Here is a 144,179-nt window from a genome sequence, read left to right as displayed (position 1 = left end):
AAAGACAAATGGAAATCTCCCTGCTACCCTTGTAGGGTTGTAATCAGCTTCTGCTGAGGCATATGGCTGCGTGGAGAGGGGTAAATACCTAAAAAATAAAAATAAATTTAAAAAATTTTTCTAGGATGGAGGAAGAAGAGGAAGCTACTGTGTGAGCAACCAGAATGAGAGCGTCAATGAAAAACTAGCAACCTAGGTTAGCTCTGGAACATGTGAAGATTGTAGTAATCCTAAGAAAAATATCTTAAATGAGCATAGTGCTTGACAGTTTATAAACCCTTCCAAATTTCTGAAGCAGATAAATACTATTATCCCATTTTTACTGATAAATAAATCAAGATTCAACTGACTGACCTACAAAGTATAACAGTTAATAAGTATCCACTGTATGTGAGAAGTCAAACATTTAGTTAGTAAAGATTCATCTGACTCCCCAAAATAAAAATTCCAAGTTAGAGAGTTGTAGAAGGAAAATTCCAAGAAAATGGCGAACACCATGTGAAGCTGTAAGTTAAATAAATTTCACTTCTAACCACGTTATTTTTGGTACATCATTTATTCTTTTGTTTATTTATTCATTTATTCAATAGGTTGTTACATGCAAGGCAAATTGTCCAGAGCCTGGGACTAAAGAGGTGAAAAATTATTTCACTTATGCCTGCACCCCTGAGTTCACAATACACCAAGCAAGATTCAAAGGTAAGCACTGACCACATTTCCTAATTTGAACATGCTATCTATTAGAAAACATGTACATAACATTGAGGGAGGGGAAGCAGAGCAAAGAAATGTAACATTCAATGTACACGTTGACTGTAAAATATTATATATTTTCCATGTATGTGTAATACATATACATTGCAGAATTGTTCTAACCTAGAGGCAAAAAACTATCAGAAGAGGAGAGGTCTGGCAACCACAGCACAGCTGAAGTGTTATAACAGTGTACACACAAAACGCTTCATGGAAACACAACACGAGTGAACAATCCACTCCCAAAGGAGGACGTGGGGGATGATGTGATAGAGGTGGCACTTGAAATACAGGCAGTAAAAAATGAGTTGGTGCTTTCTAGATAGAGACAGTACATTCTAGGAAGAAAAAACAACACAACTAAGACATAGGGACAGGAAGCAACCGTGAATTATCAATTAATTGTGGCTTTAGACCAGAACCTTTCTTATGGATGGGAAGAGAGAAATGGGGGTGGGAGGCCGATGGAGGGAAGGAAGGGGGGAGGGAGAGAGAGAGAGAGAGAGAGAGATAAGCTGGGTAAACATACAATCTAGTTCTCCCCCTCATGAGATATTCAGCTTCCCAATTACTTATTGAGTCACTTGGGCCAAACCCCTCAGGATGGGAGTCCCGGGCCCACCACTCTTTGGCCTGGTTGTGTCACTAAACTTTTCCAAGCTTCATTCTCTGTACAAGCAGCAGAGTACCCATGCCTACCTCCTAGGAAGAGCTCTCAGGATACATGATGCTGCTTATGAAGAACAGACCTCAGTGCTTGGCACATGGTAAGCATCCAATAAATGGTAACAAGCTAACAAAAACAAGAGAAGGACTCTATCCTTCAGTCTTCACACTCAAAGAAGCATCCCTCTCAGGTGCCAAACACACCCCTTCAGGTGAATGAGGTGGCAGACTGTGACCCTGACAGTAGAGACATTCCAGTGGGCCTCACTTCTGCAGCCACTCCTGAAAAGAAGGCAGAGATGAACCTGGGGAAGAGTTGAGTGGAGCTGACAGAGGGAGAGGAAGAGAAATACATGCAGCACTGCCCGGTGATTCCTGGGTGCTGGTGAGAGACTGTACCCTGAGGTGTGATCAATTTCAAAATGAGGACACTAGCATCCACTTTTTATTTGAAGATGTCTGCAATTGAGAGGCTCACAAACTAGCCCCCCTCAGTGGGCTGTGAGGGACCCAGATTGAAGTCTGTCTCACTGACAGAGGGGCATCCGTCCCATTCCCTGTGCTCTGGAGGCACTGAAGGCCACTTGGTATATCTCTGGACCCCTGAAGGGGGAAGCATAGAGAGTAGGGGCACATAGTCCTGGCAAGCCACTCTGAACATCAGCCCAGAAGGTAGGCATTGAGGGCTGGCAGAGCCCAAAGGGAGAAGTGACAGCTCCCTCACCAGAAAGCAGAAGTAATGCTGAATGCTACTGGGGTATCGCTGGGAATGGGGGGCCTACGTGCACCACATCATCCAGGACCGCTCTTCCAGCTGAGAGCCCTGACATTAAGCCAGCCAGCCAGAGGTGTGGATGCCTCCCAGGGCCCTGCCAGCTCCCAGCTGTCATTGCACCCAGCCTTGAACAATGGTAACAGTGGGAACCAACGCAGTGATGATGTGAAATTAGGAGCCGGTAGAAACTCAGATGCAGTGGACTGAATTCTTGTGTCCCCCCAAAATGCAAACATTAAAATCCTAACCTCCAAGGCGATGGTAGTAGGAAGTGGGGCCTTTGGGAGGCCATTAGGTCATGAGGGCAGAGCCATCATCAGTGGGGTTAGTGCCCTTAGAAAAGTGACCCCAGAGAGTTCCCTTACTCCTTCTGCCATATGAGTCTACAAAACAAAAAGACAAGAACAGGAAGCAGGCGCTCCCCAGACACTGAATCTGCTAACATCTTGATCTTGGACATCCAGCCTCCAGAGCTATAATAATAAGCACTCAGTTTATGGTATTTTGTCATAGCACCACGGATGGACTGAAACACTAGGAAAGGAATTACATATGCAAACCTTCTCCCCATTAACCCAGATGCCATCCTGAAGGGGAAGAAGAGAAGGAAGAGTAGAGCCTTGAATCTCACTGAATATCAAACCAAAAGACTAAGCTTTAAATCATTTGAACTTCATAGCTCAAGATTCTTTTTCCTGACACAGGGGAAAATGGAAGGGCTCATAAGCTAAGATGAGTTCAATCACAGAATACACAAGTGTTGTACACTCTAGTTGTTCCCAGTGGATGAGGATATTAGAGCAGTAACACTTAACATTTATTGAACCCTTGTTTTTTTTTATAATCGCAATATTCAGATTTTATTTGGAAATTGGAAGTACTAAGCTACTGTGCTTTTTTATGGAAATTTTTATTAATCCAACACAGCCATGTCCAAGACTGCAAAGCTTTTAACCAAACTGCAGACATTCTGATAGTCTTTATTTGCTTATTCGAACTCTCTTGTTTAGTTTGAACCCTTGGTTTTGCTAGGCATTAAGTACTTACATGACTTACCAAATTTATTCCTATTTCACAGATAAAGAAACTGTTATTCCTATAGGAATCTCATGTTATTCCTATTTCACAGATAAAGAAACTGAAGTAGAGTGGTGAAGAGCTGCATGATTCAAATCTCACGTTCTTACTCTCTGCAGTAAAAGCAGAGGTGATAGTTAAAGGAGGAGGAGAGTAACAAGCTCATTCCTTCTGTGTCTTGAACAGAGCAGCAAAGGTCACCGTGATGAGAGGTGGGTACAAGTATGGCCTAATACCCATGAAACACGATCCAGTAAAACCATGCCTTTCCCTAGTCCATGGGGTCTGCCCTTCTAAGTCAGATGAGAAGAAAAGTGATGTTCCCACGCGAATTCATGACAGGTTTGAACAATGCCTGTCTGTCCCCATTTTTGGTGATAGATTCTCCTCTCTCTATGATTTGGATCCCAGCTTCCAGGCTTCCCAGCTACGTAATCTTGCAATTCCATAAACCTGAGTAACTTCACTTCCCCACACCTCAATTTCCCTATGTGTACAAGAGGACTCACAATGCCAACGTTTCAGGATGGTAATAAGGACTAGACAGAGCACTTCACATCTGGCACAAGGTAAGTTGTTATTTTCAGCATCCTAAGAGCCTCACCCTCTCAAATACCAGTTCAGTGAGAAAGCAAAATTTCTCTCACTGATACATAAAAGGAATAGGCAAGAACTTAAATGTGTTTGCCTCCCAGGGCATTTTACTAGCAGCATCTTGAAAATCAAACCACCTTTGAAACTACAAAGGCATCAGTTTCTAATAGAAAAATATAAAATTCCCTGTACAATGAGTTATAATTCCAATTTAGATATTCTGTGGGCCAAATGATTTTTATAAAACAATGAAAACAGTTTTTAAGTTTTCATTTGTTTCCACTCTATCTCTTTTTAGAAAGAATTTGAGATTGCAAAGAAACAAAGACAACATAAATTTTGAGATCAATAAAAAAAAAGAAACAGAAAATTGGAAATCAAGAGAGAAAATGGAGTCAACTTGCTCTTAAAAGCAATCACCCAGAGTGACAGATCCTAAATGTCAACTCTGGATCTGAGCACCTTATGAGCTAAGGAAATAGTATTTGTATTGTTTCTAGAAATATATACTTTTAAAGCATTTTCATATACGGTTTTATTTGTTCCTCACAGCAATCAATGAGGAATTCCCATTTTCGAGATAAGAAAACTGAAACCCTGAATATGAAACCATCTTTTTTGATCCCACTGCTATTGGCCAAGACCCAGGGGTCCTAAATCTTTGTTCAATGCCTTCTGTTACCTCATGACCCCCTATTTAATAAGGGGTAGAATTTGGAAGCAGGAAGTCACTTCAGAGGTTACCTAGTCCATTTTTTTAGAGAGCTGGTTTCAATAACACATGCGTGTTGATATTTATGTAAACAGGATTAAATTTCATAAAATAACATTAAAATGTATTATGACCAGAAGCACATGCTTGACTACACATCTGGCTACTTTCCTTCAGGTTTGAGGTAGGCCTGTTTATGACACAGAAATAACAGGAAGGACAAATTACGGAAGTGACCCCGGTCACTTTTGTTTTCTCATTTAGGGCATCAAGGGTCTAACCAGATTCACGTTATCCTCACTGATAAGTCATGAGTTTGGCATTTTTTTGAAGACTCTCCATGGTTAAATAATGCTTAGCAACATCGTCTTCCTGAAGCAGTTCTCTTCTAGTCATGATTAGCCTTTTCTAATGATTCTGCTCAGCTAGGGTTTTCAGTGTTTTTTAATTGCATATTTTATGATATTTTAATTTTATGTTTATTCATTATTAATCATCTTTATTATATTTTAATTGTCAATGCAGCATTCTAAGCAGGGAGAGGGAGCACTTCACAAATAAGAATATTAATTTATGTGCCTTAAAATAATAATTCGGATTTTAATAAAATTATTCCCCTTAATAGGTCTCTGTGGAATGTAAAACCCCTGCCCTTTAATAAACTAATGAAATATGAGGTGAATATATTAGGCATTGTGCTTACTTATAACTAAAAAATTTTAAGCAACAATAGAAAATCTTCAAAATATTTACCTAAAGGCAAGCTGCCTATTCCCTCTCAAAACCATTCTAGGAGTTGCACACAGGGATAAAAATCTAAGCACATTGTCTCTCATGCCTGCATCTGTCAGGAGGATGAGCAAATCGGCACTTCCCATCCCACTGTGGTCTCCAAAATCACTCTGTACCCGACACACCCCAGTAACAGGAAGGGGTTATCTGTCAGCACACAACTCCACAAAACATCCTGAGTTTCAGGGCCATTCAAGGTGCACACCCGTAAGTCATCATAGTGCCCACTGGTGACACTGGCTACCACCCAAGGATACCATAGCACTCTAGAAAAATCAGGTAAGCCTCATAGCTTCTCTGCCCATGGAAGGGACTGCTGGTTCAGTACTATGAATGGGGGAGTTGAAGGGAAGGGGGAGTTGAAGGGAAGGGAGAGGAAGCAACTTTTGCAATGTGTCACAGCTACCATGGAGATCCACATGGAGAAACACGGCAGGTTGAGTCTGTCTGGTCCCTCATTAAACACAGACTGTGCTAGTTTCTCTAACAAATGAGTGAGCCGTGGAGAGGGGCTGGGGAAGAGACACCTTGGGACTTAGAAAAACAGAATCAGAAAGCCTAGTGTTGGCAGGTATATCTAAATAGTTTATACCTGAAAGTGCCCAAGAACCATTTTCTGTTTTTCAACCTTGTACGCTATGTCCCTGATTTCACACCGTCTGTCCACCTTCCTGACTCCTGGGTTCCCACTTCTGATCCCCACAGCTTCAGGCTGACTCCCTGGCTTTCAATCTCCTCATCCCTCCAGTAGACAATTATGGAGATGATATCCCTGACACCTGCACCCCATCGAGGGCAGTTCCTCACCCTACTTTAGTCCAATCAGATCAGAGAGGAATCAGTCTTTAGGCAAAAGAGTGTGAAGAAACTCTTGGATTCCCCATTGAGTTCTTCTACTTCTCTATTATGAACACAGGAAAGAAGTTGTGTGTGTACTTTTAAGTGAATTTACTTTTTTGTATTGCTGCCAAGGCTTAATTCTTGGCAGCAATACAAAATGTTAATGTTAATTCCATTCATTGATGTATAGCTTTCTTGTCACAAAAAATTTAATAATCTGCTCTCATTTTGTAATCAGCGGCAGTAATTTGGGGTGCTGGCATGACTTCTTCAGGGAAGAGGATACTACAGCCATTTGAAATTAACCTAATATTAACATAATACCCCAATATCATTTTAAAATAGTGTTATTATAATGGGCATAACTGTTACTGGTAGGGTTTTAACATGTTCCTGTAAGTCTCGTTAATTTTCTAAATGCAAAATCTATTTTAAAAGACCCTTAATAGAAAAGAAATACAAAAGTCACTAATCTTCCAATGTAGGTGGAGGTTTTTTGGTGTTTTGTTTAGCTTAGTTTTTTTTTTTTTAATTAACTGTTAAAACAATTTCTTTCACATTACTTGAATGTTATCCTTTGGGGTCTCAGAACAAACCAATTTACTTCAATAGAATCACTGCCATCATTCTGTTTACAAGGCCAAAGTTCATCGGAGCATGATTACTAAAAACAGCTATCCAGAAAAAAAGAAAAGTGACTTCCATGAACTCTCAATTAATGTTATATCTTACACCCCCCACTTCTTACACACACACTCACTCATTCACACTCACACACACTCACTCCTTGCAATGTAATTGCAGCTCTTGACATTTTTAGAAAAGCATTTAGTAACTGATTATGAGAATGGGTCTGTCTCACTCTCTAAATAACCCATTAAAATTTCACTGTGAAACCTTCTATTACAACATTCAACCTCTGGGGTGTCATGAAACTCAGCCCAAGGAGAACAACAGAACTGTAACATGTTGAGACTAGAAGAAACTTTTCAGGTCCCTTAGCTCCAAGTTCTTACTTTACCAATCAAGAAGCAAAGTCTAATGAAAGATGCCAGAATCACAAAGACCATTGCAGCCCCGTTAGCAATAGCAGAACCCACTTCAAAGAGCAGCGGGTAAATATAAGAAGTAATTTTTTTTTTTTCTTTTTAAGATGGAGTCTCGCTCTGTCGCCCAAGCTGGAGTGCAGTGGCACGATCTCAGCTCACTGCAACCTCCACCTCCAGGGTTCAAGCAATTCTCATGCCTCAGCCTCCCAAGTAGCTGGGACCACAGGCATGCACCACCACGCTCGGCTACTTCTTGTATTTTTATTAGAGATGGAGTTTCATCATGCTGGCCAGGCTTGTCTCGAACTGCTGACCTCAAGTGATCCACCCACCTCAACCTCCCAAAATGCTGGGATTACAGGCTTGAGCTACCGCGCCCGGCCATAAAATTCTCTTTAGTCAGGCAGCAGGAAGGACAATTCCTGAACACATAAAGCTAATTTCTTTTTCTTTCCATCATTAACTCTCAGAGGAAACTGGTAAATCAAAATGTCTTTACAAGTGAGAGAAACAGACAGGGATGACAGCAACATAAAGCTTGAATTCTGAGAATTACACTATAAAACCAACACAATTTAAATGATGTTAAATATGCAGAAGAGGCTGGGCGCAGTGGCTCATGCCTAAAATCTGAGCACATTGGGAGGCCGAGGGGGGCGGATCACCTGAGGTCAGGAGTTTGAGACCAATCTGGCCAACATGGTGAAACCACATCTCAGCTAAAAATACAAAAACTAGCTGGGCGTGGTGGCGGGCACCTGTAATCCCAGCTACTCGGGAGGCTGAGGCAGGAGAATCACTTGAACCTGGGAGGTGGATTTTGCAGTGAGCCGAGAGCATGCCATTGCACTCCAGCCCGGGCAACAAGAGTGAAACTCCATTACAAATATATATATATACATGCAGAAGATGCCTTAGAGACAAAATGATTTGGAGTAAACAACCAAGATTTTTAAAATGGATCCTCTATAATAAAAGGTACTAGCTTATCTAAAAAATGAGTGTGCCAAGGATAAGGGATGGGAAAGAGACACCCTGGGACTTTGGAAAACAGAATCAGAGAGCCTAGCACTGGCAGATTAGTGGGGCCCTAGCTCATGATCTTGAGCCCTCCAATCCCCGTGTGTCCCTCTTGTGAAGACACCCTGGGCTATCAGCCGTTGTTATTAAACATTTATGTCCTAAGACTATCTCCCTTTGTTCTACCTCTGTGCTCACCAGACAAGCCTCTCATTTTAAAATCACTTCCAGAATAGATTTTCCAGCATTGTAGTCCAGTTATATAGGTAGTTAAACTTATCTTGGTAAATTACTTAAATTGGCATTCAAGTTGATACTTTCTTGCTTGTAGGTTTGCCTCTTTTAAGTTAATTTGAATCTAGCTTATAGAAACAACTGAAAAAAATAAAGGTATAACTGAACAATTAAGACCTGAAACTGCCTAAGAACCATTTTCTATTTTTCAGCCTTGTATGCTGTGCCTCTCCCTCGGGATCATGGATTTCCAGATTTCCCACTGTCCACCCACTTTCCCCACTCCTGGGTTCCCACTTCTGATCCCCACAGCTTCAGGCTGACTCCCTGACTTTCAGTCTCCTCACCCCTCCAGTAGGCAATTATATATCCTTAACATCTGCCCCCCATACAGGGCAGTTTCTCACCTTACTTTAATCTACTCGGATGATGGAGGACTCAGCCTTCAAGCAAAAGAGTGTGAAGGTAACAAATTAGAATGAGACCCTAATGCCTTCATTTTTCTTCATCACCACTCTCTTCCCCAGACTCAGCCAGAAAATATTTTTTTCTCAATCCCAGAGAGATACCTTCTGACTTTAATCCCTAAAACCCACCAGCAGCCTTCCTGTTATTCTTAATGAGAAGGGTTCCTGGATTCTGTATCCATCTATGGGTTTGGGAACCAGAAAGTCTGGGTGACAGGTTAAAATCCTTTCATTAAACACTCAGGATCCCCTACGACAGTCATCTTGGACAGCTCCATAGAGCTTGAGAGCCAGAAAGGACCTCAGAGATCAACTAATGTAACCCCATCTATTCCATTATGACTCCATTTATATAGCAAGACTTCTCCGAAGACGCATATATTAGAAATGAAACTTAATAAATGATTCTGACCCTCAAATTTAGGTCTTTTTCTTATCCTACCAGGCCTCTCCTTTAAGTCTTAATTTTATTAGCAGCCAAAAAAGAAAAGGGTCAAACATAAAGGAACTCTTACAAATGAATGTTTAAAATACAACAACCTCAACAAGACTTGCAATATAACTTTCTTTTCCATATTTCACCTGAAGTTTTGGAGGGAAGGAACTATTAAGACAACTGATATGGTTTGGTTTATCCAAATCTTATCTTGAATTGTAGCTCCCATAATTCCCAGGTATTGTGGGAGGGACCCAGTGGGAGATAATTGAATCATGGGGCCAGTTTCCCCCATACTGTTCTCATGGTAGTGAATAAGTCTCATGAGATCTTATGAGAAGTTTTCCCTTTGGCTTGGCTCTCATTCTCTCTCTTTGCCTGCTGCCATGTAAGATGTGCCTTTTGCCTTCTGCCATGATTGTGAGGCCTCTCCAGCTATGTGGAACTCCGAGTCCATTAAGCCTCTTTTTCTTTATAAATTACCCAGTCTCGGGTATGTCTTTATGGGCAGCATAAAACAGACTAACACAGCGACTTTAATTTTCAGCAAGTTCTGCTAGCATTGCTCAGCTGATAAAAGGTAAGACTGTGTCTGCCACCACAGGAAAAACATCCTACATGAGAATGAAGCCAACACAGAAGGTGGATCAGAAAGCGGGAGATGTTAATAGCATTCTGACAATGTCTTTGGGACATTTGGAAACAGGTAAGTCTGAAGATAGGTCTGGAAGTACACCTGAACATTTCAGTAATATGAGGTAAAGAACAAAAATCTCATTTTTACCTAAAGTAGTTTAAGTGATAGCTCTCTCACCAGAAAAAGACCTGATGCAATGATGAAGTCTTCATGCTGTCTGAGGGCAAGCAAGAGTCAATGTGAAGTTCAGCAGTGAGGTCTGCACGGTATAGCATAAAAAAAAGTGGGCTGCCATTCCAGGAAGTGCCAAGCTGGGCCTTGGATTTGGAAAGGAAGCGAGTGTCTTTTCTGTGTTTTTGTGTTCTAATGTGTAAAACAGAGACAGTACCTCCTTTGGAGAGCTATAGTGAGGACCAAATAAGCTTATAAGTACAAAATGCTTTGATCAGTGCCTGGTACTATAATATGTATTTAATCATATGTGCTTTGATATTAGACACTAATTAGAAAATGAACATTAAAATGTAATTTATGGCCTTAAAATGCACATGTCACTTGGACCACGCTCTTGATTGCTCAGAGACCTCATTACTTTTGGACAATCACAGCAGGGAATCTGGGAGAGCCCTAGATAGTGGGGATGGATCAAAGGAGTCACTTTCTCTGCTCTGAGAATTATATAATGGGATCCAAGTTACCTTGCTATGTGACAGCCTCATTAATATGTGTGTCTTTGTATACGTTTTAGCTTACCTTTTTAGATTCTAGAAAAAGCCAAGATGTTATTTTATGCCTTGGCAGCTACAGCTGTAATACTGACTACTGAATTCTTCAATCCATGGTGCAAAATGATGGTGACCTGTCACCCTTATCATTTGTAGCACAATTATTTTGCCAAGCCTTCAGCTTCTGAGGAAGTTCCTTGGCCATCTCTTCCTCAGGCATAGCACAAGTCAGAACAATCTAGTAACGAACTTCTCCCCTTCAAAAACCACTCACTTGTGGCAAAGCACTTGCAGGACTTTTTTTGAACTCTTCCTCCCCCTTCCTTGTTTGTGATGTGAATAGACCTTGCAGCTAATTATCAATGTGAATAATAGATGACGGTGAGCCCAAGAAATAAGTCAAAGGTTCCAAAAAGTTTTATCCCCAGTTTCACACACAGGTGTTCTTGCAGACAAGCATTCCATTTTAAACATGTCAGCACATTTGGGGATAGAAACTTTTTGGTCCTAGCCGTCTCACAGTTGGCTCATTAATGAACATTGTGTGCAATCAATAAGTTACTGACTGAGAGACTAAGAGTTTCTTATCTCTGCCTTTGCATGTTTGAGGGTCTCAGAAATATTGATGAAACTGCATTATGTTCTCTCTCTCTCTCTCTCTCTCTCTCTCTCCCTCTCCCTCCCTCCCTCCCTGCCCTATGTGTCACAATAATAGTTAGAACAGAGAAGAGCTTTGCCAATGTGTAATTCTTTCTAAGCCCAAAATGCATCTTTTGGTCACCTTGCCTTTCCCTGTCACTTTACCATCAAGTAAAGGTTCCCACTTAAATGACAGGCCTTTTGAATAATAGGTTGGGGCTTTGCTGCAATTTCAAGATTTGGGGTAAGTTGTCTGACATTATAAGACATGATAAATGTCTAGTTAAGGAAGCAGTTTGAAGTTCCACAGAGGCAATGGATTGGGTTGAAACAATGGACATTCTTTATGACAACATTTGTGCTAAGTGAAAATGGCGATGCTCACTTTTTTGGCAAGCTTTTGGGGTATCCAATTTTTTACAGTTTTTCTCCTTAATGATTGCAGAAGCCACTGTGACAGATAGCATGCTCAGGCAAATGTAGTTGACCAACTGAATCAAATGGGCTGTTAGTGAATTATTATGAGGCCTGCAGGTATGCCTGAATAATTTTGGCTGTTATCTATAACATTCCTATCTACACTCTTGCTAGTCTTTGTAGCACACAGGCAGAGTGGACATAATTGCCTTCTCTTTGGGCACGCCAGCTAACTGGCACTGCTGATGCAGTCTGCCCAGCATATCAAACATCCCCCTCCTCTGAGCATCACAGAGGAAGGAGAAAACCACTGCATTCTGCTGCTTTCTTTAGCAAAAGGAAAAGTCAACAAAGGCACAACTCTTCCTCCCTCTTCAGTATCCCTAGGGAAGCACCTAACAGGCAGAGCTCAATCTCTGGAAGCAAAGAGACCCGAATTTCAGCCCCAACCTGACCAGATACTTGCTCTGAGGACTTCAACACATGATTGCAATTGCATGATGAACATTGTCTCATCTGCAAAAATTAATTTAATCAAGACTACCTTTCAAGATTCTTGGGAGAATTTTATGTCAAGTGACTGATAGAAAGTAGGAGCTTTGAAAAATAGTAGGTATTGGTAAAAATTTCAGAGAAAGTAAAAGAAAAATTTAAGAAACAGAAGTATTTAAGAAGAAATATAAAATGTTATTATCATAGCAACAAAGTAACAATACTAATATTGTCACTTATCATACTATGCTGATATGTGTCATCTGTAGGTAGTTTTATGTGGTTATGAGAAGTAGGATTGTCTAAAAATGACTCTGAGGTTTCTTTCAGAATCGGCTGAACAATGAGCTTGTTTGTACTGGGGGCTTACTTCTCCTTTCTCCTAGAAAGAACTCCCCATAACTCAGCTGCGAGGAGGTCTAGGGGCCTCCTCAGCTAGTAGGAGTTGCTGCAATGAGCCACAGGCCCCGAAATCTCTAGGTGCTAGGCAGCTAGTTTTCCCAGACAACCCCTATAAACAGCAGCACCCAAACCCAGAGTACTTGGTGCTCAAGTAGTATATTTGTCTTCTCCCCTAAAGCCGCATGCAATTGACAAGGCCACTTTCTCACCTTAGTACCATAAAGACCATAGTAATGGGAAACATGTTTCCTGCCCTAAAATGGTTTGTCCAGCAGCATATCCTTGCCCCAGACCACCTCTCCTTGGTGATAGTGAGAGATTTCAAGACTGTATATCTTTTTTACTTGCTGATTCTTGTTTTGTAAATTTCCTGAATACAGTTTCTTCCTTAACCTATGCCCTGTGATATTGTGGAAGTTCTGTGGAATCTTTTGCAAAACTGTCTGAAATTCCAGAATTGTTTTTCAGTCCATCCTAAAGATCTGTTATTGAATTCCAGTCATATCCTTTATCATTAAATAGGTGCAAATTCTTTGTGCAGAGAACTCTACTAACCCCAGGGAGGCAAATAAATTAAACACCATCCCTGCCCTTAAACGGTTTGGCTTTGTCATCATCACATTGTGATTCTATATCTTTAGTAGAAAGGAAAGTGAATACAATAGATTTTGTAGAACAGAACAGAAATTTATTCTTAATAGTCTCTGTGTCATCCATTGGTTGAGAATAAATTATGAACCAGGCACCCTACTGGCCACTTTATAGATGGTGTTTCTCAAAATTCTCAGACTAATCCCCTGGTAAGAGAACTACAGTTCAGAGAGGTTAAATAACTTGCCTGAGGTCACACAGCTAGTGAGTGATGAAGACGAGTTTTGAACTCAGTTCTGCTCTTGTAATAATAACTTATTCTGCTTCTCATACCACTTGAATAGCCAAAGGGAAATACAGAGCAGATGAATTGGGTTGGACTCAACACCAGCACAGTCTATTTTTCTCCAGTCACTAAAACAGTGCCCCAAGGGCCAGAAAGTCTGCATGTGTCTCTGTAAATGGCTCATTTATTTTCAGGAGTGACTTAGTCATTAAGGAGGAAAACAAGCGGACTAGTACCAGACACACAAATCACTTTCCAAAGTATTCGTGTCCACTGATCAGCACTCCTAAGGTTAATATTTAAAGCCCTGTTATATTAGAAATGCTTGAAGTATCAGCTGAGTTTTTAAATTGTGAATATAAAGACAAATAAAGACAGAGTTTTTGAAGTTATAGCAAAGTCTTAAAAACATGCAAATGAAATAAGCTGATTTTTTTTTGTAGTTTTGCATAGTCTTTCAAATACTTACTGTTTTGGGGGGCCTGAGGCACAGTTTCCCTAAAGCAACAAAAAAGGGTGGGGGAATAAGAAGTGAAGAAGTCCTACAAATGGCTTTAATGTGCTTTATAAATTTCATTAATACTACTGCTATGGCCTGAATGTTTGTGTCCCTCTAAAATTCATATGTTGAAAATCTCCAACATGATGGTATTAAAAGATGAGGACTCAGGGAGGTCATTAGGTCACGAGGGTGGAGCCCTCAGGAATGGGATTAGTGCCCTTATGAAAGAAGCCCCAGGGCCTTGCCCTTTCCACCACGTGAGGATATAGTGACAAGTTGCCATCTATGAACCAGAAAGCAGCCCTCATCAGACACCAAATCTGCTGGCACCCCTGATCTTGGACTTCCCAGCATCAAGAACTACAAGAAATAAATTTCTGTTGTTTATAAGCCATCTAGTCTATGTTATTCTGCTATAGCAGCAGAACGGACTATGACAACTACCATCAGAAGTAAAGATATAGACCCAAAGGAAGGTAAAATGAAATTCACATTTGTTCATAACCAACTGTGTTGGGTACTATTTGGGAATATAATCCATCTTAATTTTCAGATAGGGAACATTTGCATTTATTTTCAGTTTCCATCATCTGAATTACTTCCTATTACTAATTCAACCCCTAATGAGTCTTGCTGAGAGGTTGTGCCTGCCTTTGTGTTTTAATATTAACACTGCTATATTGGTATATTTCTTCAAAGTCACCAACTTAGGACTTTGAAGTTTAAACCCAAGAGATTCTGGAAAGCATCACCGGAACTTCATCTTTCGTCACCCCACAACAAGCAAGGGTGAAGAAGAATGAAAGAAGTTTCTTCCTTCATCACTGAGCAATAGGAAAGCTCGGGAAATTATTTTCTGAATTGGAGGCCGGGTATCACAAGGCTGGGATTTGTCACCACCATGACACAGTGAAAGAGCAATGAGAAAAGGTCTTTGCAGAATGGGAGGTTGTCACTTCTGCACGTAGCAAACATCCCTCACCTGTACAGGGAGCTTAGTGGGCCATGCTCAACGGCAGCTGGAGGCATCCAGGGTTTTGAAGTTCAAGTCATCCTATCCTCCCTTGCTCACACACCTAATAAACAGACTTGGTGGGGAGAGAGTGGCCTAAGTGACATTCCGAGTAATGATGAGGAGTACTTCCCTACTGGCTAGGAGAAAAGACTGTCTCTTGATAAAAACAGGCGCTGAGACTTGTGTTTAAATACAGGAAGCATTGCAAAGTTTCAGGAAGGCTGTGACAGTTTTCCGCCAGAAGATAGCAGGACCCACTAGTGGTTTGAGCCTAGCCTTTGATCTTCAAGTGAGGGAAAGTTATATTGCATCACTTCCCTTAGACACCTTGAACACAATGGCATGGATATCTTTGTCATTTTCAGAATGTGGGCTTAGAAGTGAGTTCACCAGGCTTTGGTCTCTATTCCCCCCCACTCTTTGTAAGTTATACCTTTTGCCCAATTACCCAGCAATGTATGTGCCTTCGTTTCCTCATCTATAAAATGGGAATAACAATAGCAGCTACCACATAGGTTGCTATAAAGAATAAATGAAATCATTTATTTAATATACCTCAAAAGGAGTGCCCAATATGTTACCTGTCTATAAATCTGCAGGTATCCTTTGTCTTCTAGGTAAAGATGAGTTGGCATCATTACAGTGAATTTTGTGCTTGGCCCTCCCACTTCCACGCTCCCAAACATCATGGTATGACCAAGTCATTTCACTTTCAGAAGTGCTCAGAAAAAGCCAACGCGAGATTACAATAACCTTCACAGGCTTTAGGTAAGGATCAAGTACCAAAAATATCAAAATCACCAAAAATGGCTAATTTTGGGGGGGATTTAAAACTTTTCAAAGACAAAAATTGGTCTTCTTGCTGTTTCTTGCATACGCTGATCCTAGTGTCACCTCAAGACTTTACCCACACTGTGTCCTGTGTCTGGAACTCTCTTCTGCAAGCTCGCCACATAATTGGATCCTCCTTGTCACTCAGGTCTCACCCGGGTTAGAGGCCTCCTCCTTAGAAAGGCCTTCCCTGACTATCTTATTTGACCACCACATTTACAAATATACACTAGTCTGTCATTTTGCATTATTTTATGTAGCTCACTGATTATATATTTCATTCATTTATTTTTGGTTAACTTGTTCCCACTCCCATCCCACTGGAATGTGAACTCCCTGAAAGCATGGATTTGTTCATCTATTTCCACAGGAGCTAGAGGAGTAACTGGCACACAGTAGGTGACCCATGGTTATTTACTTAATGAATTAAACAATGAATCCAATCCCATTAACTCCGGTATGGTGCCAGTTAGCAATGGGGCTGATATCTTCTACTTTTTTCAGTTTCAGGGCTTTAGACTTGTCAGGTTTTGTCAAGGTCGCCCAAGGGCAGTGATTTTCATATTAAGCTCCCTGGCACAGCTTTCCAGGGCAGACTGTTCCCAATTACTGATCCACTCAGCCCTCAGGGTGGCTGGGTCTTTGCCTCCAGCCTACAGCAGTGTTCTCCGAGTACTCTGAATTCTACACAAATATTATTATCACTTGAGGAGCTATGCTCCATGGAGCCAAATGTTTCTAGAAAAAACAGGAACAAATGGTGTGGTGCAGGGGAGGAACCCAGGGGCCTGACTCCCGGATCCCCAAGCCTTGTTTTAACAGAGCATCTCCAGTTCTTTACAGCTTTACATATTGAACTTCCATAAATTACAACATGCACAAAAACACTCCACAGCAGCTTAAATCAAGATCTGAGGGATTTATGCAGAGGCAGGTAATATTCTTAAGAGTACCGTTACAGACCCTCCAGAAACACAACTTTCTATGCTCCAGTGCTTTCATGTCCACCTCAAATTCATGCTTTGGATTATTTGTTGATGACACACTTTTAAATCACAAATTATCCTGCAGAAGGTAATACCTGAATCCTTGACACCTTAGAGAGAATTAGTCCATCAGTTCACTTTCCCGGAGGGTGTCAGGAGAGCTGGGGTCCTTGGGAAGTGACAGGGACCAGAGTGCTAGCACTACAAAATGAACAGAAAAAGCTCCATAGGGGAATAGAGGTGAACCCGAGATCACTGACCTGTCCTAATGCCACCCTGGGTTCATGCAGTCATTGAATAACATTGCCCTATGTGCCCCATTCTGTCTGTACACAGACCACTCAGCCTGAAGCCACTCATGAGCTGGCAGCCAACAGTGCTCCCCACTCGAGACTTCTCTATGTCTCCTGCCAGTGAAACAGATTTTCAGTGGCCTCTGACTGTGGGATATTGTTATCCATTTGGTGGTAAATTTCCAATGCGGGGCAGCATAATGATTCCCATTAATGCTGATATTATTCATGCGGCTAAAATCCACATGCCCCCGGCTAAAACATTCCCCTGTAGAAGTTGCAGCCCTTATCTATTCAGAAATCCTTCATTACAGGTAGGTAATGTGTTTCCTCTGTGCAGAAGTCTGAGGCACTGTAATAGCATCCCTCATCGTGCCTTCGAATCCTTTCAAACACAAGGGGATTTTCATGTGTGTGTGTGTTTAATCACGAGGCCCAGACTTCCACTTTTGAGCATCCTGCTACCACGGCAGATAACAGGAATCAGTGCTCTCAGGCTTGGTATTAGGAGATTCTTGTCTCTTGTAAATATATTTCCACATACAACAGTGTTTCTCATCCTGAATACTACTGCCTTTTGCACCAGTTAAGCATTTATTGTGTACAAGTTGCGGGGGAGCTGTCCTGTACATTATAGGATGTTTAGCAGCATCCCTGGCCTCTGCCCACCAGATGCCAGTAGCACCTCCCCCTAGTTGTGACAATCAAAGATGTCTACAGACATTGTGAAATGTCCCCAAGGGGGCAAAACTGCCCCTGGTTGAAAATCAGGAACATGAAACAACATGACAGGAAAGGAAAGAGACCCTTTCATGTCCTAAAGCCCAAAATGTGAAATCCAGTCTACACACATGGATACCAAGCCCTGTACATTATATATGTTCTCTTAGCCCCACAACAAGTTTACAAAATAGCAATCTTTATTATGTCCATTTTATAGGTAAGGAAACCAAGGAATAGAGAGATTAGGAAAAGGAAAGGATTCATTGTGCCTTTGAATCCTTTCAAACACCAGGGAATTTTTATGTGTGTGTGTGTTTAATCACTAGGCCCAGACTTCCATTTTTGATCATCCTGCTACCAGGGCAGATAACAGGAATCAGTGCTCTCAGTCTTGGTATTCGGACACCACACATGGAAACCCACATGGATACCAAGAAAGTGAGTATTTATAGGATCAGATAGGGCATCAGATAGGGTCACTAAGCTGTGACAAACATCAGGGAATGAATTCAGATTTTACTGGTTCTGAATTCAATAATGTAAGAATTCCATAGTTAGAGGGGGCCATAGAGATCATCTGGGACAACTGCCCCATGAAACAAGGGAGGAAACAGGCCCAGAAATGTTAAGTGATTTCTGAATGATCTCGCATAACACTAGCAGAACCTAGACTAGAATTCAAGTCCCCAAAGTACAAGCTGTGAATTGATTACTTCTTTCATCCATTAGGCTATCATCAATGTGTGCTTGGTTTATTCATAATGTACATATTTTCTATTTAATTTAACATAAAAATGCTAAGCTCAAGTCTGGAGACCCAAAAGAAAAAAAAAAGCCATATTTCTCAATAAAGGTAACAGAGGCCATTTATCAAGTACCTTCTATATATACCTGGATGAGGCATTTTAAATCTAGCATATAATTTTTGTCATTTTTAAATGTTGTCATTGAATTTTTACAAAAATTCTAGGTAGGTGGTACTATTACCTCACCGGTGATATTGACAGGTATAATTAGGCCTTGTCATCACATAACTAACGTAGCAGGAATATGGAAACAGTGCCCAGAATTGTAACTAGACAGACATCAAGAGCCCTCCAGGGCTGGTATCTCTGCTAGGGCAGAAAAGAGCCCCCCAGTCCCTGCTGCTGGTAGAGAAGCATCCCCCATCAGCATCCCCACGTGATATGTGGAAAAAGAAGGAACCTTTGCAGCAGCATAGGGCTGGGGTCAAACTTCAGCTCTGTCTCTTTCTTTACATTTATTGAGCTAATTATAGACTATCCTGAGCCTCAGTTTCCCTATTTGTAAAGTGGGAACTTTAAGAGACTCAGAGTGCAGTTAGTATGATTATAAAACAAGACCACGCCTTAAAGTCACAAAACACAGTTCCTTGTACATAGTGAATGTTTACTGTCGGTCCCCTTTCCTTTTCCTAATCTCTCTATTCCTTGGTTTCCTTACCTATAAAACTGACCTAATAAAGATTGCTACTCTGTAAAGTTGTTGTGGGGCTAAGAGAACATATAAAATGTATAAGGCTTGGAGATTCATAAATGTCAGGACTTATTATTTCTTACAAATGTAAATGGATCAGGGAATATCTTTAACAGATCAACCCAGGTGAGGATTAACAGAAGTACCAGAGAGAGGAAATAGGATGCTTTCCTTCAAGTGTCCACCTCTCCCAACCCCTTCTACCAATTAACAGGTGAGAACTCTGAGATTGCTAAAGCCTAATAATTTGACCAGGATTTCTCAGTAAGCTCACTGTGCTTTTTTGGCTCCATGATCCAGCCCTTTCCACCACCTTTCTTTTACATCCCATAGGTTGCCTTGAGCCTAGTTGTATGTAAGCCTCCCAGGATGACAAGGGCAATGCTCATGTCGCAGGCTGACTGTGTCAAAGTCCCACCAAAAATTTTATCCTGTGTTATCATTGAATTTGAAGAATTAAGATGTGACTAATAACAGAGCAATATCCACATAAAATGAACTGCTACAGTGCAGCTCCTGCTGGATCTGCTCCAATCAGCAGGCCCGTACCAGAGGCTCTGGACTCCAGAGATTCATTCAGTTCCCAGCTACTGTCACCACCTCAGAACACCCTTCCCTGATCCTCCACACCACTTTGTCTTCCACACATCACCTGTTTGTCTCCACAGCACTTACAGGTATCTGGAAATAGCATGTTTATTTGCTTCCTGTCTCCGACACCAGAATGGAAACCTCATGACGGCTTGACTTGCCACTCTAATTCAAATTCCCAGAACAGTGTCAGATTGATACCAGATTCTCAATAAATATTTGTGGAATCAATGAAGGCATGAGTAAATTTGAGCTGGAATGCCTATGCCCTACTTGCAAGCCTTTCTTGCACCCTTACCCCATCACTCCTAACCCCTTCCAGTGCCATGTGTCCACCAAACAGAAACCCTGGAACTCAATAACAACCCAGAGTCCTAGCGGGACTACACATTATTAAAGCAATTCACTCTTTTGAAGCAGGTTTTGGAGCCTGGTCTGGCTTGTTCCAAACCAAAATCTTGGTAGCTCTACAATTTTCCAAAGCTCTGGTGATCTGTAGCCCACATGCCTGAAAGTGTGCCATGATGTCCTGATTCTGTGCAAACCAAATGCTGAGGAGTCTCTGAGACTAGAGATTGCACTGTAATTCAACTCAATAAACATTCCCCAAGTACCTTCCATGTGCTAGTCAGTATATAAGCAAAACAGAAACTGTATTAGTCAGGAATCTTTAGAGAAACAGAATCAATATATAGATATAATAAATATATATTATACATAGAAGACTTATAGGAATTAGCTCAGGCAGTTACAGAAGTCCCTAAGCTGGATTAGCTGTCTGCAAGCTGGAGAATTAGGTAAGCATCATTCAGTACAAGTCCACAAGCTTGAGCAAAGTGGGAGGATGGTATGAGACCCGGTCTAAACATGAAAACCTGAAAACCAGGAAGAGCAAAAACCTCCAAGGGCAGGAGAAGATGGATGTCTCCATTCAAGCACAGAGAGAGAACTCACCTTTCTTTCACCTTTTTGTTCTATTAAGACCCTCAATGAATTGGATGATGCCCACTGCACTGGGGAGAGCTACAAGCTTTACTCAATTCTCCAGTTCAAATGCTAATCTCTTCTGGAAAGACCCTCACAGAGACACACAGATATACTGTTTTACAGCTACCTGTGCATTCCTCAGCCCAGTCAAGCGGACTTGTAAAATTAACCATCACAGACATCCTTACCAATATGATATGGGTTGTTCTGGCAATGCTTTTCACCAGAAACTGATATGGATAGTAGACGGGAAAATATTGAGTAGAAAAGGATGGTTCCCCAGCAAAGGCCCTACCCCTAAGCCTGGAAACCCATGGCTTCAAATGGGAACAGGCATTGCTGGTTTTGAGCCCAAACGTTGTCTTTGGCCCACCACACTCCCCTATTCTGTACCCATATAAACCCCAGACCCCAGGCTCCAGAAGTAGATGAGGAGATGAACAGAAGAGCAGAAGAATGACAGAACAGCACGGCAGAGGAGAGAAGAGAAGGAGCATCTGAACACCAACAGGAGTTCAGCTAGGGACCATTGGAGAGGATACTGGTTGCTGGACAGCCAAACTCCAGGGGAAGATCATCTTCCCACTCCATCCCCCTTCCAGCTTCCCATCCATCCCACTGAAAGCCACCTCCACCACTCAATAAAACCCCCACATTTATCCTTCAAGTTCCTGTGTGACCTAATTCTTCCTGGATGCCAGAAAACGACCTGGGTACCAAGAGGGCACTGAGTTGATTAACACTTAAGCAGTCTGTGGACAGCAAAGCTAAAAGAGCACACTGTAACACATGCCCACTTAGGCTTTGGGAGTCACAGATACCCACCCCTAGAAGTTATGGTGGGGCCGGAGCCCCAAGGCACTTGCTCCAGCTCTTCAACCTGCCTGTCTGTGTGCTCCCCCTCCTGTAACAGGGTGGGGGTGGGGGGAGTTTAAGCACTTGGTGGCCGAACACACAAGCCACACCCTTGTTGCACATCCTGTGTGGGGGATAAAGGGACTCTCCCATTTCAAAACTATTTCCCCTGCTTTGAGACACAGGGACTAAAAATTATGTCATTAGCTTTTAGTCCTCAAGACCACTCAACTCTAGCTGAGTATCCACATGAGGGGCACCATCTTAGCCACTCTAATGGAGATTATTTTACCAAATACTTGCATGATAACAATCCCAGGAACCCTATAATGCAGCACAGGCCCTGGGAAATTTGATCACAACAAGGAGTACCAGAAGTAAGGAAAGAGGTTACCTAAAGGGTAACCTTTAGAAAGAGAATCCAAAAATAAACTCTACTTACTTCGGGCAGTGGAGTAAATGCCTGGGAACACTTTCCTTGGAGACAGATAGATCTGCCATCTCAGCCTGACTCAGCCTCCCACTAGCTGCATCAGCTTGGGCAAACTGCTTAATGTCTCTGAGACTGTGGTCCTTCAGGTGATGCAGGAAAAATAATACACACCTCATAGGTTTCCTATGGTGAATGAATGAATGAATGATTATGTACAAAGTGCTTAGCATTGTGTTGGGCTCAATAAGTGATATTTATTATTTATTATTATTATTCTGAGCTTGCTTAAGTATAGACCTCAAGAGGATCAGCCAAGACTACTGTACCCTTTGGAAATATCCTTTCTAAGGACAAGAAAAATGTCTTGGAATAAGACTCCATAAATCCCTCTTTCACTGTGCCTGATAGAGTTAAAGCAGCTTCCCCGAAGTGCCTTGGCTCCCAAGGGCCCTTTACTTACTGGGAAAATCTGCTTCCTCCCTCATGTGCTCTGCTTATCCTCCTACTCCCATCTGCACCAATTAGCAGGGAGCAGATTGTCAGAGACCCAGGAGAGCACCTTGAGAATGGGAACGCTGTGCTAGGAACAGGTGAGCCTTCGGAGCCTGTGCAGTAATGGGGTCGAAAATGAAGACGTATTAGGGAAAGAGGAATTACAACTCTGCTGACTAAATGATGAAGTGAATGGAAATGAAAAACGTGGCATAATTTGTTAAGGAAACACTAGCTGCTGCAGGCAAAGGCAACAATGAGGGAGGCTGGATATTGTCGAAGGTTATAGAATGAACCAGCAGTCATAACCTGAGGCCTTGCTGTGACACAATGGAGGGAAATTTTACTCCCAGTGTTTTCTTTATATTTTAAGGGTTTCTATATTTTCAAAGAGGTCTTCAATTCCCTAGTTATCTAGCTCTGCCCACTGAATAAATATAGGAAATGACTTTAGATTAACATAAAAATACAAGTTTATGCCTGTAATCAGAGTAACTGAACTGAATATAAGCCATTTAGATTCTAGATGGTGTATTTCAAATAACAATTCAGAGAGCCAACCCCAGAATGTTTTTCTAATCACCCATGTAGAATGGCATTCTCGAATTACCACTGTAATGTAAAACAATTTGACCAAGGAAAGGTGATGAAGTAGATTCCGGTAAATAGAAACTGCTGTGAAACTTTGCCCCATATATAAGTATGTCATCCAGGAAGGTTTGTGCATGTTTACCAATCAATATATTTTTCATTACTTTAACCTGTTGTGATAGTGCCTGTCAATCCTTTCTCCCCCAACCACAGATGCATGATTGGATTGGTCTCCTCTCTCTCTCTCTCTCCCTCTCTCTCAATCTCTCTCTGTCTCTCTCTCTCTTCCTCCCTCCCTCCTTCCCCCTCTTGAGGAATACCACTGTTTCTGATAGTTACTGGAGGAGAGATTTTGTGGCTTAGAGGTAGGGCTAGCTAGGGCTCTAAGATGCAGCCACAGAGAAAAGCGGAAAACAAACCTCTAAAAGTCAGAGTGGCTTCCTCAACTGTGACTGACTTTCCCAGTACCTAGGAAGCCTGGCTGTACTTCCTCTTTTGTTCAGGGATTAAAAGAGAGTTATCCTACCAATAAACCCCCTTCTCTTTAAACTAAATTGAAGGAAGGCCACAGAGCCCACAAAGGTAACCAGCTGGTTTATATGAAGCTTGAAGATTCTTCATCGTTTTCCTGACAAGTGTCCCTTCAGACTTTGCTTGAATACCCCCTTGAATGCACACTCATTATCCCACAATATGGCCCATGCCATTTCTCAACAACTCTTCCTGGCAAGGTACATGGGGACAAATAATAGAAATAAATGTTTCCATCAATTAATTGATCAATTAAGGATGCAGATGAAGCCAGAGCAAGAAAGCATAATCCCAATCCTGTTATACAACTTCTCCCAAACCCTCTCTCCTGCAGGTCTGGCAGCTATTCACACATCAGTGGATCAGGAAAAATGGAGCCCTTTTCATCACCTTGCTCTCCATCAAGGTCTGGACCACCAGAAGGATAGTATCAAAAGGAGGACAAGAAATTACTCATAAAACATTATAAAGCACTGTGTCTGCCTCCATTAGACTATGGCTGGGCAGCCATAAATATGGCCCTGGTGGCTTTTTCTGTCCATGGTTCTTTGTATAAAATTGTGTTTTCCATTCTAGTGATGGAAGTAATGTATTTTTGTCATAGAAAATCCACAAAAATGGTAAATCACAAAGAAGTAAATAAGAATAAACCATAACCCCACCATCCAAAGATAACTGCTGTCCTTTTGGTATATATCCTTCCAAGGGATTTTGTTTGTTTATTTACTTTGTTCCTTAATTGCAATATTTTTCATAGTGTTTTATAATTTGCCCCTATTTAATGTAACACTCTACCATAAACATTTTTATTTTATGTTTTAATAACTTAAACAATTTAAGTTATTAAATTTCTTCTTCAACAAAATCTTTAATGGCTATGGTGTCCATGTGCATGGATGTACCATTATCTGTCTATATTATTCTGCTTTTGAGGGGCACTTAAGCTGTTAGCAGCTCTATATAACATGACATATGATGGAGGAAAGATCAAGCACTCTGGGACCAGAGAAGAAGAGCTCAGAGAATAGACTTAAGAGGTCGAGGAGAGTTTCCCAGAGGAAGTGACTCTTGAATAGTAGTTTTCAGATTGCAAGGCAACACAACATTTATTTAGTCCTCACAGTTGGTCAAGACAGTATTGGCCTTAACATTTCTCTCAGCTTGACTAAACTTTAGACAGGCTTCTTCATGTCTCTAAGTCACTGACCTCTCTTTACTTAGAGCATTTGCTTTAGAAAACTTGTAATTATAAATTCTTCCTCTGTCCCTTTGAGAAGTAAATCTTCTTAAAAGCCTCTTGCCAGGTTTATACTCCAAGAATGTCTTTCTCAAGGATCTGGGAGCCATCCTTGGAAATGTCATCATCAAGGAAAATAGAGTTACTATCCCCAGTTCGTATGGAAAGGTAGGAGCCTAGCTTTAGCAGGCACCTTGTTCCAAGTTGGAAAACTTTCTTCTATCATGAAGATATGAGGAAGTTTAGTTTTCCTTTGGGTGAAACCAATTAGCAAAGAGAAATAACCTACAATGCCCCCATCTCAGCTTTTAAAACCTCTTCAGCCCTTTGTTTCAGCAGAGTTAAGCTTAGACTGAGTTCTGCGCTCTCCTCCCTATTGCAATGTTCTTTAATAAAGTGTAGGAGACCCAGAGACCGCCTCCAACCCCCCTTTTAGCTCTTTGTGGGCACTTCAATTGAGTCAAGAAACCAAATTGACAATAGGCAGATTAATAAGAGAAAAGCATACAAATTTTATTAGTTTAACATGTACATGGGAATCTTACAAAAAAAGTGAAGCTTGAAGTGGTCAAAGCAAGATGCTTTCATACTATTTAGGCAAGGAATGATATATTTGGGAAGAACTGACAGGACAAGGAAGATATGGTTAGAGACAGTAAATTTCTATGAAAGTCACTGGGAGATATAGGTGGTGTGGAGGGGTGTAAAGCTAATGGAAAATAAAGATTACTTCAGCAAGTATATTTATTCAGGTCCACTGCAGCCCCAACTTCCCAGTCTCTGGTGATAAGGGCTATTTTCTCTCTGGTATAGGGAGGGTACCCCTCCCAGATGAAGGATTTTTTAAGGTTTGCTGCGTCTAGGAAGAGACAGGTCATCTAGCCCTTTCTGATATTTCTTCAGTGCTTTTCAACTGAAAATAATCAATATACCAATTTGGTATATTTGGGAATGGCACATTCTTCACTCCTTCAAAGTCTTCCTTGACTGTTCAATTTTATCCAGTACAAGTTTTGCTTTGACACAATAAAAGTCTTAGAAAGTATCACTTCCTATTGTGCAAGTGAAGAAAACGGGACTGAAAGAGAAGTGACAAGGCACAAAATCCATGAGTACCTAGAGCTAATGTTGGTGAGATTCCTGAGTTCTCTTTGAATTCCTCCATGCTGCATTGACAAGAGAGGTTGAAATTAACTAGCACAGTTTATTATGCTGACAGCCTTACTGACTTGCTGGCTTCTCTATGGCTTCTTCACCTACAAAATGAAACCATAATACTACACACCTACAGGGTATCTGTGAGGGTTAAATGAGTTAGTAAATGAAAAGTGGCAGTTTCCAGCACATAGAGCCTACTATTCTTATTAACATCATTATTATTGTTACTAAGAAAGAGCACCGATTTTAGAGTCAGAAAATCTGGGACCAAATTTATCACCAACTGGGTGAGGGTATTAGGCAATCAACTTGTTTCCTAATAGATTGTGGAAAGATTTAAATTACATAGCATATGCAAAGCAAATGGTTCACACTGGTCCTTTGGTAGGCAGAATTCTGGAATGACCTTTCAAGTTTTCTGGTGCCCAGTTATTCAATTAAATACAAATATAAGTGCTGCTGTGAAGATATTTTGCAGATGTAATTAAAGGTCTAAATAAGCTACCTTTAAAATACAGTGATTATCTGGATGGGCCTGACTGAAACATGCAAGCTCTATCAAAACAGAAAGTTTTATCTAGCTGGTTGCAAAAAAACGAAGTCAGAGAAATTCAAAATGTGACAAGGATTCAACATGCAGTTGATGTTTTTAAAGATGGACAGAGCCATTTGAAAACAATCTGAGATCAGCCTCCAGGAGCTAAGAATGACCCTCGGCCAACAGCCGGCAAGAAATTTATTTCTACACCCCAAGGAAGCAAATTCTGCCAACAACCTAAATGATCTTAGAAGTGGATTCTTCCCCATATCCTACAGATAAGAGCATAACTTGGCCAATACCTTGATTTCAGCCTTATAAGACTCTAAGAAAAAAACCCAGCCAAGTCTGCCCCAACTTCTGGCCTACAGAACTGTGAGATCATAAATGAATGTGGTTTTCAGTCACAACATTTGTGATAATCTGTTATGCCTCAGTAGAAATCTAATACAGGTCCTGTGTGAAGTTTTCATTTGTTTGTTTTTGTTTTCATTTTCCTCAAACATAAACTAAAAGTAGATGCAGGGGTAGCAACTCAGCCCTTTCCTACGTGCTCACATATCCTGGTCCAAGGTCAAAGTATTGTATTATTCCCTGGGACATCCTGGCTACACAGGCAAGCATCCTGCTTAAAAGTCTAAGGCAGCCTCAAGAGTCCCTTTGAAAATACACTTGCTTTTCAAGCCTCAGCACCAATGCACTAAAGAGTTCAGACTGTTTTCAAAATTGAGAAATGCAGGCAAGTCCATTTGTACCTTTTTATTGACATACCTGACCTTGCTGGAAAAGTATGTTATGTTTTGCTATAAAAATTATCAGAGAGTACAGCTTGCTGCATGATATTTCATATTACAGGACAGAGCACTCAAAGCCACTCTCCTTGAATGAGCGCTGCCATCGCCGAAAATCTGTAGTATCTTGATGAGATTTTTTTCCCCCCTAGCATCAGGTCTGCAATGTTAACTGGGCCTCACTGTTAGCAAGTGATTCAGTAGATGGAACCTTTGTGTGACATTTCCTTGATTGAATCACTCCACCAAGTATAGGTGCAGTTGTGAGTAAAATAATCAGTCTTGGGCTTTATTTCTCAAAATTATTGTTTCCTAAAAGCTCTTGGTGGACATTGAGAATGCCTGTGATCATTGGGTTTGTTTGGATGTTGACTCTTTGGACAAATCTCAAAACTACAACCAAAATTCAAGTCAGGGCCAATGAAAAAAATAAAATAAGCCCTCTTATCATTTTGTCCAGATTTCTTGTCCTCAGGCAGAAAACGTATCCCCTTAGGATAACTGTGTTACGTATTCTAATCTCTACATACTGTAAAATGACAGAATGTCCATGTTGGCTCTTATTTGTTCATAATTCAATGAAGCATTAACTTATATATGCTAGGGACAATAACAGATGCTGGGGATACAAGTTTGAAATTAACACAGCCGTGTATTTAAATAGGAAAGGCAGATATTAACCTTTCTAAGGAACTCATGCTGCCCCTTCATCTCTTTCTATGGATAGATCAAGATAAAAGGCAGATTGTGGAATATTAAGAAGACAGTTGAACAACCAGGGATCACTCCTACCTACTAGATACATAACTTTGCACAAGTTGTGTAAGTTCTCTAAACCCCACTTTCATCATGTGTAAAAAGGGAGTAATAATCAGATTGACATAATGAGGATATTGTTAAGATTAAAGTAGAGGTCTTAGCCCATTCAGGCTGCTATAACAAAATGCCATAAACTGGGTGGCTTATAAACAATAGAAATTTATTTCTCAAAGTTCTGGAAACTAAGAAATATAAGATCAAGACACAGATTTTTAATATCGGGTGAGGACGTGCCTTTTAGTTCAGAGACAGCCATGTTTGTGCCATAACTTCACATGATGGAAGAGGCAAGGGAGCTCTGTGGGGTCTTTTTAAAAAGGGCGCTAATCGTATTACATAAGAGCTTCATCCTCATGACCTGATCACCTCCCAAAGACCTCACTTCCAAATACCGTCACACTGGGATTAGACTTCAACATTTGAATTTTGGGGAGGACAAAAAAATTCAGTATATAAAAGCAATCAAGCGCATCTAGAGAAATTTCTGGTTTGAAACTTGTCTTGCTGATTAATTTGCATCTTTAATAGGTATAACCAATGTTATATGTCATTTAGTTTTAAGTAAATGAGTTTACTCCCTTCAAAATTGCATATATCTAAGGAAAGAATCTACAATTGGCAGAAGTCATAATGATTTACTCTCAGGACAGTTTTTTTTTTTCTAATTTCTAGTTTCTAGTTCTGATAGTGTAGGGTTTCTTTTTTATTATGTTTTTGTGTTGCAAAACAGAACATGTGTTCAAAATGGTTATGAATATCATAAGGTATGCTCCTGTTTTTGATTCAGACATAGGCTGAAATTAATGAAAATATATTTTTTGTTTTCATTTTTAAGTCTGTACAAGAGACTAATAATAATACAACAAACCTGATGATAATATGTACTTCTCAATCATAACCATTTTACCAGGTTTCAAAGGATTGCCCATTACTTTCATCACTAGTCGTGTTTTAACCACTATGCCTGGGGAGAAATATTGAAACAAAAAAGTTCTAGCCTCTCCTCTAACATGGATCTTTGGGTAAAGCGCCAATTGGGTTTATATCTCAGTATCTTCATCTGTATAAAAAAATGCATTTGATGCGCTTAAAAGTACCTTTAACTAACACAATTATATTATTTAGTTATATAGCAAAATAAACTTCCATAAAATATGTGACTGGCCCTTTAACATTCATATGAAAACAAAAGCCAAATTAAGATAGCTATTCAAATAAATGCATTGAATTCTGCAAGGGCTCAGCTAAAATGTGTATCCTTCAAGGCAGTACCTGCATGGTATTTGTTTTGTTTATCTGATTCCCTTTTGACCTGTTGCTATAAACACCATGGACACTTGATATATTTTCATTGAATAATTGATTGACTGAACTGATGCAACAGGCTCCCATTTATGTCTCAGACTGAGCTAGATGTATTGAACCTACAAGAGTGAGTGAATCAGGACAGATCCCCAGACACAACCATAGCAAACAAATATCACCCCCAATAACCCAAGCTCTAGGTTTAATTTGGTCATATAATGAGATACGCAACTATCAACAATTCTTAATTGGTTTTCATTGTACATGAGAGGGTTTTTTCCTTTTTCTCAGTGTGCTAGACCTCAAGACGATCCTTTTCTGTGTAAATGCTATTTTTTCAAAACAAAGAATGTGATGGTTTATATATCTTTTAGGTCAAATATTGGAAAATGCAAAAACTTGGAGAGAGAGGCCTTGGGTTTCCTTGCCACTAAAGTGCTTAAGATGATTTTAGGCAGCTGGCTACCAAGACTGTGTGCTCTTTCTGCCCTTTGCTTTGTTTTCCTTCAAGGAACCAATCTATTCGCTGATCCTGCAAACATTCCTAAGGCATCTGGCCATACACTGGGCTAGATGTGAAAGTGAATAATAAAAAAGCATTCCTGACCTCAAGTAACTCATAGGTAAAGAAAAATATTTAACTGCTTTAACTTTAAGTATTACATTAATCTTCGTGATTGCAATTGCCTATTAGGAGTGTCTACTTCCCAGGGAGGTTGTGAGATGAAGCTCAAATGAGATAATGCATGTAAAAGAACAAGTCCAAAGCCTGGGATTTTGTAAGTGCTCCACCAATACCAGCTGAAGACAATGGGAATCAGGCCCCCATTGTTACTGATACTTTCAGCGCTTAGAAGAGAAACTTTTCCCCATCAATGGGTAGAAATGTTCCTATGATGGGTGACTGAGAGTGTAACCTTGAGTCTAGAGAGGAAAGGCAATGGAAGTATGCTTTTCCACAGGGAGGTTTGGGGAAGAGGAAGCAAAAGTCAAAATAATTTCCTTTCCTTGAAACCAGACTCTTGATGAATTTCTGCTTCAAATATTAGTTCCTCTTTTAGGTATGCTCCTTTTCATTTTCTTAGCCCTCATCTGCCTTTCTAAGGTAGCTTGTTTGCTCCTTTGTTATGGAGTGTCACTGTGTTCTGTGGTGCCAGGAGGCAGTACAGAAAAGTGCTCCATGCTGAGACTGAGAGGCTGGGAAGGAAAAGCTACTCTCCCCAGAAGACAAGACAGACCCTCACGAAGACCTGACAGACAGCCGACCACAGGGGCTCTAGCCACATGGTGTGGCTAGAAATGCACAAATCATCTTGGAGTCATCTACTTTCTCCCTAGACACATTCGTCTCCTCGATAGCCAAGAACTGAAGATTTTGCCTTCTGAGGACTTCTAAAAACTGCCTCTCTTCTCCACCCTAACCAGGGTTTGACCTCTGCAGTGTCTTCCTCACTCTTCCCCTTGTCTTCAGTCTTCCATTAAGTCCCTCACCTGCATTAAAAAAAAAAAAAAAAAAAAAAAAAAAAAAAAAACCCTGCCTACGCTCCTTTAATTGGTTTCAGAGCTTCACAGTCTGTCTCTTGCCTCCCTCTCCAGCCTCACTTCGGCAGCGCTGTCTTCCACTTTGTCCCCCAGCAAGACTGCATTGCTTACAGTTCCCCAGAGCACCATGTGTTCTTTCTCTCTTTGCTTCTGCTCATGATGTCCCTTGGTCTAGAATGTTCTCCCCAAACCCCTGCTTATGCTTTGAGGGTAGAAAAGGACCTTGCCTCCACCTAGGCCTCCACTAGATAAGATGCAAGTTCCAACAATGACACCATTTAAACCCACTCAGATTTGTCTGGAAGTCTTTAGGGTTTATCATGGAAAATCCCACATCTCAGGAACTTCCTCCCTACCCTAGTCCCTAATCTTCTCTAAGCTTTCTTCACTCCTCCCTGATTAGGTCAGGTACCCTCCTCCGTGCTCCTTTAGTACAGATCCTCTGTCACTACTACATTGCAGCATGATTAGATACTGATATATCTTAACCCACCCTTTGACTCTGAGCTCCTTAAGGGCAGGAACTGTATTTATTTAATTTTCTTCCTTTTTTATATCCTCATATAACATAATACCTGGAACACAACTGGCAATTAATAAGAAGGAAAGGGAGAGAGGGAGAAAGAGAAGAAGGATAAAACAAAGGAAGGAACAAAGGACCGAAGGTTTGTTATAGTAAAGCACATTGTTTAGCTCCAAAAACGAAGACATCATGGGATTCTCAGTCACCATATGTATTTTTAAGAACCAGAAATACCATTTGACCCAGCAATCCCATTACTAGGTATATACCCAAAGGATTATAAGTCATTCTACTATAAAGACACATGCACACGTATGTTTACTGCAGCACTATTTACAACACCAAAGACTTGAAACCAACCCAAATGTCCATCAATGATAGACTAGATAAAGAAAATGTGGCACATATACACCATGGAATACTGTGCAGCCATAAAAAATGATGAGTTAATGTCCTTTGCAGGGACATGGATGAAGCTAGAAACTGTCATCCTGGGCAAACTAACACAGGAAGAGAAAACCAAACACTGCATGTTCTCACTTATTAATGGGAGCTGAACAATGAGAACATATGGACACTATGAGGGGAATATCACACACTGGGGCCTGTCGGAGGGTGGGGGGAAAGGGGAAGGGGAGCATTAGGACAAATATCTAACGTGTCCAAAGCTTAAAACATAGATGATGGGTTGATAGATGCAGCAAACCATCATGGCACATGTATACCTCTGTAACAAAGCTGCACGTTCAGCACATGTATCCCAGAACTTAAAGTTTAAAAAAAAAAGATGTAATATCTATTTATTTATTTTTTTCTTGTAAGTAAACCTCTTTCTATAGCAATACATGGAAGTAGATATCACTGTACTATCCAGTACAATTAGATATACTGGATATTGGTTGGGGACTAAATTAGTACAAATGTTAAAAAGCTACTGTAGCAAATAAGCACCAACCTTTTAATGTGTTAACATAATAGTTTATTTCTAGCTTATACAGAGTTGAATTTAGAATGCAAGTGTTCCTCATTGATAAGCATCTCTGCTCCATATGGTCATTAGGGGTCCCAGGCCTCTTCCAACCTGTTTCTCTCTCATTCATTGAGGTCAAAATCTTCTAAATCTAGGCAGCAAACAGGAAAAGAGCTTGAGGACAGACTGTGGGCAACTGTATAGACCAGTCCTGAATGGGCTGCTGGACATTACTTCCCTCTCATCCCATTAGCTAGAACTCAGTCACACGACCACGCCTAACTGCATGGGGAAGCTGAGATGCTCAGATGAGCTAATTAATGCAAGGTGATGAGCTCAAAGCCTAGAATCTTGTAATATGCATTAGTTACTAATATTATTATCACTGGTATTACCTACCCACCTTTATGCCAAGGGCATTCTAAGCTAGGGGTTACCTTTTTTTTTTTTTTTCTGATCCCTTGCGTCTCTGAAAAGCCACCACAAAGTTCCCACCGTCTGCTGCCCCCTTCATCAATCCCACCCTCAGGTCCTTTTCCTGCCTTAGAGATCCTAAGCCACTAGGAGAAGAAAAACAGAGTTTAATGTTTTGACCACTATTTTGAGAGCCCCCAGCTAAACTGGGATTCCAGTATCAGCGTGCCTAGCAATGATGCCCTGATGGAAAATGAATGGGAGCTGGATATGGTGTTTACAGTGTGCCGTTCATGAAATGCTTCTTTCACCTGGTGGAAGGGCTAATGCTTAGTTGTCCAACCCATGACCAGAGGTTCCTCACACAAGGAGCTTGTTTATATTGGCAGATGCCCTTGTGGCTCTTGTCTGACTCATGTACAGTTTATACCTGCCTGGCTATTGCTGTGGTGTTGGGAGCCAGGCCTGTGTCCCCCACCCTGGTGTCCCAGGGAAACTTGGCCCGGGATAGTCCCTGGTTCCTCAAATGGAAGGTGCAAATTAAATAGAGAGAGAGAGCGCACACATGTAGAAACTAGCAGTATAGATAAGGGACTAGGGTGTGCATCACTTTAAGTTTTCAGGCAAGTGCCTGATTCATCCATTTAAAGGAAGTTGTGGGCAAGCCGGGAGCCCAATTGCCTAAGCAGGAGAGATGCCTCTAAATGCTCATCTCTGCCACTGGCTTGAGCCCCTCAAGTGTGGTGTAGAACTGGAAAGTGTCAAGAGAGACTGAGCCCTGCTTCTGATATGAGAAAGTTAAACTCATACTCAAAATGGATGTCAAGGCAACATAAAAGTATAAGAATTCACTACAACTACATATATACTAGATGTCAAATGTTACAAAATGCAGCACTATCCATCATCAGACAATGATAAACTGTAATGGAATACAATTGCACTTTGTACTCAACCATGCATTTTATGAGGCTACTATAAAGTTTTACCATCAAACTCAAAAAGCAATAGTAAACCCCTATGATTCCTATGTTCTACTTTCCTGGGTGCCTTCAACAGGAAAAAAAACTATTGATTTTGAGTTGTCTGAAGTACACTCTATAAAAAATTACCCACAGTCCGTGGCTTTCTTTTTACCAGGCTCATATAATAGGAGAAAATAGGAGGTTCCTACAGAATTACACATCCAAGGCAGTGATATAGACTGTGGTTAATGACAGCCAACATTTCAACTGTGCTCAAACCTGATCTTAGAAGCCCAAATCCTAGCAGGACAGGCCTGTCTTTATGAAAAACCCACATTCTTTCTAAGACCAACCGAATCAAAATAGAGATAGTAGAGACATATTATTTCAACTACACAGACAACTTCTATCTTCATGCGCTTTTAAATAATTCCTTACTATATTTGATCCTCACAACCCTCTTGTGATAGACATTAGCCCAATTTTACAGAAAAATAAACACTTTAAGAGTTCAAATAGGTTGTCTAAAGTGATAAGGATATGTTATAACAGTGACTAGAACCCAGTTGTTCTGTTGTGATTCCTGGGACTTGCTCAGTCCTGATTGCCTGCTTCTCATTGTACAGTATCAAGAACCAGAATGAAACCCAGTTGAATGTCATATTTTGAAGAAGCCAAGATAGGAGAGGAGAGAGAAAAATCCAAAGGCTATAAAAAAAAATCACAACTACAACTTAGTCCAGAGTCAGTGATCCCCAAATAAAGCTGGGAAAGATGAAATCCTTAAAAAGCAAGGAGAATGTAATCTGGAATGGGTCCAAAGATGATGCCTTCATCCATTCGAGCTGTTGTAACAGAACCCTATTAACTGGGTGGCTTATAAACAACAAAAATTTATTTCTCACAGTTCTGGAGGCTGGATAGGCCAAGATCAAGACCCCAGAAGATCTGGTGTCTGCTGAGGGTCTGCTTCCTAGTTTATAGATAGCCTTGTTCTTGCTGTAACCTCAAAATAGTAATAGAAGGGGCTAAGGAGCTCCCTAGGGTCTCTATTATAAGTGTACAAATCCCATTCATGAGGGCTCCATCCTTATGACCTTGTCATCTCCTAAAGGCCCCTCCTCTCATAAAATCATTATTTTGGGCACTAGATTTCAACATATAAATTTGGGGGTGGGTAACATAAATGTTGAATGTATAGCAGATAAGATGCAAGTTCCAACAATGGCACCATTCAAACCAAGGCCACATGACACCAGGGCTAGATCACAGCTTCGTCCTGTGGCCAAAAGAAATGCAAGCCGTCATAGGGTCTTATTCTAGATTCCTAAAGAAGAAAGATGCCCTTAGTCTCCTAAAGCTCCTGACCTTTAACCTTTACACAATAAAATGGCTACAGCAAACTGCAGGTAAATGTGCCCAAATGTTTAATTCCCCTCCCACCAGCAAGCCTCTTGTGTTGATAAAGACCTGCAGACAAGGTGACAAAGCATGAAAGGAACTGTTTCCAACAGTTGGGTTTATTCCATTTCTTTGCTTATTTTCCCTGAAATCCCTGCAGAAAAGAAAGACAATCAGCATGTGAACAGCTATGGACAATTCACAAGGAGATGCCTAGCTCTTCTTAACCGATGGGAATTTATTTTCAGGTTTTAATTTAAAGCATGGGGCTGACCCAAAACCCATCATCACAGCCACTTGCTTGAGAATTTTCCTTACTAACTTGTGAATCTTCTCCATCACTGTGCAGGGTGTTTTATGTTTTGTTTTATTAAGCTGAGTTTTTTCCCTCCCTTCTCTGATTGCTCTGCTGGAGCTTGATGCCAGGTATGCTAGTGGGCGAGGGTGGGTGGTGTGGCTGTTCATTGAGACATTGCACTGCACCTGTCTCACCTATAGCACCACTGCCTCCAAGCAAAGATCCAGCTACAGAGACAGTAAAACAACCTCCGGGAGGCCCAGGTGCTGCCTGGCTTTCCTGGAAATGTTTGTAAACATGGTTGTCTTGTGCACACCCATAACTGCCAAACTCATTTGTAGCCTCTCCGTCACATTCCTCCTCTTCTACCCCAAATTGTCCCCTGAAAATAGAAGTTCCTCCTGAGCATGTATTACCCACAGTATAAATGCAGTCGTCTGTACAGAAGCGTTTATGGCACTAAGACAATAATAAGAAATGACTAGAAGAAACTGGTGGCAAGTCAAAAGCTAGTAACAGCTGATAGCTTTTATACAACCTGTCTCAGGCAATTTGGTAAGTGTGGTTTCAACCCACACGTGGCAGACACCCAGCTGGTTAATAGTCTGCCTCAATCTGCATCAGATCTTTCTGGCAACAGACTCTTCCCTGCACCCCCATCACTCAAATGAAAAAGGAAGTTAGTGCACCTTTGCTATTAGATGCTGACTGCAATGCAGTCTTGTCTTAGTTCCTGAACTCCTTTATCTGGATCCTATGTTAGAAACAAAGGATAAAAGGTTGTTCATACATTTTATTTAGCCTATTATTGGAGTTTTAAAAGCCTGTTTTGTTCACCAAAGCCCTCAGTGTCTTGGCAAATGTAACAAGTGTGAACATGCTGGAACCATCACAGTGGAGCAGCATTTCATATGAGCAGAGTTGTTATTGCCCCTATTCCACTGCTGGGTCCTCAAGGCAGGGGCTTAGTCTTATCCCAATATGCTTCCTCCCTACCCCCAACACAGAGGTCTGGAGGGTGAATGCTTTCGAACTGAATTGAATGCAAGGGACTTTATATTGAAATAGCAAGAGGATTCCTTTCTTCCTGAAGACGTCTCCTTATGGGTGATTTTCATTTTCTCCTTTGGCCTTTTCTACACTTTTTTCAAATTTTCTGACATGAACATTTATTACTTTCATAATCATTTATTTGAAAATAAGTTGTTTAACAATGAAGTCTCCTCAGAAAACTCTGAGACTCTGCCACCAAGAGGGTAAATTTTTTAGGTGTGAAAAATACATAAAATGCAGCCTTTTCGATGATCATCACAACCTTAGCTTTATTAAATCATCATCTTCATGGAAGGCAAGGGGAAGCTCTTGGGGCCAACTCTTATGTATCCTTTAGCTACCAAGGGACAGTGATCTACAGATGGCGTATTTATAGACAGTGCACCTTATACATGTATGTATCTGCATATGCATGGGCAAAAACTTTGACTATGGCTTAGATGGTTGAGCAACATTTGTTCCCTGGTCAGTAAAACAATCTAAGCCTATATTCTAAAGACATCATAACCTTTTTCTAATGGTCATATTTCTTTTTATTTGGAGACAGGGTCTTGTTTTATCACCCAAGTTGGAGTACAGTGGCATGATCATGACTCACTGCAGCCTCAACCACCAGGCTCAAGAGATCCTCCCATCTCAGCTTCCTGAGTGGCTGGGACTACAAACACACACCATCATGCCTAGCTAATTTTTGTACTTTTTGTAGATATGGAGTTTTGCTATGTTACTGAGGCTGGTCTCAAACTCCTGACCTCAAATGATCCACCTGCCTTGGCCTCCCAAAATGCTGGGATTACATGCTCGAGTCATGGAGCCCAGCTCGTATGTCTTGATAAGACCCCATCAGCATAATTGCTGGAGCTCAAGTTTTCCCCAACAGCCAAGAACAACTTTAGTTTCTCAGCACTGTGGAAGGGGTGGATTATCGGCTCTCCCTGCTGGCAGTTACCCCATGCCATGTCAAAGAAACGGTTCTTTGTTGATGCTCTGCCCTGCCTCTGCACCTCTCATGGTCACCCTAGCTGTACCCTCAGAAGCTTCCCCCATCGTCATCCACACTCCCCTCCCCTGCTGCACACACACATACACACATCACTGCAATTGCTGCCACCCTCCTGGGGTAATAGGGTCCATTGGACCCTAAACCCAGCCCTGCACTGGTACTCTTCTCCCAAGCTTCTGGGTGTTCCGTGGACTAGGGAAACATGTTTACCTCAAATTCTATGAAGATAAGGGTACTGGTTTCTCACCTGTTCTGTTTGGCCAGTGCCAGGAAACACTAATGGGATATGTGCTTCCCGACTTCTCTCTAATGTTTCTAGGATCTCCTCTGTTTCTCTTTTCATTGGAAAAGAAACATGAAGAAAGAAAAATTCACCTTGTCCTGGTCACCTTTTCTCTTACTGAATAGCTAGACTTGCTCTTGCTCTTCCGTACTAGTGAGGGCAACTCCAGAAGCCCCGAAGGGCACTCAGCTCTAAATGGCTTTGTTAGGGGAGCAGGGCATGGAAGCCAGTGGAGGGCAGTGGAGCCTCGACTCAAGTAAACACCAAGGGCAACGAACGGCAATGGCCTATGGGAACCAGGGTCTCGAGGCACCCCAACCTCCCTCCTTCTAGATCTCCCTCTTTCTGGGTATAGGCTGTGTTTAATAACTCCATTGAGGAAGTTTAATAACTTTGCTCCTGACAGTTTTAGGCTCAGACCCTGAAAACATCACAACATGAGAATAGTACTTCAGTTGGAAAATCTAGGAAAGGGCTTTTGACAGCCTGGCTGGGGTTGTTGTGAGGTCAGGGCTCCAAAACATGTCTATTCCCATTGTCGAATGTGAGCCCTACAAGAAACCTTGCAGATATTACAGCATTGTTTCAAAGATGGGGGAACTGAGACAGAACAGACTTAAATGACTTTCTTGGTGTCTGAGAGTTAAAGAAAGGGAGTAGAGAGACTCTCATACTGCTTTAGAAGTAGAAGGTAATGATAAGTGGGCTCTAATAGTTCAGATTAATTTACTGTTTTCCAGAGACTATGCTAAGCACCTGTTATGCATTATCTCATTTATCCTTCCATCAACTGAATGGTATAGGTTCTAAGATTATGATCATTTCACAGAGGAGAAATTCAAGGGATACAGAGTTGAATAACCTGCTCAAAGGCACACAGTAAGGAGGAAAGACTTGGCCAAGCATGTGCTCTCAACCACTAATTTATGATGTGGTACCTGCACCCAAAGATCTGTTAATCTATTAGCATTAAAAAGTTGACTTCATGAAACAACAGGGACAGATGCTATAGAATTAAATGGTAAGTTGTGTAGGCTAAATATAAGTTCTACAGGAATTCAGAGCAGGAAGATATTAAACTTATGGGACCTAAAGTAGTCATGGAAGACTTGATGGAAAATGCTCTGGGTTCCAAAGGGTGAAGAGGAGTTAGTTGAACAAAAAAATGGTGAAGTGACATTTAAGGAAATTGGCATGATGACAGCACTTAAATGTCAGCATTTACGATGGCAAGAGCGAAGGAATGCAATGAAGAATAACCTTGGCATTCTGGAGGATGGAGAGAAGGAAATGAATTAGAATGGAAAGGACAGACTTTGAATCTTCTTTGTCCTCTCATCACTTCATCTTATTATCATTATGATTTTTATAATTTAGATCCCCTCTTCAGAATCTGATAATGGCTATACATCCTCTTTCCCTATTAAAATGTACATACATGCTAAAACCTGGATTATATGTAAGCACTACAACAGACCCCTTATATAAAAGACCTATTTCCCCCAAACAAGCCCACTCATGAACCTCTGGTTCAGAACTCCTGCACTAAAAATGTCTAGGTTGGAATGGTTTTTTCTAGGTTAAATAAAGCCAGGTACCAGGTAGAATGAGAACTACCTGGAATAGGAAGACCTGGACTCTATATCTTGGTAATTTCAGATTCAGTCTAGGAACTTGATATCTATGTTCTAAAATACTCAATGCCTTCATTTGGGAAGTATTTATAGAACACCAACGATATACAAGAAAGACTCTCTGTGCTGAGCAGTGAGGAAACAGTCTAAAAAGGGACCCTGCCTCCAGAGAACTCATGGCTAACCCCCTTGTCTTGATTCTCACTCTTTCATTTCTGCTCATCACCTAACCTTACCATTCTCCTTGAGTTGCAGGAGGTCTCATCATGTTGCAGGGTTTAGGATATACTCCATTACTCTGACACTTCCTTTCTCCATCCTATGTTCTTCATTCACTTCACATTTGCCTGCTGAACAAAGTCTTTTTAAATAATTTCATTCTCACCTCTAAGTATTCTAAAATACAATTCTAATATGTGCATGCTCTCTCTCTGTATACATAGATTAATAGATATAGATATACATATACATATAGATAGATAGATATCTGGAAGATCATTTGGCTTATAGAAAGCCAGGCATCTTTAAAGCTAGAAAGGTAAAAACTTGACTCAACCACTTCCAGTCTGGAAGGTCTTGGAAAAGATGAAACCCCCTGGCCTCAGTTTTAATATCAGATGAGTAGGGATAATAATCATGTCTACATTTCTCAACTATTGCATTTTCTAAATAACCTATACCTAGTGTCTGGCACTCAGTAGTTACTCAGAAAATTGTAGGGTATTCACTTTTCCATCTGTATCAGCATATGTTATGTATTACTTCACATTTTAAACTCTTAGCAAAACCTACTTCAAATTTTTATTTTCAAAAAAATGTTGGAATTGCATGTATTATTTAAACTCAGGGGCAGTGGGAAGACAGATTTTTGTAGTGACAAAAAAAAGCAGTATTAAATAATACTTTCTTCGTGTATTGCAACATTTGGCATTATGCCTGATTTCAATTATTAGATGGTGTTGCCTAAATACGGTTCTCTACTTCAAATGAGATACATGTCCAAATGACTTGATTAATTACACAATGAGAGATTTTTATTTTACTTTAAAACATCAACTATGATTACATGTGGTGCTAGGGATAAATTTCAGCACCAGAAGATATTGTTAGATCATTGTTTGTAATCAATTAGTCGGTGTAGAGGTAGGGCTATATATTCTTTAGCTATCTTCTCTCTGTAGCTTTTGATAATTTCCTTTATTCTTTTTATTGAAGATATGACACTCAAGAGGCACCCTAAGCAGTTGTCATTGCTTTGCAGATGGTTTACAAGTTACATCCCTTTCTGGGTCAGTTTCTCACTCTGACAGAAAGCCAGGGTCCACTGCCATCCTGCCTGCCTGATGGTGACAGGCAGACCTCACGCTAGACTCCCCCAGGATTTCGGACAAAGCACACAGTGCCTTGGAAAATCACTGTGGATGCAAAACACCACCTTTAAAGAAACTATTTTAAACTAAATTGATTCTTTGTTCTTTAGCCAATTAGCTAATCCTCCTCTTGAGACATGCTTCCATTTAGAAAAGCTAAAAACACGGCTCCTGGCCTGAGACTTAGAGGAGACGAGGGATATGCTGACATAGACATTAAGTAGGATTGAGCCTAGAGGGCAGCTGCATCCTGATGAGCTACTTTAGGATCTGTCCAGGATCTGCAGTCTTTGTGGCAGGAGCACATCAGTAGAAGGGGTAGTTCTAAAAGAAGCCAAGGAAAACTGAGACAGGAAGGCCTGAGTGTCTGAATCAATGATGACGCCAGCCAGGAGGGTCTGTCATGGGCATGGCAGCCACTAGATTCCAACAGGGACCCTCTTCCCTGCTGGGATTTTTGAAATAGCTCCAGCTTCCCTGAACTGTGTGAAAAATCACATAGCCAGGTCTCCACCTTCACAATATGGTCCTGAGAGAATCCTTGGGGGTTAGAAGCAAAACAGTTGAATCTGCCACACTGAGCTTCCATAAAGGAAGATGGGGGAGGGGAGGTATATGTGGGAAATGGGGGAAATGGAATGAGTCTAGGAAGACAGGGTCATAGCCAAAGCCTCATAAACAGCTCTCTTAAAGTAAGTATTTGTAACAATTGTCTTTTCTCATGTTTAAGTTTTTGCCCTTATTTCATTATTCTGTGGTGTCTGTTCAATGAAGAAATATAGAGAAACAAAACAGAAATCAGCCACAAATTCTTACAAATTCTTCCAGTCATTTTTCTATATATGTGTTGATGTTAATATGCATGTTTTACATAAATAAAACATATTATAAATGTTTTTAACATAATTATACATTATTCATTCAAGTTTTATAGAATGTATGTACTAATATTTTTAATAATTACATAGAATCCTGTTGTATTACTAAGCCATAATTTAAAATTTAGTTTCCAATTTGGGGACATGTGTGTTGTTTCCAAATTTTTAGCTATTGTAAGCAACTGAGAAGAGAATTCTTGAACATACGATAATATGCATTGTTCTAAATATCCTGGTAGGACATGTGGCTTAATCACCCTTTTCATCCCAGACCCTGGTTTCAATGTCTGGTTTATGATAGGTCATGTAGGGATGGGATGTTTCCTGGGGTAAAAGAAAGCACAGCACCACACACTCAGTCCAAATTTTTCCAGGAGCTGGGTCATTCTAGGCATTCTCAGAGTCTCTGACACTACCATCACCCTCAAATTTTTATTGAACAATTGCTTCATGGGAAACACACAGGCCACATGCTTCCCAGACAGACTAGCTGATGCAACCCTGGTAAGCACCAACTTAGAGGCCACCAGAGTTGTATTCCACCCCAACCTATAATGAATCTAGGTCAGAACTGACTCTTCCTGCATCAACCTTAAGAAATTCAGAACAATGAGATTATAGGATATGGTTCTCTTACTCCCACTCTGTTTTAAATGGTTTTGGAATAATTTTTTAAACATTGAAACTTTAAGATTGATTGGCTTGGGAATCTGTACTGAAGAAGGAGTGAGTTGGAGTAGGTGAGTGTAACTATCTCCAATTAGAAGTGCCATCCATACATATAATAAAATATTCAAAGGCTTCCCAGGGATGTCAACTTATTCATAATTGATTTAAATGAATCACTGAAATAGAGTCCTTTAATCTCTCATATAACATGTCTCTGAAAAATTAAAATTGAATCACAGTACAATTTTTTAAAAATCCAGCAAGTGTTTCAATTACCTAGATGGGTTTGTCATTTAACTCAGCTGCTTCATGAAGTATCCCCCACCCTCGAGGTGGTTCAAGATTTAGGCTCTATGGTCTTCCAGATAAAATACAACCAGGAGGATATGAATGGCATTGTCCTTCATGTAAAAAGTGAAATTTTAAATTATTTCTCTTCCGCAGAAAAAAAAATGAAAAGCAAACAGAAAGAGAAATCCTTAAACTACTCACCTTCAATGTATCTACAATGTTGTTAAGTCTAAATGCAGGTACATAGAAGAGTCCCAAAAGTAGATGACTGTGTGGCTTCTGTCCCGTGTCACGTTTGAGGGTCTTGCGTGGTCCTAGTTGACCAGCTTCTCCAGAGGCCACTTCTCCACTTTGGTCCAATTTGCACATGTCAAAGATGAGTCCTACTTAGGTAGGCACTGTGAGTTCAGACAGTGTATTCTGGCAGTGTTCTTGCAAGATAGAGAGCAGGAGCAAGCTGGTGGCACAGGCCAGATACAGTCAGGGACCAGATAACTGCCTAACCAGAAGGGTTTCCATCTGGAGACCATTCTCAGAGTTTTCTGGAATCTTCTCCCTTTCTTATACCTGTATTTAGTCTGGGTCAGTTACAAGATGTTTTTTGTTTTGTTTTGTTTTGTTCATAAAGGGAGCTTAAGCTATTCTTGTAAGGATGATGTATTAGTCTGTTTTCACACTTCTGTAAAGAACTGCCTGCTGGGTCATGTATAAAGGAAAGAGGTTTAATTAATTCACAGTTCTGCATGGCTGGGGAGTCCTCAGGAAACTTACAATCATGGCAAAAGGCAAAGGAGAAGCATAGCACCTCTTACATGGTGGCAGGAGAGAGAAAGCACACAGGGGAAACTGCCACTTTTAAACCATCAGATCTCCTGAGAACTCCCTCACTATCATGAGAACAAAATGGAGAAAACTGTCTCTATGATCCAATCACCTCCCACCAGGTCCCTCCCTCAACAAGTGAGGATTACAATTTGAGATGAGATTTGGGTGAGGCACAGAGCCAAACCATATCAGGTGAGCTTTGTTTTAAGGCTCATGAAAGTTACATCCGTACTGAGATAGGCTTGTCTCTAGAAATGGGACTTAGGATTTTAGGTCCCATGGTCAAAGAGACCCAGTGATCCCCAGCAAGCATTAGAAATCCCCAGGCCAGTTTATATCATTATTTCTAAGTGACAGTGTAGGCCCTGCAAGATGTTTGGGTGAGTCTTACAGTTATTCTTCATCTTACAGCATGATGTGTTTCTTACAGTAACTACAGCCTGAAATCTCTTTGCAGTGATGTAGTGTTGACATCACTTTCTACCAGCTGATGAGAGACAACTGGGAACATCCCCTCCCAAGCCCATGTTCAGTGACATCCAGTTAATTTAAATTGGTCATGATGGGAGTATTTACACCATGAAATTGGCAAACTCTACTAATCAAGGCATTTTCTTTTTCCCTGAGACTCAGTTGTTAATCATTTACCAGTAACTCACTGCTTTATAACCTGGCCCACAATCCAGTAATTCACCTCCTCTGACCAAGTACTGCTGGTACAGAGGTAAGCCTTGAGCTGACCACACACACACTCATAGGAACACTCAAAAAGTATTTCTTTACTAATTAATAAAAGACTAATCTTAGACTAGTGAATGATAGGCATTGTCTTCTATCCTAATAAAAGAATGAAATTCTTCTCCTAGTTCTCATTTTCACTGTAATATTCTCAAGAAACATTGACACCCTGGACTCTCACAGCAGTTAAAATAAGAAATTAAATTAGGAACTCTTGAGCAGCTTATTATAAATTGCTCAAATGTCCATTTGTCAAACCATTAAGGTTTTCAGAATAGTCATGACCCTTTCCTGGGTGTTCTGGTTAGTGAATAATATATACCTGCAAGTATGTCCCTGATGTCCAGCCCCCAGTGAACACTTAGCATTCAGGTATGTTGATTGGCTCATGTTCCACAACCCCCAGAGTCAGATCCTAAGTGAGAGCTGCTACTTCCCTGCTGTGAATTAGTATCTTTCCACATGAATGCATTAAATAGCCATTGGTAATAATCATTCATGCATGGAACGAACAGACAAAAGATTTGCAGGTTATAAGTCTACACACCAACCTCATTTGTTCGTTGATTTATTCAAATTTCATGGCTAAGATAATAACAAATTTTAGCTCTACTAGCTTACATGGATTTTAACACTTTCTCTGCCAGGCTGCATTACTAAATGATATGTTTTATAAATCTTTTGTTTAGTGGTAAAGAATAATTGAATAGAGATCAGATATTTATAAAATACTTTATGTATCCCACTAAAGACCAATAGCTCACAGAAGCTTTAGTCAAACATTAAACTACTCCATGTGATCTGCTTTGGCTGTGTCCCCACCCAAATCTTACCTTGAATTATAGCTCCCATAATTCCCATGTGACATGGGAAAGACCCGGTGGGAGGTAATTGGATCATAGGGGTGGGTTTTTCCCATATTGATCCTGTGATAGTGAAAAAGCCTCATGAGATCTGATGGTTTTATAAAAGGACAATTCCCCTGCACAGCTCTCTTGCCTGCCACCATGAAAGGTGTGACTTTGCTCCTTATTCGCCTTCTGCTATGATTTTGAGGCCTCCCCACCCATGTGTAACTGTGAATCAATTAAACCTCTTTCATTTATAAATTACCCAGTCTTGGGTATGTCTTTATTAGCAGTGTGAAAACAGACTAATACACTATGCCAACCATTCTTTTTAATAAAAACTCTGAAACACCAACAAGCTGCTTTGGCTTAAAAAAAAAAAAAAAGACAATGCCACTTTTGTTTCCCTACATCCATAAGCTCTTTGAATATCTAAGGCCAGATTTTTGTCTACTGGAACTCATTAAATGGGATAGAACCAATCACCTATTGTAACAAATTACCACATACTTTGTGACTTCAAACAACACAGATTTTCATTTTACAGTTCTAGAGGTCAGAAGTCCAAAATGGGTCTTAGCTAAAATCAAGGTTTGGCAGAGCTACATTCCTTCTGGAGGCTCTAAAGAAGAAAACATTTCCCTGCATTTTTCATCTTCTAGAGGCGGCCTACATTCCTTGACTTGTTGTCGCTTCTTCTGTTTTCAAATTCACCAGTGTATCATTTTCAAATTTCTCTCTCTCTTTTTCTCCTTCCATCATTGTATCTCCTTTCCTCTCTCTGTCTCTTCTACTTCCCTCTTCTCTTTCCCTTAAAAGTACCTTTATAATTACATTGGCCACATAAAATAATACGGAATAACCTCCCCACTTCAAGATTCTTAATTTATTCATATGTTCAAATTCCCTATTGTCATTTTCATATAAGGTAACATATTCACGGTTTTTAAAGATTATGACATGGTCATCTTTAAGGGTTTATTGTTCTGTTTGCCACAGTGAGGAATCTGCCATGGGAGACTAGAAAGACAGTAGCTTTTGGTGTGTAGTAAAATCAATTGGCAAAAGTATTGCCTATATTAATTTGGAAGATAGAAAATGGATTTTTGCACCTGACTAAAGAGATTTCCAGGCAGAAGATTGAAAGTGCCAACTGGCTCTCGTGTATAAGGAATAGAGAGATTAGATACAGAGAGAAGTATTAAGTATGCAAGCAGAATTTCAAGGAACTATAGAAGATCAAAGATGTACTAGGTTGGAAAATAAAACTATTTCACATTTTTTACTGTCTTTAGTCAGTAAAAGAGTCAAAACTAAGAAATAGCCTCAGAGTTGAGATCAAATCAAAGGTTTATCTATAAGACCTTTAGTTAAAACCTCAGAAAGATTTAACAGAGTACCTAGTTAGCCCCTCTCAATTAAACTAAAGTTTTCTAAAATCTTAAAGACAATGTCCCACAGCACCCTGACACAACAGAGAGAAGTCTGCCTTAAAAAGGGCTATGGAATGACTTTGGAGGCATGAAATCAAATTTATAGAATTCCCACTGAGTGGCATGTGTAAAATTTTGTACTAGCTTGAACTACAAGGAGCAGAGAAGGTTCAAAATGAAAAGAAGCTCCGGATCTCCAACTTTCTATAAGCAGGAAGCAGATTGAGAAAGCTACTTAGCTGCGAACACAGGCTATTTCTTTTAGAAAAGGGAAGACTAGATGGTAGAGCTAAGAGCCAAAGAGAACCATGGATTAGGAAACCATTCTCAAGAAGCAGAACTGGGTCCTAGTCAAGGAACATTTCTTTTCCTATAACAAGAAGCCCTGACACTATGCACCTGGCTAAATTTCAGAATTGCTATGGATCAGTGACAACTATCTGCCTCCTCCTACCCTTCTCCTTTTAGAATGAAAATATCTAATGTGGTTATTTTGACTCTCTTCTGTATCACCATTGTGTATTAGGCATCAGGAATCAAGTGTCTTATCTTTTTAGTTCACAGATCTCAAGATCAAGAGAAGCTCACTCGAAGTCCTCATCCACATCTAGATCAGATTCAGATCATGAATTCATAAAATTCACTATGGTGTCATGAGTAAGTGAAACTTTGGGAACCTTAGAAGGTGTAGTCATATTTACATATGGAAGAAAGCAGAGAGCAGACTATCACTGAATGTTTGATTAATCACCCCCAATAGATCACACATCCCAGGACACATGCTCTTGTTGATTCTCCTACTGCATTGAGTTAGAGCTTGGCTTCATGAATTTCTTTGGCTAGTGATACATCAACAAACATTACTGATATGGTTTGGCTGTGTCCCCACCAAAATCATCTTGAATTGTAGCTCCAATAATCCCCATGTGTCGTGGGAGAGACCAGGTGGGAGGTAATTGAATCATGGGGGTGGTTATCCCCATGCTGCTCTTCTCATGATAGTGAGTGAGTGCTCAAGCAATCTGATGGTTTTATAAGCACTTCCCCCTCCGCTTGGTTCTCATTCTTCTCTCTCCTACTGCCTTGTGAAGAAGGATGTGTTTGCTTCCCCTTCCACCATGATTGTAAGTTTCCTGAGGCCTCTCCAGCCATGTGGAACTGTGATACCATTAACCTCCTTTCCTTTATCTAGTCTCTTGCAGTTCTTTATAGCAGCATGAAAACAGACTAATACAGTAAGTTGGTACCAGGTAGTGGAGTGCTGCTGTAAAGATACTCAAAAATGTGGAAGTGACTTTGGAACTACGTAACAGGCAGAGGTTTGGAACAGTTTGGAGGGTTCAGGAGATGACAGGAAAATGTGGGAAAGTTTGGAACTAGAGACTTGTTGAATTGCTTTGACCAAAATGCTGATACTGATATGGACAATAAAGTCCAGGCTCAGATGGAGATAAGGAACTTGTTGGGAACCAGAATAAAGGTGGCTTTTGCTATGTTTTAGCAAAGAGACTGGTGGCATTTTGCCCCCGCCTTAGAGATCTGTGGAGCTTTGAACTTGAGGGAGATGATTCAGGGTATCTGGTGGAAGACATTTTTGAACAGCAAAGTGTTCAAGAGGTTACTTGGGTGCTGTTGAAAGCATTCAGCTTTATGTATTCACAAAGATATGGTTAGGAATTGGAACAAGTCTAAAAGGGAAGCAGAGCATAAAAGTTTGGGAAATTTGCAGGCTGGCAATGTGATAGAAAAGAAAAGCCCTTTTTCTGAGAAGAAATTTAAACCAGCTGCAGAAATTTGCATAAGAAATAAGGAGGCAAGGCCAGGTGTGGTGGCTCATGCCTGTAATCCCAGCACTTTGGGAGGCCGAGGTGGGCAGATCACAAGGTCAGGTGTTCAAGACCAGACTGCCCAATATGGTGAAACCCCATCTCTACTAAAAAAAGACAAAAATTAGATGAGCGTGGTGGTGGGTGCCTATAATCCCAGATACTCAGGAGGCTGAAGCAGGAGAATTGCTTGAACCTGGGAGTCAGAGGTTGCGTGAGCCAAGATCGTGCCACTGCACTCCAGCCTAGGCGACAAAGCAAGACTCTGTCTCAAAAAAAAAAAAAAAAAGAAAGAAAGAAAAGAAAAAAGAAATGAGGATCCAACTGTTAATCACCAAGACAGTGGGGAAAATGTCTTCAGGGCATGTCAAAGGTCTTCAGAGCAGCCCCTCCCATCACAGACCCAGAGGCCCAGGAGAAAAAAGTGGTTTCATGGGTCAGGCCCACGGCCTTGCTGCTTTGTGCAGTCTCAGGACATGGTGCCCTGCATCCTAGCCATGGCTAAAAGGGGCCAAAGTACAGCTCCAGCCATAGCTTCAGAGGGTGCAAGTCCCAAGACTTGGCAGCTTCCACATTGTGTTGAGCCTGCAGGTATACAGAAGTCAAGAATTGAGGTTTGGGAACTTTTGCATAGATTTCAGAGGATGTATGGAAATGCCTAGATGTCCAGGCAGAGGTATCTGCTGCAGGAGCAGAGCCCTCATGGAGAACCTCTGCTAGGTCAATGTGGAAGGGAAATGTGGGGTTCGAGCTCCCATACAGAATCCTCACTGGGGCACTGCCTAGTGGAGCTGTGAGAAGAAGGCCACTGTCCTCCAGACTCCAGAATGGTGGATCCACCCCAGTTTGCACCATGCACTTGGAAAAGCTGCAAACACTCAACACCAGCCCATGAAGGCAAGCAGGAGCAGGTCTGTACCCTGCAAAGCCACAGAGGCAGAGCTGCCCAAGGCCATAGGAACCCACCCCTTGCATCAGCGTGACCTGGATGTGAGACATGGAGTCAAAGATCATTTCGGAGCTTTCAGATTTGGCTGCCCCACTGGATTTCAGACAGACATGGGGCCTGTACCCCTACTTTTTGGCCAATTTCTCCCATTTGGAATGGGTGTATTTATCCAATGTCAGTACCCCATTGTATCTAGGAAGTAACTAACATGCTTCTGATTTTACGGGCTGATAGGCAAAAGGGACTTACCTGTCTCAGATGAGACTTTGGACTTGGACTTTTGGGTTAATGCAGGAATGAGTTAAGACTTTTGGGGACTGTTGAGAAGGCATAGTTGTGTTTTGAAATGTGAGGACATGAGATTTGGTAGAGGCCAAGGGCAGAATGATATGGTTTGGCTGTGTCCCTACCCAAATCTCATCTTGAATTGTAGTTCCCATAATCCATACGTGTCATGGGAGGGACTCAGGGGGAGATAATTGAATAATGAGCGCAGTTATCCCCATGCTGCTGTTTTCTTAATAGTGAGTGAGTTCTCATGAGATCCGATGGTTTTATAAGTGACTTTTCCCTCTTTGCTTGGCACTTCTCCTTCCTGCCACGATGTGAAGAAGGACGTGATTGCTTCCCCTTCCACCATGATTGTAAGTTTTCTGAGGCCTCTCCCACCCTGCAGAACTATGACTCAATTAAACCTCTTTCCCTTATAAATTACTCAGTCTAGGGCAGTTCGTTATAGCAGCATGAGAAGAGACTAATACAAAAACACAAATAGAGATTTGAAAAAAGCATATGCATTTGGAGTTTGTCCTCTTGAAATGCTTCCCCCCACCCCAACCATGGCTCAGTCCATCTTCCTTGAGAATGAATGACCCCTGGAGGAAGAATCCCAGCCATCTCAGCAGACCCACCTGAATGCAGCCTCCAGCCAACTTTCTGGCTCAATGTACCCATGTGATTGTGCACAGACAAAACCAGAAAAGAAAAAAAAATCACCCAGCAAACCCACAGAATCATTACAGAGCAATAAATAACTGAAACAGGAATTTAATAGAAGCATGGGCTCAGATGCTACTGAGAGCAAATGAAGCCGAGTTCCAATTTAATTGCCCTTTTTCTAGTACCTAGAGTCAACCTATCTCCCCATCTACTAAACCTCCCAGGCTTCCACTATGGCTTCCACTATAGCTTCCCTTCTATTGGTACTAGATTATCTCTCATAAATCTCATTCTTCATAGTCACAGTCTAACTCTTCTCATCACTTGCCTTCACTCAAAGACTCCCAGAATTCTATTTATGGATTTTCCATAATACTTGACCATTTAGTCAATGTTTAATGAGTTTTTAAGATAACATTAGCCCTTATGTGATTCATCGTCAGGTTCCTGTATTGTAACAGCCCAGGTTATAAGGTTATAAGTGTGTCATTGACATAAAGTTTTATCAAAAGGAACTGGCATAGTAGCTTGTTTTAGAAGACATTTCTCTTCCTCAAAATATTTTGTTGTTTTTGCAAAAATATTTGGTGTTATTTTAAGTACCTTTCTTTTCCCCTCAAGGTTCTACCTAAGCTTGGGCTTCCAAGCAAAGTCTAAGAAAAATTAGAAACATCAACCACATAGATTGATGAGGCAGATTCAAATACTTCAGTGCCCAAGTGCCTCCTGGGAAGTAACTTCCATGCTTGGGAAAGGACAGTAACTCTTCCAAGATTGCAGCACTATATTGTCTCTTAGAAAATGAAAGAGGAAATGATCCAAAGAGTCTCCCTTACTCACTGCCAAAAACACTGGAGATAAACAAGATTTTCCCTGTATTATTTTGGCTACTGCTACCTTCAAACCCATGAGGTAGGCAGAACAGTATTATCATTTCCACTTTATGAATAAGGACTGTGGCTTCAGAAGGATAGGGGACTTACGCAAGGTCACAGGGCTTGCATGGGATATAAACACAGCTTAAACTCAGATCCCTCTTTGAAGCAGGATTCTGATAATTATCGCTTTTTGGAGAAACTTGGATCCAAGCCCTAGATATTTCCCTTACTGGACTGGTGAATTTGAGCTCATTTTATTACTTCCTGTGCCAATTGTGGATAATAGTAGTTGCATTACAGAATTGTTATTAAGATTAAGTAAGTTTGGGTGGAGGGAAAATAGCAATTAACAACAGTTAAGTATGTAGATACTGAGCCAGATTGCCAAGGTTCAAATCCTAGCTCTGCTACTTTGAAGCTGGGTGACCCAGGCAAGTTGCTTAACATCTCTGTGCCTCCACTTCCACTACTTTAAAACAAAGATTAAAATAATAGCCTTACCTCATAGGATTTGTAGGAGATTAAAGATGGGCTAATATATGAAAAGCTCTTATAACAGGATCTGACTTATAGTAAGCACCAGCTCTCATTACGTTAAGCCTGGCATAGAAGCAGCATTCAATGGGCTATACATTCAGTGCTCCTTCTACTGCTCTGTGATACTTTGAAATTTTAGAGTTCACAGATTCACATCAAATGTCCAGTTTCTGAACCAGGAGACACAAGTCCTCTTGGTTGGCACTGTCAAAGAAAAAAATCTTTACCAGAATGAATAGAGAATTTGTCTCTGCTTTGATGAGACACAAATAAATTTTTTCTCACCTGACTGTAGTTGACTGTATTAAATAAATTATTCACTAAGAAAGAAGAAAAGATTAAACATTTCTGAACAAAAAAGACAGCCCCAGAACACCTAAGAAAGCTCCGTGGTCCCTTGTGGTATAGAGCAGACACGCTTAAGGATCAATTTCTCAGAGAACCAAGACTGTGCATCAGTGATTCTACAAACCTGTGACTCTGTGCTGTGGGGATAAAGGAAGAAGTCAATCAGAAACGTTAATAGATTCAGCGTCTAAAAACAGAGGAATTTAAAAATAAAGACAGAAGTTCTGTGCATATCCCAGGGAGCTCCATCATATACACGTTTCACTTTTACACTTTAAGTATATGCTCTCAGGTAAAGGAGAGAAAGAGAGTTAGAGAGATTAGGAAACAGAGAAATAATTACACAAAAAATGCAGTAGTTGATTCCAACCGAAACACCCCTCCATGATCCTATGCCTGGAAATGAGAGTGACATTGGGTCATGTCTCTGCTCCCTTCTCGGCAGATTCCCATGACCATCTCACCCCACCACAGAGAGTTATGGGGAGCTGCTTTCATACAAATGGCCCCAAATCTAGGATTACAGAGAGCTGCTTTTATACAAATGGCCCCAAATGCAAGCCAACCCCTTCCCCTGGTGCTCCACCAAAGAAAGAGCCATGGGCTCCAACCACGGAGGATGAACTGGAAGCAGTGGATTTTCTAGCACAAATGTCAGCCTCCAATGAATTCTCTTCTTAAGGATTTTCAAGTATAATCTCAACAACGGATTTTCACCTTTTATGCAACTCTTCTGTTCTGTGTTTTTTTAGAATTTATGTCACAGTGTTTCCTATCTGAGCCCATAATGTAATCTAGAAGAAAGAAACTTCAGTCCTTCTATAATGCAAGAGATCAGGCCTTCTCATTTCACACCCATAAATTTAATTGGATTGCATTTTGATGATTTACAGTATTGCAGTCTTGTAAAGAAAAGGAAAATAGGGACATTTATCACTGCTTCTCTGATCCTAACAACTATCATATCTTCAGCCCATACAAGTAACTCAGAGTATGGAACCTACAGCTGCTGGACTTCGGCTGCATTCCCCAGATGGAATGGAATGTTTGCTGTAATACAAGCAAGAGATCTTTTTTTGAGGAAAATTTAGCATAACTATAGTAATATGCTTTCACCTTCTGGTATGAAAGTGGTGCCATGGGCAGTAGGACTTGTTTTAAGTTTATCCGAAACCAATTTATACTCAGGGGGTTAAAGTATTACTTCTCCCAGGAAACTGCATGTACGTGGAGGGGGACAGAGGTACACTTGAAGGGACTTTCTGAAAGAGAACTTTTAACACAGAAGAGATTGGGGCAGATAAATGTTTTCATTAAAGTAAAAATTTCTTTTTTTTCTTTTTTTTTTGAGATGGAGTCTTGCTCTGTCACCCAGGCCAGAGTGCAGTGGCACGATCTTGGCTCACTGCAACCTGTCTCTCAGATTCAAGCCATTCCCCTGTCTCAGCCTCCTGAGTGGCTGGGACTACAGGCACCTGCCAATACGCCCAGCTAATTTTTGTATCTTTAGTAGAGACGGGGTTTCACCATGTTGGCTAGGCTGGTCTAGAACTCCTGACCTCAGGTGATCTGCCCACCTCGGCCTCCCAAAGTGCTAGGATTACAAGCGTAAGCCACTGAACCCAGCCAGTGTTAAAATTTCTTAAACTCGAAGTTTCATTTTATATATAAAATAAAAATGGACTTACCCTCTTTTCTCTTTATTCACTTAGTTATCTGTGTGTTAAATTCAAATTTTAGCCTAGATTATGTTATCAAAAAAAAAGCAAAAAACAACAACTAATTCTGAATTGATAGCTGCTGAGTGGTATCTTATTGAATCCATGAAGTCGTCATTATTACCCCCCTGTTACAGCTGAGGAACCTGAGGTCCTCTGGGATATTAAGTAACATACCATGGTCTCATAAATGACAGAGTGAGGATTGGACACAGGTCTTCTGACACTAAAGTGCCTTTTACTTTATGATAATTCAGCATCTGAAAACAGAAGAATCGTTTTCAGAAATCAACCCTGAATTGTAGGACCAGAGTAAAGACAGCTAGTCTTACTCTTTTCTCATAGTCAGAGATACCTCTACTCTGATATGAGTCACTGACAAAGAAAATGAAGAAGAAAAGAAGAAACACCAAGCCTTCTTGTCCTTGGCCATCCCTGTCTGTGCTAAGACATATCAAAAGTTACAGTGTCTTCTCTTTCTTAGGGACAACTCTTCTTGCCCAACAGACAGCTGGTAAAAAGGGCATACAATCTATGGATATCACAAATCAATCCAACAACATCCTAACCAAAATCAGAGCAAAAGATGCTTAAAAACCCAAAAGAATTCACTAAAAACTAAATCTAAAAGTGTAAAAGGTTTGGAAATTTAAGAATGTGTCATAGAGAAAGAGGTATTTGGGCACCAATAAAATTGCACCCAGACTGCTGAGCACTCCACAGAGGAGAAGGGCTGGTTCTATGTTTAATGTATCAAAAATTCTCAGTGGTGGCTCCTGGGAGTCTTCAAGCCAGCAGCTTTCTCCTTTTCTTGGTCTCTGTGAAACAGAACTGCAGCCACCAAAAAGCACTGCCTGCAGCAGAAAAAGTTAAAAAAAAGAAAAACTGGGTAATTTCTATCCCTCAGGCAGATATATGCAGAGTAGGCAAAAGCAAAAATTAGAAACTCCCCATCATTCTGATGCAGTCTTTCCCCCAGGATTCTCCCAGACCACTATGCTGTCCACAGTAGCAATATGTGTTTCCTCACCCAACCACTGAAGGCTGACTTCTTCAGCAAACACGCTGTTTTTCATGCACCTTGATTCTGTCTCTTCTATATTTCAATTTTCTAATCCATTTCTTCCAATAGCTTTCATGAGAAAGGGGGAAAAGAAAGCTTTCAAACTATTATGTGAAAGTGTACAAATGAACAACCATAGGAATGTGCATTTCTGGATGTATTTAAGTGAGCATTTTGATTCTATTGACAGATCGCAAAATGAAGTGAATACTAAAAACTAAGTTCATTTCTCAAGCACAATTCAAATCTTCCAAAATCAAGCAGAAGCCCAGACTATTTGATTACGTGATCTTGATAATAGCTAATCATGCATTGTTACTCAATTATGTATGGGAACAGCTTAGCTGTGAGCCCTTGTTTGTGAGTGTTATCATTGCCATTCGCAATCCAACATTTAGACACTTAAGTTTTAAATATGCATTGCATTTTACCACTTACAATGATCCTAAATAATGAACTCTCTGAGGTACAATTTATTCATTTGTATAATGAGGTTCAAATAGTATAATACCCTTTCCAACCATCTCATCTTCTAAAAATAGTCTAAGACCTTTAATATACCTGAAATATAAGCATTTTATAAATTCGTATTTAAAACAAATGAAAGTCAAGAAACTAACTTAATGAAGCGATCAAAGCGATGGACAAAAGTCAAGGAAACTGGGTTCTAGTTTTGATGCTTTACTATCTGCTCTGTTTATTGTTGCATTAAAAACCACCAAATTTAGTGGCATAAGCAATGGTGTTTTGTTGCTGCTATTATTCACTCTCACAGGGCTCGGTGCATGAGTCATGTTCAAGCTTTCTAATGTGGTTGCAGTCCAACAGTGGCTAGGGCTGGAGTCACCTGTAAAGCTACCTCACTCATAAGTCTGGCTATTGGCACTGGTTATCAGCTGAGATTTCAGCAGACAATGTTAGCCCAAATCCCTATATGTAGGCTGGACTTCCTCACAGATGACAACTGGGTTCTAAGAGGGAGCATTCCAAGGGCTGAAGAGAGCCAGGAGTGCTGCCTTTTGTGACCTAGTCTGGGAAGTCATCTAGCTTCCCTACTGCTCTATTCCATTCAGTACAAGTTAGCCGTGAAGTCCTGCCCATATTTAAGGGGAAAGAAATTAGGGGCCACTTCCTGAGAGGAGGAATGTCCAAGAATTTATAACATCATTTTTGAAGTTACCCCAATGGCTTTGGTCAACTCACTTAATATCTAGGGTGCCGTGATCAATAACTCATCCAAATTTGTCATTTTAGTGTCTAAAATTTGAATATACAACAGCAATGAATTCAGCTGTGGATAGTCTGTTCTCACGCTGCTAATAAAGACATGCCCAACATTGGGTAATTTATAAAGGAAAGAGGTTTAGGGCCGGGTGCGTTGGCTCAAGCCTGTAATCCCAGCACTTTGGGAGGCCAAGACTGGTGGATCACAAGATCAGGAGTTCGAGACCAGTCTGACCAACATGGTGAAACCCCGTTTCTACTAAAAATGCAAAAATTAGCTGGGCATAGTGGCAGGTGCCTGTAATCCCAGCTACTTGAGAGGCTGAGGCAGGAGAATCATTTGAACCTGGGAGGCAGAGGTTGCAGTGAGCTGAGATCACACCACTGCACTCCAGCCTGGGTGACATGAGAGAAACTCCATCTCAAAAAAAAAAAAAAAAAGGAAAGAGGTTTAATTGACTCACAGTTCCACATGGCTGGGGAGGCCTCACAATCACGGCAGAAAGCAAATAAGGAGCAAAGTCACCTCTTACATGGAGGCAGGAGAACTCCCATTTATAAAACCATCAGATCCCATGAGACTTAGTTACTACCACGAGAACAGTATGAAAGAAATAGCCTTCATGATGTAATTATCTCCACCTGGCCCTGCCCTTGACAAGTGGAGATTATTACAATTCAAGGTGAGATTTGGGTAGGGACACAGTCAAACCATATCAAGCTGCATTTCTCCAAATATTTGATTTTTCAAAAGAGTAATAGCAATATTAATAATTAACATTCATTGTGTGATTACTATGCTAAATGCCTTAAATATGTCCTATAATCCCTATGTCATAGGTACAATTATCCCCTCGGGTCCCTATAGATGCACCTTAAACTCAGTAATAAGTTAACAATCAACAGAACTAGCAAAATCTACATTTGCAATTCCCAACATAAAGAAAAATTGTAAACATTTCTTTAGAGTTTGGTGACAGTAATGTTATTTTGGTTTAAGACATATTTTCCGTACTGATCATCATTGGGGAATGTTACCTATTCTTTATATGGAGAATGAACATAACCTCCTCAAGTCTCCTTCCCAAAAATAAATTATCCCCAAAGAGATGTCCTTTAATCAGAGGACAAACGTGTGTTATGATTCTGCCTGCAGACCCTCACAAAAGGACCCTTGAAACCACATTTGAGGATACCCATCTATTAAAGAAAACTCTCCATCTTCCCTCAGAGGAGACATTCAGCCCTTATAGCAGGCCGGACTGCAGTGAAATTCTGAGAGCAGAACTTAATAAAAATACCAGAGCCCAAGCCCAAGTATTATTGAACACTAAAGAAGCCTGCTCCTTCCCCAGAGCACTCCATTCTGACCGGTCTTATTTTTTAAAACACAGCCACAACCTTAACAAGAGGTGCATGTAAAAGCCAATCCCAGCGTGATCAGGGACTCAGCGGAAGAGTGAGAGTGTGCAAAGGCCAGGGGTGAAGTTAGACAGAACCGGCACCCCTACTGATTATTGACATATTGACCAACTCAGAAAAGTCAGAAAGTCAGGCCATCCCTGAGTCTTCCAAATCCACACCACTTTATTGTAAATGGAAAAGATCCTTGCACAGAAACCAGAGAGCACGATGCAGAGGGAACTAAACAAGTGCAGGCCCAGGTGCGGCCAAACCTCCATCATTTCCAAATGACCAGAATGACAATTTGGAAAAGGTCAGATTTAATTCGACACAATTGCCCACAGGGAGCCTGGAGCCTGTTCTGTGTTAGCCTTGGATTTAGAAAAAAAAAAGGAAAAAAGAAGGAAAAGTAGAAAATACCTAAAGAAAGAAAGGAAAGAGTAGACGCTGTTTAACTTCCCCTTGGGAATTCATTCTATTAAAAACTGTTTTCATGCACAATCGACACTCAAGAGCCTGGGGTTTTATTGTATATCAGTAGAGCAATAAGTGTATGCAATAAATAAATCTAAAACTGAGGTTGCTCAAATGAAAATATGCCTGAAAAAATAATCAAACTGGCCTCTTGAGAAATACAGAGGAAAGTCCAGATAAATTTAATAACAGAAATGATCAAAATGGTTGCCATGCTGTTAGATTTTTACCAGTTTCAAATACCTGGTGAGTAGTCACTGCTATGCTGTGAAATTTCTGTTAAGTAATTAGTTTTGAAATGTTGCCCAGACTGGTATTATTATATGCTCTTCAAAGGAGGATTGGAAAGGCTGTGATTGTTCTTGTTTATTACTCCAGGAAAACTAAAGCATCATCAACAGGATGTTTGTGGTGGCACTGGCTGTGTCAAGATCTGGACCACACTAAGCCACAAAAAAAAAAATCTTAACCCAGGCTTTGTGGCTTGTTCCTAATAGGCTCTTTTCAATACAGCAAGAGTACTCATTTTCTAGCATTCTCTGGAAATGCAGAGATTCCAGAGCAGAGACCTTGCCCTTAAAAAGCTCAATTTAGAGAAATAAGCAAGGATGATGAACAGTATCTGTATAAAATAATAAACCACTGGATCACAGCTTTGTTTTACCGTTTCCCACACTGGGTGCATTAATTATTTTTCCCCCTCATCGTAGGTAGTCACTTTTTGACCAACACAAACATTCAGAATTAATTAATGTTGCTACGTGCTTTCTATGTGTCAAGGACTATGCAAGATGCTTTAAAATGTTTATATCTTATTTGATCTTTCACCCATCACCTGGGTTTAAACTCTAGCTTCTCTTCATACTACAGGATTTGGGTTAAGTTCCTTAACATTTCTGAGCTTCAGTCTCCTTATAGGTATATTGGATATGATTATTGCACCTACTCATATGATTATTGTCAGAATCAAACAAAATAATGCTTGCATTTATAAATAAAGTTTTTTTGTTGTAAACAAATAGAAAAAAAAGACTTGAAAAAATAAGTTTGAAGAAAATGGAAAGATTAATGAAAAATCTGGAGAATCAGGCTCTAACCAGATAAGAAACTAAAGATTCCCAGGAAGTGTTCATAGCAGAAAGCACTCCCCAGCCTGTCAGTAGTGTTGCTCACACAGTGAATGAACTCTATCCATTGCTTTCAGTTACTTTGTTCAATATGTAAGATCCCAAAAGCAAAAAGTCTAATTAACCATACTTGGATTATGTGATTGCTCTTTAACAATACTTAGTGAAGCAAAGAAAGATCTGGCAAAGGGGACCCATCAGCTCCAATGATGGCAAACAGGGGTCCTGGATCTACACTCCCACCAAGATCACACATACTTGGGGAGAGGTAAATCTCCCAGAGAAAATCAAATGCCATTAGGAAAGGAGAATGAGTGCTACATAGCTATCCAAGATGAGAGAAGTCTACTACAACATGAAATGCATGGAATATCTCAGGACTCAGTAAACGGCCATTTTCCGTGATTTGGTTATTATTATTCACATTGTGCAAAAAAAAAAGTAAATAAACTAACACTCTAGGAGGTTGGTTCATTTTCCTAAGTTACACACAAAATTAGCCAAAGCATCTGAATTCCAAGACCAGCACTTTTCCAATGGGAAGAATTAGGGTAAAAAGTTGGAAAAAACAAAGAGTTGTTTAGAAGGATGAGTACTGAGGAAAATCTGTTCAAGATTTTTGGTTCTTAAACTTGCTTTTCCTTGGGCACAGCATGAATTTTCAATGTCATGCTCTTAAGTTAAAGCAGCCTGATCTGTGATCTCTGGACATCCATACCTTTGAGGTCAGATATCATTACTTCCCACCGAGGAAGCTTTCTGCTCAACAAAAGAAAAGCCAAACTTCCTCAGAGAGGTTAGAAGGGTGTAAGTACAAGTTTTAACCTCCTGTTTTCTGATGAAATGGATAGGGAATATAAGTGTTTATGAAGTCAGACACACATGAATTTTGCAGCTAATCTCACACATAGGAAAGACCACCTGAGGCAGCTGCGATAGCAGAAGGAATTAGTATCTTCTGACTGTTATCTAGAGAAGTTTTCCCAAGCCTGAGACCCCAGTCACTTCTAATTGATAGCAAAGTCTGTTGCCCCCAGCAAAACCACTAAAAATTGAAGAAAAAGAATACATCTGGTCTCATGGGTAGCTTCTCCACCCCCACCCCACCATCACATCTCCAAGAAAGTCAGTTGAGCACACGGCAAAGGTCTGTGTGCTCTGGATGGGGGGAGATTTGCTAAAGCTGCATATACTCCTCCAAAATTCCAGCATATTAAAACAGTTGCTTAGAGTTCCCTTTGCATAAAAACCAGACAGACCTTTGGGGAGAAACTGGAAGAAAATTTTAGGAAAGATGGTTAGATCCTTAGACATGTGAAAAAATATTTCTGGAAGATACAAGTGTTGGGGTAAAAATATATAAAAGGATGTGGAGCTTGGATATGATGAATGGGGCAGATACTTACACTAAGGAGAGAAGTATCAAGCCACCTGGATTCTACCTTGAGTCACTGGGTTTTAGGATTGTCACTGAGGGACACTTTTTGAGGATGGTGATAACTCTGGTGCTCTCCAGGCCCTGGAGCTTGACCCAAGTCCCTGGGCAGAAAAGATTGCACAATGAAGAGTCAGTTTTCTATAAGAGCTGTAATAACTGAAGGAGAGAGACTAAGGTGGGATAGGAGCAGCAGAGCTAAGAGCAAAGAAGCTGCAAATGGCAGAAGAGGAAGAGGGTGGCAGATGACCCTACAGAAAAGAGAAGCAGCTGGGATTGGAAGCAAAAGCCCCAAGGGGGGGCCACAAAACAGCATAGTGAAGTGTTTCACCCATGGAAACGAAAGCAGGAGGGTGTTATCAGCGACAGAGAAGAGCACACAGGCAACCATAAAACCAATGGGAAAGGCAGGCATCGGGGTCAACCACACTGTGACTGCTCTTTGTGGATATCATTCATGTGCACGTGAATTCAACTATGCACACATGCGGTACCAACCATACACATGTGGATACTGACTGTGTGCATGTGGATACCAACCCCATTCACATGGATACCAACTATATGCATGTGAAGCAACAACCATGTGCACATGGAATACTGACCATGTTCGTGTGGATACCAACCACATGCACATGAACGCCCACCATTTGAATGTAGATGCAAAACTTATGCATATGGATGTCAACCATATGCCATTGATACTGACTATATGTAAGTGAATATCAACCATGTGCACATGATTACAAACTATGTGGAAGCAAGCATATTTTCTAAGGAATCCTCTTACCAACACTAAGAGGTACATTATTAATCCTGTTTCACAGATAGGGACACTGGATCTCTGGAAGGATAAGTAACTTGCCCAAGGTCACACAGTTAATATAACCAGGGTAAAAACCTAGGCCTGTCTCATAGCCCACATTTTGTCTCCATTGCCTTATGCCCATATCCATGGCTGATTCTCACCCCCAACATTCACCCCCACCCCCTAAGACTGGCAAAGACCCGTAAAGCAAAATCTAACTTTTATGGAGTTTTACCATATTAAGCTACTGGAGTGCAGTGGCTCGATGTCAGCTCACTGCAAGCTCCGCATCCCAGGTTCAAGCGATTCTCCTGCTTCAGCCTTCCGAGTAGCTGGGATTACAGGTGCATGCCACCACGCCTGGCTAATTTTTTATTTTTAATAGAGACGGGGTTTCATCATGTTGGTCAGGCTGGTCTCAAACTCCTGATCTCAGGTGATCCAGCTGCCTCGGCCTCTCAAAATGCTGGGATTACAGACGTGAGCCACTGCGCCCAGCCTAACTGGCTGTTTTTATAAACAGCGTCCAATATCAATTTTACTTGGTTCAATGTTTTCCATATAAGCCTTGCTCTAAGCACTTTACATATGTCATCTCATTTGGTCCTCACAACAGTTCTTATTTGGTAAGTATTCTTATGGTACCCACTGACTAGATGAAGAAGCTGTGGCCGAGGGAAGTTAAGAAACTTCATAATTACACAGCCAGTAAGGCACAGAGCAAGGACTCAAACACAGACTTATCCATGATGCTAAGCTGCCTTCCTTCATATAAAAATTAGGGGAAAAACAGGAAAAATATTTATAAAGTCATCTAAGTTTTCTCTTTTTTCAGGAATATACCTTTAAGAAGTTATTCATTCACCTGCTATTTATCGAGGGCTTATACTCTGTTAGGCTATCCATATCCTGATCTGACTTTCACCTATGAAAAAAATGTGCCATAGCACATGTGGCGCTCCATCCACAGAGTGTTTCTCCATTTGGAAATCTTAAAATCAACTGAAAAGAGTCCTGCCCTCTTTTCTTCCTTCTTTCTTCCTCCATTCTTCCTTTCTTTTGCTCTTCATTCCTTGCCTTCTTTCTTCTTTTTTCTTATTCTTATGATATACCATTTGCTTTTTTAAAAAACTGTAATAATAATTTGTGATGGTTTATAGAGACAAACAAATCAGAGCATGTGTAGAAAATGTCACCAGTCTCTACCTGCCCAATTCCAATTGCCCCCTGAAAAATCCCAAGTTAGTAGTTTAACAGGTATCATTTTGCACTTTGTCCATGCCAGCGCTTACCAATTTATGTAGATATTTTCAACATACATATACAGGCTGCAACATACAACTGTCATATATATTTTGCCATACAGCTCTTTACAATTGAGACGTACCATACACATTACCCTGAAACTTGCATCTTTTCCCTTAATACTGTATCTAGAATATTCCTACATTCCCACATATTCATTCTTTTTTATATTTATATTATATTCATAAAATCTCATAATGCAGAGGTCAGAAGACTACACAGCCTGCTGGTCAAAACTGGCCTGCCACCTGTTTTTGTAAATAAAGTTTTACTGGCACTCAGCTACATTCATTTTTTAATGTATTTTCTATGGTTGCTTTCTTGTTTCAACAACAGAATTGAGTAGCTGCTACAGATAGTATATGGCACTTAAGTCTAAAACTATTATCTTTCAAAAAAACTCTTGCACTTTTCTGATTAATTTAAAAAGCTGAATATTCTTTCATATATCTACTGGTCAACATATTTTCTTACCTGTGAATTGCCTGTTCATTTTCTTTGCTAATTTTTGTACTACGCTATTAGGAGTATAATATACTTTTAAGCAAACTTGCTCTGAATACTAATAGAATTAGCTAGAATCCTGGCCCCAATACATACTAACTGTGTAACATATGGAATGTTACCTGATTTTCACGTGCTTCAGTTTTTTAAGCTATAAAATGGGATGGTAACATTGCCCCAGCTTTTAGAATTATTGTAATGATATAACAAGGATTTTAAACATATTTATTCTTCTTATTTATTATTTCTATTTTCTTTCTCTCTCTTTTTAAAAAACAGTCTGTCTAATCAAAACTCTCTTTTTTCAAAACCAATCTGTCTAATCAAACAGCAAGGGTATTCTGCAAACTCCCCCTTGAAAATCTCCAGGATACATTCAGTGCATTGTATAACATCTAATATATTCTGAATACTGAGAACTTCTGAAGCCACCAAATATGTGTTTGGCCTCTAGTGAGGTCTAGGAGGTGCATAGCTAATAGGATTAGAATATTCTGGTGGTGTGATTTTTGAGTAGTGTGGGAATAAATATCTTTTCATTATTTTGCTTAATACATGTTTCATTTATATGATCAAAAACATTTTCTGTATCAGTCTAGTAAATCATAAATGAGTTTGGCTGCAATAAGTGAGGGTCCTGCAGGCCCTCAGAGATAGCATTCCTAACATTGGTTTTATTGTACAGGGCAGTAGAAGATAGAACCCCAAATCCACCGAGCCTGTGATCTACCTTGATTGAAGAAAGTAATTCCTGCTAAATTCCCATTGCCTGCAATTAAAAAAAAAATACTCACATCCCCTCATTTTTTATCTATGCATTCTATTAAGCTTATGTGTACCTGTCCTATCTTAGCTACTAAATTGCAAATAGCTTGAGGGCAGACTAAGCATCTGGTTCACTTTTGTGACCCTCACAGCACACAACAGAATATGTTCCACAAAGCAAGAGTTCATTAAATAATAACGGAATGAATGAATATCAATAGCCTCAAGTTTTTTGGTTCTCCTAAAAACAAAGCAAAACAAAGAAATTTTAGTTAATTTAGGGCTTTGGGTCATTGAGTTCCAATTAATTGACATCCTACAGGAAATGGAATCTCTCTAGCAGTTCTGCTTTCATGAGAGAACATTGGAACCTAGAGAACCTGGAATTCCTGATGGGGTCTGATTTGGAATTTGCAACAAAAAAGTTGAATAGATTTTGTCTTGAGTTTTCAAAACTTAGATTGTTAAAATAGAGCAGAATAATAATAATAACATTTGGAACCAACACCTAGTAAGCATGTTACATATATCAGTTAATCCACCCCAAATACTATCAGGTTGGTAATATTCTTATTCCCATTTTGTAGATAAAAACTCTACAGCACATGGTGATTAACTAACTTGCCCACGGTCACACAGCTAGGATGTGACACACTAAAATTTAGCCCCACACATATGGCTCTAGGACCAACACCTTCTTCTCTACATTGCAGTAGAGACATTGCCAAACAAAGTCACCTAGGAACAAATTGCCAGAAGAGGTCAGATCTCTTAAAGCACTAGAGTTAGAATAAGAAAGCATGAGCCTGACTCCTGGACTAACAATTACCTATAAGCAAAACTTCCAGCAAAAACTTCCAACGCCTTTCTTGGACCTTGGTTTTCCTCATCTAAAAGGGGGATAATACCAGCCCAGAATCTACCTTACAGTTATCTAAATTAGAATGACATAATGTATATAACAAGCACTTTCTAAACTATAGAGCAAGCTATCATGGTCATAAGCCCAAATATACTAGAATCTTGCAGTTCATGTTAGGAGAAGAGCATAAGAGGTGGGGAATATATTTAAAAGGAAGTGTTAGTTGTACTCACTGACCCTCAAAAAGTAGATACAAGTAGGCAAAGGGGAGATGTTCAGAACACTTATACCTCAAATTTTTTTTTTTTTTTTTTTTTTTTTTGAGACAGAGTCTTCCTCTGTGACCCAGGCTGGAGTGCAATGGTATGGTCTTGGCTCACTGCAACCTCTGCGTCCCAGGTTCAAGTGATTCTCCCGCCTCAGCTTCCCACGTAGCTGGGACTACAGGCACAAGCCACCACACCCGGCTAATTTTTGTATTTTTAGTAAACACGGGGTTTCATTATGTGGGCCAGGCTGGTCTCGAACTCCTGACCTTGTGATCCACCTGCCTCAGCCTCCCAAAGTGCTGGGATTACAGGTGTGAGCCACTGGCCTGGCCTATACCTCAAATTCTAAGCACTCCAGATTACCCAGGCCACCCTAACACTGTAGCTGAATCATACAACTAATTATTTCAATTATCCTCATTTCACTGCAGTGATATAACAGGGATTATGAGTCGTATTATAAAGAGACTAATTATAAAGAGACTAATTATAATGGCAAATTTCACCAAAAAGTTTTAAAAATAATTTTACATATGTTGCCAACCCTATGGGATATTAAACGTCTTTAGATGAGAATTAACAGAAAAAGAACTTCTAAAATTAGAGAACTCTACATCTGTATGGCAGGAGGAAGGAGAAGAGATAACTAGCCAGAGCTATGTGTGATGATGCAATTCTGTGGTTAATTTCTACTTTCCTAGTCCCAGCCCTTTCCTTAGGCTCATCCCTCTATTAAAGTCCCCTTTCTTCTACCCATTAAAAAATGTTAAACCTAAATGCCACCTTCTCCATGAAGCATCTCCTGGTCACTGCAGCCAGAGGGGATCGCTCTTCTCTGAGAATCACTCTATTTTTATTTTATTTCTCACAATGACTTAGAAAAGACTAAGCTCTTATAACAACAACAAAAAAAAAGACCCAGAAATATTGTGACATGAACAAGATGAAAGTTTATGGCTTTCTGTATAAGATTCCTGAAATGAGGAATCCAGACTGGGAAAGCAGCTCTGCTCAATCCAGTCATATGGAGACCCAGATTCCCTCCATCTTGTGGCTCTGCCATCTTCTGGGGCACTGTCTTCCACATGGTTGAAGCTGGGCCACAAATATAGCCATAAAAACTTCAGGTAAGAGGAAATAGCATAAATCCATGGAAATCACTTTCTTTTAAGCAAGAGAAGCAGAGCTTGAACATAACATTTCTGCTCACATTTCACTCACGGCCGCACCCAACTACGTGGAAGCATAGGAAATGCAGTTTCTCGCCAGAGGAAAGAGAAAACAGTTCTTTTGGATAACTGGTTGTTCTCCACTCCAAATTCTTATGGTACTTCTAAAGGGCCTTTTGATAGAGTTCCTTGCATAGGTGTTTTATTTTCTCAACTCACTGTGAACTCCGGAAGTGCAGGGGTCACTGAAACTCACAGGATTGGACTTCTGTACCATGGCAGCTCAGTGCTCCACACTGAGTTCAATTTGTTGAAATGAATGGATGAATGTTCAGTTTTTCGTAGAAAGACCATGGGTCCTTTGTCTGCTCTTTCTCTTTGTAGTATCTACCTCAATTATAATTACTTAGAAATTTATCTTTTTAATATCTCTTTCTCTTATCTCTTTCTCTTATGTACATTGTATCCCTTTATGACACTACAATAAAGACAGAACCAGGTTTGATGTGTATTCTCACATAGGAAGTAAACACACACAAAAATTATTAAATAATGAAGGCGTATATTTGTCAAAAGTTAGTGCTAGCTCATTAAGAAACACCTCAAATGAGAGTAGGTATCGAGGACTGTAATGGAGACAGGAAGGCTGGCTACAAAATGCATTCCCTTCATTCCCGTTGGTGTTGGATGTCATCTTGAGGGTGGGTTCTGTCCAATAAAATGTGAATACATGGGCAGAAATGAGACCCACCACTTCTAGCTTTTGACTATGTTAAACCTTCAAGTTCATTTTTCACACATTCTTTCTTTGCCTGTTGACAAGATACAAGAGAGGAGATTAAGGCCTTAGGGGATGGTGGAGCAATGGGCAGAAATGATAAAGGTCCCTGAATGATCATGTGGAGCACCACCATAGGGCCTGCATGAAAGTAAGAAATAATTTCCTTTGTATTGAGTCATTGATGTTTTGGGTATTTTTGCTGAAACAGTTTGCCTACCCTAACTAATACAAGAAGAGAACCCCAGATGATGCTGTCTGATATTTCTTACATTTTTTCAGCAAGATGTTTACTTTTCTTATCTTCAGAAGTGAAAAATAGTCCTGAAAATACTTTACTAGGAATGGCCAATGGCTATAGTTGGGACAAGCCTTACTCTTAGGTCATATTGATAGACAAGGGATAACAAAAAGATGCTCCGAACAGGATCGTGGCACCCACCAAAATGCCTGAAATTCTCACAACTAAAAAATCATTATTTGTAAGTTTTAGGATTTGTTTTTCAAAACAGTTTTACTGAGGACAAAGGACATACAATAAACTACATACATTTTAAATGAAGAATTTAATATGTTTGTACATATGTATATACCTATTAAAGCATCACCACAATTAAAATAATAAAAAAAGCATCACCCCAACCATAAGTTTTCTCATGCCCATTTTCAATCCATTCCCCCCTTTCCTTCCCATCCCCTCTTCATGACACCCTCATCCCAAGTAATCTTTCATCTGCTCTCTGTCACTATGCATTAGGTTATATTCCCTGGATTTACTGGATTTACTGTTGTCCCCTCAAGTATCCTCAGGGATTTTTTTCCAGGACATTCCTGTGGATATCAAAATCTATGGACGCTCAAGTCCCTTATGTAAAATTGTGCAGTATTTGAACAACTTTCCCACATTCTCTTTTATACTTTAAATCATCTCTAGATTATTGATAATACCTGATGCATTATAAATGCTATATAAATAGTTGTTATGTTGCATTGTATTCTTTTTATGTTGCATTTTAAAATTTTTTCAAATATTTTTTATCTGTAGTTGATTGAATCCACAAATGCAGAATCCCCAGATACAGAGATTCTTCTGTATATATAAATGGAACCATACAATACGCACTGTTTTTTGGTCTGGCTTCTATCATTCACCATAATTATTTTGATACTATTTCACATTGTAAAGTGTGTCGATAGTGCATTCCTTTTATTACTGGGTAGTATTGTGCTGCATGGATATACGACAATTTGTTTATTCATTCACCCGTTGATGGACGTTTGTGTTGTTTCCAGTTTGGGGCTATAACAAATAAAGCTGCTACAAACATTGGCGTAGCAGCCTTAGTATGGGTATGTGCTTTCATTTCTCTAGGTTAAATACCAAGGGACAGAAGGGCTGGGTCATGTAGTAGACACGTGTAGCTTTTAAAGAAAGTGCCAAACTGTGTGCCAAAGTTGTTACACCAACTTGGCATTTCCGCCAGCAATGTATGGGAGTTCCATTTCCTCTCTATTTTTACCAACACTTGGAATAGTCAATGTTCTTGATTTTAACCATTTCAGTAAGTATGAGTGATATCTTATTTGCCAGAAGCAAAAGTCCCAGAATCCACTTTTAAAATACAATTTTGACATTGTCAAAAGAACGTGAGCTATAATGGTAGAAAAACTGGTTACGTGTTTTCACAACATCATATATGTAGGTACAACTTTGTCAAGGCAGGAGGATATTCCAGGGAATGCCACATGCAAAGACTTGGAAGTCTGAAAGACCATGGGGCAAAATGACAAGTAGTTCAATAATGGTAGAGTAGAGTGTGGAGTAAGAAGTAAAGAGTGGCAATAGATAACTCTACAAAAGCAAGGAGTGGCCAGTTCATGAAGGGCATGGCATGCCATGTACATGAGTTAAGATTATGACCTTAAAAATGGGGAGTTCTGAAGTGGAGGGTGATGTAATCAGATTTGTGAATTAGAACCTTCAGCTCTGTGAGGACCACACTGGAGGAGAGGTGAATCCACAGGAAGAGAGTCCATAAGAAGTTCATTATTTTAGTGCAGATCAGAGATAATGGGGACCTGATCTAGTACAGTAGCAGGAGGGAGAGAGGAATGGAAACTGAGACACACAGGAAAGCCAGACTTAAGGGATAATTTCCTGGAACTTAAATGACTTGCTTTGAGAAGAAAGATAGGTAGGGTATTCTCCTTATAAAATTAGAAACAGGCCAGGTGCAGTGGCTCACACCTATAATCCCAGCACTTTGGGAGGCAGAGGAGGGCGGATCACAAGGTCAGGAGATGGAGACCATCCTGGCTAACACGGTGAAACCCTGTCTCTACTAAAAATACAAAAAAAGTTAGCCGGGCGTGGTGGCAGGCACCTGTAGTCCCAGCTACTCGGGAAACTGAGGCAGGAGAACGGCATGAACCTGGTAGGCGGAGCTTACAGTGAGCTGAGATGGCGCCACTGCACTCCAGCCTGGGCGACAGTGCTAGACTCCGCCTAAAAAAAATAAGAATAATAATAAACAAAGCTTGGAAAGCAGGTTTGTGGGAGAAGCTGCTAAGCTCATTCCATTACTCCTGAGATTAAAGTATCACTGATTATGAAAATGAAGGCATGTGGACATCAGATTTGGCCTCATTCATTCAAAATAGGTGTATTAATTCTTATCTATGTGCCAGGTATAGTAGGGAGATGGAACTATGTGGTAAGGGAAATAAGAATAGAATAGAAACTAGATATCACTGTTTCACTGCTAATTAGTTAGTTAGTTTTCATTTATCTTAGACAAGTCTTTTGAACTCCTGGTTTACTCATCTGTAAAACAGAGGTAATAATGGCAATCTTGAACATTTACAATACAATAAAGAACAATACTACATGAAAACATGATAATTCAAAATAGAAAATGGTAAGAAGCATACAATAGATATAGAGTTTGGGAGCTTCAGAACGGTGTCTACTTCCAGTTGGCTCTCTGGCCATACATTGCAATATATAACTATTTATGTCCTCATCATTTTCAGCCATAAGTGATGGCAGAATCTTGAAGGAATGAGCCCATAAGGCACTTTAATGTAGTAATAGGAAAGTCATGTCACAGTATGCCAATCATGGCTCAGGCAGCAGGAGGCCTGGAGAAATATGTCTTATTCCTCCCAAAGGCCAGTGTTAAGGGATATCAGAGAGAAAACATAAAGTTGCTCAGGACCACTATCACCATGTGACTCTGCAGGAAAGCAGAAACTGTTCATAGGTTTGCAGGCTGCTCCCCAGCTATGAGGGTGCTTGTCTCAATGGGAAGAACAATTTTCAAGGTATCAGAAGACTAGAAAATTAGTCCCAGCACTACCACATAATAGCTATGTGACCTTGGGAAAGTCACTTACCTTCTCTGGTTCTCCGTGCCCTCACCTATAAAAGTGAGACTTAAAATCATCTCCCCTAACACTGCCATCTGTAACAATGTATGTTTATCTGATACTTTTCTGGACAAATTGGCCCTTGAAAGGGGAGCTCCTTCCCTGTCCTGATAAATATAGTCTGTTTGCTCAGCAAGATTAAGTAACATAATAAATATTCTAGCCAGGCACTGTTTGGACTGTGACACAGTTTAAAAATGCTAATCTGCTGCATGGCAGTCAAAGCCTGCATCAGCTTCACATATTTATAAAGATGTCCTTGTCATCCAGTGCTTGGGTCAATTTTCAACTCACATTTGCCTTGGTGACTTCATTTAGCTACCTCTCTGCTACTGGTTTGTTAGCTGGGTCTTCAGCACATAACAGAGGTCATGCATGCAGAGCAAAAGAAAATCTCTACATATATTGTGGAATATAAATACTATTAAGTCACCCAAGGTTTTACTTTAGGAATCTGGATTTCCTGAGAATGATTTTTGCCCTGGTTTTTGTTAATTTGGCTAATCTCCCCAGTTCAGCACCCTGGACAGGGGTACCACACTGAGTAAGCTGATAGACATCATTGGGAGAACCTAAGAGTCTGTTTGGTGGATTGAAGAAAGCTGCCTTCGAACTTAAATGGAGCAGAATATCTTTGCAGGCAGCGTAGTGAAGAACTATCTTAGCCAAAATGTGCATGCACTGCAAATGAGAGGTTGCTGTTTTCCAAAGAAGTACGCATAAAGTGAGGGGAGGCAAGAAAAAAAACCAACTCAGACAACTCTCACCAGTATCTATTACTGTAAAATGCCAGAAGCAATTATGATGTCATGTATTGTCTAAAATTGGGGCAGTGAGACAGCTCGAGATGCAGTTGGAGCTAATAAACCAAATAAAATCCGCCGAGTTTTACTGCATTGTATTGTTTCTTTACACAATTATAGGCAGTGAGAAAGGCATCTGCCACATTATACTCGATTTATTCCTTCTTTATTTTCTTTTATCTCTTCCCTTCCTATGTTAAAAACAAAGTACGTGAGATAGGTTTGGGGATTTTTAAAAAGCTTTCCTGGATATATCCAATGTAACTTACTGTTGCAAGCCTTGAAAATATCCCCTGATTAAAATGTGCTTACCTGTTTTGTACTTACTTCAGCAGTAAGCATCTTAAAAGAGAGCAAAGAGCTTCCCACCTTAAATGAGAAAGAGAAAATAAAAATGATGCTTGCCACTTGGGATCTTTCTAATAAATTCTACCGAAGAGGGTCCTGTGCTATGGGGCTCATTTCCAAGATATTTCTTTAATCAAGATTCTAAATCCAAATGCATGCTTATTTAACTTCCTTTGGATCTGACAGCATTAAGTTTTTTAAAAAAGTCAAAAGCTCCCAGCACTTTGGGAGGCCGAGGCGGGCGGATCACGAGGTCAGGAGATCGAGACCATCCTGGCTAACAAGGTGAAACCCTGCCTCTACTAAAAATACAAAAAATTAACTGGACATGGTGGTGGGCACCTGTAGTCCCAGCTACTCAGGAGGCTGAGGCAGGAGAATGGCGTGAACCTAGGAGGTGGAGGTTGCAGTGAGCTGAGATCACGCCACTGCACTCCAGCCTGGGTGACAGAGCGAGACTCCATCAAAAAAAAAAAAGTCAAGAGCTTTTTTTTTTCATTTTCAATGTAATAAAAACATTCTTACTTTCTATGCAGTTTTCAGATAAGATCAATTGTTTTATTTATCTCAAATACTAACAAGGATTGAGCTGCCAGGAGACTTCAGCACTCAGGGACCCCCAAGTTGGTTTTTTCCCTGGGACCCAGCCAGGTGGTATTTCACACATTTTAGGAGAAGCCACACAAGCTACTTCTTTGGAGTTAAACCAAGGAATGTATCCAAAGAGAGGTGGATTTTTTTGTTTTGTGTTCATATGATTTATTTTCCTTCACAAGCTGTAAAATCCTTCACATCTCACTGATGGGGGAAAAAAAAAGAATACAATTCAATGATATCAGAATGTGCACAATCTTTTCAGCTGAACCCAAACTGCTTTCATGGGTCACATTTCTACTTACCTCGGGCTTCTGTGTTTTCTGTCCGTCTCTCACCATCCCAACTTATGGTGAATAAAATCTTCATGCAGTGAACATATTAATTATATGAATTGCATCTTCATGTAAGTTGTGTGAATTCTCAGGTCACATCTGTGGAACGCCAAGGCCAAAAACACCCAACTCCACAGGGATGTTGTTTGCTATGCCCTTTTGGTCATCGGTAGATTGATTTTCATGTTCTGGCTACACAGACAGTTAGCAAAGCTGAGCATTGTTTCTTGCTTTGCACTGAAGACCCAATTAGCCAACACAGTCAATGAACAGGTCAAGAGTTGAGGTTCAAATGGGCTCCTCAAGGCCAAGTCTCTCTGTTTGAACAGCTTTCCACCGACCTTTGTCCTCATCACAGGTGATCTCTTGTAAATGTGTCACCAAACTCCATGTGCAGAGCTAAAGAGGAAATAAATCCTGGTTTATCCAAATATCATGTGTCACTGCACAGTCAAATCAAATGGCCCCAGAAAGATCATTACTGATAAAGAATAAACTGTTAGCACAGAAATGTAAAGACTTTGGTCAGAAAAGGCTCTGAACTGCAGAGATAAATAAATACACAGTGAATATTTAGATATATCCTGTGTTAAAAGCAATTTAAATTCAGTGTTACTTTTAACTCTTAATAGACCAGATGTGTAAGTCTCAGTGTGTTGGTGATCCCCTGTCAGTAAAATAACAGGACTCTCTTGTCATTGACTACACTTAAGTCTGCCACTATAAATTCACATCAGATTTATGACTTTCTGAGCCTTCTTGGCAGAGTTACAGGCCAATAACACGTTAGGAATGGCATTCTGGCTAGCTGTTTTACTCACCACACATTATATAGATTATAGTCTTCAAGACAGCAAGGGGTTATAAGACTCAGATAATAAATCTACCAGAGATTAGAGTCATAAGGATCTTGCTGAACATCTGACCCACCCAATACACTTGCAAGGATAGGTCCAGTCTATTTGTCTCCTGTGAGATGAACTTGGATATACAGGCTATACAGCCTGCCCCAGATGGAGAATAAATTAACCACAAGGCCAACCAACTAGTTCCTCTGTAAGTCAACATCAGTAGGAGTGGTCCAGGGTTCTCTGTCATAGTAGCAGCACCTGGAATGAGTAGCTCTCCGACACTGCCTTGTTGACATGCTGAAGGGAACAAGGAGTTGGCTCTCTTGAAATCTTTACAATTTTCTGCAGCCCCTGGCCCCAAAACTCATGAAACTGACTCCTCTTGGGAATTGGAACAGAAAGATGATGATCAGAACAGAGGCATGAGTGGCCATATATAGACTGGCCTTTCATGAAGAGGAAAATATTTTCCAAAGGCTGGATCCACTCATCTGGAAGCATTTTTGACCAGTTCTAAGCACACAGGTGGAAAAACAAAACAAAGCTAAACAAAACTATCAGCCCTAACTTTATAGCACTTGCAGCCTAGTCAGATAGACAAGCAAAATAAGCAATGCATGACAGAGCCACCTAATAACCACTCTAAGACACATCCCTGGGGCTGACCCTAACTTCAAATGGCTGTCGATTTTTACTCGTTAGTATTTTTCTAGTCCATGTAACAAACTTGCACGTGTACTCCCTGTATTTATAAAAGTAAAAATTAAAACATTTTTTAAAATTCTAATCAGTATTCTCTTCCTTTCTCACCACCAGTACTTTAGAATCACCAATTCACCATCGGTTCACTTCTATGCAGGTACATTGAGTAAAAGGAAGCTAACCGACATTGTCTGAAACCTGCCTAAAGTGAAGCAAGGGCCAGGGTGTCCTCACACAATGTTTCAGCAACTTGTTTTATTGCAGTCCACACAGAGGCCCCAAATCTCCAAGAAGACGAAACTAGAGAAGACGACAGAACAATCTTAAAGTTGTAATAGCTTTGCCAAGGTCTGTGTCCTAATTCTTTAACAACATCCTATCTTTGTGCTTATCTTGTGCCTTATTCAATCCTACACCCCAAGCCCATTCCCACTGCTCGGTCAGTGGACACACTTGATCTAACCTGTTCTTTGGCAACACACAGTGGTGAAGCACACATCTCACTTCCCAGAAATGAGATGCCCAGAAATAAGATGCATCCTAAAGTTATGCAAAGAGGTAGAAACCAGAGTTTAATATAAAACAAGTTCAGGATGCCTTTTTGAAACCAAGTATCCCCCTGCCTCTAATCCCACCATTAGAAAACCACCAGGTTGAGTCTTGATTTTTGATTTTTTTAACCAAAATCACTGTTAAAAATAAATATCCAGTGAGAACTTAAATCGTTTTCCATGTTACAAGACAGAGTCCCTTCACATCTAGTCCCACCTAAGCATAAGGCTTGGGCTTTCCTTTCCATAATGTCCCTGCCTCTCTAAGCGTAATGACCTCCCTCCTATATTTTAAGACTCTTATGTATGTCCCAGGCCACAGAAAAAAAGTAAATTCCCCCCACCCCCACTGCCCCCAGATTTTTGATGGCCTCATGAAGTCTTATCACAGTTATCTTCCTACCAAACAATCCATGAGCCACCTGCAGGCAACTCTCCATGAAAAGTTCAGATCTCACAAGGGCAATGAGGCTAATGGCTCCACTAGCACAGCTCCTCCACCTGCCTGAATGTGGCCAGTCCTCTCCCCACTGGCAGTCTGCCTCTGAAGGCTGAGCTTCCAGGGTACTCTCTAGTACTCTGCTTGGCTGTTCCTATTACCCACCCCACAACATGTCTTCACTTGCTTTGCACCACATTTCCCATGAACTCACTTCTCTCCTGCCTCCCCTCCACTAAGGTCACCTATCCTCCCTGCTCCAGCTCTCTTTCATGCAAGGAGGTGAGGCGATGAGCAGCCTGGCTCTCTAGTTCTTACTCTATCCTCTTTCCACTTCTCTGATTGTGGCACTGCTTCCCTTAGAACCCACTTTGGAAGTAAGAAAAGCAAACCTGACTGTTTATTCTCATTCTTAAAAGCCGTATGGATGCCTCTGACCAAACAGTGGATGATCACATAAGACAAATGGGGAAAAAGAAACATGAACATTAACATTTCAAAATACATCTTGTTTCACCAAGTATTGGCATTTGACACTTGAAGAAAATCAAGGGGCTATGGATTCCATACCTCCAAGGACTGCTAAAGGATGAATATAATACATGTGAAGTGTTTAACATGGTGCCTGGCACACAGTGAGGCTTAGAAAATATTAGCTATTCTTCTTATTATCAGGAAAAAGGAAAGCTAATTTGGAAGTAGCCTAGGAGAGACAAAAGGAAAAAAAACAGTGAACATTCCCATCATTGCTCAAGCTTATTGGAAACCAACAAGACCAGGCCTGCCATCTTGGGTTCTCCTCTCTCCCCAGTTCCACTTTGACTCAACTTTTCTTCTATGGCAGCTTGTTATATGCAAAAAAAAAAAAAAAGACCACTTGATCTACACTCAGACTCTGAGTTAATTTTCATCCTGTTCTTTGAAATTTTCTAGCAGGGATTCTGCCGTGACTGTAATTATATCCAAACACTTTTACAAAAATTCAGCATCATCTGTATATTGTAGAAGAAAATATTCCTTCCGCACCATTGGTGGCACCATTAGCCCTCCAATAACAGGACGCTGGGTGAAATGGTCCCCTTCGAGCCACACAGAGACCCTTTGACAACAGGTAAATAGTACAAAACTGTGCATTAGAACCCGAATCTAACACACTGTCACCACAGGGAAAGCCAGTTTAAAATCATAAATGTCAAGATATAATTAGCTTAAAGGTCAGGTTTAATTATAGTTGTTGAAAATGAAATACACTAATTACTGAAACCATGTCGGAAAATTATTTTAATGGTTGGAAATGTTTTGTTGGTGCCTTTGTTTCTACAGAATGATGGTTCCTGTTGCTTGATGAAAAAACATGGTGACGAGCATTTGCTTCCCTGCATGGATAGAAGCAGAGAACAAAACAGAGTTGATGAAAAAGCTCGCAACTCCAAGCAGCGCCACAGAACAGTTGCTCTATGTTATTGTATTATTAATCATTTTCTTATAATCGGTGCTTTAGATATAATTTTAATGAAGCTTCAAGAAAAGCTCAATGCATTACATTGTAACAACAGAGGAAGCACATTTATCACTTGGTCTGTAGGTCTAATGGCAAAACAAATCAATAAATAAACAACTGCTGAGAAAATAACTCAATAACTGGAAAAAGTTGTTTTACCTGTAGGATTTCTGAGATTTCTACTGGGAATATTTATTGGCTCACCTAAGTATTTTTCTTGTGATTTTATCATCTCTTTCCTTTGGGCTTCCAAGGAATAAAAAATTTGAACAATCTTTCATTTAATTTTATGTTTTGTCTGCTGTTTTTTTAAAAAAAAAAGTGATAATATTTTTCAAAATTTGGCTCAGTTTTAAAGGAAAAAAAAATATTTGTAATAAAAAAATTCCCAAGAAATCTAAGTAATAAGCAGGCACAAGTTATCAGAACTCTTCATAATTGGTAGAAAAGTCCTTCAGAAGATTTAGTCTGAATACTGATATAACCCCATAGGGAAAAAAGGAGTTTTATCCAGTGTGGTTCTCATATGGAGATTAGCACTCCTGAAGAGAACTAAAACATCAATTTTTGGAGGAAAAAAATTGTTAAAAAAGGCAAGAACCTACAGAATGTGTTTTGTCAAAATGGAGAACAAAAGGCTAAGGAAACAGTGTTTTACTCTCTGAAAGACACATTGAGGGAGACAGTTTTAGTTGAGAGAGGAGAAGCTGCATGACACCAAAGCATTTAAATAGCTCCAAAAGAACCCACTTGTGACAAAGCGAGAGCAGAGCTATTCTCCAGTAAGCCACAGACAATGCAAGGAGAGTCTGCACTCTGCTCTAGCTCAATAATGCACAAAGAAAATGGCATTTAATTAAGAGTTGCCTGCCTTCCAGGTACTTATGACATTGAAATTAGTGTGGACATAAGGCACTAAAGCTGACATCAACATAGTTCACCCAAGAAGTCATTTACTTAAGATTTACAACCCACTGTAAGAGAAAAGTGAAAATTTATGAAAGGTTTCCATCTGGCAGGCTATATCATTAGCATTCAAACTGATAGCAGCAATGATTTAAATTTCATAATCTAAGTGAAGATATGCACCAAAAATTCTTCTAAAATATGTCTAATAGCTCTAACTGACTTCTTTATTAGAGTCTGCCTATGAAAAAAATGTCAGATATCAATGAAGAAGTCATCAAATGTTAATTTTAGTCTATCCAACTGATAGAAATTCATAATAAAGTAGCATCATTGTGGCTGAAACCCCCACCTAAGCTCTCTGAAAGAGATGCAATAAACTAACTCCTTTTCATTGGTTTAAAAATAAAACCCAATTGCCTTGTTTCATCTGGTTATAACGAGCGTTTTAAGTCATAACAATGATTATTTATTAAATACCAATAGCTATTTCGGGGGATGGAGGGGAGAGAGAGTGAAGCCTTTGGCAAGTGTTGTTCAGAGCTGATGAATAAATCCTGTTAACAGAGAGAAGGAAATATGTATAAATCTCTTACTGCAGGAGAATCACTGTCCCATCCATTTTTCTGAATTAAAACTCACTGTCACTACAAAATGCCCTCATGTTGTCAGAACAGGACTGTGTAAGAAGATAAACCCTTGATATTCTCCCTTAAAAATGCAGACAGATAAATGTTTAAAACAATACAAAACGTGGTTTACATATCAGAATATAACATACCAAGACTTAGAGCACCCTCAGATGATACTGGGTACAAGTTTAAAATACATTTAACTTTAAAGGAAGTTAATATATTTCCCTGGGTTTCATGTACAATGCTGCAGAGGTAAAAAGAAAAATAAAAGTTACAGATTCAGAAGACAGGCTGGAATTAAATTTAGTTCCACCACATTTTAGTTCTGTGACCTTGAGCAAGCTATTTATCCTCTCTAGTATTCTATTTCCCCGTCCAGAAAACAATATCTACCTCATAGGATTGTTGGACGAGACGTGAGATGTTATATATGAAGTTCCCAGCACAATGGTTCACAAAGAGTTTTTAGATATGCAAAGCTTACCTAGGATATCCATAGAAATAGAAACAGGATGTGTTCTATGAAGCTTCTAGACCCCCCAACCCTTGAACCTGGCTGTAGGAGTTGAAGACACAAGGTGTGACAGAGACATACCTTGTATACAGTGCACCTTGTATATTATCAGTTATTCTTCTTTGCTAAGGAACAGCCGAGTATGTCCATATATGTCACACAAATGTGCCCAGAAAAATAGGCCCCTCCATAACTCTAGGGAATACCGTGATTGCTTTCTATCTGGGCAAATGTGGTCATAATAAGTAATATTTGCCAGATATTTCTTGCTCTCTGCCTCACATGCATAAGATAATCCTGTGTTTCCTGGCTTTTTTGTGTGTTTGAATAGCGTCATGCTAATAGTTATAAGTAATGAATCAGAAATACAAATAACAGTGAGATGGAGTAGCCTCTGTGAGACCCTGTCTTTCCTCTGTTACAATAACCAGCGGTGTCTAAGACAGTGGACTCTGACTCATCCTGAATTTCTGAATGATGGTGTAGAGAAAGATGCCAGCCAATTCACAATGAACATGAACCAGGTGCAACAAATAAGCCTTTGTTGTGGCAAGCCACTGAGATTTGAGGATTGTTTGTTCTCACAGCAGGCCCTGACTATCCTAACTGATGCAATAGGTACTTTCTACTGGGATCTGATGAAACGAATGAGAAATGAAGAGGCAGGTGTCCTCATTTTTTTAATTATTGTGCAATTATGTGATCACTCAATTCTACCAGAAGCAGAGAGGAAGGGATCAAGGTAGACCTTATAAGTAATGCTTGAATTGAATTGTGATCTTAAAATATTTGAGGGGTTTATTAAATTGATTGGAAGGAGGGGCTGTAGAAAAACATTTTTGACAGAGTAAGAGGTGGAACTCTCAAAGATTTGTCTAGAGAGATAAACAAGATGAGAATAGAGGGTCATCACAAAGCCTCTACAAAGTCTGGACTTTATTTGATCAGCTAGAGGCTATTCTACTGCAAAATCTATGACAGTTGATGGTGAAATGTTGAATACATATGCCTGGACAATCCCAGATTCTGAGTGAAATAATAACAATGACATCATGACAAGCACTGGTGGGAAATGCCACATGGTGTAGCCCACAACTTAGAAAAGATTGGCTGCTGATCATTCACAACCCCAAAGAATAATGGAATTCAAAATTGTAAAATTTACCTTAAAAAGTAAATTATTCCCAATCTTTAACACTGAAACTCAGCTAATAGCAGATATTTGGTACACAGTTTACAATGCATTGATAATTTCTAACAAAAACTTCTACTGTGGGCAATGGAAGCCATCAAAGAGCTCTAAGCAGAGGAGTGACATGACTGGAGGTGCACATCTTGAAAAACTTATTTAGAAACAGTGGGCAGGATGGAATGGATAGTGTAAGATGATGGTTAGGACACCATTTAGGAGACTGTCACAGTCATAAGCTTTTACAGCTTATAAAAATAAGAAGGTGGGTGTGCCCATCTACCAAATTCCAAGAGAAATTTTCCAAGAGAAAATTTGTCTTTCTTGGTATCTGTGGTTATTTGAAAACCATCTCCAAATAAACTCTTTTTTTTCTCCCAGTAATCTCTCAGTGGCAGTACTTTTCAACTTGGTTTCTACCACTTGGCCTTCCTTGCTTTCTCTTCTCCCTCACTATTGCTTCTTCTCTCCCCTGGGAGAACTTACAAATGTGCTTTAAGACCTCGGGCAGTTGATGGAGTGGGGTACTCAGTTTTTCCCTAGAAAACCATGGTTATAACAGTCCAGGTCAAGATAATGAAGGCACGAACTGACACGAAATTCAGAAATGAAATAAAGAAGAGATAGAAAAAGGAAATGGTAAACTACTGAATTCACTACAGCTTGTATATTGTCAGGGGAACACACTTTTCTAGTTCGATAACAAGGTTCCTGGAATGCTGTAGGCACTCAACAAATATTTGCTGAATAAATAAATAAATCTGAAAAACAAAATGCAAAGCACCAAATGTATGTTAGGATTTATCAAGATGGATCAGCAATGACTCCTGCTCTGAAAGACTTTCTCACGCTGCTGTTAACCCAGTATCTTAAGGCACGGATGGAATACCTGGTACCAACGCCACCACCTCTCCTTCGTTTTCTGCACCCATAGCAATCATTTTAAATTGGCCACTATGATTTTTCACTGTTGAACCTACACTCATAATCAGAAAATCCTTCAGAAGACAATGTCCCAGAAAATTATTGTCAGTTGATCAGAGATGACGAGGTAAATGAGATCTAATCACCTAGTCACCTATTTCTCAGGCTTACCAATATGCTGAATGAGTTTGAAAGGAATTAAGCAGCAAAACGAAACAGAAAATAATATATTCTGTGTTTTATTCCTACTCACCATTTAATTATGTTTCTGTGTCCTAATGGACGAAAACTGGAGCATGTGAGGTGAGCAGATATTGACTGACAGGTCCCCAGTCTCAAAAATGGGTAACTGAAAGCTAGGCCTACGTGGGTTGAGAAAGGATGGGAATGAATAAAAGAAGGAGTGGGTAGCTCGGCCTATACAAAGTATTTATTTTAAGAGAAAAAGAAGAAATTTGTTCTATTTGTTTTGTTAATATATGATCTGCAAGGATGCCTCCTACATGGATTTTTTCAGTCCAAGCCATCTAAGGTAAATAAGAACTGTGAAAACCACATCAGACTGAAAAGCAAGAACTATGTCTAACTCTGCTCTCTCACAAGTCATAGAGTAAGCAGCAATAACATCAGCCACCCCTCAATTTCCCAATTAGTACACAGGGAGTCAGAATAACTTCCAATAATGATAATGGCCACTTATGGAATGCCTAATGTGAACTGGACAATATTCTAAGTATTTGCATATATTATCAAAGCCAAGACTATGTCTCCCTTGGAATCAAGAATAGTGAAAAGGCATTCTCCTTTTGCTTTAGCTGTAATATTCTCCCCACGTGACACATGACAGAAATCCAGGCTCAGTAAGATTAAAGAACTCATGCTTACATCACGTAAGAAACAAAGATGGCATTGAACTCAAGTCTGCCTGGTTCTGAAGCTAATCATAGTAACCATTACGCTATCTATATAGAAACTGCTAAATGCCATTTTTCAAATTACAATCAGGCAGTTGGGCTAAGACTGAGGCTTCAGAAAACAGTACAATTCCTGTGTGCTGTGCTAACACTTCTGTTTAGGAACGTCTCATTGAAAAGATTCTGAAAATGAACTCCGTTCAGCAAACCCACCAGTTTAATGGCTACCCGTGTGTGCTAGGTGCTAGCTGACATCAGCATATAAAGCACTTTATGAAGTCTTTATTGACCTGTAAATGTTGCTCCCACTACTAATGGAATAGTACTTATGCACCATTGGACTGTGGAAACCTCTACCACTAGGACTCACTCTGAATGTTAACCCGGGCTAGCTGCCATCAGATAAATGAAGAACTGTGGCTGGTTAATCTTCCCAGGACCACAACACAGACACAGTGGAGTCCTGGTGAACAGACTCACTCTCTTTTTCAAGAAGCAGACATCCCTCCTTAGCATCTGAAATTACTAGATGATTTTACATTGCATCACACAAAAAACAGGACATTCTGGAAATGTGCTTTCTCAACATTTGGCCCTTCAAACCTAGGGGAAGAAAAAAAAAACCTGGCAAAATTATTTGGAAGGATGAAAGATGTAAATGCTGTTATAAGCATCTCTCCAATGGTAAATAACCAAGCTTTTATTGGGCGAATGTAATTAGAGACAGATTTCAATGCCTCTTGGATACAGCTGTTTCTGTCCTCCTGGCTTCAGACTGTTGCTGGATCATTCTGCGGCCATTGGCAATTTAGCCAGTCAGTTCTGCCTCGGTGCACCCAGCTGACCTCCTTCTCCACCGAGATGATGGACCTGCCTATGAAGACTGCTCAGAATTCCAAAATGAGGTACCCAAATCTCAAAGGCACCTTGAAATATGCACCTTCAGTGACACAGCTATCAGGTTTTGCCTTGTATTAGTATTTGTTCTGGGTGTGTTTGTGTTTTAGGAGGCCCTTGGGGAAAAAAATATTCCTATAATCAGCCTGATGCTGCCAGGCAATGGTTTTTGTTTCTCCTAGATATCCTGTCACTGCCAGGCAATGGTTTTTTGCTTCTCTTAGATATCAGAAAGAACTAAGAGAAAGTATTCATTGTCTACTTTTCTAAAGGAAGGTATGTAGAGATCTCTGTATAGCACTAAGAGAGAGACTTTTGGCCAGACACAGAAAGACAAATACGAGGTAATCTCACTTCTATCTGGAATCTAAAAAACTCAAACTTACAGAAGCAGAGGGTAGAATGGCGGTTACCAGGGGCCAGATTGGGGGCAGAGGAGGAATTGTGGTGATGAATAAAAAAAAGAGAGAGAACATCTGCAACAAAAGGAGATGCATGTAGATGTTCAAGGCATGTTTTTAAACCATGCTTACTTGCTTTTTATGGTATGTAAAACTAGGGTAAAGCTTGTCTCTCGATGCCCTAAGTATGGTAATATAAAAGAGTGACTGGATGTGACAATGGACCTGACCTTAGGTTAATCACCAGTTGCCTCAACAAGGACTTAGCTACAAGCTTCAGAGTAACCCACTTACCACCACTTTAATAACAAGAAAGCTTATAAACTCCTGACCCAATCTCCTCAGGTCAGAAAATCTCAATTTCTACATAGGACTGGAAACAATACAGATAGTACTTGTATTTGTTAGGAAAAAAAGAAAGAAAAAATCCTTAGACCAGTCTTCGTCTGTTGGTGTTCTGCAGTTTCAGCATCCTTATCATAAACAAGAATCAAGTGTTAGGGAAGAGAAGGGAGAGAGCACCAATTTGGACAGAATATAAAATAATCCAATTCCACCTTAGATTGTGAGTAACTAGAGGACAGGAACTGTGACTCTGGCCATAGGCCTGGCCTCACAACACTAAACACAGAACTGTCGCTTAAAGTTTCTCAGCTGGGCACAGTGGCTTACGCCTGTAATCCCAGCACTCTGGGAGGCTAAGGCAGTGGGATCACTTGAGATCAGGAGTTTGAGACCAGCCTGGCCAACATTGTGAAAACCCATCTCTACTAAAAAAAAAAAAAAAAAAAATACAAAAATTAGCCAGGCATGGTGATGCATGCCTATAGTCCCAGCTACTCCAGAGGCTAAGGCAGGAGAATTGCTTGAACCTGGGAGACAGAAGTTTCAGTGAGCCAAGATCATGCTGTTGCATTCCAGCCTGGGCAACACAGTGAGTGAAACTCTGTCTCAAAAAAAAAAAAAAAAAAGTTTCTCTAAAAATGCTTACTGAATTGGATTAGAGTAGACAATGATGTACCAAGTGTCTAGGGAGGATAACATTTGGGACTGAATAGAATAACATTATTTTATTACAGCTTTAAATGTAGTCCTGCTTTTGTTTTCAAGGAGACTGCAAATAGAACAACTTCTTGATTCTATTGGTATTAGAGTTCTAAACACAAGGAGACAATATATCACTGTCTAAAGGCAAGGGGTCCAGCAAATCATCACTGAACACTATCTCAAAAGGTTACTTGGTCAACCTTCAAGTTAGTGACAGTTTCCAAGACCTCTCTTTCCTTTTTTTCTAAAGGACATTGTACTTAAAGAAAATCCAAAGTCCTTACAATATGAGTTACTATTGCTAGGTAACAAATGACCTCAAATTTAGCAGCTTACAACAACAATTTTTCATCTCACACAGTTTTTAAGGGTCAGGAATCTGGAAGTGGGTTTAGCTGAATGATTTCAGATCTCTCATGAGGTTGCCATCAACCTGTTGGCTGGAATTTCAATGATCTGAAGGCTTGATTAGGGCTCGAGGACCTATGTCCAAGCCTACTCGTGAGGCTCACAGGGTGAACCTCTTCATAAGGTTATTAACAAGATAGCCACTGGTTTCCCTCAGAGCAAATGATCTAAGAAAGAGAGACACACACACACAGGGATAGAGAGAAAGAGAGAGAGGCCACATTGTTTTTTATAACCCAATCTCAGAAGTCACATACCACCATTTCTGCCATACTCTATTGGTAACAAAGACTAATCCTGGTAAAGTGTGCAAAAGGACCACACAGTGTATCATTGGGGACCATTCAGGAGAGTGGTTACCACACTTACCAAGACCCATAATGCCTTACAAACTTCTCCCGGCTGCCTTCCCAAACTCACCTCATGCTATTTTCCCCCATGCCTGCTATGCTGCAGTCAAATGGTCTTGTGACAGTTCCTAGAACAACGTGAAACTTTTCCTCTCTCAGTCCCTATTTATTTGCTCTTTTCTATGCCTGAAATGCTTTTCTTCTGCTTCTAAAACAGATCAATGCTTCTCATCTGATTAAACACCATCTTGTCTGATAGGCCTTCCCACAACCTCTACTTCAAAAATTCTCCATCCTGTGATACCCCATTATTTATTTCTTTTATTGTACATCTGTACTTATGTTTATTCAGATAGACCTTCCCACACCATCTTCTTGAAAAAACTCTTCACCTTGTGATATCCCATTTTTATTTCTTTCATTTTACATCTGTACTTATGTTTATTCATGTATCTATCTGCTTATGGCATTTTCTAAATACAATAAGCACCATCAAGACTGATGCCCTTTCTGCCATGGGCACTGTTGTATCTCCAGTGCCTGGCACAAAATTGATGCTCATGAATATTTATTGTCTGAATGAAAAAGGCACAGTCAACAGTTCTTCCCAGTCATCGTCTTGTATTCTAATCACCTCGACTCACACCTACACAGTGGACCAGGGACATTTTCCCAAGTCAAGCCTCAAAGCAAACCTTCTAACACATATTCCCCACCACACTTCCTTCATCTCCTAACTCAGTTTCCTCTGAAATGATCACCAACAATAAAGTCTAGACTGATTTAGCACCCTGAAGATTTTCTTCTCCACCACCTGGTACAGCATCAGGCTGTCCTTTAAAAGTCTCTAGAATGTCACCCCATAACCTTCTGTTTAATCTAGCTTTTCTTTCTCTTGCATCCAGTTTCTACCTGGTTGCTTCATACTCAATTTCTACTGCTCAGACCAATAGTTTTAAGTTGATGCTTTAGCACATTCTGTTGGCACGGGCTCTAAAGCTCAGCAAAACCCAAGGATGCTAAATTCCTGACCCCTCACCTGCAGGCTTGTGGCAAGTCTGGCTTCATACCTACACTAAGCCAGAACTCTCAGGACCCCTGCTTGAGTCCAGTACTCAAGCATTAGCTTGAATTTGAACCACAGAAGAACTTCAGACAACTGGTGACTCCTTGTTAGTATCTGGCCTCTTGTTGTCTAGAGATCTTTTTATCATTTTGTATTAGTTCATTTTCATGTTGCTGATAAAGACATACGAGAGACTGGGCAATTTACAAAAGGAAGAGGCTTAATCACAATCATGGCAGAAGGCAAGGAGGAGCAAGTCAGGTCTTACATGGATGGTAGCAGGCAAAGAGAGAATGTACCAACAGGGGAAATACCGGATGCTTATGAAACCATCAGATCTCATGAGAACTCACTCACTATCACAAGAACAATATGGGGGAAACTGCCCCCATGATGCAATTATCTCCAACTGGCCCTGCCCTTGACATGTAGGAATTATTAAAATTCAAGGTGAGATTTGGGTGGGCACACAGAGCCAAGCCTTATCACATTTGAACACTCATGAGTAAGGTTTTCAAATACTCAAATTCTCTGAGTTATCTTTCTTCAATTGGACTTCGTTAGAGCATAATGGCTGATCTTTAACGGGGCAGCATATGCAGAAATACTTTATTGAATATTTTACTCTCTTATCCCTAATTCTGCATTGCAATGTGAAATCTGCTGGTAGACATGTGTTCTAGACCTAACTCTGAACTTATCCTCAGTTTCCTTATCTGTACAGTAATAATATAGGCCTAGATGCTGTGAAAGGCCTTCCTAAATTCTATCATAAGTGCAATACACAATATCAAGGCACATGTGGCTTTTCCTAGTTGTTTATCTCTGATTTTTTAAGGTACTTCTGAAGCCGGATGCCAGTTTCTTCAGCAACGTGCCTGAAATGGAAAGTCTCAAGTCCTCTCTTTGCTTGTTTTGCCTGATCCAGATGGCCTCCTTCATCTGTCTGGATCCTTTGTTCTTCTTTCCTCAGGGATATTTTAGAATCAGCTTCCACAAAGATGAACATTTCTTTACCCTGAGACTTGTACTAGCCTACAGGGACCTTGTGCAAATCACCTTTGGCAAAGGTGTTCTCAACTTTCTAATCAACCAAGACAAGAATTCTGTCACATTTAGAGAAGGCTGAAGGCTTTCTCTGTTAACTTCCCAGATGTTTCCAGGATCAGGAAAAAAAAAAGGAAAAGAAAGTAAGAAATCTAAATTGTTTTAACCTGAAGGCCAAAATACTGATACTTTAGCCTCTTTGGCTCATTACTGGAAGATGTTTCCAAGCATACTCTTAAGAATGACATAAAATATTTTCAATTTGCTTCATTTTCATGGTCAGAATTATTGTGTAAGTTTTGGGGTCTAAGAATTAGAACTGATGTCACACGCAGAGTTTGTCAATTGCTTGTTAAATTAAAAAGAAAATAATAAAATAATATTCTGTACATATTGCAGTCTGTGTTTTCATACATATTACCTGACCGTCACCCTTTACTCTTTGTTATCTGTAAGGTATGCAATGAATTAAAAGAAGAGACTATATTGTCTTTATTAGTAAAAAAAAAAAAAAAAAAAGTAACAAAAATATCACTTTGGTAATTTTTAATGTAATAATAGTGTTATTAACAAGCTTCTAGGAGAATTTTCCAGCTAGTAATTGCCATGACATTTTCAATCACAGGTGCTTTTATTACTAAACAGTGACTGACGGGCAAAAAAAAAAAAAAAAGAGGTAATTTTACTCATGCTTCAGGAACCTCAGAAAACTTCTCAAGTTTTTGAGAGCAATAAGGGGTTGAACTTCCTCAGTCTGACCCCAGTTTCTCCATATTCTGTTAAAACAACTCATGTCAGAAAATATTTCTTTCTAATCTTCTTTTTTTTTTATTAAATCCCCACTGATATTTTTCTATAGAAAAATCAGGAGATATAGTTCAGAGTCTGTGGTTAAAGAATCCCACTTGGGCATTCCTATCAGAGGTTTTAAACTAAGAGGATTTCTTCAAAGCCTATCATGAGAGAGTGTTTCAGTTATACAATATACCAAGAGAAAGAAAATATCTCAAAATTATCTTCTCTTGAGTACCAGGCCCTTCTGTTTCCTACTGCACACATTTTAGCTATAATGCCATCTGTTTAAATTTGCTACTTATTATTCACCTTTTCCTTTGAGGTTATTAATTATTGTTAATATGCCTTCAAAACAGGTTAAAGTCATGCAAGCAAGTGAACGACTCAAGGCAGGAGAGACATTTCATAAGCCTGCTTCATTATCATAGTTCATCCAATTATTTTTAATAAAATGATGATATAAAGGACTGGTTAGAAAAGACCAAGAAACTTTGGGAAAAGTAAAAACTGTTTTATTTAAAACACATTAAGTATGAGAAATGTGACTTGCTTAATACTAGATTTCCATAGTTTTATATGGACACATAAACAAAGGTGTAGATTATGTATCAAAGCTCTGTACTGAACCATTTGCATTAAGGCAAAACAATTAAGCAAATCATTGTCTGTCTTTATTGAATATATCAAATATTTCATAAATGAGTTCCCAGCTGTGTTACCTAGAAAAAGAATATTTTTTTACATATCATATATCCCAAATGTTAAAAAATAAATATAAATTAAAAAAGGATTAAAATGGCAAGAAGGATAAATCAACTTTTAAAATCTCAATTTACTAAGATCATTACCATTTTTCTTCTGATTCCCCTGCAAGCAGAACCCATGATAATGTCATCTGTGTTTTTGCGTTGCCCAAGAATATTCCCCAAAACTCAGTTTAAATCTCTCTCTTTCTTCCCTTATAGTTAGGTATCAACTGAGAATTCTTTTTGTTTTCTGCTAAGAACTTGGCCAATAACAAACAAATGAAACAATGAAAGCCTATAGTCCTTGCAGATTTGGCCATTATAAATCTGCAGACTTGTGCAGTTCAATAAAAACAGCACATTCAGAAAAAATTAACCCAACTACCACAATGATTAAAAATGAGTGCAAATGCATTTGTTGTCTAACACACCACCAGACACAAATCAGAGGGTAAGCAAGGGATACACAAAAGGCTACAGATGCAGAAGGTTTCACATGGTTTTTCTCTGATCTTGGGAATTCAGCTGCCAATGATGTTATCTACATTAAATAATAATAATAATAAATAAACACCTTGCTATGCTACTTTTCATTGCTATCTCAGAAAAGCTACATATCCACAGAAGAGGCTGTTGACAAACACTGGGCTCTGCTGGTTCTTGGATCACTCCCAACAGCATCCAACACTGTGAAAGGCCACATCTTCAACAGGGAGTGAACAGTATCTCTACCTTTAGCCTTCCAGAATCTCTGAAAGGCCGTCTCCCTGCAGACATTTCTTTGTAATTGACACCACAGATGGGCCTAAGTATGCTATTTTCCCTAAAAACAAAGGAGGGTATAAATTTTTTAAAATACAATGTGCTCTACCCAGAGGAGACAGAGATCAGGTTTTTGTACTTTAAAGCACAATGTCTGTCTGCCAAGCAAAGGATGATGAACCATTCCCAATGACTATTTCCAAGGTGCTGGGTTAAAGCGCTTTTTGCATGTAGTTAAAATCAAGCAAAGAGTCAATGGAAAAAATTCCCCATGAAATGGCTTTTAGATGTCCTTGTTCATTGTTCGTACAAGCAATTATCTTAAAAGGAGATGCTCATCTGTTCCAGTCACTAACATTTATACCTATCCAAGCCACAATTAACTCCTATTGAAAATTTTGTTTTCATGGTTATTATGAAACTTAATCATGTTTATGGATAAAGCCAGTTTAGACATTTGAACCAGGCATCTCTTGCAGAACAGTTTACATCATTGTAGACAGACCACAAAACACCTTCTAGATAAACGCTCCCTATAATCTGTCACCAAAGCAATATGAAGTCAATGTTCCACAGATAATGGGGAGGAGAGGAGGGACTTCTAACATGTTTTTATTATCTTCAAGATACACATAAGGGAAAACTGAGACATATGTGTGTGTGTGTGTATGTGTGCACACATATGTAGTATTTTGATATTGTTAGAGTAAGTGGATAGATAGATAGATAGATTGATAGATTGATTAATATAGATTGGCCAAATACCTCTCTTAACCCACATTAAACTCCCTTCTCTTCAGGAGTAGAGAAGCTAGAAAATTCATATAAGGATAATAAGTATGTGTGAGGAATTTTTCCCCAACAAAATGCTAATATATAAGTAAATGGCATCCAAAAGTTGTACCTTTTTACTTGAATCAATTTTATTGTAAAGAACAGAAACTCACTCAAACTAGTTCAAGAAAAACACAGAAGTAGGGGTTGTTACAATATCCAAAGGCAGGAAACTAAACGTAGTCGGGCCTCTCTGGAAATGGTAAATTCAGAAACTGAGACTTCTCTTTCTGTTCCTCAGAGGCCTATTTCTGTATCTGTTTATATGCTCTGTTTTTCTTGTTTCTCTTCCTAAATGCCTCTGTGTACTTATGTTACACAAGGCCCACCATGGGGACCCCAGCCTCTGATCTTTCAAATTTGGTCTTTTTAGTCAGACCTTCTGCTATGTGCCTCTGCTTAGTTCAAATTCCCAAGAGATAGATTCTGGTTATCTGTTGGTGAAGCAATGAATTCACTGGCCTTCAGTCAGAGATTCCTCCCTGCCCAACAGCAGTGCCTGGGAAGTGGGATACCATGGGATATATCTGCTTGCAGATCATGTGGCCCACTTTCCAGCCATGCCTTTGGAAGTCTGGAGTCTGAGTGAGAAGCAGCGGTCTAATCCTGATGTTTGACATGGGCCTGTGATGAATTACAGAGGTTCAGCTCATTTGTCATCTACACCAGCTTCCTTCTTGTACTGCAAAAAGTTAAAAGCTATATCTCCCATATTCCCTTGAAGACAGATTTCTGAATACAAATTAGTTTCTGCTCATTATAAACACTCACATGAGATTTTAGAAGTTGAGCATGAGGTGGAGTTCTTCCTGCTGTTTTGGTTTTCCTGTGGCAAATGTTGGGGTTTACTGCCACAGCATTTGACATCCAGCCCTGTGCCTCACAGAAGTTGGGATAAGTCATGAAACTGGCCCTATACCACAGCCAAACTGGGGTGTTCATGAGGACCACAGCTCCAGGGGGGGCCTCTTAATTCCCCATATTCCTAGCAGAGGAAGCAGCTTCCCTGGGAGACCAGTCTAGTGCATTAGTTCCAGGGATATTCCCATGGGCCCAGCCACATCCAAAACACATCAACTTCCAAAGATTTCTTAAGCCCCTAGGTTTAAACTTCTTTCTGCTAAAAAAAAAAAAAAAAAATAGCCACAGTAGTTTCTCCTTCCTAAAACTGAAAGGGTCATTGAGCCCAGTTCAATAGGATTTAGTATCCCAATCAAAATCTAGAGGACAGAGAAAGATGATCAGTCAGGGAGTGTCTCATAGGAGCTGAAAAATCACCCTGAGGTAATTAAAAGGTTTAGGCTCCATTTGTTGACTAAATGTAGGGTACGCCTTTGAATAAAACCATATAAGGTATTATCCAAAATGCCCCCTGTTGATGAAAAAACAGACCTGACAGTAAAGTGGTAAGAACGGATTTTATTTGGAAAGCATTGTGATAGAGGACACACAAAAAAAGCCCTCAGTATAGAAATGAGTTCAATTCAAACTACGATAAGGAAAAGTGGGGATTTATAGCCAAGGTGTAGAGTGAGGTATCAGTGGATGGATAAAGGAAACATTAGGGTTGTGGAGGATGCTGGCTAAACCGACTTAAGAGGATTCTTGCTGAAGCCAGGCCAGGGTGATCAGACATCACCTCAAGAACTGTGAGGATAAGGAATTTGATCAGATATTAAGGTGATGGGATATCTACATTCAGGAATCTCTCTAAACTGACTTAAGAGGATTTTTGCTAAAATTGGATAATGCAAAGATAGATGTTTAAGTCCAATAGTCTAGGCCTAACTGAAAAGAGAGTTCAGAGGAGCTTGACTGGAGAGACTCTTTGTAACATCTACCCTGACCCAAGGGGCACAGGGCTCAACTGTTACAGTAAGGGGCTCTAAGGAATTTTAAAAAGCCTGACCTCTTGGTAATTAAGAAAAGTGATTGTCACATTTTGAAATCTACAAGAAGCTAAGTGGAAGAACAAAGTTGCTGATGGGAGAGAAAATCATTCTCCTTGCACCAGCAAGATGACCAGCATGTTGAGATTAACTTTAGCAGCCACAGAAACCACAGTGACAGATTAAAAACTGGACTCTTGAATGGAGACTAGCAAGGATAGTAGCAGCAGGTGAACATTAGTAGAAGCCAAACTATGAGACATCAGAATAAGTAGACAAAAGGTCCATATTCCCATCAACCAATACTGCAGTCTAGCCCTTCTAGTCTGTGGCTCAGGGTCGTTCTTACTAATATCAGTGTGTGACCACATTTATGATCTTATAAGTGAACACACTACTTTTATCTTCCTTGACAAAAGTAACACGAACCTAAAGAAAGGCTTAATCAAATACTCTGTTATTAAAGTTCAAGGGATAAAGTCAGAGGTGAAGATGCACTCACACATAGATTTGAAAACCAGGAAGAATATGGATGAACACAAACATATTTAGAATTAAAAGAAGAAGAAAAAGATTTAGAAACTGATACAAAAAAGAAGAAAATAAGAAAGACCAATTTCATAAGCAAAGAAAGAGGATAACAATGACAATGGTAAAAAGAAATTGATTAAACAAAATTTATTGAGTGCCTACTATGTCCCTGGTATCATTCTAAGCCTTGAGGGTATTTTAGTGAATAAGAAAACAAGAAGAAAAGAGGTGACAGGTAATGAGACTTCAGAAATTCTGAAGGTAGATTAGGATAAGATCAATGAAAGGCTTTTATAAAGCAGTTTTGAATTGTCCTTTAGAAAATAAGAAGCCATAAAATTTTATTTTTTTATTTTCAAAAAGATATTTCTAACCCATATTAGAAATGGATTAGAAATAGATAACATACAACATTTGGAGAAGATAGAAGAGTTAGGGCCTATAGGAATAGTTCAAGCAAAAATCATCTTATCTTAATTTTGGATACTTTCTAATTACTTCCTATCTTGAAAAATTAGATAACATTAATCATAGTGGACACATGCATACATATGTTTATTGCAGCACTGTTCACAATAGCAAAACTTGGAACCAACCCAAATGCCCATCAATGATAGACTGGATAAAGAAAATGTGGCACATATACACCATGGAATACTATGCAGCCATAAAAAAGGATGAGTTCATGTCCTTTGCAGGAACATGGATGAAGCTGGAAACCATCATTTTTGACAAACTAACACAGAAACAGAAAACCAAACACTACATGTTCTCACTCATAAGTGGGAGTTGAACAATGAGAACACATGGACACTGGGAGGGGAACATCACACACCGGGGCCTGTCAGCGGGTGGGGCAAGGGGAGAGAGACCGTTAGGAGAAATACCTAATGTAGATGATGGGTTGATGGGTGCAGCAAATCACCATGGCATGTGGTGTACCTATGCAACGTGGCATGGCATACTATGCAACAAACCTGCACATTCTGCATATGTATCCCAGAACTTAAAGTATAATAATAATAGTAGTAATAATAATAATAATAATAATAATAATAATAATGAAATCATAGTGGAAAATGAGGAATGAAAAGTGTTTCTTGTTTTGGTTTGCATGTAGAAGGGTATAGGGAGTACAATTTGTGGCCTATTGAATTTGAAGTACCTGTATCTTTTAGAAGTCAGGCTTAATTCAACAGGTCAATGATTGTAGTTTGAGAATTATGTCTTTCTGTTAAGGTTAGTGGACATGTTTGGCAGACCAAGAGAAATAAAACCATCAGTTTCTCCAGAGCACAAATCACTGGGGGCTTACCCAGATTTTCAGTACATCTTCAACTGCACTAACTCTGTCTTCTCTCCTCAAGTATCCTCCAAAGATGAATCCCATGCAATTGTCACCAGAAGTTTTCATAATCTTGAAGGAAGTAGCAGGTCACTGATTGCTCAGTTGGAAAAGCTTCCAAACAGATTTTTAAGTCAACTCCAGGGAAACCAGGTAATAGTGTCCAAAGGCACTCAGTTACACAATCAGGACTCAGTACAAAGCCTAATGGACTGATGTGCAAAACGAGTTGAGTTTGAAATAACAACAACACTTTATAGAAGTTTAAGTACATCTTCTGGACTGAATATGCCACATTATTTACTCTCTTCCCCTTCCCCGACTCCCCTCCACCTTGACAAGCCCTCAAGCACTGTCATCTCCTAATGCACAAGCAGCATGATCCGAAACTCTTTAGCCATAGTTTATTGGATATGAAGTAAATGTCTGAAACAAATTGAACCATTAGATTCTTTCTCCTAGGAATTATCTCCTGGAAATCACTTAATTAAAGCAATGCCAGTTAGAAGGTCATAACAACATAGGAACTGAGGCTGCCATTTTGAGGTGGTCTGTTTTTAAGAGCCATATGCAAGCCGATGAATAGCTTCAGTCAGAGAAAAATCAAGCAGATCTACATCATGAATGATAAACGACGTGGCTCAAGAACAAGAAAGATAGAAGTGGTGAGTTTCTGACATCCTTCCAGTTGCTTGGGGAATGACCCAAGAGCATCAGGGACAAAAATTATCGGTGTATGGATGCTCTTAACCTTCCCCTTTATCCTCATTAGCCTCTGCCAATGGTCTCCCTTTATCCATACTTAGATGAACTTTATTTTTGCAGGCCAGTTTTCCTTTAAGTTGGAGGTTCTAGGTAAAGTGCTGGCAAAATGGGAGGAAACTGGGAAGAATTCTTTCCTGAATCAGAAAGGTTTTAAAAAGCCAGAGAACATGTACCAAAATAGAAAAATAAAACTGGGGGAGCATTGACTGTCAGAAAAGTTCTAGAGGTAGCTTGTTGAATGAGACTCTGGAAAGGTCTAGGGATCAAGAGAAACAGGAAGGAGATCTGTGCAAGTATTACTGTGGTTTGTGAATTAGGTTATTTTTAATGTTCTTCAGAGGACCCAAGAAAATAATATTCTTATTTAATATATTTTGGAAGCTGGACTATGCTGGTATGAAAATGGCTGGGTACTGAGACATAGGACATGAGGGCCTCTAGATTTATATGGGCTAAGCCTACAATATATTTTCTATTTTTCAGCTAAATTCAGTGAATTTCCATTTCTTGTTTCAGAACCCTTCTTTAGACATCTTCTAAAAATTCTAAGATTGAATCCTGAACTTATTTATTGTACCATCTCTTCAACACTGGCTGTAATACAAGGCTAGGTATCCTTTTCTTATTTTACAGAAGAAAAAGAAAAAAAAAAAACTCTAAGATCTTTTGGGAATGGAGAAATACAGAATTTGACTATCTTTTCCCTCAATAGGAACCACTTTTAATTTAGATAGAATTTCTATATTTGTGGAAAGTAAAAAATAAACAGGCAAATAGTAAAATAAATACAAAAAAAACTTCTGTCTCTGTCTTTTAATTCCCAGTACCCTAACATACTCACCCTTTACCCTCCCATCTCCCCTCACCCATTTAATGTCCCCTAAATGTAATGATATCAAGTTCATTGCCATTTAAGTCTTTCCTCATTCAACAGCCAGGGAAATTGTCATTGGTATGCAAACTGGTCCCAGGCAAGGAACATTACTCTTTAATCTCCTAATTTTAATTGGTATGCCATCATGCAGACTGGTGCTGCTAATGGCCTAGTTTGTAGATTAAGACCAGCAGATCTGAACTGCGGTTTGCCATTAATTACAAATAAAAAGAGGAAAAACACTGAACAATGATAAAGGCGACCATTCCAAATCAGAGAAAAGATGATTCTTCCTCATCTCCTCCAAGGTTCATGACCCTATTTCAATGTCCATTTGTAACAGGATTCGAATTAATGCTTTCTGCTTGGTCAGATAATTTCAGAACAGTTGGTAAATTGAAATGATTTGCTGTGTATATACCAGCGCGATTGTCTGGAGCAGGAAATGTTGCTGAATGATTCTCTCACAGAACACATTGTTTTAACTGATAGAGCTGTTTCTTTCACTAAACAAATATTTTAAATGAAAAGACTCTTTCACTATTTAAAGAAAATATGTTTTCCTCCTGTGAAATTAACTACTGTTATTACTTTATTTAAAGAAAGTATGTTTTCCTCCTGTGAAATTAACTACTGTTATTACTTCTGGTGTCTTTTCAACATCCAATAAGCAAAGAGTCTAATACATGTAATCTTTTATAGAGTCCACACATATATCTATCACCAGTGAAGAAAATGAAAGTTCCATATGAAAAGGAAAGTTACATATCTATATAGATGGTAGATAGAAGATAGATAGATAGATAGATAGATAGATAGATAGATAGATAGATAGATAATGGATAGATAGATTCTAGGAAACATGGATAGAATAGCCTAATTAAGGGGTGAATCTCTTCATCTCTTAGAAGAAACAAGTAAGAACCACTGCCAAGAACAATAGAGTAGACGAAAAAAAAGATTGCATTACTTTGCAAAAAAAAAGATATAAATACAATAATGTATTAATGCTTGTTATTAGTTAAATTTTGTCTCCCCAAAAATATGTTAAAGCCCTAACACCAAGCACCTATAAATGTGACCTTATTTGGAAATAGATCTTTGCAGATGATTGAGTTATAATGAGGCCATTCCGGTAGGTCCTAATATAATATGACTGGTGCCCTTTAAAAAGGAGGGAAATTTATACACAGAGACAGACAAGCACAGAGAGAAGATGATATTTAGACACATAGGGAGAAGATGGCTATGTGATTTCAGTGATGTATCTACCAGCTAAGAAACCTTAAGAACTGTCAGAAAATACCAGCTAGAAAAGACAAGGATAGATATATCTACAAGCTGAGGGACACCAAGAATTATCAGCAAACCTCTAGAAAAGGCAAGGAAAGGTTCTCCCCAAAGCGACCAGAGACAGCATGGCCCTGCTAACACCTTGATCTTGAACTTCTAGCCTCCAGAATTGTAAGACTATAAATTTCCATTGTCTTAGGCATTCAGTTTGTGGTACTCTGTTACAGCAGATCTAGTAAACAAATACAATGCCTATCTCGATTCTGTACTCACTTTCCTGCTGTCACTATTCTAACCTACCTGTCTTTCCTCTTTGTCTAAGGAGTTTAGTTTACAGAAAGTCTTAGAAAAATAACCAAGAGTAACTAATAGTTCTTGAGATCTTTCAAACCCCAGCTTATGTCATTCTTAAACAACCCTGAAGGTATATATTATCATCCTTTCTTATCTGAAGGGAACACGGGATCTCTGAAACATTGAGTGTCTTGCCCAAGGAAACACAGCTAGAAAGTAATACAGCTGAAATTTGAGCCAAAGCCAAAACATGTTGCTATAAGAAGCATTCTTCTATATCACACTGCATTTAACAATGTTTTAGGCTGAATAAAACAAGAAAAAAAATTCTAGAAGGACTAGTGAACTTTCTGGAAAACAACCACATCATTTCAAAGCCAATGTTACTGCAAAGTAGAGTGGAAGATTCTGGTGACAGAAGAGGAGGGGTGCAGGGAATTAGTGAGGGGAATGGAAGACAGGGTCCACAAGACCCTCCTCCTCCTTGACCCTGAGGCCAGGGCATAGGACTCCTAGGGACTACCCTAGGAATGTCGGTTGTAGAAAGGCACAATAAGGACAGAGTTGTCCCTCTGCTACAAGAACTGTGATACTCCTTACTCAACCCCAGAAATCTAGCTTCACAGTGGGGAAAAAGAAAAGGCTGTTTTTGCAGACATTGGCCTGTAATCAGATATCTGGGCTCATTTTTGGAGCTGGTATTGTAAACAGAGCAGGTGCCCAGAACCTGTCCCTAGCTGTGCAAAGCAGTTGAAGGCATCTAGGGAGTACAAAGATAGCATGGGGAGAACAGAGGCCAAGAAGCACATTCTTTTCCTTCGTCAGATGAGAGAAACTTCCTGCCCTGATAGGGGGTGGCCTTCTGCTCCCCTATTACAGGAGGCTATTTGAAGCATGTCAAACACTCCCGCACCACAAGGCAAAAAAAGCCCCTGTCTTTCTTTTTTGTAGCCACAATGATTGAGTATCAGCATCTGCCTGGGAGCCTGTTGAAATGGTTTGTTGTTTTTCTGTTTTGTTTTGTTTTGTGTTGTGCCAATAATAATATTTTCAAATCTTGTGCCTCTGAGACACTGTCTAAAAACAACTGACAACCAGCCCAGCAAACACAACTTTTCACATGTGTGAAAATAAAAGTCCTTAAATAATAATAATAACCATCATATAGTTTCTGATCATTATATGTCAGGCCCTGAAGCAAGTGTTATACAAACATTACATCGTTTAATCCTCTTAGCAATCCAGTAAAGCAGTTGTTATTATCACCATTTTACAGACGGAGAAACTGAGGCTCAAAGTGAGCAAATTGACTTGCTCAAACCCAAACAGCTAGAAAATGATAAGGCTGCCATGCAATCCTGGGCTTATTTTATCCCTAAGCCTGCATTCCATTTCCTACAAATAAAGAGATAGTTTTGGGGTGGGAAGTTCTGATAAAGGAGTGGGGAGACTGATTGCCCCTGCACAAGCTTCCCATTCCATTTACATGTTTTAGGCTCTTTAGCCTCCAGGGTTGAATCAGAGCTGGGCAGGTGACAAGGGAGGACTAGGAAGCTGAGTCATGAGCAGAAGAGTCCTCAGCCAAGGTGGAATTCATCAACTCAACAGCACTAGAGGCTCAAGGAACAGTGCAGTTTTCTTGGGACAAATGAGAGCCTCTTCATGTTGCTCCCCAAAAGCTCCACATTCACCAGGGGTACACATGTGACTACTTGGCCTAAACAAAAAGGTAAGGGAGCCCTTGTCATCTGTCCCATCCAGACCAAGGTGACAAATGACAAACATGAGGCTTCAAATCAGCAGATCACACATTTCCTGAAGAAGCATCACTTACAGCTTCCATAATTACAGGCAAGTGGTTCTCAGCCTTTCTTCCCAACCCAACAGCTGAGAGCTATTGCCCACCCAAGTAGTTACAATGGCTTCCAGAAAGTTATAAGGAAATGGGGGATTCAGTCCGTCATTTGAATGGAAACTCATTAGAGGCCAAACCTAATTCCAAGATGTCTGTAGGCATCCACAGAAGAGTGAGCTTGAGGAAAGAAACTGTTTCTTACTCACTTTAGATTTTTAGCACAGTTTGGGGAACAAAGAATATGTTCAGTGATATAGTTTGAATATTTGTCCCCACCCAAATCTCATGTTGAAATGTAATCCCAATGTTGGATGTGGGTCCTGGTGGGAGGTGTTTGTGTCATAGGGGTGGATCCCTCATGGCTTGGTGCTGTCCCCATGTTACTGAATGAGTTCTAAAAAATTCTGGTTGTTTCAAAGTGTATGGCACTTCCCCCTCTCTTTCTTTTGCTCCCACTCCTGCTATGCAATGTGCCTGCTTCCCCTGGGCCCCCTTTGCCTTCCACCATGATTGTAAGCTTCCTGAGGCCTCCCCAGAAGCCAAGCAGATGCCAGCAACATGCTTCCTGCACAGCCTGCAGAACAGAGAGCCAATGAAACCTCCTTTCTTTATAAAGGACCTATTCTCAGGTATTCCTCTATACAGCAATGCAAGAACAGCCTAACGCTTTCACTAAGTATTTATTGTAGAGAGGGATAGATGAATGGATGGTGAGTAGTATTTGAAGTATTCGAAGTATTTGAATACTTCAAAAGTATTCGAAGAGAAAACTTGCCAAAAGTTATAGTTAAGCAAGGAATGGGGAAAGAAGATGAACTATCAAGAGGACAGGAAGAAGAACCATCATTTATTCATTCGACAAGTATTTACTGAGCTCCTACCATATGCTAGGCACTGTCTAGGCATTGTGGATACAGAGTCAAGAATCCCTACCCTCACAGAGCTTATATTCCAGTGGGGGAAGGATGGTCAATAATGTAAAAGATTACTAAGTATATAGTACATTATGTTCATACCGTTAAATCCTACAGAATTAAGATAAATCTATACGTGGGAAAGAAAAACAAACAAAGATTGTGCCATTATTTTTTTCTTTTCTGACTTTGTATGTATTCAAAAATCCATCCGTGGAATTTACCACATTAATAAAACAAAGGGAAAAAATATGTTCATCTGAAAAAAAAGTGATGATTAGAAAGTGATAACTGCTTTGGATACAAAAAAGAGTGAGGTGGGTGGAAAATGCTACAGACTGCTGCGGTTTCATAGAGCATAGTAATGAGAGGCCTCGTTGAAATTATGCCTCTACAAAGTCTTCCAAAGTTGAGGGAGTAAGTTATGCAGGTATCTGGGGGATGATAATCAGTGTCAACAAAGACAGACAGTGCAAGTGCCCTGAGCAAGGCCTATGCCTGGAGCACTTTAGGGACAGCAGAAAGAGAGTGTGGCCAAGACGATGACAGAGGGGGAAGACTCAGGAAATCACACTGGGAAGGCCATGGTGGTGGTGCAGGTTGTGGAGCTTGGGCAATTCTACTGAGTTTAAAAGGAGCCAAGGGAAGGTTTTGGGAAGATGATTAACATGGTCTCACTTCTACACTTTGGCTTCTGTGTTGAGAATAGACATGAGGTAGGATAAATGGGTGGGGTCTGAGAGATTATTTAGGAAGCTGAGGAACAATTCAGGTGAAAGACGACGTTGGTTTGAGCCTAGGAAATGGCAGTGCAACTGCTAATAATTGTCATGTGTTGGTGTATTTTTGAAAATGAGCCTCTAGAATTTCCCAATAGGCTGGATGTGAGAATGGAAAAAAGAAGTCATGTATAATTCTTTATACTGTTGGCCTGAGCAACTAGAGTTACCATTAATTTAGATGGGAAAACTGCCAATGGAGCAATTGTAGAGAGAGATGAGGAGTCAGCTGGGGACACTCATGTTCAAAGCATCTATTCCATGGAGATGTAAATGGTGGTGTTGGATGCAAGACTCTGAAATAGAATGGAGATGTCTGGCTAAGAGATATAAACGTGGGAGTCACCAATTTGTATGTGATATTTAAAGCTATGAAACTGGATGAGATCACTCAGGCAGTGAGTGCAGATGGAGAAGAGAAGAGGACCAAGGACTGAGCCCCGGGGCTCTCCAATAGTAGGAAATAAAGGTCAGAGAGAGAGAGATGAAAAAAGAGTGAGAGAAAGAGAGAGACACCAGAAAGGAGAAAAACCAAGGGAGGATGGTGCCCTGGAAGTCAAGGGAAGCAAGGGTTTCTAGAAGGAAGAAGTGAGCAAGGGTAATAAATGCTGTTGATATGTCCAGTAAGACAAGAGCTAAGAATCGACAATTGGATCTAGCAATTCTGAGGTCACAGGTGACCTTGACAACAGCTAATTTAATAAAGTGGTTGGAGCAAAAGTCTGACTAAAGGGACTTTGGGAGAGAATGGGAAGAGAGAAGTGGGAAACAGTGAGAACAGACACATATTTTTGAGAGTTTTACGGAAAAGGGAGAAGGATGGGAAAAGAAAAACAAAGGAAGAAGAAAATAAATAGCACACCAAGGAGTGGGGAGTTGGGAGCAGCCCACTCCAGTGTAAGCAGCAGGGTGGTGCCTTATCTGTAGTGAATTTTAAAATAATGATTTTAAAAACTGGCACAAAGTTAGTCAGCTTTATAATATTATCATTGGAGAGCTGTTCTAAACAATGTCTGTGATAAAATACTGCCCATTTGAGCCTGCTTCTCTCACCACCGCTATTCATTTGCTTCACCATTGGAAAGAATAAAGGAAGACAAAAAAGCATTAATTAAAACGTATTTTGACTTCCACATAAAATCCCTCTCTACAAACTGTGGTGGTACAAATGCTATATAGCAACTGTTGTCAGCCCCTTCCTGGCAATAAGTAGAGTGGCGCATTGGATCATTTCCCAACCTCCTGATTTGGGGTCTTATATCGTTCCCTTTTGTCTTATGGAGGCTGTAGACTTCCCAGACATGACCCTAACAGAGCAGAATGGACTTTCAATAACCAGTTTTCCTCTATTGTGTTGAAGAAGGCATTGTTGGGCTGGTTCCACTAGCAGATCTTCACATGCCACTGTATGTACAGGAGATGCCCTCAAGCCTCACCCTGGGTATATCAATCTATTAATCAATAAATGAGCCAGCAATTTTTAATGAAATGCCTACCACATAGACAGTTCTATGCTAGATGTTGTAGAAAATTAAGAGTCAGAACTTCCTTTCTTAGACATCTATCTAATCATTACCCTATTGTGTTCACCAAAATCATCCCTAATAATGAAGTTTTCACCAAATCTTGGCTCTCTAGTCAGACGGAAGTTAGACATGGCCACAAGACTGCCTTATTGTCAAAGGAAAGTGAGTAACAGCGACACGTGTCCCTTCTGTGTTGAGGATTTCAGACAACAGACACACTTTCCTATATTCTCTGTCCCCTTCCTCTTGGCTGGAACCCAGGATGCAGTGGCAGGGATGCAGCTTTGAGTATGCAGAAGACAATGCTCAGGGGATGAAAAAGGAATGACTTAGAAAGAGCTGAGATTCTCAATGATCACATAGAACAAGATGCCCACCTAGATGTGTAAAATGACAAAAAGTCAACACAATAACATTTAAGCCAATAATCTCAGAATCTAATTTGGGATGGGATTTTGCATCTTCCCTAACTAATGTGCTTTTCTATCTCCAAACCTTCCACATGTCCTCAATGACAGGAAAATAAAGTGAACATTGCTCAACGTCCACACAAGGCCCTTCACTGTCCAACCCTATATTACTTTTCCAGTAGTGTTATCTTGCACTCAAGGCCCCATCTCTGGGTGAAATTCAATGAGGTGTGGAGATCTATTCAGGCCTAACATGTTAAATAAATAAATAAATGTGGTCAGTTGATACTAACCTGAAGGCAAAGTTAAGACCCTTTTTATTTACTTATTTATTTATTTTTGAGACCAAATCTCATTGTGTCACCCAGGCTGGAGTGCAATGGCACAATTTCCACTCACTGCAACCTTCACCTCCTGGGTTCAAGTGATTCTTCTGCCTCAGCTTCCCAAGTAGCTGGGACTACAGGCATATGCTAGCACACCTGGCTAATTTTTGTATTTTCAGTAGAGGCGGGGCTGGGTGCGGTGGTCCATGCCTGTAATCTCAGCACTTTGGGAGGCTGAGACAGGTGGTTCACTTGAGGTCAGGAGTTTGAGACAGGCCTGACCAGCATGATGAAACCCTGTGTCTACTAAAAATACAAAATTAGCCGGGCGTGGTGGCGCATACCTGTAGTCCCAGCTACTTGGGAAGCTGAGGCAGGAGAATCGCTTGAACCTGGGAGGCAGAGGTTGCAGTGAACCGAGATTGCACCATTGCACTGCAGCCTGGACAACAAGAGCAAACCTCTGTCTCAAAAAAGTAAAAATTAAAAAAAAATAGAGATGGGCTTTCACCATGTTGCCCAGGCTGGTCTCCTAACTCCTGACCTCAGGTGGTCTGCCCACCTCGGCCTTCCAAAGTGCTGGAATTACAGGTGTGAGCCACCATGCCCAGCCTTAAGATCCTTTTTAAAAGTATTAGTCTTTGGCCTGACATGGTGGCTTACACCAGTAATCCCGGCACTTTAGGAGACCAAGACAGGAGGATTGCTTGAGCTCAGGAGTTCGACCAGCCTAAGCAACATGATAAAACCCGGACTCTACAAAAAATACAAGTATTTGCTGGCCATTGTGGTGCACACCTGTAGTCCCAGCTACTCAGGAGGCTGAGTTGGGAGGATCCCTTGAGCCCAGGAGTGTGAGGCTGCAGTGAGCCATGATCTTGCCACTGCAATCCAGCCTGGGAAATGAGAGAGACTATCTCAAAAAAAAAGTGCCTTTTTTATAGTCTCTGACGCTTTCAGTGTTAGAAACTGACAAGAGAGGACAATTTTATAACATACTTTTTAAATTATAAAGTTTTAAAGGAAATTTTAGGTTCACAGCAAAATTATAAAGGAAGTATAGATCATTTTCATATACCCTCTGTCCCTACACAAACACACACAGCCTACCCACGATGAACATCTCACATGAGAATGATACACATGTTTACAATTGATGAACCTCCATTGACACATCACTAGCACCCAAAGTCTGTAGTTTACATTAATGTCCACTCTTGATGTTGTATATTGTAAGAGTTTTTGACAAATGTATAATGACATGCTTCCACCACTGTAGTATCATACAAAATAGTTACTCTGCCCTAAAAACCATCTGTGTTCCACCTACTCATCCCTTCCCTACACCAAGTCCCCACCCTTACATGTAGGACCAGGAACTGGGGAATCAACACATGGATTTTGAAAATGTGAGCAACACATTTCTTCCCTTTAGCCTAAAGAGAAATTCATTCCTGCACATTTGTTCATTTTAGGAGCAGCCAGTGTTGCAGCAATGTTTTTACTCCTGATTATAAACTAAGAGATTTACAAGGACCCATGACTAAGAATATATTTCTATCTCCTTAACAACTAGAGAGTCTGGAGCAAGATGATGATGTTAGGGAAAATTAATAATGCCTCATCGTTGTTCACAAGTCTTGTGGTATACTTCACAGTTTTCCAAATTCTTTTACATACGAGACTCATTTGTTTTTGTACATGTCTTTCTACTCTGCCTACTAGACTTTATGCTCCATGTAAGTAGAAACTTGTAGTAGTTATTTGTGTCTCTTTATTTTGATAGCTACCTGTTGTTAAGTGCTAAGTAAATGTTCTATAAATTTAATTGGATTTAAATTCATAGTAACTCTGGGAAATGGGTGGGACAAGCAGTAGCATCACTACCAGACTGATGAAGAAAATGAAGTTCCAATGTAAAGGAACCCTCCCGTTTATTCAAGTTGCAGAATCTTAAACTACATGAGTACAGGTTGCGGGGGAATCCCTAATCCCAACTATAATTTAGTTCTTGCCAAATTATCGGGGAAAAGATTGTCATTTGATTTAACCGGACTTGAAGAAATAAAGAAATGTAACATTTCTCACATACCTGGATTTTTGAAATATGATTCATATTTGCTACATGCTCCTGCCTTTATTTCATGATTTATGAACCCTGGACAGCACCTATTAGCTCTTTGCTGTGAAGGATAAACAATTTGGTTCATTAACACTGCCTTCTACCTTCCCTTCCTGCCTCAATCCCCAATTTGTGTTGATTATATTATTAGATTTTTATAACTTGGAATATGACAAACTCCATTTCTTGAATTTTCAACTTTAACCAGTATTGACAACTTGTTATTAAAGAGAAGAAAATTACTTCCTTTACTTATCCTTTTCCTTACCTTTCTTTCCCTTCTCACCCCCCATTTTGTTGTTGTTAAGTAGTCAATGTATACGACGTTTACATTCTGTTTTGTAACTCTAACCTCAAGTGCAACAGATTCTGCCTATACATGCATCTATGCAGCAACTCAAAATTATAAAACAGCGTTTGCATTTGGGTGCTTATGCAAGTATTATTCAATGTAGAATCAAATAGTGTGGCTCCACACATTGTGAAGGAAATATAATCCTATATAGTAAAGCATTATTGGTAAAGGAAAAATATTTTCAGTGTCTTACTCAAAAGCAGTGCTTCTCAAACCTGAATGTGCACATACATCACAAAAGAATCTTGTTAAAATGTGTTTGGTCTCTGGTGAGGCCCAAGACTGTGCATTTCTAGCAAGCTCCAGGTAATGTCAATGGTGTCTGCCAGTTCATGGACTATACTCTGGGGAACAAGTCTCTAATGAATCCTCTTTTCATACCTTTTCAACCCCCATCATCTCTTCTGGGTCATAGTGAACCTCAAGTGTTTTTGAAATCCATTATCTTCTTTTGTGAATTTCCATTTCCACCACTCTTAGGGTTTCTATTTAGAAAATTCGATATGATCTCTGTCTCTATTTTCAATTCCCTACAACAGAATGCTAATTACTTATCAGGACCCCTTTTAAAATCAAGAGCCTGCTTCGGGATTTTTAAGCAAAAACATTTTCACTTTGTTTGTTTGTGTGTTTGTTGAGACGGAATCTCACTCTGTCACCCAGGCTGGAGTTCAGTTGGTACGATCTCAGCTCATTGCAACCTCCACCTCCCAGGTTCAAGCAATTCTCCTGCCTCAGCCTCCCCAGTAGCTGGGATTACAGACATGAGACAGCACGCCCAGCTCATTTTGTATTTTTAGTAGAGATGGGATTTCACCCCATTAGTCAGGCTGGTGCTTAGTTAAGTATTCTTATGGTAAACTCATGTTCATCTCTGAATTCATTCATGTTTATTTTCTTGCCTAGAACTCCAGACTTAAAAGATCCTACTTCCAGCCAAGTGCCAAAACATTTTAAAACATGTTAATCAACAAAGTCAACTGCCTCCAAAATGCCATCTCCGTCAAAATATATCAAGGCTTCATCTCAATTAAACATTTTCCTTCTTGAAATTTAGTAATTGGACCCTGCTCCTTGAAACATGATCCACACCCTTCCCAAAAGTATACCTTAATTTCTTATGCAGAAAAAAAATTAAAAAGCTGCTTTCTTCATCACTGTGACACTTACAAATGGCACAGAGAAGAAATCATCACCTAGTCATTTAAAAGTCTCTCTGAAAAGGTCTATAATTCATTCACATGGCAAAAACTACAACACGAAAAGCAATGTGATAAATAAATCCAGCCTAATGAGAAAATATTGTTATGAGAAGGAAGAAAAGGATGCAATTAATCCATTTTTAAATAATCTTAAAATAATGCTGAGGTGCTCCCTGGATTCCATATCTTGAAATATGACTAGTCATTTTTTTATTTATCCTACAAACCCTGATTACACAAAAGCAATTATGAGAAAATGTGTAATAAAATAGCAGGTGATGCTGAGTGGAATTCAGAAAACTGCTTACAGGGGAAAAAAGGGAGTCATTCATTGCTAAGCATCCCTAAACAGTATGCTTTAGGAAGAGTAGCGAATATAAATTTTAAATATTTGGAAACTTCAGGATGTCTTGAATAAAAATATACTCCCGTCCCCATTTTACAGCTTGGGAAAACTGAGTCAGCAATCATCAATTGCCCTAGATTTCTGCAGTACTTAACCCCAGAAGGGCACTCGGAGCACACTTTGATTTAGAAGTGTAATTAGGAACCCTTCTCTCACTTAGCTGAGTCACCTGCTGTCTTGTTGCACACTTCTACTAAAATTAAATGCATTAATTTTTAAAGCTGAGTCTGAGAGAGGCCCATCTGCAGTGTAATCAAAGTAAATTATATTATTAAGTGTTCAGAGGTCCAAGGCACAAAATAAAATAAAATAAACATGTATAAAAGACTAACAATGCCCTAGGCAAATAGCTAGGGAACTGTTGATCATATCACCACCAAAGCTGCTACCAGCAGCTTTAATATGTAAAGTATATTAAATATTATATAATATTTAATATAAATTAAATATTATATATTTAATATAAATTAATTATATAATATATTTAATATAAATTAAATATTATATATATAAAGACTCAGAATATAAAGACTAAGGCAGTGGCTGCAAATATTTTTTTCCTAGCAGATAATTTTTTCCTGTGAGAAAGAAAACACACTAAAAGTAGAATTACTGGTTTGCTATGTGATGAAACCCTGACATAAGTAGTTAACTTTTTAGATTACATTTTAAAAGTTTATCAGGGAGCATTTATGAGGTTATATATTGTCACCCAGTGGGCTTGGTTTTATGAAACTTCACATTCTTTTTTTTTTTTTATTATACTTAAGTTTTAGGGTACATGTGCACAATGTGCAGGTTAGTTACATATGTATACATGTGCCATGCTGGTGTGCTGCACCCATTAACTCGTCATTTAGCATTAGGTATATCTCCTAATGCTATCCCTCCCCCCTCCCCCCACCCCACAACAGGCCCCAGAGTGTGATGTTCCCCTTCCTGTGTCCATGTGTTCTCATTGTTCAATTCCCACCTATGAGTGAGAACACACGGTGTTTGATTTTTTGTCCTTGCGATAGTTTACTGAGAATGATGATTTCCAATTTCATCCATGTCCCTACAAAGGACATGAACTCATCATTTTTTATGGCTGCATAGTATTCCATGGTGTATATGTGCTACATTTTCTTAGTCCAGTCTATCATTGTTGGACATTTGGGTTGGTTCCAAGTCTTTGCTATTGTGAATAGTGCAGCAATAAACATATGTGTGCATGTGTCTTTATAGCAGCATGATTTATAGTCCTTTGGGTATATACCCAGTAATGGGATGGCTAGGTCAAATGGTATTTCTAGCTAGATCCCTGAGGAATTGCCACACTGACTTCCACAATGGTTGAACTAGTTTACAGTCCCACCAACAGTTTAAAAGTGTTCCTATTTCTCCACATCCTCTCCAGCACCTGTTGTGTCCTCACATTTTAATGATCGCCATTCTAACTGGTGTGAGATGGTATCTCATTGTGGTTTTGATTTGCATTTCTCTGATGGCCAGTGATGGTGAGCATTTTTTCATGTGTTTCTTGGCTGCTTAAATGTCTTCTTTTGAGAAGTGTCTGTTCATGTCCTTCGCCCACTTTTTGATGGGGTTGTTTGTTTTTTTCTTGTAAATTTGTTTGAGTTCATTGTAGATTCTGGATATTAGCCCTTTGTCAGATGAGTAGGTTGCAAAAATTTTCTCCCATTCTGTAGGTTGCCTGTTCACTCTGATGGTAGTTTCTTTTGCTGTGCAGAAGCTCTTTAGTTTAATTAGATCCCATTTGTCAATTTTGGCTTTTGTTGCCATTGCTTTTGGTGTTTTAGACATGAAGTCCTTGCCCATGCCTATGTCCTGAATGGTATTGCCTGGGTTTTCTTCTAGGGTTTTTATGGTTTTAGGTCTAACATTATGTCTTTAATCCATCTTGAGTTAATTTTTGTATAAGGTGTAAGGAAGGGATCCAGTTTCAGCTTTCTACATATGGCTAGCCAGTTTTCCCAGCACCATTTATTAAATAGGGACTCCTTTCCCCATTGCTTGTTTTTCTCAGGTTTGTCAAAGATCAGATAGTTGTAGATAAGTGGCGTTATTTCTGAGGGCTCTCTTCTGTTCCATTGATCTATATCTCTGTTTTGGTACCAGTACCATGCTGTTTTGGTTAATGTAGGCTTGAAGTATAGTTTGAAGTCAGGTAGCGTGATGCCTCTAGCTTTGTTCTTTTGGCTTAGGATTGACTTGGCGATGCAGGCTCTTTTTTGGTTCCATATGAACTTTAAAGTAGTTTTTTCCAATTCTGTGAAGAAAGTCATTTGTAGCTTGATGGGGATGGCATTGAATCTATAAATTACCTTGGGCAGTATGGCCATTTTCACGATATTGATTGAGTTTGCTCCCCAAATGAGGCAAACCACTCCATCCCTTGCTTCCTATATCCTGTCTGTTTGATAGAGACATCTTTCAAAATTAGAACTCACTAGAGTCCAGGGCTCACTCTTAATTTTAGGTAAGTTCTATGATATGCCTCTGCCCAAGGTGTCACCTAGAGTTTTTGAGCATTCCTCTTCAGGAGTTAGGAAACTTAGGAAACTCCCAGGGAAAATTGACCCTTTCCACCTAAGGGAACATAATGGGAACTACAAGAGAAACCTTGGGTATAATGCAAAGATGTTAACAACCTGAAAAATGCCAGACCTAGGGCAAGTAGCTTGATAAGAAGGGAAAAGGACTCAGGCATTGGGCAAAGAAAGAACTAACCAGAATACAATAGGATGAAAGTCTAAAAGAAAATTCAAGGAAGCATTCCTTCCCCCAAATTGAAACAAGTTGTTCAAGGCGCATAGAGTGGCAAAGGCTAAATGCACGCTAGGGGTGTCTTGAGGGGAATAGGGACCAAGGAATAATACATCAACCTTCTTTGCTTCTATTGCTTTGAAATGGTTTCTGCTGCATTCTTTGGTTCAGTGACTCCTGAGATCTCAATAAAGCAAGTCATCCTAGCTTTAACAACATTAAGAATTCCTTGGCACATCTATGTGCCCACGGTGATTCAGACCAGGAGTTGGCACACTGTAGTCTGCAGGCAAATCCAGCCTGCAGCCTGCTTTTGTAAGTAAAATTTCACTGGAACACAACCACACCCATTGATTTAACTACTATCTATGTCTGCTTTCGAGCTACAGCAGCAGAGTTGAATAGTTGGACACAGAAACCATATGGACAATGCTTTAAATACTATACGGCCCTTTACAAAAGAGGTTGGCTGACTGCTGCTACAGACTGCTCCCCACTTCAGCCCCCAACACAATAACTGATTTTGCAATAGTACAGGGCAACTCTGGATTTGGTCCATTACCACTACTCCAAAGGATTTTTTCCAATATTTGCTGATAGCATTTGATGTATTATGAATAGTGAAGCATTGTAGCATAAAGTGGAAGAACACAGGATGCAGAGTTGACTAGCTGTCATTTGCCATTTACTGGCTGTGTGACTTTGAGCATGTTGTTTGACGTTTCTGTGCTTCTGCTTCGCTCATCCATAGTAGACAACCAGTTCGCCACAACCTCCTGATATACATGTCCTTCTGTATTCACCTCCACTTAAGTATAGGCTGGACCTAATGACGTGCTTCTCATCAATGAAATATGGCAAAATCAAGGGGATGTCACTTCTGAGATTGGGTTACACGAAAACTGAAACTTCTGTCTTCCTCTTTCATTCTGTTGTCTCTTGCTTGCTCTGATGAAAGCCAGCTTCCATGTTGAGAGATGTCCAATGGAAAGGTACACATGGCAAGGAACTGAGGGAGGCCTCTGGCCAACACCTAGTGATGACCTGAGACCCTCAGTCCAATCGTTTGTAAGAAACTAAATCCTGCCAACAACCACAGTGTGAGCCCTGCAAGGGCCCTGCAAGGACTACACCTCCATCTGAGATCTTGAATACGGTTTTATGAGAGGCTCAGAGTAAGAGGTACCCAGCCAAGATGTCACCAGATTTTTTTACTCATAAAACCTGTGAGATAATAAATGTTTGTGGTTTTAAGCAACTGTTTGATGATTTATGATTTATGTGATAATTTGTTAGTCAGTAATAGCTAACAACTAGCATTATGAAGAATAAATTCATACATATAAATTGCATACAATTATGCCTACCAAATATTCAACAGGTGTTCGTTATTATTGGCTTACAAGCTTGGTTTTCTTACTTCACTTCCACTTGCATTGCTTCAATTAGAGTGTAGTGGTTAAGACCGTGAGCTAACTGTATCACTTCACCTCACTGAACTCTGTGTCCTCACCTGTAAATGTGGTTAGGAAAAGAATATCAAACTCACAAGATTTTTACATGTATTAAGTGGTATATGAGTTTGCTAGAGCTGACATAACAAAATGTCACAGATTGGGTGGCTTAAACAACAGAAATGTATTTCCTCACAGTTCTGGAGGCTGGAAGTCCAAGATCGAGGTGTCAGAAGGTTTAATTTCTTTGAGGCCTCTCTCATGGGCTTTCAGACGGTTGCCTTCTCACTTACGTGTTCACGTAGTGATTTGTGTGTGCACATGCCTGGTCTCTCTCTCTCTCTCTCTCATTCTCTTGCTCTCATCCTTTCTCTCTCATTTTCTTATTTTGTCTCTCTTAATCTCTTCTTATAAAGACACCAGTCATATTAGATTAGGATTCACCCCAATAACTTTAACTAAATTGCCTATTTAAGGACCTGTGACAGGTTGAATATTTGTGCCCCACAAGACTCATTGTTGAAATTTCGTTTCCAACATGGCAGTGTGGAGAGGTGGGTCGTTTAAGAGGTAATAATGAGGGCTATACCCTCATAAATGGATTAGTCTATTCATGGATTAATGGATTAATGGGTTAATGGATCAATGGATTATCATGAAAGTGGGACTGGTGGCTTTATAAGAGGAAGAGAGACCTGAGCCAGCACACTCAGTCCCTTCCATGTGATGCCCTGAGCTGCCTTGGGACTCTGCAGAGTGTCCTCACCAGCAAGAAGGCCCTTGCCAGATGCAGTCCCTCAATCTGGGACTTCCCAGCCTCCATAACTATAAGAAATAAATTTCTTTTTAAAAATAAATTAGTCTTATATATTCTGACATAAGCAATTAAAAAATGGTCTAAGACAAGGCCTTATCTCCAAGTCCAGTCACATTCTGATGTACTGGGGGTTAGAGCTTCAATATACAGATTGTGGGGGAGATACAATGAAGCCCATAATAAGAGGATAATTCAAAGAAATTATTTCCAAGAAATGACTTGGGAAAGTATGAAGCCCACAAAAGGCAGAAAATCCAAGTTAGCTTTTATTAATATTCTTTCCAATATATATGGTGAAGGAGCTAGGGACATGCTGATATGGTTTGGCTGTGTCTCCACCTAAATCTCATCTTGAATTGCAGCTCCTACCATAATTCCCACAAGTCATGGGAGGGACCTGGTGGGAGGTAATTGAATCTTGAGGATGGGCTTTTCCTGTGCTGTTCTCATGAGAGTAAATAAGTCACATAAGATCTGATGGTTTTATAAAAAGGGGAGTTCCCCTGCAAAAGCTCTCTTGCCTTGCCTGCCACCATGTAAGACATGTCTTGCTCTCCTTTCACCCTCCACCATGATTGTGAGGCCTTCCCAGCCATGTGGAACTGTGAGTCAATTAAACCTCTTTCCTTTATATATTACCCAGTCTCGGGCATATCTTTATTAGCAGCATGAGAACAGATTAATACACATGCCATCCCAAAATATGCCTGCTTTGTATATTGATTATTTCATGCAGAAAATATTGGAGAAAGTGTACTTGTAGAAAAAGCTATCTGATCTGCCATTTCCTACAGCAAGCCATAAGAATTCCTTTGGGAGGGGTGCCTTTCCCCATACCAGGGTGAGAAAATAACCCCTGATCACCAGAGAGGATATTGTTGCTGCTGTGGGCCTGAATAAACTCCCTGAAGTAACCCTTATCTTCCACTAGCTTTACACCCCCAATATATCTCCTAGTGATACCCTTAGAATTTACTGCTCCTAGCCTAGAGATCCCTTTGTCCTGTCATTTCTTCATGAATGTATCACTATTTGTATACAAAGTATAAAAGCATCTTGCTTTGGCTATTCCTTCAGATGTTGCTCTCTTGTGAAGATCCCCATGTACATGTGAAATTAATAAAGCCTGTATGCTTTTCTCTGGTCAGTCTGTGTTGCATCAATCTAGTTCCTAGACACAGCCAAAGATCTCACATAAGAACTAAGGTAGTGCGATTTTTAGCCTCCCCTACAATGGAATGCAGAATTTTTAAGCTATGAGGGGCTGTAGGGGTGCTGCAGTCAAAATCCCTCACTTTAGAGAAGAGGACACTGGTAGCCTATATATCAGAAGCCACATCAAAACGTTTCACTTTCTAAGTTACCAGTGGATACATTTACTAATCCCAAATCACAGGATAGATGCAGAAATCTGGGATGCTGGCTTGCTGGGTATAGAACACAGGCACATCAAAACGTTTCACTTTCTAACTTACCAGTGGATACATTTACTAATCCCAAATCACAGGATAGATGCAGAAATCTGGGATGTTGGCTTGCTGGGTATAGAACACAGGCACTCTAAAATCAGGATTTTAGAACTGAAACAAATCTTAAAAACTATTTTATTTAGTCTTCTTACAGAAATAAGAAACAAGGTGTACAGGTTCTCCAGTTAATAATGTAGGCAGGAGTTGAATTCATGTCTATTATTTCCTTGAAGAAAGTTACACTGAATGGCTACTATATAGCAGGCATTTTGCTGGACACCAAGGATAAAATGGTAAATCAAACAGGTAGGGACACTACTTTCATGGAGCTTGGAGTCCAGCTCTACATATTGGTAAAAAGAAACAAACAACAAAAACTACAATGCAGTAGACTAAAGACTGTCCTTTGACAGCTCCCCATTCCCTAGACCACCAAGTGTTGCTTGGTCCTGCACCCTTCTTATCTCTATTCCTTCACCAACTGCTCTCATTCTTTCCATGTTTTCAAATACAATCTTGATGTTGATGACTCCTGAAGGTGTATCTCCAGCTGTGACTTTTCCTCTCAGCTTCCAACTCCTGTATTGAACTCTATCCTGTACATCTCAACTTTGATCATTAATCAATATTCCAAACTTAACACATTTAAAACCAAATGCTTCTTTCTTGAGTCTTTTCCATCTCATTAAATGAGTATTCCCCTGTGTATCCAACTACTGAGGCCTATAGAATAACTAGGAGTTAGCCAATCAGAAGATTAGACAGTAAGTAAGGACTTGAATTTGCAAAAATCCAAAAACAGAAAGAATATGATGTATTTAAGGAATTGGAAGTTAAACATGGCTTGAGTACAGAGTTCAAGGCAGAGAGTGACAAGAGATGAGGTTAGGAAGGTGTACAGGGCCCTGTAAGTCATGACGAAGAGTTCAGGTTTACGTACAAAGTCATGAGGAAACACTGAACTGCTCTAAGCAAGGCATAAAAGATTAATAATGAATTTTTGAAAACTCTGGCCACATTAAGGACAATCCAGAATAAGAACAGTACTGATGGCAGAAAGCATAACTAGGAGGCTATTGCAGTAAACTCTGGTAAAAGGGGATAATGATCTAAACCAGAGAAAAGACAGTGGGGATGGAGAGAAGCAGAGAGATCTGAGAGATATTGCATAGGTAAAGACAACAAACATGGGGGTTGTGTAGTTAGGGTTGTGTTTCAGTTCATTTTTTGTTGTTTATAACAGAATACCTAAAACCGGGTAATGAAGAAATGAAATTTATTTCTTACAGTTCTGAAGGCTGGGAAGTCCAAGGTTAAGGGAACTCATCTGGTGAGAACCTTCTTGCTAGTCTGCCAAGTCCCAAAGTGGTACAGGACATCACACAACAAGGGAACTGAGTGTGCTAGCTCAGATTTTTCTGCATCTTCTTATAAAGCCACCAGTTCCACTCCCATGACATGAATTCATGAATTAATTAATTCATTCACGAAGGCTGAGCCTTCATGACCCAATCACCTCTTAACAAACATAACTCTCAATACTGCCAACATTGGGGATTGCATTTTAACAAGAGTTTTGGAGCAGATCAATATTCGAACCATAGCAAATTGCATTTTGTTTCATGTAATAGAAATCCACTGCAATGGCTCAACCAAATAAGTTTTAGTTTTCTTACATTACAAAAGTCTGGGTACAGACTGTCCAAGAATCTGTGTCTACTCAAGGAAGCCGTCAAAGGTTAGGTTCTTCCTAGCTTCCTTCTCTATCATCTAAAGCATGTGGCTCTTATCTTCATGGTTGAAAAACGTGTGTTCTATCTGCAGGCATTGTTTCTGCAGGCATTGTTTCTGTGTTCAGGAAAGGAAATGAGAAAGAGGAAGGCAAAAAGTTTGAGCCAACTTAGCCTGTTATTTAATATCAGGAAAAAGATAGGATTCTCAAAAGTTCTAAGAGACTTCCACTCTTATCCCACTGGCCGATAGCGGGTTATATGATCACCCCTAGAGTCTCAAGGGGTGAGTATTTTTATTGGAGTATATTACTGCACTTAAACAAAATCAGTGTTCTGAGTAGGAAAGAAAGGAAGAATGGATATTGGGTAGGTAGCTGTGAGTGTATGCCATAGAGTCTGATTGGATTTGATGGCAAGACAAAATCAAGATTATTGCCCACATTGGTTTCAGTGTTCTTACTCCCACAGCCACCACAGTAGGAAGAGAAAGAGTGGGAGGAAGGGGAGACAAAGGTTAAAGGGAAACATGAGTTCCACTTAGGACATGTTGAATGTGTACTATCTGTGGGACAATTACTCATAACGAGGGTCTGGAGCTCATAAGAAACTTCTGAACTAATGATATATGGCTGAAAGTACTACATATCTCTTCCAAATACCCATGACCTTTCTGCTATATCTGGCTGATCTTGCAAGCTTCAAATCCTTACTCTTTTAAAACCTCTAGCCATTTATGACTAGTACTCCAGTGATCCTCTCTGAAGTCATACAAGCTTTTTAATTTATCCATTAATATTGCATTTTATGTTGACCAGAATGCAAAGAAAATAGAATTTACTTGGCATCAAGCTAAGCAGTTTTTATTTTATTTGCTACCTGCTGTTGGTGTGTTTTGCTTTCTCAGGATCATTCCTGAAAGGGAAAAAATAAAAATGGCAAATGAGAATCACTCATCACTTTCATTGGAGGCTAACTGATGGGAGATATTCCAGCACTAAAGAAATAACATCTTTTGGCAGGGTTGACATCAGTTGACATTTCTCATCCTGGGATTGGACAGGAACATCTGGAATCCTACTAGAGCTCGCTGGCAAACCTCGGATCCAGCTGCTACACAGTTAGACCACTTTTGTGTCCTAATCTCTGCATACTGCTTTCAGCTTCTCCAATTAAGTAATTAGATTAGATTAATTAATCAGATTGGCCTACTGGTTCAGATATTTGTAAGACTGTTTTACCTTACAATAGAACAGTCATTACATTTCTCACTTTAACCCAGTCCTTGTTGACTGGGAAGATTCGTTTTAAAACAAAACTCCCTATAGAGAATTCAGAATAGACAAAACTTAAAATGAGCCATAGGAGGATGGTTCTACAATAGGAACTATAATAATACTGCATGATAACATTTTGAAGCAGCAAGACACATCTGTAGAAGATTACCAGCATGGTAAACATGTGGCTTCTGTTGGAAATAAATGGATAAAACATTGTATAACCCTGCTGGTGGGCAGAGGAATAGAGGTGTCTTTCAAAATACATAAAACACTACAGTTTTTAATTGTAATCACTGAAGTGAATCACATTATCAAAGAGTAGCCTATAGAATTTCATGTTAATCATAGTGAGGAAAGAGAAATGCAGGAAATTTAAGCTCCTTTAGAAATATGCTCAATATTTTCTCTGCTGCATCTCTTTTTCTTTTCTTATGCTAATTGTTTCAGCTTTTCTCAAGGTAATTGCCAGATCACAGCCTCCTAGTCTTCAGATTTTAGTTGTAGACCCACTGTCCAAGTCAAGAAAGCAGGAAATTATGAATGCTATTCACCAAATATTTCTGCCTTTCCATCTTCCTGGCCATTTATGATTTATGGGACCACATAGCTAATTTTGGCCAATGTGTTGGAGTAAACACATCTTATGTCATTTCTGAGCCAGTATGAGACCCTGTTGCATTTCATTTAACTGTGTCAGTTTCTGACAACATTCAAGACAGTGGATCTCTGAGTGACCAAGATGGGCTGATCTCCCACTTCCCCACCTCCATTCAAAATTCTACAATAGAAATTTATCCAGAATGGGCCGGGTGTGGTGGCTCACACCTGCAATCCCAGCACTTTGGGAGGCCAAGGCAGGTGGATGACCTGAGGTCAGGAGTTCGAGGCCAGCCTGGCCAACATGGTGAAACCCCATCTCTACTAATAATACAAAAATTAGCCAGGCGTGGTGGAGGGCACCAGTAATCCCAGCTACTTGGGAGGCTGAGATAGGAGAACTGCTTGAACCTGACAAAAGGAGGCTGCAGTGAGCCGAGCTCAAGCCACTGCACTCCAGTCTGGGCAACAAAGAGTGAAAGTCTGTCTCAAAACTCTACCCCAAATCAACAGAATATACATTCTTCTCAGCACCACACCACATTTATTCCAAAACTGACCACATAGTTGGAAGTAAAGCACTCCTTAGCAAATGTAAAAGAACAGAAATTATAATAAACTGTCTCTCAGACCACAGTGCAACCAAACTAGAACTCAGGATTAAGAAACTCACTCAAAACCGCTCAACTACATGGAAACTGAACAACCTGCTCCTGAATGACTACTGGGTACATAACAAAATGAAGGCAGAAATAAAGATGTTCTTTGAAATCAACGAGAACAAAGACACAACATATCAGAATCTCTGGGACACATTCAAAGCAGTGTGTAGAGGGAAATTTATAGCACTAAATGCCCACAAGAGAAAGCAGAAAAGATCTAAAATTGACACCCTAACATCACAATTAAAAGAACTAGAGAAGCAAAAGCAAACACGTTCAAAAGCTAGCAGAAGGCAAGAAATAACTAAGATCAGAGAAGAACTGAAGGAAATAGAGACACAAAAAACCCTTCAAAAAATCAATGAATTCAGGAGTTGGTTTTTTGAAAAGATGAACAAAATTGATAGACTACTAGCAAGACTAATAAAGAAGAAAAGAGAGAAGAATCAAATAGACGCAATAAAAAATGATAAAGGGGATATCACCACCGATCTCACAGAAATATAAACTACCATCAGAGAATACTATAAACACCTCTATGAAAATAAACTAGAAAATATAGAAGAAATGGATAAATTCCTCGATACATACACCCTCCCAAGACTAAACCAGGAAGAAGTTGAATCTCTGAATAGACAAATAACAGGTTCTGAAATTGAGGCAATAATTAATAGCTTACCAACCAAAAATAGTCCAGGACCAGATGGATTCACAGCTGAATTCTACCAGAGGTACAAGGAGGAGCTGGTACCATTCCTTCTGAAACTATTCCAATCAATAGAAAAAGAGGGAATCCTCTCTAACTCATTTTATGAGGCCAGCGTCATCCTGATACCAAAGCCTGGCAGAGACACACAAAAAAAGAGATTTTTAGACCAATATTCCTGATGAACATCGATGCAAAAATCCTCAATAAAATACTGGCAAACCGAATCCAGCAGTACATCAAAAAGCTTATCCACCATGATCAAGTGGGCTTCATCCCTGGGATGCAAGGCTAGTTCAACATACACAAATCAATAAACGTAATCCAGCATATAAACACAACCAACAACAAAAACCATATGATTATCTCAATAGATGCAGAAAAGGCCTTTGACAAAATTCAACAACACTTCATGCTAAAAACTCTCAATAAATTAGGTATTGATGGGACGTATCTCAAAATAACAAGAGCTATTTATGACAAACCCACAGCCAATATCATACTGAATGGGCAAAAACTGGAAGCATTCCCTTTGAAAACTGGCACAAGACAGGGATGCCCTTTCTCACCACTCCTATTCAACATAGTTTTGGAAGTTCTGGCCACAGCAATCAGGCAGGAGAAGGAAATAAAGGGTATTCAATTAGGAAAAGAGGAAGTCAAATTGTCCCTGTTTGCAGATGACATGATTGTATATCTAGAAAACCCCATCGTCTCAGCCCAAAATCTCCTTAAGCTGATAAGCAACTTCAGCAAAGTCTCAGGATACAAAATCAGTGTGCAAAAATCACAACCATTCTTATACACCAATAACAGACAAACAGAGAGCCAAATCATGAGTGAACTCCCATTCACAATTGATTCAAAGAGAATAAAATACCTAGGAATCCAACTTACAAGGGATGTGAAGGACCTCTTCAAGGAGAACTACAACCCACTGCTCAATGAAATAAAAGAGGATAGAAACAAATGGAAGAACATTCCATGCTCATGGGTAGGAAGAATCAATATCGTGAAAATGGCCATACTGCCCAAGGTAATTTATAGATTCAATGCCATCCCCATCAAGCTACCAATGACTTTCCTCACAGAATTGGAAAAAACTACTTTAAAGTTCATATGGAACCAAAAAAGAGCCTGCATTGCCAAGTCAATCCTAAGCCAAAAGAACAAAGCTGGAGGCATCACGCTACCTGACTTCAAACTATACTATAAGGCTACAGTAACCAAAACAGCATGCTACTGGTACCAAAACAGAGACATAGACCAACGGAACAGAACAGAGCCCTCAGAAATAATGCCGCATATCTACAACTGTCTGATCATTGACAAACCTGAGAAAAACAAGAAATGGGGAAAGGATTCCCTATTTAATAAATGGTGCTGGGAAAACTGGCTATCCATACGTAGAAAGCTGAAACTGGATCCCTTCCTTACACCTTATACAAAAATTAATTCAAGATGGATTAAAGACTTAAATGTTAGACCTGCAACCATAAAAACCCTAGAAGAAAACCTAGGCAATACCATTCAGGACATAGGCATGGGCAAGAACTTCATGTCTAAAACACCAAAAGCAATGGCAACAAAAGCCAAAATTGACAAATGGGATCTAATTAAACTAAAGAGCTTCTGCACAGCAAAAGAAACTACCATCAGAGTGAACAGGCAACCTACAGAATGGGAGAAAATTTTTGCAATCTACTCATCTGACAAAGGGCTAATATCCAGAATCTACAATGAACTCAAACAAATTTACAAGAAAAAAACAAACAACCCCATCAAAAAGTGGGCAAAGATATGAACAGATACATCTCAAAAGAAGACATTTATGCAGCCAAAAGAAACATGAAAAAATGCTCATCATCACTGGCCATCAGAGAAATGCAAATCAAAACCACAATGAGACACCATCTCACACCAGTTAGAATGGTGATCATTAAAATGTCAGGAAACAACAGGTGCTGGAGAGGATGTGGAGAAATAGGAACACTTTTACACTGTTGGTGGGACTGTAAACTAGTTCAACCACTGTGGAAGTCAGTGTGGTGATTCTTCAAGGATCTAGAGCTGGAAATACCATTTGACCCAGCCATCCCATTACTGGGTATATACCCAAAGGATTATAAATCATGCTGCTATAAAGACACATGCACATGTATGTTTATTGCGGCGCTATTCACAATAGCAAAGACTTGGAACCAACCTAAATGTCCAACAATGATAGACTGGATTAAGAAAATGTGGCACATATACACCATGGAATACTGTGCAGCCATAAAAAAGGATGAGTTCATGTCCTTTGTAGGGACATGGATGAAGCTGGAAACCATCATTCTCAGCAAACTATCTCAAGGACAAAAAACCAAACACAGCATGTTCTCACTCATAGGTGGGAATTGAACAATGAGAACACATGGACACAGGAAGGGGAGCATCAGACACACCGGGGCCTGTTGTGGGGTTGGTGGAGAGGGGAGGGATAGCATTAGGAGATATACCTAATGTTAAATGATGAGTTAATGGGTGCAGCACACCAACATGGCACATGTATACATATGTAACTAACCTGCACATTATGCACATGTACCCTAAAACTTCAAGTATAATTAAAAAAAAAAAAAAGAAAGTGTCTCAAAAAAAAAAAAAAAAGGAAAAGAAATTCATCCAGAATGAGAACTAAGCCTTCATATTTAAAAACACTGGGGTTCAGGGTTGTTAGTTACCACAGCATAATTTGGTCTATTTTTATAAATATAAAGAGACATTTTTTGTATCTAGACTACTAAAATATTGTTCAACATGTTCCTTTGTGTACTTTGTAAAAACTTTAAGAGACTTAATTTAACAGAGAACAAGAATAGTTATTAACAGTACTTAAAACATGACCTAAATTAGTACAATTATTAATATTAGCATCTGCTCATTTTTAATAGTGACAACAATGCTATTTTCATCTGTAAGGGGATTTCATTCTTTTATTAACACTTCTTTCTGATTTCAGAAGTAAAATATGTTTATTGATAAAAATATGAAAATGCACAAAAAGCAGCAATAGAATTTTAAATTACCCATAATACCTAAACTCAAGGATAACCACTATTAATTTTTTACATATAAACTTCCAGTCTTTAAAGTAGGGTTCACATTTTCAATACAGCTTTACTTCTGCTTTACTTAACAATGTATTGTCAATATTTCTCTTTATCATTAAATATTCTTATTCATCATTTTAATGGATGAATGGTATTCCATCATATTGATGCATAATGATCTGGTAAATTAACTCCCTACCATTGAATACTTAATTGTTTCTACTTATTTTTTGCAAAATAATATTTCCCTACATCTATAATAATTTTCTCAAAACCAATTTTTAGAAATTCAACTGCTGCATCAAATAGAATGTAAAATTTACAGGTTTTTGACCTTGTTTGCCAAATCACACTTCAGTAATGTAAGTATATTTCATAGTCTATCCAGCAATATATGAGAATATTTATTTCTTACATGCTACTAACATTGGAAATTCACCGGCATTGTATAAAAGATGAAAATCAGTTTCAAATTTGTATTCAAATTGTATGCATTCAAATATATTCCTCTTTTCCTTTGTGTTTTCTTTCTTTGTTAAAAATGTCTTTCGAACTCCAAAAATATGTTTACCTACATTTTACTATAGATCTTTTATTATTTTATTTGTTAATATTTCTTTAAATAAGCCATCTGGATTTTTTGTTTTCTGTTTGTGTAATATGAAAACATATTTAACTTAATTTGTTGTTTTACTAAGTAGTCATTTTTTTCCTAAGCCATCTAGTGGATAAACTATTCATTCTCTGCGTGTATTTGGGTCTGCTTCTTGGCTTGTATCAATTCCATAGTGTTTCAATTGTCGAGACTTTCTTAGTATTTTTCTTATCATCTAAACAAGCACACACAGGCAGGTAGGTGTGCATATATACACACACACACACATTGAGGACAGTCATTATTTTTCCTTTTTGAATTACCTTTCAATTCTTCAGAGTGTTTCAAAGTCTAGAAATCTTGAGCATTTCATGTCAGGGGCAGCACCGGACCTGATGCAGGAAGATCTGTCTGGCAGTGGAGGAAGCTTCAGATGAATTCTGCAAGGCAGACTACAATATGCTCAGGGCTGGCAGATGGAACTTCTTCTCAAGAAAGTTTCACTCTTTCTATCTAAAAAATATGTCTTTAGTTTCTTTTTTTTTCCTTTTTTTTTTTTTTTTTTTTTGAGATGGAGTTTTGCTCTTCTTGCCTAGGCTGGAGTGCAATGGTGCGATCTCAGCTCACTGTAACCTCCTCCGCCTCCCAGGTTCAAGCGATTCTCCTGCCTCAGTCTCCCGAGTAGCTGGGACTACAGGTGCAGGTTACCACGCCCAGCTAATTTTTGTATTTTTAGTAGAGACGGGGTTTGACCATGTTGGACAGGATGATCTTGAACTCCTGACCTCATGATCTGTCCACCTTGGGCTCCAAAGTGCTGGGATTAGAGACGTGAGCTACCATGCCCGGCTGTCTTTAGTTTCTTAATATTTACATGTGCTGTGAACAAGACACTGTCCCTGTCACTCCCACGTTAGAAGGGAAGAAGCAAACAGAGGCAATTGTCATACATTGTGATGAACTGCTCCAGTAAAAGTGAGTTCAGGACTTCTGCCTAAGAACACGGACCTTTAACAAGCCTGGATTAGATAACTGCAAATATCCAGGTCACACTTTGGGATGCCACAGAGAAACTGTAGTGTAAACCTCTGTCCCTTCTCCAAAAAGGTCAGGATTTTCCAAACACCAAGTCCTATAGTAGGGCAGCAGGTCTAGATTCTGAAGGATGCCGGTTAATCATGCCCTGCAACCATTGATTTTATTAGGCATGCATCACTACAAAATATAAATACTAAATAATTTACTTAAAGCATTTTTGTTGGAAATAGCATGCATGATTAATTTTGTCCTTGATGTGAGATGAAAGCTGAATTGTTTCTATCTAATTGGCAGTTCCCTTCAACCGCTTATTTTCATTAGTAACCACTTGTCATTGCTTTTCTTGATGCAAAGTAAACATCATAATGATTCAGAATGTTTTTAGGCTTTGGATGAGATTTTCTGCTTCTGACTCCAAATAGAGACAATTTCATAGACAGCCCAGTAAGGAATATGAACTAGGACTGTGATATTCACAAAGCGGTCAACTGACTGGTTTCCCGCAAGAGCTTACGAGAAATACAAAAACTCAGAACCCAACCCAGACCTACTATATTTGAATTTTCACTGTGATAGAAAAACCCCAATGATTGTGTGCACATAAAATATAAGAAGCTCTGACCTAGGAGACATGGGGGAAACTCAGAGCCCAAATATCTCTCTCCCCTCCTTACTCCATCATGATATATTTGGGGCTTAACCATTGCATGTGTGATGTTCGACACAGACAAAGGGTTGGATCTAAGAAACAGTTTTTTTTTTCCTTTTTTTTTTTTTTTCTTTTTTTTTTTGAGACAGTCTCGCTCTGTCGCCCAGGCTGGAGTGCAGTGGCGCGATGCTCACTGCAAGCTCCGCCTCCCAGGTTCACTCCATTTTCCTGCTTCAGCCTCTCAAGTAGCTGGGACTACAGGCACCCGCCACCACGCCCAGCTAATTTTTTGTATTTTTAGTAGAGACAGGGTTTCACCGTGTTAGCCAGGATGGTCTTGATCTCCTGACCTCGTGATCCGCCCGCCTCGGCCTCCCAAAGTGCTGGGATTACAGGTGTGAGCCACGGTGCCCGGCCAAGAAACAGTATTTTTTTTTAAAACCCACTCTTGGTTTCGCCTGAGCTTGTGTCTGCTCAAACACTGTTGCTAGGATGTCACTTCAGGGCAGAAACCAGCTAAGGTCAAATTCTGTTTTTAGTATGAAAAATTTAAAAGAAATGTCCAACATTGGGTATGTGCTTTAAAAAAAAGTTGAGGGGGGGGGCTTGTTTGAGTCTTTCAGGTAATAGAATACTCTCCAGCTGTATGAAAAAAATGTTATAGGAGATGAATATTCAGTAAATGGCATTCACACTGTAGTGGGATGCTTTGTGAGAGACACTTTTGCTTCTCTCTCATGTTTATGGAATTCTAGAATTTCAAGATTGACAGAGTCTTCAAAGATCTTCTGGATCTCACCTGTACTTTCTACTCTGCTTGAACACCTCTGATCATGGGGGACTCATTACTTATAGAAAGGCAGTCCCTTCCATTTTATGGAAGTACAAATGGTTAGAGAGTTCTTTCCTCCTTTGACTTCAAAAATATGCTTCTCTGTAGTTTATTTCCTGTGATCTGGGATCTTGGCCTTTGTAATTCATGGAATAACTTCATCCTCCTCTTCATAAACTAGTCCCTCAAAATCTGAAGTCACTTACCATGCTTTCTCTTCTCCAAATTCAGCATCCCCATATACTATAGATTATAAGGAGTAAGAAAGGAAAATTAACTACAATTCGAAGTCAACAACAATTTCTTATGGTTTAGACTTCCCTGGCCTGACTACTTTCCCCTGGGTATACTTCAGTTTCTGTCCAACCACATCCGTGTATTAATACTTTCATTTATTCAGCAAATATTTATTGAATCATTGATTGCTTATTGAAAGTGAGGCACTATTCTAACCACTGGAGATATAGTACTGAATATAATCAACAAAATTCAAGTCCTTGTGGGGTTTACATTCTAGCTGTAGAAATAAATAATAAAAATTGCTATGGAGAAAAATGAAGCTGCGAAGGAGTAAAGAATATTTCATGCAGAGTAATCATAAAAGCCAATATTTGAGCAGAGGCCTGAAGAAAGTAAGAAAGCAATCCATGTGGGTGTGGGAAAGAGCATTCCAGGGAGAGGAAACAGCAAGTGGAAAGGCTCGAAGGAGAGAATACACATGGTGTGGTCTTCGGACAGCAAAGAAGCCACCGGAGCTGGGGCTAAGTCACCTCAGAGGTGAGGAGGCAGGAGCTGATTATACAGAGACTTGTAAACCATTGAAAGGACCTTAGAGTATTTTCTCTGAGTGAGATGGAAAGCCACTGGTACATTATAAGCAAATGAACAACATAATCCGACTTAGTGCTAGATAGCCCCTCTGGCTACTGTGTAGAGAAAGAGAATAACTGGGCAGGGTAGAGAGGCAAAGAGGGATTGGGGGTTTGCAGGAAAAGCAAGGAGAACATTGAGGATGCTACGGCAATAAGCTAGGAGGAAAATAGTGGCTTAGATGAGAGTGGTAATGCTGGAGAGTGCTAATACTGCTGTGAGCCAAAGCCATTCCACAAGCAATGTTTCTGTTCTCAGTACTGGTTTTCATGGGACTCTCATTCAATGTAACCTATAATCTTTGGAACTTAATGCAGGGAATACGTGAATCCATAACTCCACCAAGCTCTAGTGATTTCTCCAAAGAAATGCTTGAGCTCTCACTTCCAAAACTCTGTCTCTGCCTAACCTTCTAAAATTTCCTAGAATACTTCAAATTCTTCCTGGATACTGTTCTAGCATCTGGTGATATGGGATTACCGGATCCAAATGCATGCCATTTGCAACAGCCAGCCCAGAAGAACAGACACTGGCAGGGTATTATCCGTGTTCCCTCTGAACTTACAATTCTTTGACGTTGATTGCTGCCTAAGACAAGCACCTATGACTTTTCCCCTACTGGATTTAGAGGACTCAGCCCAGGAGTGGTGTAGGCCAGAAGGACAAGGAATATGCCATTCCCAGGGACAGTGCTTTTAATGATGAAAGTTGGAGAATAATACCCGAGGCTACTTTACCCCTTGGGTAGAACCACACTGAGGCATATTCTGCACTATCTCTCAGAGGCGCTTGTCAGAAATTACCCATAGTTGCCCACAGGGGTAACCTGCTCATTAACACTCACTATGTTGATTCTTTTTCCTTTTCCACCTCATTTCCTCATTCCTCCTCTAGTGTTTCTTGGCACTATGTTCAAAATAAGTTATGTGATTCAAATCTCCATCTGCTTCTGGGGGAACCCAACCCAAGACAAGTAGTACAAAGAGAATAGTAGAGAGCCACTCCTCTTAGCAATGCAGTGGGCAGACTTTTCTGAAGACAATGAGCTATCTCAGTTAATTCAATCAGTTACAGATCAAACTCCGTGTTCTACTGTGTTCCCCATTCTCACTACTGCACTTGAATAGCACTTAAAGTTTTTTTAAAGAATATTATTAACAAAGGAGTAATTATTTGTCATTTTAAAGAGTGGAGAGGGAGATGACATAAGCAAGATAACAGAGTAGAAAGTCCAGGATGTTCCATTTCCCCACAGAGAAACCTATTCAACCACACATGGACCAATTCCCTTTGTAAGAAATCCAAAGAAACTGAGAGGTCCCTGCACCCCAGGTCAGGGCAAAACCAACTGCGTCAAAGTCAGTAAGAAAATTTGTGGCACCCACTTGCCACACCCCTCACTTGCCATTGAGCCCCATAGCTCGATGTAGTGCAATTGGAGGAAAACTGTCCATTTCTGGCTTCTCCTTGGAGAAAGCAAGAGAAAACTAAAATATCCATCCAATGTGCAGGATTTTTAGGTGTTGCCTGAAGGACTGGTTTCTGTCTCTCTTGTCTCAGAGTGCTGATGTGACCCAGCATACTCCAGATCACAGAAGATCACTGCAAATGAAAAAGAACCGGGTGGCTTGCTTAAAAGCCAGAGAACCTGAAATACCACAAAGAGAGACCAAAGATGCAAGAAATTAAGAAGTCCTGAAAAAAAGAAGGAAAGCTGGCAAATACCTCTAATTGAGAATGTACTTGAACAAATCCAGAAAAGATGCATTCACAGAAAAAGTTTGAGAGGCCTCTGGAATCTTTAGCCAGGCTGAATAGGAAAGGTCTTGCCCTGTCTAAAGCCATTCTATAAAGACTGAGAGAAGCGACTTTTTTTTTAATGTGCAAATCCCAGCACAAAGTTACAAGGCACATGAAGAAATAGGAAAGCATGGCCCAATCAAAGAATCAAAATAAATCTATAGAAACCAACCCTAAAGAAATGAAAGCCTGTAAGATACTTGACAAAGAATAAAAAAATAACAGCCATAAAGATGCTTAGTGAGCTCAGAAAAAATCAAAATTAGAATATCAGCAAAAAAAAGGAAATATAGAAAAAAGTCAAATAGAAATTCTGGTGCTGAAAAATACAATAATTGAACCAAAACGTTTACTAGAGTGGTCCAACAGCAGACTTGATGAAGCAGAAGAAAAAAATCAGTGAACTTGAAGAAAAGTCATTTGAAATTATTCAGTAAGAGGAGCAAAAAGACAAAAGAATAAAAAGCATGAAGAAAGCCTAGGAGACTTACAGATAACCAAGAAGAAATGGATAAATTCCTAAAGACATACAAGTATCAAGAGTGAATCATTAAAAAAATAGAAAATCTGAATGTACTAGTGATGAATAAGAAGATTGAATCCACATTCGAAAACCTCCCAGAAAGGAAAAGCTCAAGACTAAAGGGCTTTACTGGTCAATTCTACCAAACTTTTAAAGAAGAACTAATGTCAATCTTTCTCAAACTCTTCCAAAAAGCTGAAAAGGAGGTAATACTTCCAAACTCATTTTATGCAGTCAACATTATCCTAATATCAAAGCCAGACAAAGACACTATAAAAAAAGAAAGCTGTAAGCCAATATCTCTGATACATATAAATTTTTAAATCTTCAACAAAACACTACCAAACTTAATTGAACAACAAATTGAAACTATTATATATCACATTCAAGCAAGTTTTATTCCTGAGATGCAAGTATGGCTCAATGTATGAATCTATCTATACGATATGTCACATTAATAGAAGAATAAAAATCATACGATCATCTCAATAGACACCAAAAAAGCATTTGACAAAATTCAGCACCACTTTATAATAAAAACACTCAACAAACAAGGAGTAGAAGAAAATTACCTCAACATGATGAAGATCATACATGAAAAAGAAAAAATGGAGCTAGCACCAAACTCAAAGGTGAAAAACTGAAAGCTTTTCCTCTGAGATCAGAAACAAGCCAAGGATGTCCAGTCTCACCACTTTTACTCGCCATGGAACTGGAAATCTTAGCTACAGAAATTAGTCAAGAAAAATAAATTAAACTTACCCAAATCAAGAAAAGAATAAGTAAAATTATCTCTGTTTGCAGATGTATATGTAGAAAATCCTAAAGTTCTTTTAGTTTCTGAAACAAAAAATCCTGTTGAATAAACAAATTCAACAAGGTGGCAGGTTTCAAAATTAACATAAAAAGTTGGTTATGTTTCTATACCCTAAAAATTAACAATCCAAAAAAAAGAAGTTAAGGAAAATAATCCCATTTATAACAACATCAAAAAAATAGTTTGAAATAAATTTAACTAAGTTGGCCAGAAACTTGTACACTGAATGCTGCAAAACACTGGTGAATGAAATTAAAGAAGACACAAATAAATTTAAAGACATCTCATGTTCATGAATTGAAAGATTAAATACTGTAATGTGCACATTACCCAAAGTGATCTATAGATTCAATGAAATTCCTATCAAAATCCCAGACTTTTTCACATAAAGAGAAATAATAACCCTAACATCTATAGGGAACCACAAAGTACCCCCCAAAAGCCAAAACAACTGTGAGAAAGAGCAAAGCTGGAAGTCTCATACTTCCTGACTTCAAATTATATCACAAAGCCACAGTAATCAAAACAGTATAGTACTGGCATAGAGATGAACCTATAGATTAATGGAACAGGAAAAATACCCTAGAAATAAACCTATGCACATTCAGTCAACTTATCTTCAACAAGGATGCCAAGAATACATCATGGGGAAATATATATCTCCAACAGATGGTGCAGGGAAAACTGCATATTTAGTTGTAAAAGAATAAAATTGAACCTTTATTTTACACCACACACAAAAGTCAACTCAAAATTCACTATAAAATTAAATGTAAAATCTGAAACTATACAACAACTACAAGAAAACATAAGAGAAGAGCACTATAACTATTTTTCCATGATTTCTTGAATATAACATCAAAAGCACAGGACACAAAAGCTAAAATAGACAGAAGGGACGACTTTGAAAACCTTAAAACCTTCTGCACAGCAAATAAAACAATCAACAGGATGAAAAGCAACCTATGAATTGGAAAAAAAATTTCCATATCATATAGCTGATAAGGGGTTAATTTCTAAAATATATAAGAAACTCCTACAACCAATTGCAAAATAAGTAACTCAATTTAAAAATGGGCAAACAGCTTAATTAAATAGACATTTCTTTGAAGAAGCCATGCAAATGGCCACTAGGTATAGGAAAAGATACTCAGCATCACTAACCATCAGGGAAATTCAAATCGAAACCACAATGAGGCCAGGCACTGTGGCTCACACCTGTAATCCCAGCACTTTGGGAGGCCGAGGCAGGTGGATCATTTGAGGTCAGGAGTTTGAAACCAGCCTGGCCAACATGATGAAACCCCATCTCTACTAAAAATTAGCCAGGCATGGTGGTGGGCGCCTGTAATCCCAGCTACTCAGGAGGCTGAGGCAGGAGAATCACTGGAACCTGGGAGGCAGAGATTACAGTGACCCAAGATCACACCACTGAACTCCAGCCTGTACAACAGAGTGAAACTCTGTCTCAAAAAAAAAAAAAAAAGCAACACACAATGAGATATCACCATATCCCTCATATCTGTTAGGATGGTCATTATTTAAAAAAAAAAAAACCCAAAAACCAGAAAATATCAAGTATCTGTGAGGTGGTGAGGATGTAGAGAGATTGGAACCCTTGCACACCATTGGAGAGCAAGATACAGACACTCTATGGAAAATAGTACAGAAGTTCTTTGAAAAATCTGAAAATAAAATACCATATGATCCATCTGTCTCATTTCTAGGTATGTATCCAAAATAATTTAAAGCAGGATCTCAAAGAGATATTTGAACTCCCATGTTCATTGTGGCATTATTCACACCAATCAAGAAGGGAAACAACCTAACTGTCTGTCAACAGATGAATGGATAAAGAAATATGTGATATATATACACAATGGAATATTATTTAGTCTTTTAAAAGAAAATCCCATGATTTGTTTCAGCATGGATAAACTTTGAGAACATTATGCTAAGTGAAATAAACCAGTCACAGAAGGACAAATACTTCAATTTTCCACTTACATGAAGTATCTAAAGTAGTCAAACTCATAGAAGCAGAAAGTAGAATGATGGCTGCCCTGCTGTGGATGGGGAAATTGAGGTATTATTTATTAATACAGTTTCAGTCATGCAAGACAAAAAAGTTGTGGAGATCTGCTGTACAACAATGCATATATAGGCCTGGCATGGTGGCTCACGCCTGTAATCCCAGCACTTTGGGAGGCTGAGGCATGCAGATCACTTGAGGTCAGGGGTTTGAGACTAGCCTGGCCACCATGGTGAAACCCCATCTCTACTAAAAATACAAAAATTAGCCAAGCATGGTGGCAGGTGCCTGTAATCCCAGCTACTCAGGAGGCTGAGGCAGGAGAATCACCTGAACCCGGGAGGCAGAGGTTGCAGTGAATAGAGATCATGCCACTGCACTCTACCCTGGGCCACAAGAGCGAAACTCCATCTCAAAAAAAAAAAAATTAATGCACATATAGTAAATACCGTAATACTGTACAATCCACTTACAAATTTGTTAAGAGGGTAGATCCCATCTTATGTGTTTTTTACAATTAAAAAAAGAAATTATGCCAGCAAGAGTCACATACCTATGCATCGAAATGTACAGTCAACAAATTACAATTGGATAAACCATTTTAGATAAGGCCTGCACCTGCAACCTAGAATGACTACCACTTTGTCTCAGTGTTATCACTGACCAGCTGTGTAACCATGGGCAACTTTCTTGCCTAGTCTGGGCTTCAGTTTCCTAAGTAAAATGACTAAAATAAATTAACTCTAAAGTTGATCCTAACAAAGTTTTATGACCCTGAGTTTCTGGTTTACTCAGCATAACCTTCATGATAAGAAGCAAAGTTATCAACCAACTGTCTTTAGACAGACCTAATTTTACATTTTCATGTAGCTCATTGAGGCAATTTCTTCCCTAATCTATTCCTTTGTGCTGAACTTTTTTAAGTTTGACACTCTAGATATCCGTCTGCCTCAAGCAAAACAGTTGACAGAAAGCCATGAACCCATCATGCCCTGATTCATAGGAAGTAATTACTAATAATCCTAATTCTGGTTCATAGTTTGCTTGTCCGTAATTACAGCTGCAGTTGAATGCTTTCAGCATTAACCATCAGCCCAGAGTGGCAGCTCCCTCCTCATCTCAGGGAAATGGAACTGTGAGTACCTTTCAAAGCAAGGTTTGCTGCTTTTTTGCCTGGAACACTTTTTAATTGGGTATCATTTGGAAACTTCTAAATCCCATTTTAGAGCTTCTGGTCACTGCGTTACTTACTGAAGCCCTAAAAGCTAGTTATGAGGCATGCCTGAACAGTGCGAATGTCAAAGCAAAAATTACGATCATCTCTGCTTTCTTCCGAGAATGAAAAAAGCCATCATCTTGACCTTTTTTTTAAATATACTAAAAGAAATCTAAGATAACAAAGCTGTATGAGAAAGTACTTATGAATTTGGGATTGAAATTGCACTTCTAATTTAAGAGTTTTCCATCTAGTTAGGAGGGTTTAAAATTGTTAGGTTGTTCAGAAACCCACAGACTATGTAAATGTACAATTTTGGTATATCCACCCAGGTGCCTGACTAGAAACTTTAGTCATCTTTACCTTCGCCCTCTCTTCCCCACCCACATCTAATGAGTCAACAAACTCAACCCATTCTACTTTTCTAATGATTTTGGAATTTACTCCCCCACCTCCACCCCCATTACTGCTGAAAAGGCAATTAAAGATCTCATTACTTCTTAAGTGGGTGAGTGGTTGGCTTGATCCCAGCCCTTCTCCACCTCAGGACTCTCCTACACGGACACAAGAGATGGCTTTACTAAAGCACAAATTAGAGGCTGATTTTCTACTTATAAATACATGATGCCTCCCTGGGGCATAAATGAGTCAAAGCCTTAGTTTGGTACTTCCTACTTCTTTAGCTTCTTCTCTTAGACTTCCACTTCATCACTTCCAGCTGTCTAAATCCCACCCACAAGACTTATTATTTGTCATCCCTTGAATTCCAAAATGCTCTGTGCACTTGCAAATATTTCTGTTAGCTCTTTTCTTTGCCAAGAATTCCCAACTTTATATACTGAAATCTTACTTATCTTTGAATATGAAGCTCACCCATCAATTTCTATGAAACTTCCCACAACTCTTTTAGAACAGCTCAATTGTCTTTCCTACATGCTTCCCTAGAACATTTATTTATTCACCCATTCATTTTTTTTTTCATTCACCAAATCTTTAAGAAGCAACTAAATTCTGGAGATACGGACTCCTGCCCTTGGGAAGCCTACCTTCTTATAGACTATTTCTACCACATGGATGCTAGCTCATAGTCTTTTTACCCATATTTTAATCAGTGCCCTGTTTCCTTCATTGGACCACAAACTCCTTGAAGGAAAGAGATTATGTTTTATTCAGTGCCCAGAACAATGAGTGATTTTCAACTAATATCTATTGAATTTTACTTAAACTGGCTTATCTCTTGAGTATGTATGTACAAGTATGTATTTGTATTCAAACCAAGAAACTTACAATACCTAGTACTTTGGTAGCTGTGCACTGTCCTAGGCATCATCTATATATCACTATCTAGCTTAAAACAAAACAGATGCTGGTGCAAACATCTCACCAGCATTAGTGGAGGTAATGAATAAGAAGCACTTGTCACAGTGACTGGCATCTGAAATTGCTAAAAAACACAAATCCCTCTTCAGGTTAATTTGAGTAGCCTTACATTTTTTAAGATTCAAAATAAGCTGGTCTTTGTTTAAGTCTGATGGACTTTTCAAGTAAGAACGTCCAACAAAGCAAGAGTTTTCATCCAACCCATTTCCTCAAAGGGTTTACCATTCAATCAGTAATAGTAGAGGCATTTGCAAAGAAGAGTAGAAAAAGGTGAATATTTGAATTTCTGTAAGAGATCTGGGTTTCAGGACCAGCTCTGACATGAATAACTTCTGGAAAATCACCTCATTTCTCCATTACTTAGTTTTCTTATCTGTCAGGGATGGGGACATTAATAACACTTTTACCTCCCTTGAAGAGTTTTGTGGATAAAAATATAATAACTGTAAGATTAGCCTGAAAAATAAAGGTAAAAGCTTATCAAATGTGAGGTAGTATTTGTAATAGTAAAAACTTATGAAATGCTCTCATGACTGAACCATCTCTGAGGGATGTCCCCAAGCACATATAAGGCTGTTTGGTAAATTGATACACATATGGTCAGGGATTTAGTGGCAAGAGATAATAAATCCTCCCCAGGTCCTCTTGGGGCAGATAAGAAACAAGTATAGCCAACCCTCAGTGACCTGTGATAACAAGGCCAGGGATGATACGGATAAACGGATTTCGCAGATTATCCAAAAATATAACTTTTCCCAATTAGGACCTCTAAACTTTTGCAGAAATTCCTTAAAAAGAGCCAAATTACTTTCACCTGGACTCATAACCTACATGAGTTTCACCACCAGTTCCTACCCCTTCCCATGCCTAGATACAGCTGCAAAACAAAACAAAACAAAACAAGAACAAGTAAGTCTGCTGGGGCAGCTGCCATACCTAATGCTGAGCTACCCGTGAGAACTCAGTACATTTTATTTTCAGAGATGTGGTGCTGGCCCTGTCTATATTTTCCTGGCGCAAGGAAAAAGCAACCTAGGGCCTGCCAACCCAGAACATTCTGTAAGTGACCTCAAACTATGGTAATTTCCCCAAGCCGCCTGAAGGAGCTTGTCCCTTCAACTGATCCCTTGGCAGCAATGAAATCAGGTCTTGGATAATTCCTAATCCAGAACTTTTCTGCAGATTTCCAAAGCTGGGGCAGGAAATGGCTTAGAAATGAACAAATCTGTTATTTGAATTATTCAACAATTCTTTCCTTGACAACCCCATGAGGGAGTTGCTTTCCTGTCATTTCTCATTATGAAAGCTTTTCTTTCCCTTCTTTTTGCTGCTTTTCCTGAAATATTAGCAAGATAATTCAAAAACACTGTGAAAAGCACCTTGGGAACGACCATCTGCAAAACAGCAGCTCCATAGGTTACATGCAGCTTAATCTTACCTAGGAACTCCAGAACAAAATGTAGGCAGGTTAAAAAGCAAGAAATCATTGATACCCTCTCAATGGGAATTAGAGCAACATTGAGAAAAATGAACTAGCGATGACACCTACTTTAAGTGACTTGCATTCTCATTCACTCATTGATTCAATGAATGTTTGTTGAGTGTTTGCTCATGCCAGACACTCCAAAGAGTACATTTGGGTTCTGTCTGTCCAGTTTCCAGAATACTATCAGTAACTGCAGCATGCAATTCTCCTCCAAATCTGTCCATTTTGCATTTATGCCAGTGAAATAAGTAAATAGAGAGAGTGCAAGGTAGGATGACAGCCATCCCAGTTTGCCCAGAACTAAGGGAGTCCCGGGGACATAGGAATTTCCGGGGTTTTTTTTATTTTTGTTTTTTGTTTTTTGCCCAGACCAGAATGCAGTGGCATGATCATGACTCACTGTAGTCTCAACCTTTTGACCTCCCAGGCTCACGTGATCCCCCTGCCTCAGTCTCCTAAGTAGCTGGGACCATAGGTGTGCACTACCACACCCAGCCAATTTTTTAATTTTTTGTGAAGACAATGTCTTACTGTATTGTCCAGGCTGGTCTTGAACTCCACGGCTCAAGGGATCCTCCTGCCTCAGTCTCCCAAAGTGCTGGGATTATAGGCATGTGCCACCATGCCCTGCCTCAGTTTTCAAACTGAGAAAGTCCTGGGAAAATAGGGATAAGTTGGATTTGACCTTTGACAATCTTTTGTGTGATCTTTGATGATTTTTTTAAATCCTTAGGCCTCAGTTTCCACATCTGTAGAATAAAGGCACAAGAATAGATTATCTCTAAGAATTACCTTCAGCTTTGGTATTCTAAGAGTGAATTTAACATGTTTTTAGGATTAGAATGGGTTCTGGAGAGGCTATAAAGATATCAGGAGCTCCTTAGAAATATCTATCCACAAATAAAAATAACATTGTGTTAAAATCCGGCTAGATTCCCAAGATTACAATGATCTAATCTAAAGTTAAGCCACTCCTTTTAATTAAACATCTGCGTTCTTTGCCTCCATGCCTGGATAAACTTAGCTCAGCACAGAAAATGTTCTATTCAGAAACTGTGACAGAGAATCCCAGAGTCTGTTCCCATAATAAATAGCTTAAAATTATATTCAGCTGGGTTCCTTAAGCAATTAAGCAGGGTGATCATCTCATAGTATTTCAGGTTGAATAGACTTTTGTTGCCATTAGGTGCTTTTGTATTATGGGTAAGATTGTAGAGGGAATTAAGGAGCACAGACCACGTGAATAATCACATCTTTGAAAGAATCACAAGAAATCAGACGGGAAGATGGGGAGAGGAATGCAGCCTGATTCAAATTCTAACGCTAACTTAGACAAAGACTTTACTTTTCCTGGACTTTAATAGCTTCATCTATAAAATGAGAAAAAAACATATTTCCCAGTGTTGTGTGAGGGTAAACTTGTTCTTTTTTTTTTTTTTTTTTTGAGACGGAGTCTCGCTCTGTCGCCCAGGCTGGAGTGCAGTAGCGCGATCAAGGCTCACTGCAAGCTCCGCCTCCCGGGTTCACACCATTCTCCTGCCTCAGCCTCCTGAGTAGCTGGGACCACAGGCACCCGCCACCACGCCTAGCTAATTTTTTGTATTTTTAGTAGAGACGGGGTTTCACTGTGTTAGCCGGTATGGTCTCGATTTCCTGACCTCGTGATCCACCCACCTCGGCCTCCCAAAGTGCTGGGATTACAGGCGTCAGCCACCACGCCCGGCCCTAAATAAATTTATTTTATAAATTCATCCTTATATTTTATACATGTATTTTATACATATAGTGTGTATATATATATGCACTATATGTAATATATACACATATTTTATTATATATAGTGTGTATATGTGTATAAAAACTACTACACACTACTATTCATATAAAATATAAGGAAGGATTTATAAAATAAAATAAAATTTATTTGTATATAAACCTATATATAATATATAACTTGAAGGATTTACAAAATAAAATTCATTTATATATAAACCTATATGAAATTTGTATTATATATAATATATGCTATACATTATATATAATTGATATATAATATATGCTATACATTATATATAATTGATATATAATATATGCTATACAATATATAATTGATATATAATATATGCTATACATTATATATAATTGATATATAATATATAACTTATATATATTATATATTAAGTTATATATTATATATAAATTAATTATGTATTTATATATATATAAAAATTACATATGCAGTCAACCCTTGAACGACCCAGGGGTTAGGTGCACAAACCCCACACAGTCAAGAATCCACATACAACTTTTGAGTCCCCCAAAATTTAACTACTAATAGCCAATTGTTGACCTGAAGCCTCACTGATAACATAAAGCTGATTAACATATATTTTATGTGTTATATGTATTATATACTGTATTCTTATAATAGAGAAAATATTATTAAAATTATAAGGAACAGAAAATATTTTTACTGTTCATTAGGTGGAAGTGGATCATCATAAGTGGAGCATGGCCTTTAGGTTCATTATTTTCATGTTGAGTAGGTGCAGAGGAGGACGAGGAGGGGTTGGTCTTGCTCTCTTAGGGGTGGCAGAGGAGAAGAAAACTCATGTATAAGTGGACCCATGCAGTTAAAGGGTCAACGGTATAAAATGCTTCTAAAAACATTAATAGAGAATACGTACTGTCCAACTGCAACAGTCCTTGATATGAACAGCATTTCTAAATGCCAAAAAGGCCATGCAAATCTAGAGGGATATGTTGTAAAAGATTAAGTAGCAGAACCACTACGTTTAGCTCCTTCAAGTCCCATTAGATCTGCTTTTTGGCTAACCCAAGAGTCTCCCAGATTAAAATAGGAAGTAAGGTGTCACTGAGCTCCCCTCCATGTCTCTGAGAAGCATTTTCCCTTAAATTGTTGGAGACAAAGAGCAATCTAAGAATATTTTGTGATCTATAGAATCTCATGCTAACAAAGGCCTCCAGATGCCCTACTCTGGTGATGCTTTCTCTGACTTGGAAAAATGCTCACCCAGACCCTGCTTAAGCAGAGTGGGGAACAGAGAACTAAAGAGCACCTACGGTTTTTATCCTGCCATTTTGCCTTTATTTAATGCATCTTCCCAGATTCAGTTCATCATTGATCCATCTGATTGCATTCTTTGGGATTCCTGAGGCTAATATGTGCTAAACACCATGGCTACCACTCATGCAGTAGGTACTCAATAAATGGCATTGTTCTCCCTTGCAATACTTTCTTCTTCCTACGTAATCACTGGCTCAAATTAGGGCACAGTTAGCATTCTTTAAAAAAAGCTTTTCCTGGCCAGGAACGGTGACTCATGCCTATAATCCCAGCACTTTGGGAGGCTGAGGCGGGCAGATCACCTGAGGTCAGAAGTTCAAGACCAACCTGGCCAACATGGTGAACCACCCCCCGCCCCACCCCGCCGCTCTCTACTAAAAATACAAAAATTAGCCGGGCATGATGGTGGGTGCCTGTAATCCCAGCTACTTGGGAGGCTGAGGCAGGACAATCGCTTGAACCTGGGAGGTGGGGTTTGCAGTGAGCCACTATCGCACCATTGCACTCCAACCTGGGCGACAGACCGAGACTCTGTCTTAAAAAAAATTTTTTTTAAAAGCTTTTCCTGATGTCCAGGAAGACCTGCCATAGGCTGACAACCAGGATATTCCTCTGGGAATTAACAGGGAAAATTCAAGAGGAAGATAGGAGAGCAAAGTGGCAATTTGGCACTGGGATCTGAATTCTATTTGCAAGGAAAAAAGGCTCCCTTGCCTTTAGATTGGCGAGTAGCCCATGAGCTGCTGAAATTTCAATTCAATGGTAAAAGTATATTGCTCCCCCAGTCCCTACACCCTTGTACCCGTGGCATGGCAATGCTGTCCCAAGTTTGATTTAACTTTCTTGCCAATACACAGGAACAGGTTGTTAGAAAACAATGATCTCAAGACCTCACTCAAAACTGTGCTGTTTTTCAACCCCATTAGTGTTGAGATAGCAGTGTACGATTGCAGAATGATTTATCTCTCAATACTGATCTGTTCCTACATTACTGGACATTTCCTCCACAGCTGATTCCATCAATCATGCAATCATCTGAGCAGCTCTGCAGCCCATGCTCCTCTGACAGAGCCACACTTTTGCTATTTATCTTCCATGCCGTCTCTCACTCTTGTCAGTTTTAATTCTGCTCCATTCTCATTTTCTTCTCCTGTACCCTGAGGGCTCTGTCTGGAACATATTATTATTCAGTATTTACAGGGATGTCACTTGAAACATGTCACCATCGGAAATGACAAAAATTCAGGGATTTTCACAGAATCATCTGTGCCCCAACCACCATTTTGAATTTTTATACCGTGATGTAAATTCCACAACTACCCATGAATCTCTAAAATTATTGACTTGGTTCAAAGGAAGCCTTAGGGCAAGAGTGTGACATTTGCAAAAATCCTTCCAGTTTAATTGCAAAGGTTTCATTTTGGAGGAGACTTTATTCAACTTTCTATTTTTAGAAAAAAATGTAATTTAGAAATGCTCGCACCATTATTAATGTTGTCACACAAGTAAGACCTCAAGATCTATCCCTAAACCTCTAAAATTTATCATTATGAATTGTCTATATTGTATTATCAAATGTATTACTTTTTTAATAACCGAATTAAAATGCTTACCTAACTAACACCCACATAGCACTTTTGGTGTCCCAGGACCTGCTCTAAGCATGTATACACACATATTTTACTCCTCAAACCAAAATGTTATTGCTGTCAGAGAGGGTATTTGGGCAAACTGTTTAAATAGAAGGAGAAGTCCATTTATTCAACATATACTAGACCCTCAACTTTTTCACATTATCTTTCAGATGCTGACCACAGTTCTGAAAATAAATATGGTGATTTGCATGTTCATAAAAGAGAAAGATGAAGGATTAAAAAGTTAGCAGACTCACGCAGGTGGCTCAGCCAGTATCTTAGCCTGTACCTTTCTGATTCCAAATATTCTGCTTCTCAATGTCCCACCATGCCAATCTCTATCTTTTTGCCTTTGGAAAGGGATCTGATATGCCAGGTTATTGTAAAAGCTTCTTTCTTAAAGTTTTGGCTCAACCTTTGTCCTGGTGTAACGTCTTGTCAGTCGAAGCTCAGCCATCTTTTTGTATCAGCCTCAGTGCCAATTCACTGTGTCCAGATTTATCATGAAGGAGGCGATGAGGTGGAAAGTGTACTTGCCTTTTCCCTAGATTGGACTAGAGTGACACAAAATTCTGGATCTGTCCTTGGGCCTGCACTGGTGCCAGGTCACATGAGCTGACTCCCCTTACGAAAATAAAAGCATCCTCCCCCTGGTATAGCCAGGCTCACTGGAGTTCTACACTTGGGTCTGGGGCCCAAGGTCCAGCTAGGGAAAACATTCATTTAACTTGCTTTGTTCAGTAAGCTATTTCCCCTAAAGGGTTCTACATGGAGCAGTGACTGGACAATGGGCAATAAGTATTTCTTTGTCCCCTGGCCAGTCTCACATATCACAGACAACTTGGAGGAAGCTCAGCTGGACCAGAAGAGCCAGAAATTGGGAGCATGCAATGGCAGATCATCAGGGCAAGGCCACTCACCAGCAGGGAGGCCCAGTGAATGCAGAGCAGGTGGCAACAGGAAAGACTGGAGGCCAGTCTGATAGGAAGGCAAACACCAGCAAGAGGCAATTCCGGGATCATTTATGGGAAACCGAGGCATGGTCTGCAGAGGCAACCGCCCCCCCACCGTCACTTCCAGAGAGATGAACGGAGACTTGATCTCTGAGAACCCAATCTTCTCAACAAGTTGTCAACATGCTAATAAGCATAGTGTCTTACTCTGTAGCAGGTACTTTTACTTTATGTGTTATTAACTCTCCATCTTCTGAACAATCATATCAAGCAAGTGCTACTTCTATCCCCGATGTATGTATAAATCTGTCCAACCATGTAGCTCATAAGCAAATTAACTGTAATTTCCAAACCTAGATACACCGACCCTAGAAACTACACTCTCACAACTTTCCTACCCACCAACACCTCTTAAAGTTGAGGTGAGAACTAAGTAACAAGCACTTATTAGCTGCAAATTTCAGTGGAAAGCACTAGTCCAAGCATTTGTTTGAAACCCCCACACAATTTGTACAACAACCCTATGAGATAGTGTGTCCGTCAGCATTTGGTCACAAAAACAAAAGGTATTTTGCATGTTCTAAGTATCCACAGTTCTAATGCAGGAAATTAGAGGTTTGCAGTCTTTTGGAAAGACTTAGCAATGAATTCAGGGAAGCCACCAGGACCTTTCTGCCTGCTGCTGTATCTATGCAAGTGGGAGTCGACACTCACCCAGAGGCCACTGAACACCTTAAGGGCCTCTGGGAGGGTCTCTCTGGCTTCTCAGCCAGCATCCCTGAGATAGGTGATTCTTAGGCTTACCTGAAAGCCATTATAAATCTCTTATCTACCTGCCCACACACTTGCCTGCAACCAACTCCCTTAAAACATAATGGCTGCTGCTTCTCTCATTTTAGGAAAATCTCACCCAAGTCCTCTCCTTGGCAGACTCTACACAAAGCCATACACAAAAAGATGTTCTAAGAACCATAGTTATTGGCTTCTCCACAGTACAGGGGAGACTTAGAAGGCAGTAAAGATGCATCAAGTTGAGAACAAATGATCTGGTAGAATTAGGTAGAATTCATATACCCATTTTACAGTTGATGAAACTGAGGCAGAGGCACAAAGCGGTTAATCAATTTACACCTAATCACATAACTTTAGTAAATGATAAAGCCATGATTCAAATGTAGAGGGACTGGCTCCATAATCTATGCTGTTGCCATTGCATGAGATTGTTTTCATGGAAGACTTAACTCAGCACAGCTTGGCACACCTGTTAGTGCTACACTCATGTGGTGGCTGGGTTTTATTCTTATTGATACATTTCTTGTGTTACTATATTTGTTTTTCTCATAATTAGCACAACTGGGATTGCTCAGCTAATACCCATGGAATGTTGAATACCCCCACCCACAGTCTGCCCCATATCTCAAGGCAACCTAGACAGGTTTTCTTCCTCTAATGAATTATCATTATGACTTAGTCCAAGATTTCTAAATAATTACCAGTTCCAAAAAACCAGTATCCACAGATATGTGCATGAATACAAGCATACATGCACACACATATGCACACACACACACACACACACACTCCGTCTTTATGAGCAGCAACGTAACTGTATTTCAATGGATGCAATTGATGAGGGCGAGTTCCAGGCGCTTCACCCAGGCAATCCCGGCTGGCCAATTATTGCAGACAGCCTGCTCCCACCTATTCACCACACAGAACACATGTCAAAATGCACTTGGAAACAACACTAGGCTGCAGCACACTGAGAAGGTGAGGCTGAGCATCGGACTTGCTGACTTTGGGCTGCCCGGCATTGCCCGGAACACGTGTGTGGTCTCTGATTCCATCTCTAGATACTGCAGGGAAGGCTCTGTAATTGGAAAATGCTGCCCAAGCAGAAAGTCTGCCTTGCTTAATAAACAGGGCTCTCTGAAGATGTTCAAAATTACCAGAGGAGAAACACAGCCTGGTGTTACCATCAGTGTTCTAGAACTGGCTGAAATTGATCAAAGGTTTTAGCTGCGATCTTTCTCCTACAGCTCATTTAACCATGCAATTAGGCAGTTAAGTAGATGCAAAATATTTAAAATTAAAGATGCTTCTCATCAAGCCAGTGGTCAGAACTTTTTAAAGTAAATGATCAACTTGCTCTTTCTTCGTTGCTTTCTTCATCTCTCATTCCTATCTATCCCCAATCATGCTTAGGAGAAAAAAAAAAAAAGAAGGAAAGAAAGAAAGAGAGGGTGCTTATCTTAACTCAGCAATTTCTTGATTTCTATCAAATGGTAGGAGCAAAAATAAGAATTTGGAAGATTTCAAATGAAAACGCTATAGAGCAGAGCAAGGGCACAAACACGTGGCTAATGTATTTTGTAAATGTAAGGGAGAAAATTATGCATGAATAGCAAATTTCCATGATAGGAAGGTGAACAGCCTGTTTCACGACTGCAAATTCAATGCTGGAAATCACATCACTCTGAACAGGTATACAGTATTATATTCCGATTGAGAAAGGAATGCCATGCAAATGCACTCAGCGAAAAGGCAGCAGAGGAATATTGCATCTTTAACAGGATTTTTTATTCAAATGTGCTGAGCCAAACCATTTAAAATTGCATTTGAATAGTAAACAGATAACATCATCATTTTTAAAAACCTGCACACTTGTGCCAGATCAACAGAGAGCCTGCAAAATAAAGACAGAGAGAAGGAGGTATCAGCTCTGAATAGAAAATAAAATTAAATATGACTTCTCGGTCATGAGGCTTTCTTCAGGCCTCAAAAAGGTAAAGCAAGGTTAACTCCATCCTTCATCAGCACAACTCCAGGAAGGTTTCTGAGGCAGCAGGTTCTTCCTCATCAATGTACGTTTTACAAGCACAAATTTAATTTGAGTGGAGGTTTTTCTTGCCTCTTCCACCAAATTGCTTTCGTTTCATTCATCAATTTGCATTACTGGTGTTTAGTACAAGATATCAGGGAAAGGTGAAGGAGAAATGCAATCAGACAATGGTCCCCACAGAATTAAAATGCCAGTGATTCAAATGCAGAGGACATCAAAGGATGCCCAAGAAACCATAGTAACCAGGCTTCCAGGAAAGCCTCAGTTTCCCGGAATCCTCCCAAATGAATTCTTATGTTAGACAAAGTTTCTGCATAACTAAAAGCTGGACCTTTATGTGAGCAGACATTCCTATCAGCCTCAGTTTTCCAGAAATATTTTAAAAACATAGTAACCAGAGGACATCTAAGGATGCCCAAGAAACCATAGTAACCAGGCTTCCAGGAAAGCGTCAGTTTCCCGGAATCCTCCCAAATGAATTCTTATGTTAGACAAAGTTTCTGCATAACTAAAAGCTAGACCTTTATGTGAGCAGACATTCCTATCAGCCTCAGTTTTCCAGAAATATTTTAAAAACATTTTTCCTATATAAACTATACAGATCAGTGCTCTGTGGGGGAAGGGGGTCTTTTGTCTACTTTAATTAGCATTAGTCAGGAGAAATTCATATGG

At 39.7% G+C, this 144,179-nt stretch overlaps 1 long non-coding RNA gene across 1 annotated transcript; it reads right to left on the bottom strand.

Moving 5' to 3' along the window:
- Positions 1–67,847: 67,847 nt before the first annotated feature.
- LOC130541423 (uncharacterized) lies at positions 67,848–132,706 on the bottom strand. Its single transcript, XR_008955478.2, has 6 exons — positions 132,622–132,706; positions 122,671–122,787; positions 118,635–118,792; positions 72,779–73,207; positions 71,844–71,900; positions 67,848–69,805 (listed from the first exon to the last, which is right to left on the bottom strand). It is a non-coding gene; the product is annotated as an uncharacterized LOC130541423 (long non-coding RNA).
- Between the last annotated feature and the right edge of the window lie 11,473 nt (positions 132,707–144,179).

Source organism: Pan paniscus, chromosome 3 (assembly GCF_029289425.2).
Source record: "Pan paniscus chromosome 3, NHGRI_mPanPan1-v2.0_pri, whole genome shotgun sequence".
NCBI classification, from domain to species: Eukaryota; Metazoa; Chordata; class Mammalia; order Primates; family Hominidae; genus Pan; species Pan paniscus.
This window is presented reverse-complemented; position numbering and strand designations above follow the sequence as displayed.